The following is a 119120-nucleotide window of genomic DNA, read 5'->3' as shown; positions in this document are numbered from 1 at the left end:
CCACACCCTCTCCCACATCTATCATTTGTGGACTTTTTAATGATGGCCATTCTGGCTGGTGTGAGGTGATATATCTCATGGTAGTTTTGATTTGCATTTCTCTGATGATTAGCAATATTGAGCATTTTTTCATGTGCCTGTTGGCCATTTGTGTGTCTTCACTGGATAATTGCTTGTTGTAGGTCTTCTGCCCACTTTTGAACTTTGTTGTTTGTTTTTTGGTTATTAAGTTGTATGAGCTGTTTATATATTCTGGTAATTAAACCTTTGTCAGTTGCATCACTTGCAGATATTTTCTCCTGTACCATAGGTTGATGTTTTGTTTTACTTATGGTTTCCTTTGCTGTGCAAAAGCTTGTAAGTTTAATTAGGTCCAATTTGTTTATTTTTGCTTTTATTTCTATTGCCTGGGTAGACTGCCCTAGGAGAACATTGCTAAGATTTATGTCAGAGAATGTTTTGCCTGTTTTCCTCCAGCAGGTTTATAGTGTCTTATCTTATGTTTAAGTCTTTGAGCCATTTTAAGTTTATTTTTGTGTATGGTATGAGGGAGAGTTCTAACTAACTTCATTGAATTACATGCAGCTGTCCAGTTTTCCCACCACGACTTGCTGATGAGACTGTCTTTTCTCCATTGTATATTCTTACCTCCTTTGTCGAAGATTAATTGACCAAAACTCTGTGGGTTTATTTCTGGGCTCTCTATTCTGTTCCATTGATCCATATGTCTGTTTTTATGCCAGTACCATGCTGTGTTGATGACTATAACTGTGTAGTATTATCTGAAGTCTGGGAGGGCTATTCCTCCAGTTTTGTTCTTTTCCTTCAGTATTGCTTTGGCAATTCTGGGTCTTTTGTGATTCCATGTAAAATTTAGGATTATTTGTTCTTGTTCGGTGAAAAATGTCCTGGGTAATTTGATAGGGATGGCATTAAACCTATAGATTGCTTTTAGGGGTATGGCCAGGTTACCAGTATTGATTTTTCCAGTCCAAGAGCATAGGATCTCTTTTCAAGTCATCTTTAATTTCCTTAATCAGCATTTTGTAGTCCTCCTTGTGTAAGTTTTTCCCCTCCTTGGTCAGATTTTTTTTCTAAGCATTTTATTGTTTTTTAATGTGATGTGAGTTTAAAAGGGATTATTTCTTTACTCTCTCTCTCTCTCTGATATTTCATTGTTAGTGGAATGAAGTGCAACAGATTTCTGTATGTTAATCTTGTATCCTGCTACCTTGCTGAATTCTTTTATCAGCTCTAGTAGTTTTTGTGTGGAGCTTTTAAGGTTTTCTATATATAGCATCATGTCATCTGCATATAGTGATGATTTTACCTCTTCTCTTCCAATTTGGATCCCTGTTTATTTCTTTTCCTTGTCTGATTGCTGTGGCTAGGACTCCAAAACTATATTGATTTGACGTGGTGAGAGTGGGCATCCTTGTCGTATTCCAAATTTTAGTGGGAAGGCCTTTGGTTTTTCACCATTGAGTATTATGCTTGCTGTCAGTGTGTCATAAATAGCTTTTATTATGTTATGTTCCCTCTATACCCACTTTGGTAAGAGCTTTCATCATAAATGGGTGTTGAATTTTATAAAATTCTTTTCCTGCATCTACTGAAATGATCATGTGATTTTTGTTCTTTCTCTTGTAGATATGGAATATATCACACTGATTGATTTACATATGTTGAACCATCCTTATGTCCCTGGGAGGAATCCAACTTGATCATGGTGTATGATCTTTTTTAGTGTGTTGTTGGATTCTGTTTGCTAATATTTTGTTGAAGATTTTTACATCTATGCTCATCAATGATACTGGCCTGTAATTTTTTTTTGGGAGTAGTGTCTGGTTTTGGTATCACGGTGATGGTGGCTTCACAGAATGAGTTTGGGAGTATTCCCTCCTTTTTAAACTTTTGGAAGAGTTTGAAAAGGATCAGTATGAGTTCTTTGTATGTTTGGTGGAATTCTCCAGGGAAGGCATCTGGTCCTGGACTTCTGTTTGAAGGGAGACTTTTTATTGCTGATTCTATTTCATTTCTAGTGATCGTTATGTCCAAGTAGTCTACTTCTTCTTGATTCAGTCTTGGTGGAGTGTATGTTTACAGAAGCTTGTCCATTTCTTCTAGGTGGTCCAATTTGTTTCCGTATTTTATTTATACACACACACACACACACATATATACATATACACCGTATATATCTCTTAGTTTTTTGTATTTCTGCAGTATTGGTTGTAATCTCTCCATTGTCCTTTCTTATTTTGTTTATTTGTGTCCTCTCTCTTTTCTTCTAGATGAGCCTGACAAGAGGTTTGTCAGTTTTGTTTACTCTTTCAGAAAACCAGTCTTGGTTTGATTGATTTTTTTCTATTTTTTAATATCTATTTTATTTATTTCCTCCCTGATCTTTATTATTTCCTTCCTTCTGCTGACTAGGTTTTGTTTGTTCTTCGTTTGCTAATTCTTTTAGGTGATAGGTTAGGTTGTTTACTTGAGATTGTTCTTACTTTTGAGGAAGGCCTGTATAGCTATGAACTTTCCCTCCTACGACTTTTGCTTTTGCTGCATCCCATAGATTTTGTATGGTTGTGTTTTAATTGTTTGTCTCAAAGTATTTTTTAATTTCTTCTTTAATTTCATTTTTGACTCATTGGTTTTTTTTTTAATTGAAGTACAGTCAATTACAATGTGTCTATCTCTAGTGTACAGCACGATATCCCGGTCATGCATATATATAAATATATTCATTTAAAATTTTTTTCTATTAAAGGTTATTGCAAGATATTGAGCATAGTTCCTTGTGCCATACAAAAGAAACTTTTCTAAAAAATTTGTTTTTATATATAGTGGGTAACATTTGTAAATCTCAAATTCCCAAATTTATCCCCTCCCACCCCCTTTCCCCCTAAGATTGTTTCCTAAGTCTACGAGTCTGTTTCTGTTTTGTAGATGAGTTCATGGTGTCCCTTTTTTTTTTTTTTTTTTAAGATACCACATATGAGTGATGTCATATGGTATTTTTCGTTTTCTTTCTGGCTTACTTCACTTAGAATGATGATCTCTAGGTCCATGCATGTTGCTGCAAATGGCATGGTTCTATTCTTTTTGATGGCCGAGTAGTATTCCATTATATAAATATACCACAACTTCTTTATCCAGTCATCTGTCGATGGACATTTAGGTTGTTTCCATGTCTTGGCTATTGTGTATGGTGCTGCTGTGAACATTGGTGTGCAGATATCTTTTGTTCGTTTGTTTGTTTTAATAGACTTTTTTTTTTTTTAGAGCAGTTATAGGTTTACAGCAGAATTGAGCAGGAAATACAGAGTTCCCATATAGCCCTCCCCACCCACATATACTCAACATCCCTCATCACTGTGACATATTTGGTACAATCAATGAACCAACATGGACACATTATTATCAACGAAATTCCATAGTTTACATTAGGGTTCACTCTTGATGTTGTACATTCTATGGACTTTGACAAATGTATAATGACATGTAGCCACCACTGTAGTATCATACAGGGTAATTTCATCATCCTAAAAATCCATTGTGCTCCATCTATTCATCCCTCCCTCCCCCCACCCCGGAAACCATGATCTTATTGTTTCTGTAGCTGTGCCTTTTCCAGAATGTCATTTGGTTGGAATCGTACAGATTGTAGCCTCTTCTGACTGGTTTCTTTCATTTAGTAATATGTCTTTTAAGTTTCTTCCATGTCTTTCATGGCTTGATAGCTCATTTTTTTCACTGCACATATATTTTTAAATTTACATAAATGTACTGTTCATTGTTTCTAAGAACGTTTAGAGCTTTAGCTTTTTAAACTTTCATAGTTATCGAAGGAATAAAGCCAACCACAAAATAAAAATTAATTCAAAAAGATATATACACCTTGCTACATTATTTATAATTGCCAAGATACAGAAGCATCCTAAGTGCACATCAATAGTTGAATGGATAATGAAGATGCAGCATACATATATGTAATGGAATACAACTCACCATAAGAAAGAAGGATACTTTGCCATTTGTGGCCCTTTATTCACTTTTTTTCACTTCAAAAACCAGAATTTTATAACCTACATAAACATTTCCAATACATCAAAAACAACAAAATACCTAGAAATAAACTTAACCAAGAAGGTTACCTATATTCTGAAAACCAAAATGACACAAAGAAATGGAAAGATTTCTTGTGCTTTTGGATTGGAAGAATCAACACTATTAAAATGGCCACACTACCCAAAGCAATCCACAGATCCAGCACAACTCCCATCAAAATACTCACGACATTCCTCACAGAACTAGAACAAACAATTCCAAAGTTTATAAGGACCACAAAAGACCCCAAACAGCCAAAGCAATCTTTTGTAGGTCTTTTTTTTTTTTCTTTCCTTTCTTTCTTCTTTTTGTTCTCTTTTCTTATGGTTTGATGACTAGAGAAGTTCCTTTAAGATTTGTTGTAAAGCTGGTTTGGTGGTGCTGAAATCTTTTAGCTTTTGTTTATCTGTGAAGTTTTTGATTTCTCCATCAAGTCTGAACGAGAGCTTTGCTGGATAAAGTATACTTGGTTGTAAGTTTTCCCCTTGCATCACTTTAAATATATTGTGCCACTCCCTTCTGGCCTGTAGAGTTTCTGCTGAAAAAGCAGCTAATAACCTTATGGGAGTTCCCTTGTATGTTATTTGTTGCTTTTTTCTTGCTGATTTTAATATTTTCTCTTTATCCTTAATTTTTGTCAATTTGATGACTATATGCCTTGGTGTGTTCTTCTTTGGGTTGAACCTGTGTGGTACTCTCTGCACTTCCTGGACTTGGGTGACTGTTTCCTTTCCCAAGTTGGGGAAGTTTTCAGTGATTATCTCTCCAGAAATTTTCTCAGCTCCTTTCTCTCTCTCTTCTCTTTCTGGGACCCCTATAATGTGAATATTTGAGCCCTTTATGTTGTTCCAGAGTTCTCTTAAATTATCCTCATTCCTTTTTATTCTTTTTTCTGTTTTCTGAAGTAGTGGTTTCCACTAATCTGTCTTCTAGCTCACTGATCCATTCTTCTGCTTCATTTAGTCTATTCTTGGTTCCTTCATGTTATTCATTTCAGTGATTTTGTTCTTCAACTCTGGGTATTCTTTATATTTTTCAACTCTTTGCTAAAGACTTTGCTATGTGCATCTATACTCCTCTTGATTTCTATGAACATCTTGGCCATCATTACTTTAAACTCTTTCTCAGATAAATTGCTTATCTCCTCATCACTTACTTCTTCTCCTGGGATTTTATCTTGTGCCTTGGCCCGGGAAATATTCCTTTGCCGCCTCATATTGTCTTTCTATGTGTTTGTGGATTCCTTCCACAGGCTTTGGGATTGTAGTTTTCTTATTTCTAGTATCTGCCCCTGGTGGATGAGGATGGACTAGAGGCTTATGCAGGGTTCCTGGCAGGAGGAGCAGGTGCCTGGCCACTGCTTGGTGAAGCTTGGTCCTGGATCTCTGGTGGGTAGGGCCGTGTCTACAGGCCTTTGTGGCTTAGGAAGTCTGATGGGTGGGGCTGTGTTCCCACTCTATGTTGTTTGGCCTGAGGCTTCCCTGCAGGCTATTGGGTGGGGCTAGGTCTTGGTGCTAATGATCCAATCAAGATGTCAGCCTCCAGGAAAGCTCATGTAGATTAACACTCCCAGAATGTCCACCACCAGCTTTTATGTCCCCTGGGTGAGCCACACCCATCCCCCATGTCCCCAGAAGACCGTCCAAATCCAGCAAGCAGGCCTGGCCCAGGTTCCTATGAAGTCACTGCCTCTGGTACTGGACCTGGCGCACATGAGATTCTGTGTATGCTTCCCACACGAATGGAGTCTCTGTTTCCCCCAGTCCCATGGGACTCCTGGCACCAAGCCTCACTGGCCTTCAAGACCAGATGTCGTGGGGTCTCCTTTTCTTCCCAGTGCCAGAACCTGAGCTGGGGAGCCTGACGTGGGGCTTAGAGCTCTCACTCCTGTGGGAGGGCCTCTGCGACTTAACTATTCTTCAGCTTGTGGGTTGTCCACCTGGGGGGTATGGGGCCCAATTATATCACGAGCACGCCCCTCCTACCATCCTGCTGTGGTTCCCTCCCTCTTTATGTTTCCAGTTGCAGAAGATCTTTTTTGCTAGGTTCCAGTCTCTTTTTTGGATGGTTGTTTAGCACTCAGTTGTGGATTTGTTGTAGTCATGAGGAGAGGCAAGCTCGCGATCCTATCACTCCGCCATCTTGACTGGAAGTCTCTTTATCTTTCTGAATTAGAGTTGCCTCCAGATATCGCCCAGGAGTGGGATTGCTGGATCATATGGTAAGTCTGTTGATTCATGTATGTTGAACCATCCTTGTGATCCTGGAATTAATTCAACGTGATCATGGTATATGATCGTTTTTATGTATTGTTGGATTCAGTTTTCTTATACTTTGTTGAGGATTTTTGCGTCTATATTCATCAGATACTGGCCTGTAATTTTCTTTCTCTGTAGTGTTTTGGTTTTGGTCTGGGTTGACGGTGGCTTCATAGAATGCCTTTGGGAGTGTTCCCTCCTCTTCAGTCTTTTGGAAGAGTTTGAGAAGGATAGGTCTAAGTTGTTCTTTATATATTTTGTAGAATTTCCCAGTAAAGACATCTGATCGTGGACTTTTGTTTGAAGGGAGTTTTTAAATTACAGATTCTAATTCACTTCAAGTGATTGGTCTCTTCAAGTTATCTGTTTCTTCTTGACTTAGTTTTGGCAGGCTGTGTATTTCTAGAAATGTCCATTTCTTCTAGGTTGTCCAATGTGTTGCTATATAAGTGTTTATACTAATTTCTTACAGTTTTTTTTTTTGTATTTCTGTGGTCTTGGTTGTAATTTACTTCTTTTATTTCTTATTTTGTTTATTTGGGTCCTGTCTCTTTTTTCCTTGGTGAACCTGCCTAGAGGTTTGTTGATTTTGTTTATCGTTTTTAAAAAACCAGCACTTGCTTTTAGTCATCTGTTCTATTTTTTATCTCTATTTTATTTATTTCCCCTCTGATCTTTTATTATTTCCTTCCTTCTGCTGACTTTGGGTTTTGTCTTTTTCTAACTCTTTTAGGTGGTAGGTTATGTTATTTATTTCAGATTTTTCTTGTTTTTTGAGGAAGGCCTCTATATCTCTGAACTTCCCTCTTAGAACAGCTTTTGCTGCATCCCATCGATATTGTAAGGCTGTGTTTCATTGCCATTTATCTTGAGGTATTTTCTTATTTCTTATTTGATTTCATCATTGACTTTTTTTTTTTTTTTAGTAGTATGTTGTTTAGTCTCCATGTGGTCTTTTTTTCCCTGTTTCTCTTTCTGTGGTTAATTTCTAGTTTCATAATGTTGTGGTCAGAGAAGATGCTTTAAATTTGTTGAGCCTTGTTTTGTGTCCTAGTATGTGGTCTATCCTAAAGAATGTTCCATGCATACATGAAAAGAATGTGTATTTTGCTTTTCTTGGATGTAGTGTCCTGTCAATACCAATTTAGTCTAGCTGTTTTATCGTGTCATTTAGTATCTCTGTCACCTTATTGATTTCTGTCTGGAAGATCTGCCTTTTTATCTCGGCATTTGAGTTGCCTAGTTTTCACTGGTTCCTCTTATAGTTTCTAGTTCCTTGTTAGAGTGATCTGTATTTCTATTGATAATCTTTAATTCATTTAGCATTTTTATTACCTCTTTTTTGAACTTGGGATCTAGTAGACTAGAGAGGTCTGTTTTATTATTTGCTCTTTCAGGAAATTTCTCTTGTTCTTTTAATTGGGAGTAGTTCCTCTGCTTTTTCATTTTACTTAAATTTCTCTGTCTCTGTAAATTTAGGAGAAAAAATTACCTACTGTGGTCTTGAAGGTCTGTTTTTATGTGGGAGTGTCTTTGTGTAGACTGTGTGAGTCCAGTATTTTTGGTATGGATGTTTGCTGTATCTTTCCTCAGAGTGTGCTGGCCTGTTACCCCCTTGATAGGGAGTGTGATTGGTGTTGTGACCAGAGCCTGCTCTAGAAGTTGGGTGGGGCCTCCTCTTTGTTCTGTGGCTGTCAGAACCCTGTCAAGAGTGAGGTTTGATCCCCAGTTGTTGGAGTAGAAGCTCGAGGGTCACATTCAATAAGGCTCTGTCGCATGTAAGTGTGTGCTCTGTCCTCAGTGAGGTGAGTGTTGAAGCAAGTAAAGCCCATCTGGTCACTGTGATACTATGCATTGCCAGTGCAGGCGTCCTCAGTTTTGCCCGGAAGCAGCCCAAGGTCACGCCCCCTTCTCCATTGTGTTCGTCTGAAACATAGTGTTAGGCTGTTGCTGGAGACTGGGGTGTTGTGGCTGCAGGAATCAAGGTGGTTGGGCTGCTGCCTAGAATCTGGGCTGCCTCTTTGATAGAACTCTTCCAGGGCTGGTCTGCCCCAGATCTGGCTCCAAGCTGCAGTGTGAGGTAGGCAGGCCTGGAGCACTTCCACTGGGAGAGGTACTGCTGTGTACTCCTCCCCAGGCACTGTCCACTGGGGACACGTGAGTCTGTGATGCCACACCACCTGGTGTGTGTGCCAACATAGTCCACTGATGGTGGACCTTCCCTCGGACCTACCCTTCCTGTGGGAACCCCGATAACCAGCTCTGAGGTCAGCCTCATCCCTGCCACATGCAGGCTCACTAAGCCTGCTGCCATTGGAGCCACCAACAGTGGGGCTCATATGGTGGGCCCATGCCCCATGCTGCCTGCTGACATTGGGGCTCCTGTGCGGGACCTGTGCCCTGCCCTCCACATGCTAACAGTGGCAGCCCAGGTCACACTCCAGGCCCCTTGGGCTCTCTCTAGACCAAGTCTTCAGCTAGACCAGGTCCTCTCCCATGGTCCATCTGCTGAAGCCCAAGTTTCAGCACCTAGCTGCTGCACATACTAGCATCATCCTTGCCTGGAGCAGGTTTTTGGGATGAGACGTGTGGTGATGTGGCAGCCATTATGTGCTGGTTTTCTCTCTGCCTTGATTGCTAGCAAGCCAGCATCCACACACTCCTCATGAGCAGAAACCAGGCTCCTTCAACTCCCTATCTGTCCTGGTTGACCTCCCAGCTGGTGAAGGGGGTTTCCAGGGAGAGGGAACCTTTCCTGTCACAGCTCCTTCTCATGGGTGCTGGTCCCTTCCCAGTGCCTTTTTTTCCTTCATCCTGCCCAGTTACATGGGGATCTTTCTTGCAGCTTTGGTTGTATAAGAGATCTTATGCCAGTTTTCAGTTGGTTTTCTGTGAGAATTTTTCCACATGTAGATATATTTTTGATGTGTGTATGTGGGGAGGTGAGCTCCATGTCCTTCTACTCCCCATCTTGACCTCCTCCCTCTTGTGTTTGTCAGTAACTGCAGCACTGAATCAGACAAGGTCAGTGCAGAGGTTGGGCAGTTTCTGGCTTACTGAGGATGAGAACTCTGACACTCACCGTGCTTCCCCACCTCCAGGTTCACTGCCTCTTGGAAGTTGCCGGCTCACCTTGGTCTTGCTGTTCTTATTTTTTGATCACAGAACCTTAGTTGTTATGGGAATATCCTCCTCCATCCTGCAGGACCCCATGTTCTGCAGGGAACAATCTGGGTAATGCTTACCTCGTCAAACTTGCTTCCAGAAAGAGAAACCGAGGCCAAGGGCAGGCTTCTCTCTAACCCTTTTATTTTGAAAAATGTGCATGGTTCAGCCTCTTCCCACATCACTCATTTCTACTCACACTAGAAACAACAGAAGGACACAAGTCTGAGTTGAAGTTATGTGCTTTTATGGGGAACAAAAATACCCAACAACAGTAACAAAAGCCCTTCAGTCTTGCCAAGTTCTAAACCAGTGATAATGAGGCAGTTTCAATGACTGTCTGGCTGGGGACATTTCTAAAGGGGTCAGGACAGTTGAAAGACATTGGCCAAAAAGAGAAGTTGCAGAGAGGGTTGACATTTTAAATGAAAGCATATTAGATCTCCCTTCTGGCCCCTCATCCTATCACCCTTTGAAGTTACAGTTTCCTCCCAGTTTGCAAAGATCCTTCCTGAACTTTGCTCGAATGCAGTCTCTTCCAGAAAGCTTTCCTTGGTCTGCATCAACTGCATCGGCCTTCTCAGTAATGTCACAAACACTTTCTCATGCTTTCTCCTATCCCTTTGTGCCTCACATCCATCATGTCTGAGTATGTGCCGTATGATACCCATGTTCCTAGGCATGCCCAGCAGAATGGGCCCTATGTTGATCATCCCAGTATTTCCATCTCCCTCCCCCATTCAGTGCTCAGTATACAGCAGGTGCTCAGCATCAGCAGGTGCTCAGTGAGGGTTTGTTGAGTTGAAGTCAGTTCTACATTTGCCACATGACATCACCAGCCTCTTGAGAGTTACAATTGTCATTTCCACTTCTTCATCCTTCCTCCATGACTTCCATGGTCTGACTCAGGGCATCTCCAGGAAGGAACAGACCCCACCAACCATACCAACTCATGGTTGCAGGTTTGGCTAGAGGAGGTGAGAAGGTTAAGATCTGACCCCTGTGCCAGAAGGCAAGGAGGCAGGAAAGGCAGCCGTTGGGGAAATCAGGATGACCGTGAGTGGTGGTGGTCAGTGCTCCATTTTGGAATCTCACAGGCAGCCATTCTTCCAGAAGTTTCCTCCATGAACCATGGCCAACTTCGCAGTGGGAGCCAAGGACTAGTGGGGGTCTGGTTGGGTTTTTCTGCCAGCCCGGGGACCAGCAGACATAGACCAAGAGCCTTTCTTTAGGACATGGCCTATATTACCTTTGGGGGGGGGGTGTGTTAGAGGTTGTCTGTCTAGTTGTTCGGTTGGAGCTGTGGTGGGAACAGTAGCCCTGTGGTGAGTTGTCAGGCACATAGATTGTAGTAAGGCTGAAGAATACAGGCTGTGATAATGGGCCTCTCCTCCAAAGGGGGTGGGATCAGGAGGGTCAGGGTAGTGAGGGAGGGTCCCAAGAGGTCCTGCGGCTCCAACTCTGTCTCCTGCTCCCTCCCTCTGGTTCTCCACGTGGGGGCCAGGCAAGGGGCCATTGGAAGTAATGGTGTAGGGAAGGGAAGTGCTTGTTGTTTTCCTACCATGAGTCACAGATTTGGATCAGAGGTGAGAATCAAAGGCAGAAGGAGGACTGAAGAGGTGAGAAGCCAAGGCCCTCTGCACTTCTGTTTCCTTCTGTAACGAGTGGATGTGAGGCCCACACTCACAGCTGCGTCACCCCCAGAGAGCACTGAGGTCCTAGTAGGGGCGATGAGAAAATTCTTCACAGGCTCTCAAAGGTGCTCAGTGACTTGGGGAGAACACACTGGATCCTCCCGTGGGAGGGCCCCTCTGGGGCCAATAAGGTATGAAAAGTGCATGGTCAGCATCCTCCCTGGAGACGGGGGGGGGGGGGGGGGGGAAGAGCCGAGGAGAAGAGAGACTCCTTCAGGCACCTCCTTTAGGAAAGAGAGTTGGACCTTGGGGGACTCAGGACAGATGTTTCAATATAAAAAGGCTCCCCAGTAAAAGGATGGGAGTCCCCTCAAATCCCTTCCCCAAACCCCATTGCACTTAGAAAAGAGAAAGTAAGGAGCATAAAAATATCTTGATGATGTGGGCTTGCCTGACGGTACAGAAAGCAAGTCTCATGGCAGGCAGTGAGTCCCGTTACACAGGAGAGGATTATACCGAGCTTCAGGATAGAGATTTTTACATATATCTTTATATAAATGCGTATGTATTTATAGAGCCTCCGCCTAGAACAGCCGGGCTTGCTTCTTTAGTTCATTCCTCTTCCAGAGGGCCAGCCGGTCAAACTCAGAGATGGTCATACCGAAGACTTGGTAGAACTCTTCCTGGGACAGGTGGCGCTGAAAGGAGGTGGGAGGAGACAGAGAGGGAAGAACTTGAGGATGTGAGGTGCAGGAGTGGCCCCGGGGAGGGGAGGCGGCTTACTTACACCCAGAACGGCCGTCTTCTGTCTTCCACGTCTCTTGTGCTGAGAAGCCCGCCGCCACCCCACCCCTAGTTTCATGTATAATTCTGGCTATTTGACTTCCCATATACAATATATTGCATATAAACACACATACACAATATACTCCTTATTTTTGATGGAGCTTTGTTCTTTTAAATTAGCCTCATCATGCTCAGTAACTGGCTGGCGTTGCCTGGGAGGAATGTGCCCTTAGCTGAAAAAATGAAGCAGGTCCTAAGTGGAACTAATGACTGGACATTATCAGCTCTCTGCACGTTTGTAGCTGAACAGCAAGTTCTTTCTTCCAGACTGATCCAAGTGACATACCTCCATGGCTGTCATACCTTCCACAGACCTTAATTGGTCTGCACATCCTCATGGCATTGTGCTTGGCTGACGTCAGTGTCCTGCCTCATAGATGTAGAGAGTGTCATAACCAGAAGTGACCGTGGCACCACCCGCCAGTCATTTCCAAGATATGTCCCTGGTTACCCTGGGTCCTTCATCAGGGTGCCTTATGATCACTGTGGGAGTCAGAAAGGAAGGGGCAGCAGCTCCGGACCTTCCAGCCCTGCTGCCAAACACGGTGGCTTCACATGCTTGTGCAAGAGATAAAGGCTTTCAGGTACTATTCAGTTAAAAAAATTTCCCCTACACATTTGCCCCTTCTCTTTCTTCTCTGACCAGTGTACAGTGGTCCTAAATAGGAGGAGGAGGAGGTGGCTTCCTTCACTGCTACCCCAGCATGCTAGAGCTGGAAGAACTCACAGAGCTTCCTGGCCTCCTGGTCCACTCGCATCCCCTTCCTAAGGCCTCCTCTGCTCAGGTCAGGGATGGTTGATATACTTCTCCCAAGAACTGCTGAGCTTCCTCTCTTATGAGCCTGCATTCAATTCCACAAACATCTCCTGACACCTCCCCTAGTCCAGGCTCTGTGGTAGATGGCAGACAACGTGTCACACAGAGGAAATGGATGGATACAAAGGAGAGGGTAAGGTGGTAGGTCTGCGCTCTGGACACAGGGCTGGGGGAGCCTGGCGGAAGAGGTGAGCAACAACCTGGGGGAGGCTCTGGGGCACCGGCATCACTAGAATGCAGCCCCAAGCAGTGAGCAGGCTGGCAAGGTGGCAAGGGTGTCTGTAGGGAAAGGCACCAGGGTGGAAAGGGCAGGGTGTGCTCCTGGAACCCAAGTAACCAGGGACCAGAACTCCACCCAAGTGGGCTTGATGGCTCCAGAGCCCAATGCCATGCTCAGGCCGCCTCTGTGCCTTCTTTACGCTGCTCCCACTGCTCACGATGCTCTCCTTCCTCTCTTTATCCATCTAAACCCACCTCCCCTCCCCTTCAAAATCTATCCAAATCCTTCCTCTTTCTGGAAGCCTGTGTCAACCCACCCAGCCTTTGTGGTCTTCTCTGAATAACAGCAATGAAACATTCCTGGAGAACTTTCTATTCAGCACACTGCCAGGCTCTGTGTCAAGGGCTCTATGTGTATTGTCTCATGTATGTCATTTGGCAGCTTGGGGGAAGCATGACAATCACCCGCTTTACAGAGGAGAGAACTGCTTGGTGAGGTTGTCACATGGCCAAGCCGTTCTCCCTAGGGATGCAGCATCATGGCTGGAAGCTAGGGAGTCTGGCTCCAGACTTGCTTATGTGTTTACGCTACACAGCGCTGTCCCCATCCTTCCCCCACCACAGGTACTGGTTTTCTATACAGTCCTGCATAAAACTAATGCTCCGTTCCTACTTATCAGTCAGACTGCAGGGCCCTTGAGGGCGGGAACCAAATCTAGCTCTCTTATGTCGCAGAAGCATCAGCCCCCGATGGGGACACACTGTAGCTGTGCACCACAGAAGCTAACTGAATTGAGGAGGCTGCATGGAACATCATGGAACAGTCTTGGACTAAGGAAACCAGGTTGGAGTCTCTGCTTTTTCAATAAGCTGCATGACCTTAATGCCATTCTGCCTGCCCCTCCCAAGCTGGGTTAGATTAGGCAATTTCTGGAATTGCTTCAAACCCAGAGGCTCACGCTCAGTTCTCTAAACTTACCTCTAGACGTGTCCGGTCCACATCCTTGGGCAGTCGGTTTCTTCCTCTTGTGGTCACCAGCAGCAGTTCATAAGGGTAGATCTGAAGAGAGAGGGGGGGTGTTTGCTGGTTGGGTGACAGTGGTGGGCTTGTCTCTTCAGACGTATTTCGTGTCTGGGCCCCCTCCTCTATCCAGAAATGGCCAGAGGTTGAAGTCTGGAGGAAGGGCTGAGTTTGTCCTCTTTGGGGTTTCCTGGCAGCCCCAAGGTACCTTCTCCCAAAACACAAGGTGCCAGAGTCCTCGAATACTGCCAGGGATTACTTTGTGGCTTCTGGCCTTAATGTGAGCACAGGGGTGCCTGAATGTAAATGTCTTGTATCTGTGATTGACAAGCCTCCAGAAAGTCTCTGAGGCCCGGGGGGAAACTGTCTGATTTCAGGAAGCAAGAGACGTAGGGCAGAATTTAGGGAAAGTAGGCCAAGGAGGGACTGGAAATGCTAGTCTTGAGAGGACACTTGGGGTTATTTATTGATATTCCCTTCCCTGCCTGGATAGGGCTGTCATCTTTCTGCTGGTCCCAGAGACACTCAGGGTCTATGTATCTTCTTTACCTTGTACTCTGTAGAGAGAGAAGAGACACACACAGTAGAAACCATCAGTCTTTGCTTTGTGTCACTACACTGGCCTCTGTCACAGAGACCCTGTCCTTAATGAATTCACCCCAAATCAAGGCTGGTATGAACACAATAGAGAAAGGGATTGGGCTGAACCAGAGATGTATTTTTAGGGGCAATATGACTTTTGAGATACTTAGCTGTGAAACACATGGGTGAGACCCTTCATCGTCTGGAGGGAGTCCTCCAGGGTTTGACGTGGGCCTGCTTTCCTGCCTGAGCCTGCTTGTAGGAGCTGGCGGAGGCTGGTGGGAGAGCATCACTGGCAGAGAGCATGAAGCTCATGGAATTTTTGCTGGGAACACAGTGCATCTGGCTATGAGTATTTCCCTCCACCCAAGGCTGGCAGGCAGCTCTAGCTCAGCAGTCCTGGGAGAACAGCCCTCTGTGATGACGCTGGGAACCCAGATGGGACAGATGGCCTGGAGATCACCCAAGGCCAGGGACTTGAGAGGACGAGGGAAGAGCAAGGGAAAGGGAGGGAACAGGAAGTGAAAGGGAGGGGAACTCAGAGTTTGGACAAAGCCCAGCTTGAGGCCAGTGTTGTTTGCTGGTCACCCGCAGTTATGAGCAGTGCATCATAACAAGGGCCCTCTGAAGCCCCAGGAGAGGCCGGCACTCACCTCGCATGCCCCAGTTGACGGCGTTCATGCTGTCATAGTGGAACAAGTCAGCGCTGGGTGTCTGCAGGGGAGACAGAAACCAGGGTTGTTCTGAGGCAGGCCCACCTCTGCCTCCCTCAAGTACTCATGTGTCTCCAGAAAATGGACTGGGCCTGGTGGGACACGGGGCCCTCTCAGAAGCCTCCGTCTCAGGTTGGGAGATATTTAATTTACTTCCATACCCCTAGTGCCTAGGCCTTGCACACAGTAGGTACTCAATAAATGTTCATTTATTGGTGAGTTACAGCTCATGCTTTCTTTCATTACTCAAGTATCCCCCCTTTTTTCTGAGATCTGTCTTGACAACCCTGTCTGAAACTGTAAGTCGCCCCTCCCTCGACTCCCAGTCCCTCTTATCCTGCTCAGTTTCCTCCCTTTCTTCCCCAGCACTTTCTACCTTCTGTGTAAGCTGACTTGTATGCTATTTACTACTTGCTTTCTGTTTCTCCCTGCAAGAATTTAAGCTCCAAAGGTCTTTGTTTTGTTTGGTCATTGAGGTACTCCAAGCACCCAGAGCAGTGCCCGGCGTACATAACAGGCTTTCAGTAAACACCTGTTCATGAGCGCACGTCTAGGCCCTGGGTGTGTGGGGCACAGGGCCTGTGTGCTCCTCGGCGGGGGCGGACGCAGGACGTTCACACCAGCCATTGCGCTCTCGTGGAGCGCTGATCCCTTTCGTGTGCTCAACACTAATACTGTCTCTTAACAAGTCTGCCACTTCTGTTCCTCTGCAGTGTCTCCTCTACATGACAGGTTTTTAACGGGAGGAGCTGGAACATGAATACGGGAGCAGATTTATTCACTGCAGGACGCTCAGCACCCAGAACAGTGCCTGGCACTTAGTAGGTACTCAGTAAATAAACGTCTATCTCAGTGTGCCTGCCCTTCACCCCATCACTTGTCTAGCCACATAGCTTCTTCTTTTTCCAACAAGACATATTTTTCTTTCCCATCCAGTCCTTAAACCAACTCACAGCTTCCATGGGGGTCTTATGCCACAGGCCATCAAACAGCTCAGAAGGCTCCAAGCCTTGGCAGGTGAGTGGAACCGGCAGTCAGGTGTGGGCTGTGGGGGCAGCTGGCCAGAGCTCACATCCTGCCTCTGCACTTACTAGGAATGAGAGCTTAAGCAGGTCACTGCACCTACTTCTCTGTGCCTCCATTTCTTCATCCACAAAATAGGGTTAATAAAAATAGTAACAACCTTGCAGGGTTACAGTGAGTGAGTGCCTGTAAAGGGCTGGGCACACAGTCGTGGTGCCAGAAGTACCAGGTGCTCCGAGCCCCTCCCAGGAGGGGCTCACAGGGAGGACGGCAGTCGTGGCCTCGGGGTTCTTTTGTTAGTGCACCTCTAACCCCGAGGCCTCTGCCCAGCTTTCACCCACAAGTCATCAGTCATAAGCTAGTGCTGGAATTGTGAGCCTCTGGAAGACAGTGCCCCCCAGCACAGCCCCTCTTACCCTGTGCAGCCCATTTCTTCTGTAGGCAGGCAGGGAGGCAGATTTGGAGAGGAGGGGATCTGAAAAGAAGGAGCCAAGATAATTACCAGGAGCCCCAAACCAGGGTTACCTCTCTCTCAGGTCATCTGGCTGCAAGTGGCCAATGTTCCTCCCCAGCCCTGTGGGAAGGGCCATGGACAGAGGCCGCCAGCTCCTTCCACTGCTCTCCAGACTTGCAAGTGACCATCTTGAAGGTGCCTCACCCTGGCAGAATTCCCAGCCCGCCCGCTCACACAGTCTTCCGGCCTTAACCTGCACGCATGTATCCTATGGTGGGCCCATGTGTCCTGACCGCAAGGTGGCTCTGGACAAAGGCCCCAGAACTGGAGCTGAGCTCAGAACTCAGGCAGGCAGGCCCTCGTGTGGGTGGAAGAGGCGTGAGCTCTTCCACTCTGGGGGCTGTTGGGCCTGTCAACTCTGGTTCCAGAACCAAAGGTTGAGGCCCACTCTCTGACAAACACAATGGGGTGGACTATTTTGGATAAGGACTGTGCTGGGACATCCATGTTGTATGTCATACAGCTAAGAGGGACCTGCAGCTGACTCAGCTCTGGCCCTCCCAGGACATGTGGGCTGAAGGTAGGGCGGGCAGAACTTACCGCTGTCAGCCAGGTAGTGGGACCGAGGGGCTGCAAAAGAGAGAAGCCAGAGATGAGTGTCCATGGAGACACAGACATGGCTCCGTACCCGGGCCACTCAGGCTGGCGGGGCGGGGGGGCCGCTTTCAGTACTTCCTCTCCCACTGGGCACTTACTAACTGTGGCACCTGCACCCCACCTCCCTCCCCGCCCAGCTTGTACCCAAGTACCTGCACCAGGGAGGGAGGTGGGGTGCAGGTGCCACAATTAGTAAGTGCCCAGTGCTCAGTGATACTTGTTGCACAGATGCCACTGAATGGAGCTAAATTTTGAGCAGCACTGGTGCACTGCACAGAGCCCAGAGCCAGGGGTTGAAAACAGTGCCCCTCAGTGGTCAAACAGGGAAATAGCTCATCAGTTCATCTCAGCTCTGCCATTAATAGATACCCAACTTCAGACAGGTAAACCATGCCTCATTTTCCTTATCTGTAAAATGGGAAAGGATAGGGGCTCCTTTAGAGGGTTATTGTGAAGAATATATGATACAATAAGGTAAGGCCCTTAGCAGAGTGCCCAAGAGATACAACCCTCAGTAAAACCAGCTTTGTCATCGCCGTCATCACACCACTCTCATCCTTGATCTCACCTAGAGTCAGGGTGCAGCACAGCAAAGAGGGAAAGGCTTACGACCTTGGAGTCCCTCTGACTTGGGTCTGATCCTGGCTCAGCCACTGACTGGCTTCTAACTTTAGGCAAGGGGCTCAGGTCTCTCATCTACAAAGTGGGTGATAATAATCCCTCTACACTGTGGTTCTTTGTGAGGACAGAGGGTGATAATGTGCCTGGCACACAGGATTATAATAAACGGTACCTTTTATTATCCATCAAGTATTGACTGTTAGGATTTCCTGGCAGGACTGAATCCCACAGGAGTAAGAAAGAGGGGAGGCAGGCAGACCACAGGAACAGGGAGGAGCTTACAATGAGAGACTCGGGAAGAGTGCTTGAACCAAGCCTCTGCTTGTGTGCCTCCAGTGATAGGAGGCTTAGTGTCTCAAAGGGCAGCCCCTTTTATTTTTGAGCCATTCAGACAATTAGAAGCAGTTTTTCTTTACATGGAAACTGCTTGGAAGTCACAGCTTCAGATGACCCGAAGAAGAAAAAACTGCTCAGGACAGAGCATGGTCTTATTTAGTGCCCCATACAGCCCCTGACCAGTCTGTTTTAGACCCTGGCGAGGCTGTAGGAGGTCCGATTCACTAATGGAAGAACTCATGGGGAAGAAAGGGCCCCCACCCTGGCTGGCTCAAGGGCAGTACTCACAGCCATTGAGGGACATCTCGTAGCCAGCTGTGTGCAGGGCCTCCCGGCTGCTGGTGGAGCTCCGGGGCGGGGTCCAGGGATCCGCGTAGGAGCTAGACCGGGCCTTCATCTCTTCCTTCAGAATTAGCCGGCCAATTCCGCTCTGGAGCTGAGGAGGAGCAAGATGAAGTTAGAAGGAAGCAAGGAACGCTGAGACAGAGCAGGCTTGGGAAAGGCTGAGGGACCAGACTCTCCATAGTGAACCTCTGGAATTTTTTGCCTTCCCCGTGTCCCTCTCTCCTGCAGCATTTTCCTTTGGGGGACTTCATTTCTCTCCCACAAGTAGTCCTGTGGTCAGGGGGGTGCTCTGGTGGTGGGCACAGAATTCAGGCCTGGCCAACAACAGCACCACTGTGGCCACAGTGATGGGTTCAACGATGGGCAGGCCAGTGAGAGCTTTCCTGGGACTCTGTTGGAGTTGCTGGCACCCATGTTTTTAAAAAAGATTTTTTCGTTGAGGTGACACTCACATGATATAAAATTAACCATTTTAAAGGTGAACAAACTACAGTGGCATTTAGTACATTCATGATATTGTGCAACCACCACCTCTAGCTAGTTCCAAATCACTGTTATCACCCCAAAAGAAGACCCTCTACCCATCAAGTGGTCACTCCACTTTGCCCTCTCCTCCCAGGCCCTGGTAATCACCTATCTGTCCTGTCTCTGTGGCTTTACCTCTTCTGGGTATTTCATGTGGATGGAGCCATACAGTATGTGGGGCTTCCTGTCTGGCTGCTTTCACTAAGCACAATGTTTTCAGGGTTCATCCACATTGAAGCATGTTATCAGCACTCCATTCCTTTTTATAGCTGAATAATATTCTGTCATACGGATATACCACATTTTCTTTTTTCACTTGTGAGTTGATGGACATCTGGGCTGATTCTACCTTTTGTGAGTAGTGCTTCTGTGAACCTGTGCATACATGTAATTGTTTGAGTACCAGCTTTCAGGTCTCCTGGGTATATACCTAGGAGTGGAATTGATGGATCTGTGAACAAAGAATGTCATCTGCCATAACAGTAAGCAAAGGGTGTTGCAGCCATCAAGCCATCATCCTCTGCAGCCACCCCCAATGGTGCACCCTGAGGAGATTCAGGATGGAGCGAAACTGGATACTGGCCCTAGGCAGTTAAGGTGCACATCAAAGGGAGGATTTTAGTGAGCCCAGACTCTTCCATCTTCCCATACGTAGCAAAGTGCTAAGTTCATTAATTTGAGATGTCTGGTTTTTCTTTAATTAGCAGCAATCTTTTGATGTTTGACTACCTGTATTCCTCCCCCCACCCTCCAAACTCCTGTATTTCTGGTTCCTCCCTTACCTCTTTGGAGCAGTCCCTCAGAGCTATCTGAGAGGCTGTCTCCTGGGCTTAAGTGCTCAGTATGTCTGCTGAATAAAATATAATTCTCAACTTTCAGGTTGTGCATTTTTTTTTGATTGACAGTTTCTACAGTAATTCTGTTTAACTCTTTGAAGGACCACAAATTCTCCGTCAGCAGCTGCACCACTGTCCACTCCCACCGGCAGTGCCACTGCAGGAGTCACGCAGGAGGAGTCGCTGGCACCCACTGACCAGCATGAGAAGAACCTGCCTAAGCATGAAGTCAACACTGAGGCAAGCCAGCACAAGAGCAGGGAGAGACAATTTCCCTGTGGCAATTTGTTGAGCAGCTGGATCAAGTGGTACCTGAAGCTAATCCTACCATTTGACTTTTCATTTATGCCAACTTTTTGCATTTCCTTTTTCTATCATCAGTGGGTTTGAATTTGGTCTCTGTCACTCACAAATGAAAAAAATGCTCAGTAACATACCATCGAAGCACCTTATTCAGTGGTATGGTCTGCTTACCTTGTGCATGCTGCGGTCAAAATCGTCCTCCTCTCCTCCAGATGAGAACCTTCTGGCTCGGGGCACTACCAAAAGACAGCTAGAATCAGCTCCCACCCATGCTCCCATTCAGCCTGCCCCAGGCAGGGGGCTCCTCGTGGCTCCACCAGTTCTAGCCAAGTGATGCCGCACAGGTGCACTCGGGTGACTCGCCTCCATGGTGGCCTCCCTGTATGGAGATGCCCAGCATCCCTTGCCATTTTGGGGCCAGGAGGTGCAGGTGAAGCTGACTGTCCCAGTGGAGCTGATAGGCCTCAATGCTGGGACTTCTGCCACTGGTGGGAAAGAGGAGTCCTCCTGCCAAGGGTAGGAGATGGGCCTGCACCTGCCAGAGCTCATCTGGCCATGACGAGGGCAGAGTTAGCCGGAGACTGGAGCTGCCCAACCCAGGGGACAGGTCGGGTCCTGCTGATGCTCACCCACCCCTAGATCAGCTGGGCTGCAAGAAATTTCAGTCACATGACCCAGAAAAATCCCTGTTTTGGCCTAAGCCATTTGGAGATTTTTTTTTTTTCTTTTTGTTTGTTTTTGTGATTGAAATAGTCTCATCTAAGACTCCCTCCTCCCCTGATGCCTGCTGGGCGTGGTCTCTCTTGCCTGCAGCCTCGGAACACTTCTCTCTCGTGGGCACGGGTCACCGTCCACTTTGGGTTATAGCTGTGCTTGCATCTTATCCCCTTTCTAAATGGACAGTTCTCTGAGGGTGGGGCAGGGTCATCTCTGAGCTCCTGTGAAGCTTTGCTCAAAATGGACATTCATTTAGTAAAGGTGTGTGTTGAATCAAAGTGGCACTTAATGACAGCTCCTCCCCATACTTGAAAGAGACAGCTAGGGGTGTCTGACTGGGTGGGACGGCACCTTGAGGACCATTAGGATGCCAGGGTGCCTGCGAGAGCCTTCCATCTCCCACCATCCTCTTCCCCATTCACCAAGCTGTTTTCCACCTACAGCCAAAGTGGTCTCTTAAAAACACAAATCCGATCATGTCACCACTTTTAATGGCATCGTACTAATAGCTTCGTACTAAGCTTTTGTCACCTTCCAGGCTGGACAGCACGCCCCTGCCGGCAGCTCTTGTGCCTCCTGTACCTCACCTGCTGTACTTCACCTCCCTCTCCAGGCTCGTCCACAACGGCACGGACCACGTCTACTTTGCCGGTGTCTTCCTAGGGCTGTTGGCTGGCCCTCAATTCATGCTGGCTGAGCTAATAAATGAATGATTGTGTGAAAGAATGGGCAACTGTCTGTCCTGGCCCTGTGTGTCCCTGGTGCAGGTGATGGGACTTTGGTCCTGGCTCCCCTGTGTGGGGTGATACCTTTGGGGGACCCATGGTAGGTCCAGTACTCAGACTCCGCAGCATAGTAGGGGTCTGGCGAGTAGGCTGGACTGTACTTGGAGGCCTGGCTGATGTCTTCACTTGTTTTGCTCTTAGTTGCCGTCGACAAATCCCCTGCAAAGGACCCAAGAGAGAGCTTCAGGGAGGTAGAATGTCCTAGAAGAGCATCCTCGACACTGTCTCCCATCTGAGCCAGGCTCCAGCCCGGGGGGTGAGGCCAGTCCCAGGCCAGGGTCTGGGACATGGGGCACTGGAGCTGGAAAAGCCCTGAGGCTCAGCCTCTCATTTTACAGTTGGGAACCTGAACACCCGAAATGGGTAGAGGCTTGCTCAAGATCACACAGCAAGTTAGACCGGAACTGGACCAGACCCCCCTGCTCAGGGCTGCTTCTACCAACTCCACGGACTCTCCTAAGTAAACACTAAGGCCATGGCGCCTCCAAGTTAAGACTAGACAGGTCCCAGGTGAGTCCTCGCCCTCTAGAAGCCAGCCTTGTTGTGGATTCGAGCCACACCTAAGGTGAGATCGCCAGGCAGGGCTGTGCTGCATGTGGAGTCGGGTCCACTTTCTCCTCACACTGAAATGACAAATCCTGTCTGGGGGGCGGCTAGGTGGCCAGAAGGAAGGAGCGCTGGGCAGAGAGTCAGCAATGCCACCTAGCTCAGCTGTAGCACTGGGCAAACCCTGCCCCCTCCACCTCAGGTTCTGTGAGCATCACAGGTGGGCTGCTGGCTGAGGTATCATCTAGCTTCACGCTTGCACCTGACATCCACCATGTGGGGTGATCCTCAAACCCACTGCAGACACAGAACCTTGCAGGGCCCAAAGACTGGTGAGAGGCTAACCAGGGCAGAGAGAGAGCTTGGGAAGTGTGCTGGGTCCCTGGTCCGTTCTTAGGAGAGAAGCTATGGGGACAAGCTCCAGGCTTCGTAGAGCCAGAGCAGCGGCGGGTCCTGGGGTGGTGCCAGCAGCACTCGCTTCCAAAGCCTGGAAATCCTCTTTGATGTGGGTCCTGGGCAGCCTCCCCCACCCCAGCTGGTCTCATCCAGCCTTTTGACCCGCCCTCTTATCTGCAAGATCTACCTTCACCCCAGACTCCTCCTAAGCCTGTTTCGCTGCTGCACCTTGGGCTCACCTGGAAAGTCTCACAGAATCCTGAGGGGCTTGGGACCTGGGGGCCTTTTCTGGATATAAAGTCAAACTACCTTTGTCAGGGTTGGTGCCTTTGTGGCCACTCAAGGTACACAGCAGGTCCATCACAGCCACGTGTGGATGTGCACTGCTCAGGACTCGCCCGGACCCCAGCCCAGGTCCCTCCAAAGTCGGGGTCTCAATTGTCTAAATTGTCAGGTCTTCAGCACCCAGAGCCACTATCTATACCTGTACCACCTCCTCCACCAGCTCAGTGAGTTTGGATCCCAGTACAGGGCTGCTTCTGCCTGTCTCCATGCTCGTCCAATTCTGTGCTCCCCTCTCTGTTCCAACCAGGCCGAAGGCATTGGGGGGTGATGCAGAGTGGCAGCCCCGCCTCTGCATCCTGAGGGACGGGTGTGCCCATTCAGCTGAGCCTCCCTCAGCGCTTTTGCAAGAATGAATGGGTCTCAGCGATGAATGACTCGGTGGTTCCCACACTGAGCGCAGGTAGGAGTCATGAATGGAGCCAGTTACAGTGCAGATTCCTAGGCTGTGCTCTTAGCACTTCTATTTAAGGAAGTCCAGGGCAGGGGAGGGGCCAGGGCATTGGTTTTTAAAATAAATCTCTTGGGTGCAAATGGTCCACAGACCATTCTGTAAGAAACATTAAATGAATGAATGAATGAATGAATGAACAAATGCAGGCACCCTCAGCTCCTTCTCATCCACATCCCCTCTCCAGGTCTCCACTACTCTCAGGACATGGTGACTGAGGCCAGTTTAGAGCAGTGGTTTCCAAGCTGGGCTGGCCACTAGAATATCCTGGAGAAACTGTTACAAATACATAATTTGGATTTATCAAGTCTGGGGTGGGGCCCAGGAGTCTCTATGCATGCCACATGATGTGAACGAACATCCAAGTTAGTATCAACACCTTGGAACGTCACTCTCCTAGGGCCATGTGCACTTGACAAGGGTTACTCTAACCATGGAATTTAGGGCCAGACAGCAGGGAAGGAAAGGTGGGGAGATGATGGGAAAGGGTGTAGGGAACACGAGGCCTTCCTTGCTCATTTGAAATGTCACCAAACTCCTCCCTAATGCCACCTTGAGCGATTGGGGGCAGCCGACAAAGACTGAGTTGCAGCCTTGCATGTGCCCCTCCTGGTGGCCCTGCAGAGCCACCTGCACAGATGATTAACTGCCCCTCCCCTTGCCTGGCCAGGCCACCTCTGTCCCCGACTATACCATGCCGTTTGTAGATCGGAGGTTTCCGGTAGATGTTACTTTCTCCAGCTGCCAGACCAGGAAGGGACAGTGGGGAGGAGAGAGAGAGACAAGAGAAAAGGAGACAGCAGTTGGTTAGCTGGTCCCAGAAGGGAAATGGGTAGCAACTTCTACCAGGGCTCTCCCATCTTTCCCCTGGTGGACTTCCTCTTCCAAAGCTGAAATTCCAACCTCATCCCAGCAGGATCCAAGAAGGGTGAGGGGAGAGGAATGGATGGATTCAAACGGGGCTGAGGAAGGGACCTGGGGCTTGAATGGTGGGCATGCAGGCACAAGGCGGGCGCGTGCTCAGCAGAACCCCATGCGGAAGGTGCCCGCTGCCTCCACCCGGCGGCCACGTGGAAGTGCCCAGAACACTGCAGCCACAGCCAGAACTCTCGCCCCCCCCCTCAAAAACAGATAGGATGGGACCTTTCTGGAGCAAGTGAGAAAGGTGTAGATGAAACAGCAGGACGAACGCCTGGGGAAAAGTGAGTGGGGAGTGAAAACCTGAGCTCAGAGTTGGGAGACTGGGGTCTAGGCCCAGCTGTGCTGTAACTCAGGGTGAGACCTTGTCCAGATCACACCCACGAGGTCACCTAGCCCCTGCCTTCCTCTCATCTCCTGTAACTCTACCCTATGCTCCCACCTCCAGCCATGCTGGCCTGCTGCTAGCGCAGTGTTTCAGGACCTCTGGATTTGCTGTTCCTGCCACCTGGGACATTTTCCCCTGGGTTCTCTTATGGCTTCAATATCACCTCCTCCAGGAAGCCCTTCCTGACCACCTCACCTAGCATGGCCTCCCCTAACCCATCACTCTGTCACAGTGCCCTGTTTTATTACGTTTAGCACCTGTCTCCTGAAATTATCCTTTTACTTAGTTGTTTACTCCTTTATTAGCTCTCTCCCCACATTAGAACATAAACACCATGAAGGCAGGATCTGGGGTGGTCTGAGCACAACTGCAACTTGGGGGCCCAGAACAGTGCCTGGCTGTACAGAAGGAACAGCGCAGGCTCAAGGAAGCTCAGTGACTGGCCTGAGATCATGAGCTTATAAACAGCAACATTAGGATTCAATCCCAAGGGTTTGATACAGAAGCCCGTGACCTTCAGCCTGGTTACCGCTGTGACCCATCATGGCCCTCAGACCGTGGAGGCACTTCCCTGGGCTGCTACCTGGCAGTCCCCATTGAGGCTGGCTCTGTCAAGTGGGAGGACTAAGGCCTGTCGGGCTGGAGGTGCGTTAGTGTGGGTGACTGGTTAGGGAGGGACCCCAGCACCCCGCTTCTCTTCGGTGCCGGTGCAGGGCGCCCGGCGACCCCACAGAGCATGCACCCACGCTGGGAATCCTGGGCTGACAGCCTACCTGGGATGTGAAAGTGCTTGGGAGCCTGGTAAGAGGTCGGAGTGGAGGACCTCACATCTAACTGGCTATGGTACGGAGAGCTCCGGCCACTCTCGGGCCCTGGAGCACGCAGGCAGTGGTCCCAGAGAGAACAGAGGCACAGAGAAAACAGGCATTAACGCAGTGGCGGCAGTTAGGGCAGCAGTGAGGTGATGGCAGCAGGGGTGGTGAGGAGGCGGCTGTGCTCATGCACCGTGTTCGCAGAAACAGGCTTGACCCTGCTTCCTTGCTTCATCCCAAAGTCAGACTTTGTGGGACATGAGAATCAACAGCAGTGAGCTTCAGGAAGGCATCTTTGCCCCGCTTAGCTTCCCACCTCTCCCCGCTCCCCAGGCCCCTCCTTTAATTGCTCTGTCTACTTCATCCGTAACCTCAGGGTGGCCCTTCGGCAAGTCCAGGCCACAGCCCTGTTTCTGCTCCTCTGGTTTTACTTTCTGGACAGGGCAGGACAAAGGACAAGGACGGAGACATCTTATTCCAGCCAGGGCGGCTGGGCTGCCTGCCCACCACTCCTCTCCTGGCAGCCCACCACCCACCTTCTTGCTGCTTCTCGGCACCACGTACCCCTCCTCTCCCACTGCCAGCGGCGTCTGCAGGGACTCAGTGAGGCCTGGGTGGCCACAGGAGATATCCCAGAGAAGCCCCCAGCTGTCTCTGCAGCTGACATCAGGCCTCTGTGTTGTTCCCCAGATTCTTCCTGACCCTTTGGAATTTCCCCCTTCCTTACCAGACCGGTAGTAGTGGTGAGGAGACCGGGAGAAGGTGGGGGACATGCCCTGCCGGCCGTAGGTGGGGGAGTCGATGTATCCTGGGCTGGAGGCCCGTCTCTGCCGGAGGTCCAGGTTCTCATAGATGTCCTGGGGGAGGAAGCGCGACCGTGAGCAAGGCCTGCAATGAGCGGGGCCTGTGGCCCAAGGGTCTAGCAGGCAGGTGGGGGAGCGGCAGGGAATCTGGGATTCCAGGGTCTGAAGCACGGTGCTGCCCTTCTGAATACAGAGCCCCTCTCCCCATGTTACATGCACAGCCCGAGGAAGGCTACAGAGGCTTTCCAGGGCCTTCATCCATTGCTCACAGGCCCTTGAATGGAACCCACGAGTCAGGTCCCTGGAATCCTGGCCAAGGATCACAGAAGCATCAGGGAGGCCATCTGTGGGCAGAAAGAGCACCCCAGGTTCTCCCCCAGCCATCCTACCCTTTAAGCCACTGCCACTTTCTCCAGGTCATGCCCCCTGTCTCCGCCTGGGGCTGGGGGAGAACCTTCGGGGGCTGGGTGGGGGCAGAAACTAAAGGTCTGCTTGGTCAGCATAAAGGGATACAATTACACAGAAGGTCTTCCTGAACCAGTTTAATTACCTGGGAGTAGGGAGATAAGGTTCCCAGCGACTTGGAAGCGAAGTTTGCAGGCAGTCATGGAAGGAGTGAAAGGAGAGAGGAGGCGAGAGGGAGGGACAGAGAGTGGTTACGGAGGGAGGAGGCCTGCAGCTTCCCCGCGGCCTCCCGCCCCGGAGAGCAGCCTCACTTAGACTCCCAGGCTTTCGGCAGTGCTGAAGGGCGGGAGGAAACCTTGAGATTATGGCCCTTTTTTTTTTTTTTTTTTTTTTTTTTACAAGTGGGGAAACCATGGCCGAGAGGGGACTGGATGACTCAGGGCCCTTAGAGAAGAAGCAGTAAGGTTGCCACCTGGGCCCAGGCTCCCCCAACCACAAGCCTAGAGCCATTCTATGGCCCTTCCCTGTCCCTCTACGAGTTCACAAGGACAGGGCCCAGGGCAGGGACCCAAATGCAGGGCCAAGCAAGGGTCAGGCTGGTGCCATGGACACGGGAAGCGGGCCAGTGGGGAGGGAAGTGCCAGGCAGCGGGAGACGGAACGTGCCGCCTGCAGAGGGCAGTGGCGCTCAGCTCCAGCGCACCCAGGCCAGGCTGGACGGCCAGCCCCGGGTGAGGGCAGCCTCTGAAGTCCCCACGACAATGCAGAAGTGCAGACTCTTCTGTGAAATCTAACGTTTGAATGTTCACAACTAATTTACATTTTAAAAAGACATTTTGTGAGTGAAACAAAACAAATCTGGGGGCTGGCTGGACCCAGTTTCCTATCTCTGGCTTCAGGAGAATCAGCTTCTACCAAACACTTGGTCCCCTTTTCCTGGTCCACTTCAGAGGCCAGGACCCAAAGAATCTCAGCACTGGGCTCTTAAACCAAGTGGAACCCCAAACCCCTTAGAGAGGAAGGGGACAGTGGTGAAGTGGGGACAAGAATTTGGTCCCTACCAACCAGGCCAGGGCTCCTTCTAAAGCTCCAAATGATCTCAGCTCAAGGGGCCTGGGACGGGCTTGGAAACCTTCTGGGACGGAGACTGCCAGGACCTCTTGGGTAACAGCCACCCTGCCTTCTCTAGGGAACACTTTCTCTTGTCTGGCAATCATTTAAGTATTTCAAAAGCCAGCTGATGGTGAGTTTTCATGAGTGTCTCTTGCTCTCAGCACAGGGGCTTAAGGCCAGGTGCAATATCCAGAGAACCTACTTAACCAGGGATTATAACCCCAAAAGGCCACTGAGCCATGGGCTGTGTATATGGTTTCTCCTCTGTAAGAGAAGCAGCAGCTCAAGTGATAAGTGGTCACAGGTTCTCAGCTTTAATGTGGAGGTTCTCAGGGAGTGGTGGGGACTGGGAGAACTGGGGAGCCCATGTCCTGCCTATACGGGGCACTGTTCCCCATCTCAGGTTGGTGGAAACACTGGTGTAGTGTGGCCAGCTCCGATTTTTCAAGAAGAGCCAGATTTTGGGTGAAATTGCTTGATTTTTAAATGTTGACTGTAAATACCAGTTTTTTTTTTTTTAAAGAGTCTGGGGGCCAACACTGTGGAGGCCAAAGTCTCTGTGACAGAGAGGACTGGGGACCCCGCGGGCCCTCCTCTCCCCCAACAGCCCCAGAGGGCGGGGCGGGACGCCATACCTCTCCATAGCCACATCTCTCCAGCATCTCGTCAGACGTGTATCGGGAATGAGGCTCATAGGAAATGAGGTCGGGGCGTTGTACCTCGTAGATGGACTTAACCTTGGGGAGAGCTGCCAGGTCTTTGTAATTAAGGATCTCATTATCCACTTTAGCCTGAGGAAGAGGGAAGCAGACAGGAAAGAAGCAGAAAGATAAGAAAGGAAACACAAGCCAGGCACAGGAGGAATGAGCTTCTCCAGTTAGAACGGGAGACTCGCAGAATGTTACAGTAAGACTGGTCGCTCATTCCAGCAGGGCTAACACCGACTGAACACATGACGTGTGAGGTCCGGGGCTTCACAGGATCGACCTCCTCTACATGTCAGGACGCCTCTGTGAAGTAAATGTCAGTCTTATTCCTATTTTCCGGATGAGGAAACTGAGGCTCCAAAGACTCTCCAACTTGTGCCACTTAGCCAGTAGGGCTGAGTCCAGTCTGAACTACGCAGCCTGGGTGCTGACTGCCCTCCAACCCCACACAGTGAGGACATCCTCATTCACAGCATCCTTGAAGGTGGCAAAGACAGAATTAACCATGACCGTAAAACACTAGCTAACATTTGGTGACCACTTATTATGAGCCAGACTCCATCTTAAGTGCCTTATGTAGATTAACTCAGTTAATTTATACAACTCACAACTCTAATAGTAGATACTAATTTTATCCTCATTTTTGCATAAAGAAACAGGCACAGAGAAATCAATGAACTCGTCCAAGGTCACACAGCTAACAAGGAGCAGTACCAGAATTCAAACCCAGGCAGTGTAACCTGGGAGCCTGCCATCTCCATTGGCCTCTCCTGGCTTCCTGGGGTGGTGAGTTCAGTGTCTTACAAGTGTCAGACGGCTGCACTCAGACCGCTGCTCTTTATGTGGGACTGACGCGAGCCTCTACCTACTACCTGACTTCGCCTGAGTTCAGCCCTCTAAAACCGCAAGGACCGAGAGACAGCCTCCCCTGCCCGGGACAACACACATCTCCTGGCTCCTGAAGCCACGTCCTTTCCTTGTCTGTATCCTCCAGCCGGTCCCTCTGTTTCCAGTCACCTGGTTCTGTTGTGGTCAATCAGGATCTGTCCTCTGTAACCACTGTGGCTCACAAGGTAGATTAAGAGAGAGGCCACTAGACAGAGAATCCAAGGAGACTATACCCTGTACCGTTCTCCCGGTGCCTCGGAAGCCAGGTTAAGTCTCAGGACCAAGACTCCAAAGAGAGCAACTTTCATATCAAGACCTTATGAGTGCTGACGAAAACACTTCCCAAGGCCCTCCCTCTCCTCCATCCCTGTCCCAGTCCACTGCTGTTTGGGCACCATGCTGTTCATCGTCCACTCGCCCAAGACCCACTGTCCGCTCCTCCTGGCCCCGCTCTGGGCTCTGAGGTCCCACAAACTGTGTCACAGGCTCCCTGGCTTTGCCCAGTGTGGGGCTGAGTGGAGAAAGCAGCTTGTGCGTGTCTCCCTGGCACCCGCCCTGCCCGGCCCCTCTGGCTGCTCTTCCTCGGCTCCAGCTCTCACTCCTCCCTTTAGCTTAGGGTGGTGACAACCTTTCACTGTTGCCGCCCCTGGACGCCGCACTAGGTCTTGTGGTCCCCTGACCCTGCCTGCCCCTCTGCAAACGCTCCCATCACAGTTAAACCTTTGAGGTGTGCCAGCTCACTCCTGCCAGAGCCTGCCCGGGCCTGACACCCACGTCTGTACCAGGCTGGGGGAGTGTGGGTAGAGGGAACCTTATTAGGAGAGTCCACGTACTGCCTTTTGTCCTGGGATGTTAGCTCTTGACCTTGAGAGCTCTTGGCATCTTACTAATTTGTCTCGACTCATCAATATTCATCTCGGCACTTTACTCCAAACCTCAAAAAAACTAAATTTATACTTCTTCCAATAGCCGCCTTGTTTAACAGGGTTATAAATGAGCCTTAGGTCTGGAGGCACAGTGACAGAACGGAGGCATCCTAACATAGCTAGCCAGGAAGGAAGGAAACAAACACGTCAGGCTGATCCCAGTCGAGTCACCCAAAGGTAATTCTAGCAGTCAGCACGGAGTGGGGCAACGTTTGAAAGTTGGAGAGAACCTGTCCCCTGCAGGCTCACGGATCATTCTATTTTAATACCAAACCTCTGTATTTATGAAAGTTAAACCAATACTTGATCTTTCTGCCAGTTACTGAATGTCCCAAAAGTGGTTGGCTGGATTCGTCTCTGAATTTGGAAGCCATGCTTGGAATGGTCTGACTTAAAACATGGCTCACATGACAAGCAGAGTCAGTCCCCAGAGCAGCTGGAGGAGAGACACCATTCAAGGGAGAGCGGGAGAAAACGGAAGGGGAGACACGTGCCTCTGCTGCGACGCCAGGGGTAACTGGTCTCAGTGGATGAGCCCCCAGGTGGAGGGCCCGATGGCAGGCACCCCCAGCTGCTGGCGCTCATCTGCATCTCATGAAGCAACTCCACGAGCTTCCTCCAGAACTCCGGGGTGGACGTCATCAGGGCCTAACTTATTTCACAGAAGTTAATGAGGCTCCCCAGGAGCACCGGGGAGGCCACCCTGGGACAAAAGACGTCCTGTGCAGCTGCGTGTGTCCTGAGCTCACAGATCCTGGTAACGCTCTTCTAGAGACGTGCTCACTTTTGCCAGTAACTTCTCACATTACAGGCCCTGAAACTAAGCTCATTCATCCTGCTGCGGTCTGGCCCCACTCACAGCACCGGGGTGAGACTAGCATCTCTCTTGATCTGGACCGGACTCTTCAATGAGGACAGCTTATGATCAAAGTTGCTAGTCTTTTGCGGGAGCCACACGTTGCAGTGGCCAACGTTGAAGTTGTGGTCGACGGTAACTTACGTCTTTTTTTTTTTTTTTTTTTTCATTTGAACAGAGGACGGAAGGAAAGGAAACAGTCTCATGAATGAGCTTTATCCAGGGATCAAGGAGGATCCTGGATGTGGATTTGGAGTGAGATAATGATCTAGCAGTGGTGGGCAGGGCCCACCCAGGGCTGGCTGGCGTGGGGACAGTATCTAGAGCCTCTTACTAGGAGTGGGTCTCCTGCTTTAGACTGCTCCCCGCATTTCTGGTCTTCATGGCACCTGTGACCTGAGAAAGGCTGAGAGAGTCCGGACTCAGTCCGATTGGGGTTTGCTGACTGCCAGCCCCCGCCCCGCTCACTGCAGTCCTTTCTGGCTCTGCTCCCTATCCTCATTCTGCTTCTCTCTCAGGCGTGAGCTTAGATGTTTCTTCCTCAGGGGACTCTTTCCCCCAACAAGACCGACAGGTCCCTCTGTTCGTCTGTAGCAACGTCAGAGCACCGTGCACTTTTCCTTCCAACTGCCTATCACAGCGGCCTCTGACTGTGCGTGGAATTACGGAGTCAGTGTTATGAGGACAGGCATCCGGTCAGTGCAGCTCACCAGAGCCCAGCACTTAACCCAGAGGAGACATTCAGCATGCATTTGTTTAGTGAATGAATTAATGAATGAATGACCTGTGAGGTCATCTAAATCAACTCCTGTCCCTTTTGCCACATCGCTGCAAATGAGGAGCGTCTCTGTGTTTGAATGCCTCTGGGGATGAGAACTTGGACACACGCATCCCCGGGCTTCTCTCATGATTAATAAGCTCTTCTTTATGTCTGCAAATGCTTGACAGTCGTGTTTCCACATTCATGTGGCATCTTCCCGCTTTTTGCCTCTTCATCACACACCACTATCTCCACATCAACATCCTACCAAGACCCACTCCAAACACCTCTCTGATCCAAATTTTCATCTTGCCCCAGTCTCCATTAGTCATGGAGAAGAGGCATGTGGCACTGGTTTTGGAGCCCCTACTGCAATTTACGAGGCCATGGGCACCGTGAGGGCTGCGTCCACGTCATCCTTGTCCCCCACCACATCCTCGGGACCCAGCACGGAGCCTCGGGCAGGCACACGCTAGATATTGGGTGGACGGAAACCTGACCGCTGTCCTTAGAGACTCTTTAGTTACGAGGCCGGGGGATGAGCAAGGCCTTTGGTGGCTGAGAAGTGATACATACGCAGATGACTCGGTTGGGTGACCCGATGCTAGAGCCAGGGGGTGAGATGGAAGTTTCAGACGTCCGCCTGTGCTGTGGGAGAGACGGGACAGAGGGTGAGAGGCTGCTGCACCTCCAGCTTGGTGGGGAGGGGGAGACAGGCATACAGTTCTTCAGGGAACATTAGCAGTGCTGTTAAAAGCACTCTCTGGCTATTTCTGCACTGTCTATTTTCTGCCTTTTTCATCAGTGTCTGAGTATAAATGAAATCGGAAATGCACAGGACTTTAGGTTATTGATACAATTTTTTTTACATATCTGTAACTGGCCTTTTTAATAGGAAGCAACTCATAAAAGCCTTAAATTTTTCATTTAGGCTTATCCCCATCAGTAACATATTTACTTTACGTGAATAAAATTGGTTAGTTATCATTCCTTAGCAGTTTGTTTATATAAAACCTAAAAAGTAGGTTAAGCTTCATGTAATTGTACAATATACTGGTTCTTTATAGTGTATCCATTGCAAATTGACATCAGCCTAAGTGAGAAAATGAAGAAACCTTTCTCTAAACAATGGCAATGATGGATTAATGGCTCCCTTAACACAACAGCACAATGTTCATCTTGGTGCATCTAAGACAGGAGTGGGCTATCCAGCACTGTTTCCCAGGCTGTGGACAGTGAACCAGTCTGGCTCTGGGGAGAAGAATTTAGGCAGAAATTTTGATAATGCTGAGTCACAGAGTGAGAGAGTAAAACGTAAAATTCTATTTCAATCTTCTTGGTTAGATCAAGGAGGAAGTCTTAATCTAGTCCTAATACATTTCAACAATTGCTAATTCCATCCCCCCTCTTCCCCTCTTCTTTTTTTTTTTTTTAACAAACAGAGAGCAGGCAACATGATCTAGCTAGAATTTGTAAGAGTTATTCTTATGAATTATTTCATTTTCAATGAATTTATTTTAGAATTACCTTCTATTTATAGAAATACTGGTTTTCCATTTGGTGATATAAAGTTTTATTTTAAAATAAGCTTATTTAAGTAAAAAGTAGTGACTTGACTTCAAGAAAAATATGAAGTATGTAAAGACAAGGTGGTACACAGATACAGCAAAAAGCATTGGCGTATAGAAGGAGAACTGAAATTCGAGAAATGGCAACAAAGAGGAGGAAATGGAGGAAGAAAAAGGTCTTAGACCTTAAAAGGGAGAGGCCTTGGAAAAAACAGGGAAAAAAACCCACAGCTCAAAAAAATTATGCAGCAATTGACCAGCTCTTTCATAAATGAAATAGATAAGACAGCAAAGGAGATAACATTTAACCAGCCGGTCAGAAGCTGTTTTTAGTGGAGACTATAGCAGGTAACTTTAGTAGAGCCCCAAGGGGCCGAGTTGATATCCGGGGCCAGAGCACAGAGGCACCTTGGAGCTCATAGAGGGCCCCCCAGTACACACCCCAGGTCTCCCCTCTTCAGCATCAAAGACTCAGGAGATGCTGCCCACTCCTGTAGTCCTTGGATCAAGAATCCGGATCCACAGGACTTCCTGCACAGTAATTCAGAGGGACACAGGACCTCAGCTGCTCCAGCGTGCGCCTGGGCGGCTGGCTGCATTACTGCTGGGCAAATCACCACCCTCTTTAAAGCCTTGGTTTTCTCATAAGCAAAGCAAAGATAAAATTCTTTACCCATCTGCCCTATGGGGTTAAAGAAATCAGATGAGACAGTGGCTTGTGAAGATGCTTTGCAAGCTGTTCATTTCTGTGATAATTTTAACTACTATTATTAATAAATGACCTTAGGCTGGGGAAAACCAGGGCTTATGTGCCTCAGAGGGGTCACCATCTTGGTAAGTATTGGGAAGGGTATAGCCTCATTCCAGAAATACTAAAAACTCACATTCATACGGTGCTTTACAGTTTACAAAGTGCTGTCATATCCAAAAGTCTTAATCCCTTCAAAAGCCCCATGAGGTGGATGTTACCACTGAGGAAATCCAAGGATACAGGCACACATTTGAAAGTGCACACACTAAGGATGACTCTCTGTACAGCACAGTGCCCCCAGCCTGTGTCTAGAAGTAGCTGGCTGGTATCACCACCAGCTTACTTAATTGCTTACCTTTAACTTCTTCTCTGCCCGGGCTGCCTGTTTGCAGATGGGGTGCCAAACCTCAGAACCTAAGGGGCCAGGAAAATAGCAAAGACTCAGACCTTTCACACATACCCAAATTCGATGTCTCTCCCCACCCCCCACCTCCATTTACTCCCCTGGCAGCGCCTGTGCCCTGCACAGCAGCCGGGAGGACCCCCTGGTTTTCCTGGATCTCTGCCGCTACATCGATTCAACCACCCATGCACTCTTCACTCATTCTGCAGGTCCAAATCTCGCCCTTCCTCAAGGTCCACGTCTCATGTCACATCTTCTGGCAAACTTTCTCACCTGCCAGCTGGGAGTGACTTCTCTCTCCTCCGTGATCCATAGTTCTCTGTATCTTTCCCAACACATATGTCCTTAAAACACAGCAGCCTCGGGGTTTATCACCCCAACTAAATTAAGACCTCCTGCTCAGGGAGAGCTGAGCTGTCTTCATTGCTGGATCTCCCACAGCGTCCAGCCCGGACCTGGCTCTCAGCGGAGCCCCACACACGTTTGCAGGGTGATGAGGCGAGTGGACGGTTGGCAGTGAGTGACACATAGCAGGTGGTCAGTGAGTATTTGCTGAATGAACGGATGGCAGTGGAGGTGAAATAAAGTGACAGACTGTGGCGAACTCCTGCTTTCCTTTCTCTTCAAAGACTTAGGACAGTCTACCAGAGCTATCACGTTTAAGGGGAGGAGGTGCCACGATGTACATTCTGCCTGCCTTGACCTGCTAATTCCCAAGAGACTCCAGACTCTTCAAATTTAGTCTCCTGCAAATGCCCACATTTTATTGTGGGTGAGGGTCCAGTTGGCCAGCCCTGAACCCAAGACGCCAGTTTGGAAAGGCATGAGCAACAGGTGGCTGGTCACATGGTGAGAAGAAGCCCCAAATATGACACATTCCCCAAAGAAAGGACAGGTGTCCTGGATTAGATGGAAAAATAGGAACATGTTATCCCTCTGCTGCTATTTCTCTTGTTTCCAACCCTGAAAGGAAAGGAGCCAGCAAATGGCTAGATTCCTGAGCACCCAGATGGCATTTGTTTGTCTGACTTTGTTTTTAGAATATATTTTCCATTATGGTCTGTTGCCTGGAACTCCTCGGGCTGGATACTGGCGAAGGACAGGAGGGCGGTGTAAGGGTAAACAATTGCGCCCGAAAGCATGGTGGAGGGAGGGTGGGCCCAAAGGAAGGAGCCCTGGGTCTCTGCTCTATCGCACTTTCCTCATCTGAATAATGATGAGGTGGGCTTTGGATGGTCTTGGACATTATTATTTTCATCTCACGAATTCTAATTCTAGGGCCAGTTTTGACGGGATCTTTGACTCTTGTTTGCTGACTCTCCTGCGTGTTCCTAATTGGTTCTACGTGAATGTATTTCCTCCTAATGTAAAATGCAGTGGCCCTTAGAGCCCAGTAGAGGGACTCTGGGTCTGCGGCTTGATCCAGTGATCTTAGGGTGTGTCCGCTACCAGGTGGTGGGTGGGGATCCGAGCTTTGGGGAATCATTAGAGAGAGCATTTCCGGGTCCTCTCCAAGTTGCTGCGGAATCCACCAGGAGTTGTTTACTGCAGTGGCTCTGGCAGGAAGCATATGTTACAGGTCACTGCAGGGAATGGGTGAGGTGGACACAGATGTCTAGGAAGGTCGTGAGATTAAGTGCAAAGCATAAGGAAGGTAAAGGGTCAGGCAGAGGTTCTCACGGGGGGGAAATGATGTGTAAAGGGAGGAAGTCTGACCAGCTGGTCTCTCCATGCCACTGACATATCTGTTCCCAAATAAGGCTGAGCCACAGATGGCTTCAGCACTCTGCATATACGAATTCAAGTTTTTATAAGTGAGGGAGGGGAATCAAAAGGGAGAAAGAAAAGAAAACTAATTAGAAATTTTAGAAAACCGGAAGTTTGGGAGTTGGCAATAGATCATTTGAAGAGGGAAGGATTATTTTGGAAGTTAGCAATAAATTTAGATAAGTGAAGGTTAAGAAAAGATGATTAGCTCGTGAGGACCCCTATGAGATGATGGTCTGCATATGCATATTATCAGTCAATAGCTCTCATCCTAACAATCTCATCCTCAAACAGTACCTGATTCAGAAATGAATGAAAGATGGGCTGGATCCCATCTTTGTAGTTGAAAAAAAGGACAGAGAGGGATATGTACCCTCAGATGATGGTAACCAGGACAGAGAGGGGACCCAAAATTAGGCCATAGGCAGGGTCTTCTCCATGGGGAAGAGAAAATGTGATGCAATGGTGAAAAGGGATTTTGGGTATTTTAATGTCTCTCTGTGGGAAGAGAGATTACCTTGTTCATAATGCCTTGTGAAGTTGAACAAGGATCAAGGGCAGAAGTTTCAGGGAAGGAAAACTGAACGTCTGAAGATTGAATGCGTTCGTTCTGAGAGTGAGCTTCCTGTCCCTGGAAGTATTTAAGCACACACACTGGGAAGATAAGTGCTCAGCGGGGATTTTGTCATGGAGAGAGAGATGCATTAGGTGGTCATTACACTAATGGACGCTTCCTATCTCTCCAAGCCCTTAGAGATTCTGTTTCCATCTTAACAGGCTTCTCTGTACGAAAAAAACCAATTTTTTTTTGCCCCTATCCAATAATCTTGACTAGAATGTAAGTTCTACAAGGAGCAGGATTCTCATTGTTTTTATCTATAGATACACCTGCTGGGACTATGGACGCTGAATAAATACTCACTGAGTGAATGAATAAACAAAAGAAACATGATACTCTATTTTAGGCCGGTTGAATTCTCTAAGCTGGACTCAGATCTGGACAACTGGTGTAATAATCTAGTCTCTGACTGACAGCTACAAGTCCAGGTTGAGTGTCTATAAGAATATTCACTAGATCGGAGTTTGATAAATGTGACCTGTGGACCACTTGTTCAGCAACCTGGTAAAATCCAGATTCCTGGGGCCCCTGAAGAGCCCCCGAAGGCCATTTCCTAGTGGTGGGGCCTGGGAATGGTCTGATTTTTAACAAGCTCCCCAGGTCATTTATTTATTTATTTATTTTAAATTTTTTATTGATTTATAATCATTTTACACCCCCAGGTCATTTATGACACTAAACTGGAGAACCACGCGGCTAAACATCAGTTAATGCTCCAAATGTGTTCCCTTGGAATGTCACAGGGTAAAGACACCAATTTTACAAGACAGAACTCTTCAACTTCCTGTAAGAATTCAACATTTTTTGCTTGTTAGACTCCTGATTCCACGAGTCACTCTCATCCTCTGAGACTGTCCCCCACAATTCCAGATTCTGCAGTTAAAACCTCCCGTAAATGTTCTAAAAGTGAAGGATTAGCTATTTCTGTATCAGCTGACTCAGAGCCTGAGATCTAAGTCTCCAAAACTGTCCCTCAGATGGGCATTAACACTGTTTTTAATCCTTAGCAGAATTAGCACACAGTCTTCTCTATCTGACTGGTTTACAGCACACCCAACACCTGTAACATTTTGGATTATTTAAAATTTGGTGAACCCACCCACCTCTCTGCCAGACCTTGAAATTCAATTTGCCAACACTTCTTTTTTTTTTTTTTTGCGTTAGTGGAGATTTAATACCAAAGCTGGAGCTAGTGCCAGTTTTCCAGAAGCCCAGCTAGGGCTACAGACACAGCAGGGAGAGACTGAAACTGGCTCACCAGAAGGTTCTGTTTGGCCAGCACAGTGCTTTTTAAAAGTATTTTTGAATATGAATGCTTTTAGACACTGTAGGTGGCCAGGGACCCTCCCTGCTGTCTGCCTCCTGGCTCTTCTTGCTCATTTAAGCAGGCATTTGAGTTCTCAGCCCCTGATCTCAGTGGGAGTGTTAGGTTTGTTCTCTGGATTTCTCTTGATCATAAAGCGTAAGGTTTCCGAGTTCTGCCTTTATGTCAGCAGCACTACCTTTGTGACATAGACTCGTAGGCCCCTGGAATGGATCCTTTAAAATCACTTTAAAATGTGGTGTATACATCTAATGGAATATTATTCAGCCATAAAAAGGAAGGAAACACTGATGCATGGTACAATGTGGGTGAATCTAGAAAGCATTATGCTAAGTAAAAGAAGCCAGACATTAAAGGTCACATCTATATGAACTACCCAAAATAGGTAAATTTCTAGAGACAGAAAGTACATTGGTGGCGGCCCGGGGCTCGGGGAATGAGGAACAATTGCTTAATGGCTACAGGTTTCCTCTTGGGGTGATGAAAGTGTCTTGGAACTAGACAGAGGTGGTGGTTGCTCAGAATTGTGAATATACTAAAAGCTACTGAATTATTCACTTTAAAATGGTTAATTTTATGTTATGTGAATATTACCTCTATTTAAAAAAATTCCCTGCCCCACTCCCCCATCACTAGGGGGACCGCTTCTGTAGACCACGAGGCACTCTTCTCTTCACTTGTTCCTAATGGTTCCAATCTCAGCAGAAGAGTGAGCCCTTCTGTTGAATCCGACACGGAATAATCATCAACATGTAATAAACGATATCACTATCATAGTAATCTTGGGCACTGGGAAGTCTTTACCATCTATGAGGCAATCTATGGGTTATTTAATGTAATAGTCTGAGGGGGTTCAAATCCTGGTTACATCACTTACTACTGCATCGTCTGGAGCCAAGTCAGTGACCTTTCTGTGCCTTAGTTTTCCCATCTAGAAGATGGGGATGATTACAGTAGCTGCCTTACTTTTGTTGTGTGGATTAATGAGTTAATACATGAGGACAGCGTCCACCAAGAGCAGGCACCATGTAAGTGCCTGTTGTTGCTGTTAAATATCTCCCTTCCTGTATCCAAAGCCCCCTGTCTGCCAGGGTGTAGTGTGGGTGAGGGAAGGGACTAATGGAGAGACCTGAAGAGGGCGGGTGTTATTTCCTCTCCTGCTCCTGGAGCTGGGGCCTGGTGAGCGGGAGCCATGCCGCATGCGGAGGGCTGGCTGGGCAGGTGGAGTCACTGAGCGGAAGCCTGGCTTGGCTGCCAGCACACCCTTCTGGAAGGCTGGGCTTGTGCCCAGGGACGAGGACACCACGGGAGAAGTGGAAAAGACCAGTTTGCCTGGAGCTGACATGATCAAGTGGGCTTGAAGCTTAACAAACAGGTGGAGGGAGAAAAGCGCGTGGCTGCCATGATGCTGGTTGCCATGGAGGACGTGAGGCAGGATGAGGAAGGGGGACTGGCAGTGCCGAGGTGCCCCGTAGTTCCCCTGGTGCTGATAACACTCAGGACAGTAATTCAAATGTCCTGAGTGCTTTGTCTATGTCAGGCCCTAAGTATTCTTATCAGCCTTATTGCTGTTATTACAACTAATATTTAAAGAGTGCCTGTGCCAGGCCTCATGCGACATGGCCTTCATAATAATAGTACGAGACTAAAAGGTATACGCTGAGCCCTATGCTAAGTGTTCTTAACACTGATGACAATAACCAGCATTTTTAGTGCATGGCTCGGGGGAATGGCCGTTTCTACAGGACAGGCTGTGTAACATAAGCTTGGAATGGCAGAGCCAGTGACGCCAGGCTCTACGCTGGGTCCTTCCCGTTCATTTACATATTTAACGCTCACAAGAGCCTGGTGAGGTGGGGCCTACGGTTCTCTCTGTTTCTAGTGGGGAAATTGGGATTTAGGGAACGTAGACGTCTTGCCTGCTTGCCCATCGCCGTCTCCCCGCCCTGGCCGGGCTGTGGGCATGTGACCCTCCTTGGAGGCTCTCTAGGACGTCTCTGCCGAACTTTGCAGGAAATGCTGCCTCGCTGTGCCCACATGCCTAGGAGCCGGCCACGTCCTCCTTGCCCTGACAGGGAGCAGCCAGTCCGGATCAGGAGAGCACCAGGCTCTCAAGAGGCAGCAGGGAGAAGACCCATCTGCCGCCCCTTGGGGGCCCCTCAACCCGGCTGCGCTGCTCCTGGAAGCTTCTAAGTTCTGTGAGCGGATCAGTCCCCTTTCACCTAATGTCGTGTGAGCTGAGTTCCTGCCACTGAAGAAGTCCAGACGAATAAAACATCTCAGTGAGCTAAAATCCGAGTATCTGACAAGTTCTTGACTTGCCCGGCAGGCAATTTTGTTTCCCAGAAAATAGAGGAAGCAACCAGGGCAACTGCTATTCTGGACCTAACTCTAACCAACACGGACACATTGGCTGGTGAAGCAGCTGTGGCATGTAACTGGCGAGAAAACGGCCACATCGTCTTGAGTCTGTGGCGCCCTGAGAGGAGCCAGTTGGAAACAGACTTTATACGTACAAACCTCAAACTACTATGCTGTAATATTTTCCATGTGATTCAAGATGTTTGGTAACCCTAAGAATCTAAAAAAAAAATTGTGCGGCTCATCAAAAATTAAAATGTACTCTATTTAAAACAAAATATGCTTGGTAGACTCAGACGTGAGGAAATATCAATTTAGTACAGTTACAGGCTATGTCTGAAGAGTCTAAAATTATGTAGCAGGATTGAGGAAACATAAGATTTAAAGTTTTTAAGCATAACTCCTACAACCTAAGCTGTCAGTAAGGAGATCCAATTTAAAATAACAATGCTAAGCTACTAAATTATAGCAACCAATATTACGCTAGTGCCTTTTAAAGTGTGGTTTGACGAAATGCTTAGATGATGACTGAGGGCTGGTGCTCATAATCCCTGACAGCGGGTGGCACCTCTCTTGAGCATCTATTAGCTCAGGGCACCTCTTATGAGGTACTTGTCAGAGGAAAATGAGGCCTCAGCTAAGTATTAGTGGCTTCTCCAGCTGAGCCAGAAAGACATACCTCCTGGTACCAGGACCTTAATCAGCTGAACTGAAAAAAAAAAAAAAAAAAAAAAAAAAAAGAGAAAATGTGATCTGAAGTAGACTCGCTTATACAAGAGCAGGGTTTGGGGTAATTATCAAACAAGTTTCAGGGCTCTGTTTTGGATCAGAATTAACATAGAACAAAAGCTTTTCACTATATTTTGGGCCAGGGACACCTCTGAAAATTTGATAAAAGCTACAGACTCTCTCCTTAGAGAAACACACCTACATGCAAAATCTGGTAAGCAGTTCCAGGGAAGTCATTGAATTCAGAAGGTCAACTATGAACCCCAGGTTAAGAATTCTAATAAATGGGGGGGAAATGCCTTTAACAAACCTGGCACGACAGGCTAGCTAACCCTGGCTCTGGCATACGACCTTCCTAAATTTTCTTGTTCTCTAAAATGAGGATATGAATGGCTTTGAGTTCACAGCCTTGTGAGGATAATACGAGATACTGCATTTAAACCTCAGTAAAGTGCTTGGCGCATGGTATGTGCTTAAACAGATACCAGCTCAAGGCATTTATTATCTTTATTATTAGGAACTACAATTTGTTATGGCACTTTCCTTAGCAGCAGGGTTTGTCCTAGGGTTTCATAAATGATTTCCTGCCTGGTGGGTTTTAATTAAATAAACAAATGATAAAAGAGACCTGTTTAAAAATGTACATCAGAACTCCTGTGTTTCCAGTGTTACTCTGTCTCAGATCCTTGGAATAGGGGTGCACTTAGTGTAGACAAAAGAAGAGAAAAAAGTCTATCTTTCCTTTTTCCTGGGTACAGGTACATTTAGAACGAGAGCAAAGTCTATCTTGTGAACCAGTTTTTGGGTTTAGAAGAACTTCCACCGATCTAGCAACTGTAACCTTTGCGATATTTGTGTAAGTTCTGCCCCGAACCTACAGCATTTTGGTTATTATTTTGCTGCACAAAAATCAGTGACCTAATTTCCTGGTGAAGCCCAAATGAAGGGTATGGACAACAAACAGACTAGAAATCTGGCATCTTTACAAAAACAGTTGAAAGACTGAGCGCACAACAGAACTTGAAACACATAAAAGAAAACTTGCTCTTGTCTCCCTTAGGGCCCCAGAAATTCTCCTGCAGACAGATGTCAGACTTCTCCCAATTAAAGCCCATCAGAAAGCCATCACATGGCAATCCAAACACAAACAAACTGACCAAAAGAACCTCCCGAGGCTGGCTGCCAGTAACACAGTGTGTCCTGCAACGGAAATGACAAGAGTGGGTTTATAAGCTTTGCAGGCTTCCTAACACACTCTCCCGTGTGCACGCTGCTTTATGGGGCACTTGGCACGTCACATCCATCCTCACCTCTGACCTGGCGGTGCATGCCGTGCACGGAGTGTGCGGGAATGCCTCTGTTTCTCCACCAAGTAACGCTTTCTCCCCTGTGGGCCTTCGCACCTGCAGTTCTCTCTGCCTCCACCATCTTCCCTCCCCTCTTCGCCCTCCCACCTCCTACTCAATTTCAAGATCTTGGCTTGAAATTTCCCTTCTTCAGCAGAGCCGCTCCTGCCTCCCAGACTAGATGAGGAGCCTCATACTCCCATTATTCCCAGACTTCCCCTTCACAGTGCTTATCACAGCTTGTCCCTGAATGTCTGCATTTCTGTTTGATTAAAGTCTGTCTCCCTCTCCTGATAGTAAACTCCACCATGGAAGCAGGCACCCTGGCCTTGTTCATCTCTGAGCGCCCAGCACATAATGGGGAGCCTGGCACAGAGGATGACTTCAGTTTGACTGGATGAATGAAAGACAGTGTAATTATCCTCACTTTACAGATTAAGGAAGAGACCCCAGAGAAGGAAGTCACTTCTCAAGGTCAGGCCCATTAGCAGAAGTGCTGATGCCTGGACCCAGGAGTCCTCTTGGCTGGTTCTCACCACTCCTGCACTGCCAGCAAGGACAGTTTTCTTGCCATTTCTGGGGAATATCATTTTGAATGCCAGTACCCCTGCCTGGGGAGGGTGTGCAAGGCAATCACAGACCCAGCTCTCAGTGGTAGCAGTACCCCCTGGTGGCTGCCACTCCCAAGACGCCCACAGCCCGAGTCAGCACGAATCTAGCAGCGCACGGCCTGGACCCCCTCATTCCAGCATCACTCAGCATCCCTCAAGGCAGGTCCTTGAGTGCCCTGCAATTACTCCCACTCTCCCAGGAGCCAAGGATGTCGGGATGGGGATAATTAAGGAGGAGGTTGACAGCCCCTTCTTTATCACCAAGAATATCTCCCACCTCCTGGAGGCATTTCTGCTGAAGGTCTGATTGTGCATTCTCATGATCAGAGAGCTGTTCACTTCATCACTTAACTTCCAGCATTCTGTGAAGTTCTGGTCCAAAGCGGGGCTTAGAAGATACTGACACATGAGGCTGTGAGCTCCAGGAGGGCAGGGAACTTGTGGGACTTGCTCAAGGCTATGTCTCCAGGTGTTAGAACGGCACTGGGCACACAGGCAGTGCTTAATAAGTACCTGCTAAATGAATGAACTACAAGCTTCCCGGGTGTCAGGAACTCACTATACCACTACATGACAGGGACTGTCATTAGCCCATTTTACAGGCTCGGCAATTGGGGTTTAGGGAGTTAAGAGACTTACCCAAGGTCAAAAACTCAGTAAACAGGAGAGCTAGGATTCAAAGCACCAAACGGGGAAAGATTAGGATGGGGAATTCAGGCAGGAAGTGAAAGATGTTGATTTCTAGTGATAGGAACATGAGGGCAACTTCAACACTGGGAATTGTCTTCACCAGGGAAGGGGCAGAGGAATACTATGCAACAAACTTTCCAACCAAGTGCAAAGGCCATGTTCTCAGGGTCCCTGAAGACATCACACCGTTTGCTGAGACTCATGTGGGCTTCGCAGCACACAGCACAGTTCCTGCAGCAGGAACCACTCAGGGACCCAGGCACTGAGGGATCAGTGCTCGTGGAAGGCGGAGGTCTCATCTCTGCAGGGACCAGAGTAGTGGGCAAGGCCTGGGCCTCGGGAGGATGGTGAGGAGAGCCCTGGAGTGGGAGTCAAAGGCCACGTCCCACTTTGTCCCTGCGCGTTCTGGTTCTTACGCAAATCTCTTCTTCCCCCGGGCCTCACTTCCCTGCTGTATCCAATGGGGGTGTTACTTCACAGTCTCAAGTGCTCCTGGGGTCCTTTCACCTCTAACACCTGTATTACTGGACACTCACTGAGCAACTGTAGGGTCACAGCATCGTAGAAACGGTCACCTCGCCCAGCCCAACACAGGAGCCCCTGCTCCAGCAACCCTAGTGGACGGTATCAGATTCTCCTGAATAGCCCTAGGCCCGTGGTTCTCAACCCAGGGAGATTCTGCCTCCTAGGGGACATGTGACAATGTCTGAAATATTTTTGGTTGTCATAATGGGAGGGGATGTGTTATCAGAATCTACTGGGTAGAAGCGAGGGATGCTACTAAACACCCTGCAATACGCAGGGCAGTCCCCACACCAAAGAACTGTCTGGCCCCAAGTGTCAACAGTGCTGAGGCTGAGAAACCTGGCTCTAGGCAAAGGTGACTCATTATATCTTGAGGGAACTCCTGGCCATGGGCATTTGAAGCCAGAACAAGCCTGATAGGAAGATAAGCTCCTTGCAACAGCCTCCCTGACCTTCCATCTGCCTTGTGGGGAAATCTGGAAGAAGGCTGATCTCCAAGAAACGCCCTCCTCAAGATGGCTACTCAAACATCTGCAGATGGCTGGTATAGCAATTCAGCCGACAACAGTCGCCTGCAGAGAGTGTGTGCACGAGGGCCAGCGTCAGGAGCAAGGTTCCCGGGGAGGAGGCCAAGGACTCTACTGCAAGCTGAGGGGACCAAACAAAGGGCTGTGGGCAGCGCCCAAGCTGGGCCTCCAATGGTAGGATCCCCAAAGGAAGGCCTGGAGGACAGAGTGTTCCAGGAAGCACGCAAGTGAGGAGCACCTACTCGGAGGCACCAGGACAATGAGCTCACATGGGGGGCCGAACACCGTCCCCGCCACAGGGCCTAGCCTGGCCCGTCCTGCCCACCTCCTACCTCATCTCTCACCCTGGCCTTGCTGGGTCTCCCTCTCTGTCTCCCTCAGAGGCTGGCAGATTCTGTCCCCTCAGGTTGGCGAATCCCATCCCTCCCCTCTTTGCCCAGTGAACACCCACTCATCCTCCGAGTCCCAACTCCCAGCCCTTCCTCAGGGATCCTTCCCAGACGCCCCTTCCCACCCTGTCACGTGCTCCCACGGCCCCATACATCCCACCTCGTACAACTCATCCAGTTGACAAGAAATTTGTGTGATTACTGACCACGGTCCACCTTCCTCCTGGACTGACGGGCACTGGGGGCAGGGCTGAAGTTGGAGGTCACTATGAACTCTGGTGCAGAGCCTGCACGTGGTAGGGGCTCAAGAAATAGTTTCTGAATGGATGAAGGAACGATTGAAAGTTGCCTTCGGGTTTGTTCACTACAGGCAGTTTAAGCCCTCAGTAGGAGGGTCTTAAATGCTAAGCTGAAGTGTTTGTACCTAACTGGTGGGCAGCGAGGGGCCCTGAAGACCTCTTAATAGGGCTCAGTTGAGAACACTGTGATGCCAGGGAATGACGGATTGGGCAGAGAATGGAGGACTGAGAGGAGTCTGGAAATTAATTAGGAGGCTGGTGCAAGAATCCTGAGGCCAGAGGGCTGGACCCCAGAAAGTGGCAAAAGGAAAGCAGCTCTAATTTGCTTCTTAGAGACTGGTGGTTCCCTCCCATTACTTTCAGTGCATCCTGAGAGTCCACGAGAAGACCCCAGCAGCAGCCTGATGTGATGCTCTGAGATGTGGGGGAAGGGATGGGAGAGGGAGGTGGGAGTAGAGGCTGTGATGGTGCAGACACTGCAGCCCAGTCATCCCCCTGTTCTCCTGACCCCTTGGCCTCAAGCAGCTCACCCTCCCACCCCCAGGCAGAGCCAGAGGAGTCTGCTCAGAGAGCTGCCAGGGAAGCAGGCCAGCCGAGCAGAGGGTGGAGGTGCACAGGGACGGAAGGCAGATTACATGTCACTTCATATTAGCCACACCGGCAACTTTCCCGAACCACCCAGAGAGCGGCGGATTAATCACAATTTTGAGGACAAGCCAAAAGCACACATAACACTTAAAAAAAAAAATGGAAGGAAACTGTACCTCCTTTCCAGTCATGAGCTGATAGGAATGCCTTACAGAGGGTCAGATGTGCTTACCTGTGAGGTACATCTCCTCCCCTTCAGTGAACATCTGGTGGCAGCGTACACATCTGGCACAGGTTGGGTGGTAGTGCTTCCCTCCTGCCTAAGAAGATAAAAAGATGAAAGAGGAGGTCAGAGCAGGGTTGCCATCCAGTGGACAGGCTGGGTTTGAACATTTCCTAACACGTTAGTGTCACTGGCGTCTTCAAGGCCCACGGCTGGTTGGGAGTCTACCCAGGGGAGTCTAAACAGTCTAAAAGTTCACCAGAAGCTCATGGGTATCTGATGGCAGTTGAGGGGACTTCCCTGGACACCTGCACTTGTCTGGCAGTGGAAGGGCCATCTGGAGGCTGCTGGTCCCACCTCCTTGTTTCCAGATGAGAACAGCCTTACTTTGAGGACATCCCAACATTTCCCCAAGAATGCGGCCCTCACCACTGGTGGCAAATGACAAAATTTTAAGTGGTACAGGGACCCAGGACTTAATAACATTGGATCAATGAAAAAAAAATCGCCTTTTTAATCCTCTATCAATTCTTCTGATTTTTTTTCCTCAGGGAGAAAGTACCAGTTTGGTGCAGTCTTCAGCATCTATCCCAAACTCACTAATCTACCTTTTTAAAGAATGAGAACAGGTGTGAGGCTGGGAGCCTCCACTGGAACTATATTTTTTAGTTACCGGCAATATGGCAAGTGATCCTGGTTTTCCTGTTACGTTACATAAGTTTTCTAACATGTAAGGGAGGCAACTTGAAGGTAAGTTCAAGCATTAGGTAACAGTGAGTACACAAGGCTCACAGGCACAGCGAACACTGTGAGAGTGGCAGGTGGAGGACACATTTTTAGGGCTCAGTGGGCAAGTAACAGGACCCGATGCGGAGCTTCTGACCCTCAGGCCTGTCCTGTGACTGCTGCACCAGGTGGTCTCCACCCCCCTCCCCAGCTCTCCCCAGTCTGGCTTCAGTGAGCCCCCTTCCCAATTCCCACTTTCCTTTTCTAATATTATTTCAAGTGAAAACGGAAATAATTTTTTAGCTGCAACCTCCTCTACAGGGGGAAGAAAGAGCCTCAGAGAAAGCTGTGACTCGGTCCCACTGGAAGCCAGCAGCAATGCTGGAGCTGGACCCAAGAGGACCGGTCACCAGCCCAGTGCTGCCTTCCATGGTCACTGCAGTCCCAGCCAAGAGGACATGATGCGTGAGGGCCCTCCACTAGCAGCTCTAGAATTGCTATGTGGGAGAAGGTTGGTGCAGTGATTGGGATGGAAGGTGGGACTTGTCTTAAAGGTATATTTTGCACATTAGGGCAAGGCTTTTGTGGGGGGATATGCCTGGGAAGAACTGATGGATATTGGGGGGATGTTAAAGCACCCCCGCTGCCACCCCCTCGTCTGATGCTAGTGGGTTCCTTCCAATTAAGAAGTTATAACTGCATAATGCTGAGTGCCTATTTCTGAATCTTTCTTTGGGGATGAGGGTGGGAGGGTTGGGTACGGGCTTATCCATTCTGGAGATGCTTGATTTATCTAAAAATTTAGCAAGAATGTAGAAAGGGCAGATTTTTTAAAAAGGAAAAAATTTCCCAAACTCCTTTTTTTCAGTCTTCGTTGTTTGCACGGCTCCCACCAACGAGAGAATGTCCTTATCATCATCAAAGCCAACTCTGTTCAAACTTTGGAAGAAACCTGCTATTTTCTCAAGCTGAGATGCTGTGGGACTGATTCTCCCTTCCCATGACAAGGACAATCGTTTTAATTAGTAGTCTCTTCCTACTTTGTGTCTCTTTATCCTTTCAACGATAGACCTGTTTTCTAGGATGGCAGTAGTGCGTTGGCAAAACTGAAGCTGACATCCTAAATGCCACTCCCCCAGCACCCTGCTCCAGCCCACAGAGGCTTCACGCCCATCTCAGCAACCTTGGCCACGGATGGTGCAGAAAACCACCTGAGGGAAGGAGGGAGGTAGGCAGGGAGTCTGCAGAGCAGTGGGCGCCAGCATAAGGGAAACCAAGTCAGTGGGATAAGATGACACATTCTGTCTGTTAACAAGCTAAAGTCAAGAAAATAGTGAAGAAAAATGGCAAAGATTCAGAACCTGGAAAATGGGGCCATACTGCAGAGGACTGAGAACTACAAGCAAGCTTAGGAAACTCAGCACAAGGACACCAGGGCTGTGGTTCTCCTTGGCAAGGACACAGACCAGGAAGGAAGGAGGGTGACTGGCACTCAGCATGTTGGGCTCTGTCACTGAGGGAGGGACCATGGGGCAGCCTGGGAAGGGAATGGAATTTAATTAAGTGCCTATTGTGCATCCGGAAATGCACTGGGCCCTATAGTAGGTGACTGTTGTTCTGGCCTGGTCAACATCCTTCCTCCTTCTTTTAGAAAAAGCAACAAGCCTTTCCTGGGTGGGACGACTCATTCCCTCTGTCAGTCTGCGTCAAGCAGGGCTGCCCCTACCAGTAAGTTACTTCAACTCTATAGTCACGGCTACTGGTTTGGAGATGGGCCTGAGATTAGCGAGATCAGCCAGTCCCAGGATGTTTGCTGAGCTATTAGAAAAGAGACACTCTCCTCCCATTGGAAATGCTGGCGGCTAGGATGTAAGCCTGAAGGTGTCCAATTTCCCCATCATGGAGGAGAACCTTCCTCAAAATAAAGGAACACAGAAGAAAGTGGAGCCAAGATGGCAAGATATTCCAAACATATTCGTTTGGGCACTGGGTCCAGCAGTGCCTGAAGCAAGAACTACTTCTGGGTTTTTTATTACGGGAGCTGAATTTCCTTCTTGGTCCAAGCCATTTGAGGAGTTTCTGCACTTGCAAGCAACAGAGTCCTGACTGTTTGTAAAGCAAGCACACACTCCCGTGTGTCCCTTACTGTCACGCTACTACCACACTCACAGCACTGCTGACCAGATGTGTGGGCTTTTTCCCGCCCCCTCAACACCAACCAATTCTCTGTGACACCAGCTGGGTGTCCTATAATTTATCTCAATTCTGACTCTCCACATGGAGAAGGGGTCAGACCCCACAGGTTAAGGGCTCAGACCCACAAGACTGTCTCCTTCCACCAACACTTCAGATCCCAACTCTAAGTCCCAGGTTGTCACCTGTACCTCTGCATGACCAGCTAGAAACTGGGGATCCTATGATCCCCAACTTGGGCTTAAAAATTTGCTAGAATGGCTCACACAACTCTGGAAAACAGTTATGTCTACTGAAATATCATAAAAGGATATGATAAAGGATAGAGATGAACATTCAGACAGAAGAGGTGCAAGGCATGCGGGAAGGGACAGAGCACCCAGGCCCTCTCGCTGTGCACCACTCACCCAGAACCTCTGCGTATTCACCCACCTGGAAGCTCACCGAACCCTGTGCTTTAGGGATATTTATGGAGGCTTCCTTGCATAGGCAGGATCCATCATTAACTCAGTTTCTAGGCCCTCTCTCCTTCCTGGAGGATGGGGGTAGGGCTGAAAGTTCCAAGCTTCTAATAGTGACTTGATCTTTCCGGTGACCAGCCCCCATCCAGGAGTCCGTCCAGGATCATCCCATTAGAAGAAAAGATGCTCCCACCACCCAGGAAATTCCAAGGGATTTAGGAGCTCTGTGTTCAGGAAACGGGATCAAAGACCAAAAAGTAGAACAAAAGATGCTCCAAGTGCTCTTATTGCTTAGGAAGTCAGAAGTGTTTTAAGAGTTCTGTGCCAGGAACCAGGGGCAGAAACATATATATTTTTTTTCTCTTATTTCCCACTGAGATCTCTATTAGGAGTTAAGAAACAGCTGTATCCTCCATCGATAGATAAGGCCTCTAGGATGCCAAGAAAGTGACTTGCTTAAGGTTTCATGGCTGGAAATGGTAAAACTGGAATCCAAGTCTGTTTCACTCCAACTGTGTATTTCCATGACATCACACCACCTCAAAGGCCCCTGAGTAGCTGAGAGCTGTCAGCATCCGTGTGGGAGACGGGAGCCTAGATTTCAGCTCAGTCTCCACCAGAAATAATGTGTGTGTGTGTGTGTGTGTGTGTGTGTGTGTGTGTGTGTGTGTGTGTGTGTGTGTGTGTGTGTGTGTGTGTGTGTGTGTGTGTGTGTGTGTGAGAGAGAGAGACCTTGGAAAAGCACCACATATCTTGGGGCTCAATTTTCTCATCTGTAAAACGAGGAGGATGAACTACTTGATTGCTAAAGTCTCTCCCAGCAACAAGGGGGAAAAAAAATCAATACATCCAAGATGCTAATGGAGCCTCGTGCAAATGGAATCACTTGAAACCCAGTAACCACAGCTGTCCAAGAAGAGGAGGCTCCCACGATGCTAAATGACGGTAACACGTGGGGAAAAGTCAGCCACCACAGCTCAGAACAGCTTGGGAATGCTGGGATCCATTCTTATTTGTGGCCCTGCGTGTAACTGAAGTCTCTTCCTTCTTGAAAGCAAAGTCTGCTTTTATGACCTCTCATGCCACTGACCCTTCACCCCACTACAGTGTGGATGCCGCTTGCCCACAATCCTGCAGACTCAACAAATGGTCCTCCTGAAGGTGACCTTGCCCCACACCCTACAGCCTTTCCTCAGCCTGCATATCCCTAACTGCTCTGCAGAATCTGCCCAACACTCCGATGACCTTGCCACCATTTCAGAAGCTCTGTCCTCTCGTCACCCTCCCCAATCTTCCCCCATATCCTTGACTGCTCCCCCTCTTTCTCTGACAACTTCTCAGTCTCCTGCCACCTGTAAGCAGCCACTCCTCAAGGCTGCCTTTAGCCCACTTCTCTCTCTCTCGGAAATCCTGACAAGTCCCACGGTGCTATTATTCAAATCCTAGCATTTTTGAGATTGCTCCCTCCAGGCCTGAGCTCTGATCCACATGCTTGCTGCTCTTGAAACCTTGTGGGAATTTCAGTCACACTCCATCCCAAAGGGAAATGGGTATGTTTCTGTCCAGATCAGCTCCTCTCCCTGCCAACTTCAGTTCTGCAGATGGCAACACCAGGCTTTCTCTCACCCTGGCTTGACACTTGGGTTCAACTTTTGGCCCCTTCCCCTTTGATGGTCACGTCTACAAGTTGCCCCGGTTGCAAAGCTGCTGGACTTCTACTCCCACAGTGTTGTAGACAAGGTGACTGCCCCTTCCCTTGCCACTACACCTCCTGAGCCCTTCCTGAGAGGCCATGGCCTCCGCGCTGGTCTCCCACTTCTAGTTTCTTTCCTCTAAATTAAGCCTCTTACCCTCCATAAGGTGTAGCTCAAAGCAGGTCACTTCCATCTGGTCTTTCCACAACCCCCTGTTGCTCAGTGAATTACAAACTCCTCACCCTGGTATCGGGCCCTCAGAAACAGGGGCCCAAACCCTTCCTGTGCTCCTGTTTCATGCCTCATCCTCTACCCTGCACTCCTGCTGCTCCCGCTCCCTGGAAATGCTTGATGGTTTATCAACTCTGTGCATTTCTTTATCTTATTCTCTCTGATTCCCTACAACCTTTTAAAAACATTATCTTATAATGTTGCTCTTTGGTTTAGAACTCTCCAATGGCTTTCCACTGTCCTTGCTATAAACTGCAAACTCCTAGACAGGTCTACAGAGATTTATATGATATGGCCTTTAAGACACACTCATCCTCCCCCAGCCCCGATTTATAGAATTCAGCCACACCAGCCTTTTTCTCTGTTCCCTGAAAGGGTCAAGCTCATTCTTCCTCTAGCTCCTCACATGACAGCTTCCTTCTCATCCTGAGGCTCAGCTTCAGTGCATCTCTTCGGTTAGTCCTTTCCTGGTTTCTACATTCTCTCCTGCTGCACCCAGATGCGGCTGTAGAATCCTTCTCAACACAGTGCTGACTCCAGGTAACCATGACTAATTGGCCAGATTTGTCAGAATTAATGATTCTGCTTTTAAGACTTGACCCAGTCTGCTGTCTCCCAGCCATTGTCAGATAAGGAAACTCAGGCTTAGAAAGGCAAAGATATTCACCCCAAATCTGAGCATGAGTTAGCAACTGAGTTAATATTAGCACGCAACTGTTTCTACTCTTAGGCTACTGGTTTTCATTTGCACCAAACTCTTTCCTGTTTTCTGATTCCTGAAGGTGAGTGGTCCCAAAGCATGAAGAAAGCTTCCTGGGCCCACAGTGGGTGGGGGGAAAGTCCAGGAAGGCTAGTGGACAGGGGCTCAGGCAGGGGTTCAGAAAAGGTGCTGCAGGTTGTCTGTCACTGGCAGAGCGAACTGTGCATCAGAGGCAGAGGAAAGCTGTTGCCATGGTGATGGACCAGCCAAAGAAGGGCTTAGGGAGCAGGATGCTAGACAAACTGGTTCTTAAATCAGTGCATTACCAAATGCTTAAAAAACAAATGGCTTTAGGCAGGGCTGGGAAGAAAATCATGATTGTCACTCACCAGTAATCTCTCTGGGTCTGAATCCAGAAAAGCAACTGATATTCCCAACACAGCATTTTCTAAGCAAGGAGTCATTTTGTCCAGCCTCTCATTTTGGGGGTACCCAGAGAGGCAAGGTTATCTGTTCAAGGTCATGTAGCAAGCTAAATTGGGGTAGAGAAAGCAGGGAGGTGGAGGCTATGGAAAAAGGGGTGTAGGGTGACTTTCTTCTTCCTCAGTGATGACTTTTTGGAGTCACAAGCCAACCTGCTCAAACATCTTCACAGTTACTTGTACCCACTCACCTCTAAGACCCTGCCGCTGATGTACCGGTCACAAGTCTCACATTTAATGCCAAACTGGGAGTGGTAGTCAGACTCGCAGTATGGAACGCCGTCCCTGCAAGAGGAAATCCACACAGGAAGAGGAAGTTAGGGGGGTCCACGGGGGTGCCACGTAAGGCATCCCAGGCCTGTAGCCAACTGCGATTGGGCCAAGATCAGAAGCGCTCAGAGAGCCATTAAAGATGCCAACTCCCTGGACACCTCTCAAGCTTTACAAAATCAGACAGTTCCTGGGAAGGGAGCCCCTGAATCTGCGTCTTGGCCAACCCCCCGAGCAGGCCTGGGAACCACTGGCCGTGAGTATCCCTTTTCCACTCTCGTTCTTCTCCCTCCCCACAAATTCTCCAGACCTGCTCTCTGCCCTTTACCCCAAAGGGCTCTTTTAAAATAATCATTAAAAAAAACATTTATTTTATTTAGAATAGGTAATCTTTGCATTTGGCACATTGCAAAGGCACAAAGGGAAAAGTCTTCACCCTCTGCTCAGCCTCTCCCTGTTTCCCTTCCAGGAGGTCATCAGTATGATGGATTTTTTTGCACATCCTTAAGGGCTTCTAACAGAACACTTCACCCGTACTGAAAGAATCATCTGATCGTGCTCCTGGATCAGCAGAAAACAGGAGCCTCCCCGACGACCTGCTAGGTGCTCCATTCTTGTCCAGTGCTTATAACTTACTGGGCAGGGACAAGATTACTGTTAGTTATTCTTACACTACCCTCTACTGCCAGTGACTACTGATACGTACTGCTCGGTCTGTGCCAGGCTCTCTGATGGTGTTTTATATAGGTTATTTCATTTAATCCTTACAGCAGCCCTACAAGGTTGGAATGATCCACATGTGGATGAGGAAACCCAATGTGGATGACCTAGAGTTGGTTCAAACCCAGACGGTCTGGTTTCTCACCAGGCTGGACATGGCTCCAGTGAGTCCCAGCCTGTACGCACACACGGCAGATGGCAGCTAGAGGAATCCCCACGACTGCTGAGAGGGGACTTTAAGGAGGCTGTTTGGGGCCAACGTGGAGTTGGTTGGGGGCAGCAGAGACCTCAGCCCAGCTCGGGCCCTGCCTAGCTCTAAGGACTAGGTCTGACCACATCTCTCTAAAATGCTGACGACATCTTTTGGGGGCAATAGAACTCGCTTACACACAGAGAGCCCTAAAGAAAAGGCGTATCATTGCTCCATCTCCAAGTTGCTGCCATGTGGGGACTGCTGGGAGCCCACCCTGGGCAGCAGGACAGTCAGTGTTTCCTGAAGGCAGTGAGGACCTGTGCCCAGCAAAGTCAGGAGGGGAGACTTGTTTGCGGGTCCACGAGACAAGCCTGCCCCACCCACAACCCTCCCACACCCTGTGGGTGACCCTGCAGGAAGATAAAACCATTTGTCAGGAGATAGGTACAAATAAGCCAGCAAAATTTGGGTCTAAATGCCAACACCTCCTCACGTGGACCCATGAAGGTGGTGAGGCCTTGCAGAATTTGTAATATACATGATTCTAAAGAGGCAGATGGTAAAAACGAACATTTACTGAGTAGTGATTAGGTACAAAGCACAGATCTCTAAGCCTTTACACACACCTGTGAGGTGGATCTTCCTCTTAGCCCTGTTTTTGTAAATGAGGAAACTGAGACTTGGAGAAGTTAAGTCTCTTGCCAGGGTCTTGTGGACTGGGCTTCTCACCCAGGCATCAACGCCAGAGCCAGCGCCTCTGAGCACCTGCCAATCTGCTGGCAGACGGATGAAGAGCCCGGAGCCAGGCCACAGAGGCCCGAGGCATGGCTGGCAATCTGGGCTGTGTCTACTTGAGAGGAACAAACACTAACTCCCCTAGAGAATTCGGACTTAGGCTCACAGAGTCAAGAGCTCCTGGCTGGTGACTCACCAAGGGCACTCCTTACTTGGCAGGCACAGAAGCGCATGCCAAACTCCCACTAACATGGCATTCAAAGCTCTCGGTGCTGGGACCTCAGGTCACCTTCACAGCCTTGGACCCTGCTTCACCTGTGCACGTGCCTGAGTTCCAGCAAACAGGATGGATGTGTCCGGCACCTCCTGTTCTGCCCAGGCTGGCCATTCTGCCTACAAGCTACATTTTCAAACTACATACACCTTTTCAAGGTCCAGCCCAAATACCACCAGACTGCATAAAGCGCTCACATACCCCAGATTCAACTTCCTGCTAGCTACAAGTGATCACTCCTTTCTTTGAACAGTCACAGCCCTTCGCTTAGACCCCTGACAGGAGTGCTGTCTGGCCAGTGTCTACCTCCCCTTCCGCCGGCAGCAGTACCTGGCCTGAGGTTTCCTGGGAACCACCCCTGCCCACTTGTAGTTACAAGGGGCTCACAAAGGGCTGCTCTCTGGCTCAAGGGCTCAGATCCTCCTGGCCAGTGACTGGCCAAGAATCGGCATGTGACCAGCAGTGGCCAAATCAGGGGCAGCTGTGGGACTTTTGCTGGAGTTCTTAGGGAAGAGGCACCTCTCTCTCTGCCAGGCTTGTGAAGCGGATAAAATGAAAGCCTGGAGTTGCTAGTGATCATCTTTGCTATCACCTTGGGTAGGCCTGCTTCAAAATGAATCAAACACAGAGGAAGGCAGAGCTGAGAGAGAAAGAGAGGGAGGGAAGGAGAGTAAGACGGGGAGAGAGAGAGATGAGGAGAGAGAGGGAGAAGAGAGGGGCAGACTTCTGAAGTGCTAATGGCATCTTCAAGTCCCTGGTTTCAGCCACACCAGAAGCCAGCACGCCTCTGGTCTTCTCATTTCCATGAGTCAATAAACTCCCATTTTTGCTTTTAAGGGAGTTTGAGTTGGGTTTTCTGTCACTTATGATTGAAAGTCCTAAAGAACAGAACTCCCTTGAGCTCCCAATCACGTATCCCCTAGAGTCATACATTTTTATGTATATAGCTCATCACCCTTATTTCTTGACAGCAGAAACCACGTGTGCTACAACTTTACATGCTCGCGACGTCCTAGCATCGGGCCAGAGAGTGACACCTAGAAAGCATCTGGGTCATAAAGTGTCAAAGCTCTGAGAGCCTGCGGACCTAATTTCTTTTAGGTACTTGAGTGTGTAAATGTGGTCACGAGGGCCTGGCAGCAAGGGGAGCTTGCCTAGTGCTCAGTGTGCAGGTCAGTGGGGGCTGGGCCCTCTCTCCTCATAGCTGTGTGTCCATCATCTCTTATCTCAATTCATTCGACAACTGTATTATTGACCATGGGTCAGGCATTGTGCTAAAGGCAGCAGTGAATTAAATATAGTCCCTCCCCGGCAAGGACAGACACTAAATATAATTACTGGAACAAGGTACTTGAGACTCAGTTTCCACAGCTTTTCAAATAGAGATAGATATTTCACAGGAGTAGTCGTGGGGTTTAATGTGATAACTTGAACACAGCAATTAGTACATTCCTTGTACGTAATAAGAACTCCATAAATGGTAGCTAGTGTGATTATCATTATTACAAAGTGAGCATGGATAAACATGTAACTGTCAATGGTGCTGGCCTGTACGAAGGAAATGAATGCGCAGAATGAGGGCCACTGGGAGGGCCAGTGTTGGGGGCCTGGAGGTCGTAAGAGGTGGTAGGAGGCCACCTCCGGGGAGAGGGTGTGGGACCCGAGAGCAGAAAGAAGGAAGCAGTGAGCATGTGCAGAAGGGGGAGAGCATCTCAGGCAGAGGAAGCACCGAGTGTGGGCCCGAGGTGGGTGAGGGGCTGTGTGTGGCCAGAGTGCGGTGACTGGATGGAGACACTGTTGGAGAGTCAGGCAAGGCCGCAGGCAGCCAGGCCTGGCAGAATGCAGAGGCCCAGGCCGGGGGAGGGGAGGCAGAGAGACCCACTTGCTGATGTATTCCCCGGTGAGGATGACGCTGCAGGTCTGGCATTTGAAGCAGCTGACGTGCCACTGCTTGTCCAGCGCCAGGAGCGACTGGCCATGCTTGATCTCCTCCTTGCACCCGGCACAGTCTGCAAAGACAGGAGGACGCCGCTGAGCAAAGCACCCCGCGCCCCTTGACCCCCGCCCTCATCACACACCCGAGCCAAGAAACCCCTCCCTGAACGCCAGCTTTCCCCACAACAGCCCCTACCCTGGCACTGGCATCTGTCCAGAGACTCTGCACAGGTGAGGGAAAGGCCAGTGGAGGCCTGGCCTCTAGACCAGAGGTTCCGGTGTGAGGCAGAAAGAAGGACCTCCCAAGTTTCCTCCAGAAAGTTCCCTGCTGCTCATCATGACCACGGTTCATCCAGAGCGGGCCGTGCACTGCTCTGGCCTGCCCTCAAGTTCTAACTGAGCTCATGCTGCTCTCCGTGACCTGGGGACCTGCGGCATCAGTATCAGCCGGGAGCTCACAAATGTGCAGCGCTGCAGGCCCCACCCAGACCGACTGACTTTTATCAAGATCTCCAAGCCCAGCAGAGTTTGAGAAGCCTCGCTCCAGCAGTCAGGCTTAGGATCTATTTTCCCTCACCATTAGGCTTGTTCGCTCAGGCAAACACTGCAAGGGCCGCATCTATGATTTGTGTGTGTTGGGGTTAAGTCTATTCTCTCGTCCAGCACTATGCTCGGCACACAGTAAGAATTCACAGCACATCTGCTGACTGAGCACAAAAGAGCAGGCCTTAGAGCACCTGGGCAAAGGACAGAATTTACCACGTGCACCCCCACCCCAACGTGGTATATACCAAACATCTGCCTCCCCAAGTAGCAAGGGTTACAGAGTCTGATGAGACTGATCCAGAACAGAAAGGTGCCTTCGCTCTCCATCCCTGTCACCCAGGGCCATGCACTGGGGTGAACAGAATGGTGGGGGCGGGGGAGCAAAGTCTGCCTGTTGCTCAATGTCTTGGGAGGGGTAGGAAATGGAGGCAGCATCCAAGGTACTTGGGAGATGCTGGGAATTCAGGCCTAGCCGACAGGATGTCTCACTTTGGAGGAGGAAAGGGTCATGGGGCAAAGTTTACCAGAGGACGAGCCTCCTTCTTGGCACCAAAGGCAAATGCACGCTTGGAAGCAGTGGGGAGAAGAGACAGCATATCAAGCTGGGAGAGGCTGGCCGAAGCTCTCACATCCAGCTGGGAGCCAGTCTTGGGAGAGGAGATGATGGGTCCTTGCGTCTAGGAAGGCGGCGTGCCCAGCAGGCGGTGGGGAGGCTCTGGGCCCTGATGAAGCGTGTGTGCAGGCAGTCCCTGCACTACCCACCTCTTGGCTGCACAGTGCTTTTCTAACATCCCTTAGTGCAAGCTGGTGGCAGGAAGGTCGCCCACTGCAAAACGCTTCAAGCTCCAAACTTTCAAACGGGAGCAGGGGGAACAGTTTTAGAATTAATTATTTTCCTTTCTTTTCTCCAGGAATATGTCTACCCTCACTCCACCCCAATAATCACAGTCTTTAGAATGTCAGAGTTTAGAGAGGTCAGGTACCCCCCTCCTCTTTTATAGACAGACAGGCATCTGAAGTGACTCATGCATGTTCAGTATAGAAAACCCCGAGGGCTCAGGCATCTGGTCCAGCTTTCCAGGCCACAAATGCTGAACTTGTGTCACTGTGGGCCTCCTCGATAGGGGTAAGTGACTCCATAGGAGCTCAGAGATCATGGAGCATTGGGTCAACGTCCCACCCAATGCAGGAATCCATAGCACTCTCAGCAGGTGGGCACCTTCCTCTGCAGGGGCAGAGGGTGGGCAGCTCGCCCCATCTTGAGGAAGTCCGCTTTGCCTTCAGACAGGTGAGACTGTCTTTTTCATATGGAGCTGAGACCTGACTCCTTGTGATGCTCTCCCTTTTGTGCAGCCAAGAGTAATCTACCTCTTTCCCCACACGACAGTTTCTTCACGTATTAACGACAGCTAAGGTTTCCTTCTTTCCCTCGACTCCTTACACTTCACTTACTCCTTACACTCCTTGTCTGACACGGTCAGTCACTGAGCAGACTCACTTGCAGATTCCACGGGGATAGACACAGGGCTGGCCACCAGCACCCCTGTCGATCCCTCCAGTAAACCTTCTGTGAAGAGCTGCAGCCTCTGTGACCACATTCGAGGGATGAATCCCATCTCTTCCAAGCTGCACTGATACATCTAAGATGAGCTGGCACCTTAGTTGAAGTTTAGGAGATGGTACAGTGTAGTGCGAGAGGGTGGGCTGAGAGGAGAGGGTGAGCGGAGAGAGGCTGGCTGAGATGAGAATCCCAGCTCCCCAGCCTCCCGGCTGTATGACCGTGAATGCTCAGCTTCCTTATCTGAGTATTTCCCTCACAACACAGGCGTGAAGATAGACTGAAGTAAGGACTGGAAGGACTCAGCACAGTGCTTGGCACGTGTGTACCCAACAAGTGCTTGTTATCATTGTTATTTCAAGTTCTCAGGTTTTTAACCCACACTCTGTGCATTATCTCATTTCTGATCTGAGGTCAGAAGCAATAGTCCTGATGTAGGGAAGGCCTGCGGAGTCCTGAAAATTCTGAGACAACTTCTCCAGGTGGTTTTTCTTTCCATGTTACACTGCTGGTCCCCTGGCTGTACTGGCTTCACATTGACCAGGACCTTTTTCTCCTTCTTCTTCCAACTTTCACTCTTGGCCACTGGTGGAGCCTCAGGCTCCCCATCCTGGAGCCCATGGGTCTGATGTAATAAGTAGGGTCAGGAAAACCACACCCTGTCCCAAGCTGGATTCTGCAGAACCAGCCGTCCGCTCCATTCCTCATACGTTCCCCTGTATTCCAAAATTACAACCTTCAGCTGGCAGGAAGTATGCCGCCACCACCTGTTCCCCCTAAATTCCTCAGTTCACTGGAGTCTCTAAAGACCCCAGACAGCTATTTTTAGTTTTTTTGGACTGTCATTCATTCCACTTAGATCAAAAATGGGTGGGCTGGTGAGTCATAGCAAGCTCCCCTCTTGTTTTAAGCAACTAAGCCAGGAAGACAGGACCCTTCCTATTAGCAAGTCATGTCTCTGGAACGGGGTGCGTTAAGGGAAAGACTCCAAAGCCAGACTGCCTGGGCTCACATTCCAGGTCCATGACCGTCATCTGTGTGACTCTGGGCAAGTCATGTATGCTCTCTGAATCTGTTTCCTCATGTAAAAACAATTACTCTTATCTCTCTCAGAGTTGTTGTAACCATCAAATGAGATGTCATACATGGAAAACACGGTGTAGCGCCTGACAACAGTAACGGTCAGTCAGTGTTAGCGGTCGCGATGGCGGTGGTTTTGGTGGTGATGGTGATGCTGCTGCTTATTCTTCTCAGTGAGGTCTGTGCTGGCAATAGGAACAGTCATTCAGTGTTAGCAGTGGTGCCTAACGGTAGTGCTGGTGATGGGGATGGTGCTGGTGGAGGTGGTGATGATAGTGGTACTTACGGTGATGGTGATGGTGCTGGTGGAGTTGGTGGTGGTGATTGTGGAGATGGTGGAAATGATGGTGGTGGTGATGGTGATTGTAGAGATGGTGGTAATGATGGTGGTGGTGATGATGATGGTAGTCCTGATGGTGGTAATGACGGTGGTGGTGGTGACTGTGGAGATGGTGGTAATGATGGTGGTGGTGGTGGTGATGGTAGTCCTGATGGTGGGATGACAGTGACGCCGTTTCTGCTCCTGGTTCTTCTCAGTGAGGTCTGTGAGGAAACATCTCTTCTGCCTCCAATAAGTAACATGATTCTTTCCTCTTGACAGTTCCTAAGTCTTCTTCTTCATCTTCTTTGAGTAGATACTGCTCCTGCTTTTCCAGAATGTCTTTATTCACCGTCCAGGGATGAAACCTCAAACTCCTGTTGCTCAAAAATACACCAAATGTTTCCTCCTCCTTTTTCCTTTTCCATGATATGTTCTTCATCTTAGCACTCTCTCGAATCTGCCTTTGGTTCCCTCCATCCTTGGGGAATTCAGCAGGCCTTCCAACTGCCCCTTGAGTCAGGAGGCTGCCCTGCATTTGCAGCATGGACAGTGACCACCTTTGGGGAGAAAGCATTTCTATGCAACATGCCCTGCAGATCCACAAACTGATGTGAATAACAAGATGAACCATGATCATAGCCTTGTCCCGGGAGACTGCCCATGTGCTCACTTGCTGCCCTGTATTCACTCTTCCTTGCCTTCTTCCACCTCCTTATCTGCAGAATTATGGTGGAAATATTCAGCAGCCTCTCTCTGTGGACATGCTCCCATGAAGGGCTCCCATACTCAGCCTAGAAAATCTCACACCTGTCCGAGATCCCAAAGGCACACAGTAACACACAACACAAGCCAAGCGAAATAACAACAGATTCAGGAGTCTCATTCTCAGTTCTCCTTTGGTATGTTTTCTAGATTAAACCTCCAAGCCAACAGCATCCCTCATTTTATATTTAGAGAGCATTTTACACACTATGACGTATGTCAGCTTCATTCCTGAATACTGATACATCTGCTTTCCACAAAGCTGGGTAAACTGAGCCTCAGGGAGGCTACATGACTGCTGTGTGTCACTCAGGAGGTTGGCAGCCTCTTCACTTCAGCTGGCTACTCGCTCTGGTGTCACACGTTGTCCCGCTGGTGTCTGGGCACCTCAGCAGCATCAGCCATGGGGCTGTGGTCCTGCATCCCAGCACCCCGGCCTTGCTGTCATTCTGGATGATGCTTTCAAGGAGTTATGAAACAGTGTGTGCACTCAGCCACCTTGAAATGGAAACCTGCTCAGAGCAGCAACTTGTTCTTGAGCGCTACCGAAGATACTGAAGGAAGGGCTGGGAACAGATCTGATTCAACTGAAAGGAAGGAAGGGCGAGGAAGGGAGCCTCCCCACTGGCTCACCACGGTGGGTGGACTCCAGTGAAGCCTCCGGGAACTGAGCCCTGCTGACTCGGGGTGTTCTGTGCTCATCCTCCTTAGTCGGATGCATCCTAGCATGCTGACTCTGCTGGTGCTGTGGCTGACAGCCCCTGCACTATACAGAGATGCAGCACAGGAGGCTAATGGGTTTTCATTGATTCTGCCGATGAGGCCAGTGAGAGTGTCACCTAACATGAAAGAACCTGGAGCCTAGCCTGGCTTGCTGAGACCCAGGGGACTGGGCCTGTGTGTGTGGGCACATGCAGTACACGGCCTGACAAGGGCATCCGGGACAGTGATTTCAGTGTCTTACCAGCAGACACACTTGAGTGGAATGGACGTTTCACAAATTAGAATGACAGTTCCAAGGTACACAAGTGATCCTCAGTTTCCTCTAGCCCCAGATCTATGCTTTGGTGACAGAACATGACCTTTATGATGGCACGGCAGGTGTCCCCTTCCTCCCTAGACAGTGCTTCTCAGTCTTAGGAGCAGTGAATGAATCACCCGGGAAGCTTATTAAGGACACAGATTTCTAGGTTCTATTCCTACAAATCCAAAGTGGGCCTCGAAATCTGTATTTCTACCAGCTCTGCAGTGAAGCTGACGCCGTGGTCCACAGAACACACCCTAAGGGACACTAGCACAGCCCTTGTGGCATTCTCTCACGTTCTCTCTTTTCTTAAGATATGTCTGCGTATTTTTTTTTCAGTGGAGTTTGTAAAACTGGAGAGCCACTGGTGGAAAACACTTGATCAGCTCTGTTGGGATGCCCCCGGGAGCTTGGGCGAGAGGGGAGATAAGAGCAGGGCCCCACTCATCCCAGGAGAGCCACCCAAGTGGCCATATGTGGCACAGGCCACCCCTATTTATAGTTGGGCAGCCTGTTTCCCCCGCATCTGTGCTTCAGGAAGCTTGTGAGTCTGGGCTGTATGCCAACTGGGTCATGCTTCAGGAGTCCTCCAGGGTGGGAACCTCCCCCACTTCCCTCCAGGCTGCAGAAGCGGTGAACGAAGCTGGGATGGGGAGCCCTGAGAGACGGCGACGCGGACAGGGAGGCGCGCAGTGGGGATGACTCACGGCTCGGTCCACGGATCTTGATGGGTTTACTGCTGGTCATGGACTGGGAGCACGTCTGACACAAGCATTCCTTCCCACTGAAGGTCACCTTGTCTCCAATGGGGAAAGGCTTCCTGCAAGGGGGATGAAGGAGAAATTCAACACTTCCTCTGCAGGGGGACTGTGTGTGTATCAGTGACCTGACAACACACAGAACACATGTAGAGCGCCAGGTACATTCAAGTGCTGTCCAAAAGGCCAGGCTGAATAAACCACTCAACAAGGGCCAGGACTGGAACTGGAGACCCAGTCGGGCCATTTACATGATTTTTAAACACGGGGAAAATCAGGACACTCATCTGAGCTTACATTTCTCTTCTGTACAACGAAGAGGCTAAAAAATCCTCTCAGAGGTACTGTGTCTTCCTGGAGGGACATTTTTCCGCCCCAACTTGACCTGCCCCCATATGTCAGGAAGAACTCATTCAACTCCCAAACTTGCTAAAAATTCCCTTTTACTCCCTAGGAAGTTCAGATGTCCACAAACTCTTCCTCTGGTCGCCTGCACTTGCGCAGTTTGAGTTCCTCGGCGCAGGGGCTCAAGCTCGCACATGGCCTGCCTCCCTAACTAAATATAACCCATCTAGAAGCTCCAGCACAGCCCACCCCGTGGTGCAGCTGCTCTTGCTTGTGCAGTCTGGGATGGCTGTTAATATTGGCTCTGAGCACACCCCCCACCCTCACAAAGCCTGCAGTGGCTCCACGCCTTTACGTCAGCAACATGGACAATGGAGGGAGTGCCGGGGAGAGAGGGAAGCCATGAACTCGTTACAGCCCGGGCACTGACTCACAGTAAAAGGGCACGGCGTGACCTTGGGAAGGCGCCTCATCCTCACGGAGCTTCACAAAACCTTCACTTTATACCTCACGGACCCCAATGTGCAAAATTCCAATGGGTTTGGGATTCCAGGACCTAAGGCCCAGGTATTAAGGGCTGGATGGATGAATGAATTCCACTGGGTGACTATACTGTCTTATGCACCGTGTTGTTGGTCTCAATCAGAAACTCTAATTGGTTAGTTACTCCTACTGGTGACTAACAGGTGGTTATTTTATGGGGAGAACAGTTGATCTATAAATTACTTTCCCATTTAAAAAATTGCACATGTGTACTCCAATCATGCTTTACTTATGACTTAATCAGAGCAAGCCATTAAATTTTAACATTATTGGTGGGCAGAGTGGAGGTTTTCTTAATTTTTTCATCTCCTTAATGTGGTGCTTGGCATACAGTGGGCCCTTAATGTACATTTGCTAAGTTAAGAAGTGACTGGAACTCTGGGGGTCGGGAGGAGGGAAGGGGTGAGCTTTCCATCACCTCTTGGATGTCTTGAGAGGCTAGATGATTATCATTACAATAATGAAAAGAATAATAAAAGCAGATACAATTATGAACCAGTCACTGAGCTAAGGTCTGCACACCATTTCATTTCTCTTCATGAAAACCCAGTGAAGCTTGGACTGGTTTTGAAGCCTATGTTACCAATGAAGCTGAGGCTTACAGAGACGGGATCACCTGCCAGGGTCATGGAGGAGGCTATAAACAGATATCCTGAGACCACATGTGGCTGTGGGCAGAGGAGCCCGAGCCAGATCTGTGGTTTCCAAACTGAGTTTTGAGAGGTCAGGAGACTCAGTGGTTCCTCTGGGGCCTTTTGATGGGAAGTGGAAGGCTAAGTGTGGGGGCTCAGATCCTCACTCTGGCTTCATTGCAGGACAAGCTGGTGTTTTCCATTAGATCACACTGGACAAACAGGATTCAGCTGCTAAAAGGTTTGACAGCCACTGGCCTGTCAGATCCTTCCACTCCTGAGATTCTAGAAATCCAAGTGTCCAGCATAAAGCCATGCAACTCCCAGATCAGCCTGGGAAAGGCCATTTCTTCCCTGTGCCAGGGGCCCAGGCAGAGAGTCCAGCCCCCACCGGTCATCCGCTCACCTGCACAAGCTGCACACAAAGCACTTGGGGTGGTAGGTGCGCCCCAGTGCAGAGATGACCTCGCCCGTGATGAAGTCCCGGCAGCTGTCACAGCGGGTGCCATAAAGCTGCTGGTAATCCTGCGTGCAGATGTACTCCTGGTTCTTGAAGAAGAAGCCCGACTGGGCCAGGCCACAGCCACACACTGGGGAAACAAGGACAGAAACAAAGGAGGATGAGTCCAGGGAGGGTGTACAAGCATGAGGCTCTCGATGGGGATGAGACTGGGGTCTGACTTGCTCACCAGTGGCCAGAGAAGGGTGACTCGCTGGACCTCAAGGGCCTTTGGGGCCAAGGTTCTTTAAAGGATGGCTGAAGACCGCTTGCATCACAGTCACCTGGTGGGCTTCTTAAGGTGCAGCTGCCTGAGCCTTGATCAGACTCCCTGAGGTCGAGGACCAGGCACCTGCATTTTAACATACTCCCCAGCCAATCCTGACACAGACTGAGACCACCAATGTTGTACAATCCTCTCAAAACATGGATGAAAAGTTTAAGGCTCTGTGGCTCATGCAGTGCCACATAGCTGGTGGTATCATGAGTTTGAAAAAAGGAATCATTCAGTTAAAAATTTCCTGGACACTTCCTGTGTGCATGACCCTATGCTAGGTGAAGACAGTTTAGGACGGGAATGGGATATATGGTTTGAAGATTATAATGTGTCTTCACCACAGTCATAGAAGGTGGATCTGTTCCCAGGCAGGAATGATAAAACACAATCACTGAATTGCAAAGATGTAACAGTATATGCAGAGGGAAGACCTTATAGAACATACATCATTGGGGATAGGCCATGGGTAGCAAGTGCTGAGAGTGTGAGGAATCACTGAAGGCTTTCTGGAGGAGGCGGCAACTGAGTTGAACTTTGAAGGAATGGATTGAGCTAACGCACAAAGGTAGGAAGTTGCAAGGGATATTTGTGTGGAGATGGGGCTGGGGTACAGACGGTGTTATTAGGGAGTGGAAGGAAATAATATAGGAAAATATTGCCAGGCCAGTTGGAGAACGAGGAGCCAAGTTCAGTTCAAGATGTTTAGGCTTTGTGGGAAACTGAGAGGCCATGAACAGTTTTGCCCCCTAGTTGTAAAGAACTTAAAAAATGCTCAGACATATACAAAAGTAGACAGAAGATTATAATGATTCCCCATCACCCAGCTGCAGAAATGATCAATTGTACTGACAACTTTTGAACAGAGAGGCAACATGATTTAAAATTTTTTTTTACATAGTATTTTTTGGAGGAGGGGAGGAGGGAATTAGGTTAATTTGTTTTAAGAGGAGGTACTGGGGATTGAACCCAGGACCCTGGTGCATGCTAAGCATGTGCTCTACCACTTGAGCTATATCCTTCCCCCCAAGAGAGGCAACATGATTTTATAAGGTCTTTAGGGATATTCTTGTGGGCAGTAAGAAGAAACATAGGGCAGATGATAGAAGAGCAGGTGGATATAATTATAGGTGTCTGAACAACAAATAATTATAGATGTCCCTCGCCCAAAGGACTTAGAAATGTGGGAAATGAGATTTCCCTCTGAGACTGAAGTTATGAAATCAACACACAAAATGGGCAGAGCAGAAAGAGGCTAAATTTCTTCTAAGAGATCAAATGGCTCTCAGGGGCACCGGAACTGCTGAATGTATTGATCCAGCTAAGGCACTGATGGGTCAGCCAGGAAGGGGCTGGTCAGCAATTAAGGGAAGGCCACTGGAGAGCTTGTTCAAATCCCATGATCAGCTCCCCTTGTTCTTAGTCTGCATGCACCAAGTGACTCTGATCGTTTGACTTTGTACATAGAGTGCCTTTGGGAGAGAAGCAGCAGATCAGGGCAACATGAACTAGTATAACGGAGAGTTACACCTCTTGTTTATGTTATAAACAGGCACTCTGGTTTTATACATCGGTTTCCTGAAGATGCGGTCAGCATATTCAGCTTTATCAAGTGTGATCCATGGGGTGGGGTGGAGGGAACCACCAAGATAGTTTCCAAGCCTGTAATTGCAAGGACCTGGCCTGGACTGGGTGACATCATCCCAGTAAACACTAGCTCATCTTTAACAGGGAAAGTTGTTTTGCAAAAGTAGCCAGGTTAACAGTAGGAGGGACTTTCAAGTGAATGCCAGAAGTTATTTCACAAGTGTTTGTTCACTGTGCAGGCCACAGATAGGCTTAAAGGGCCAAGGTGAGGGAGGAGGGTAGCTCCAAATGTCGCAGCACCAGGGGACCAGGGGACAGTGCAGGACAGTGCGAGGTGCAGTGCTCTGGGAGTCAGAGCACCTGGGCTCTGGTCTTGTCACTGCCACTAACTCTCTGGGCGACAATGAACTTGGACCTCTGTTGCCTGGGGCCTCTGCTTACCTCTATGGAAAACAACAGAAGCCGGACAAGGAATGACCTGACCTTTTCTTCTGACACTGACATCCTGTGAGTCTGGAAGGAGAGCTTCCTTCAGGGCTGACTATGCACCTAAACACTTTAAACTCCCTGTGAGGCAGAGCTGGCAGCCCCTGGAGACCACCCTTGCTGGGAGGCAGGACGTAGGAGTGGAGGTGGTGGTGGTTGGTGGGGAAGGGTTCATCTTCCACCAGCCTTCATGAAAATTCATCACGTCAGACAATGCCTGGTCTGGAGGGCAGACAAGGCCAGAGAACAGGCTGTTCTGGGGTGTGCAGGTGGCAGATCAATTGACTTCATGGCTGTGGAATTAGTTAGGCCATGGCCTACAACCTCATTGGAAACAGCTCCTGTTTTTCCCCCTTCTTTTCTCTCCTCTGTGTCCCCTGCCAACTCCACTCCCAGAGCCACCTTTCCCAGCGGAGAAAACCTGGAGGCCACTGGAAAACTTGGAACAATCAGTTCCTTCATTTCCCCCAAGGAGCTGAAGGAGGAAGTTTTTGGTAGAAAGGATGTAAAGGTTGATAAGAATCTCAGGGGCAGCTGGAAATACAGTGGGGAACACGGGGTGGAAGGCCAACTGGGCCAGCACAGCAGATGTATCTGAGGCTGAGCAAAGCCCCACATGCAAATAACAGGAAAGGCCATGGAGAGGGTCTGCAGCATGGAACTGGTGTGGAATTAATATACCCTAGGCAGTCGTCATTCTGTGAATCAAAAAAATGAAGTCTGTTAATTTAAAAAAAGATCATATGATTTAACAACGGAAGAGAGTATGAGAAGTCAGAACTGCTTTGAGAAAGTCCAGAATGAATGCTCACTGTACCACTAATGCCTAGAAAGAGGCCTTGCACACAGCCCGGCCACGTTTCAGGGGAAAATGTACTGTTTAACTGGTCACTGGACACTCATCCACATTCCTATTCTATCACTCCGGTGCTGTGTGACTTTGAAAAAGTGACCTCACCCCGCTGAGCTTAGTTGCCTCATCTGTAAAATGAGTGGGCTATGTGCTAACTGAGGACACATCCAGAGCTGAGAGTCTAGGATTCTGTCATAGAATTCTATTGATCTTCAACTTTTCAAACGAGACAGTCTTATGGAATTCCAAAACCAAAGTGTTAGAAGGGCCCCTGAGGGCGTGCTCACTCATTATTTTAAACATTTAAATTGTGAAATATATTATGCATACAGAAAAGGTAGCAAATACGTACAGGGTAAAGAATGATAATAAAATACGCTCCCAGGTCCCCACTGCCACGTTTAGGAAACAGAACATTATCAGCACCTTGGAAGCCTGTTTCTGTCTCCCTAAGAGCACCCCCCTCCCACACTGTCCTGAACTGTGAGTTGATCATTCTCTTGCTTTTCTTTACAGCTTTACCACCTATGAGGTATCCACAAACAATATATTGTTTAGTTTTCCCTGTTTTTGAACTTGACATTGATGGAATCGTACTGCATTTGCCCTTCTGTGTAGATTTACTGCTTCATTCTCTAGTATTATGTTTCTGAGACTCATCCACATCAAAGCAGGCGATCGCACGTCACTCATTGTCACTGCTGTGCTAGATTCCGCCGTCTGATTACGTCACAGTCGATCTAGTCCACTGCTGAAGGACATCTGAGCTGCCTGTGCTTTTTTTCCTCCTTTATGGAAATTTTGCTTTGAACATTCTTGTATTTGTGAGGTGATGCCTCACTGTTTTCCAAAATTTTTTTCCCATTTATATTCCCACCAGCAGTTCTCACTGATCTATATTATCACAACACTGGGTTAACACCTGACTTCTTATCTTTAGTCAACACAGTGGAGGTGAAGTGATATCTTATCGTGGTTTTCAATTTCACTTCCCTGATGGTTAATGAAAACTGAGAATCTTATTATATTCTTGTACACCATCTGAGTTTTCTTTTCTATTGCTGAACAATATTCCAATGTATGGATTATACCACATTGTGCTTATGTATTCATTGGCTGATGGATATTTGAACTGTTTTGTATTTTTGGCTTTATGAGTAATATTGCTAGGAACATTCATGTACAAGTTTTTGTATGGACATGTTTTCATTTCTCTTGAGCATGTATCTAGAAGTGGAATTTAGAATTCTTGGGGTTATGTGGTAACTCTACCTTTACACCTAGAGGAACTGCAAGACTCTTTTCCAAAGCAGCTACATATTTTACATTCCCACCAGTAATGTCTGACGTTCCAATTCCTCCACAATCTCACCAACACTTGTATTATCTGTCTTTTTCTGATTACAGCCATCTGAGTGGGCATGACGTGTATCTCATGGTGGTTTGATATGCATTTCATTGATGGCTAATGATGTTGATCATTTTTTCGTGTGCTTATTGGACATTTATATAACTTCTTTGGAGAAATGTCTATTCATATACTTTGCCCTTTTTGAAACTGGGTTGTCTTTTTATTATTAAGTTGTAAAAGATTCTTTACGTAGTTTAGATATATAAGACTTCTGGCAGATATATGATTTGCAAATTTTATCTCCTATTCTGTGGGTTGATTTTCACATTCTTTAAAAAATTTATTTTGGTGGGGGAGGTAATTAGATTGATTTATCAATCAATCAATCAATCAATCAATCAGAGGTACTGGGAGTTGAACCCAGGACCTTGTGCATGCTAAGCAAGCACTCTACCACTGAGCTATACTCTCCCCAGACTTCCTACATTCTTCATGGAATATTCTGAAACATAAGTTTTTAATTTTGATGATGTTCATTTTATCAAATTTTTAATTGTCTGTGTTTTTTTTTTTTGTGTCTTATCTAAGAAGGTTTTGCCTAACTCAAGGTCACAAAGATTTACTACTGTATTTTCTCTTAAGAGTTCTATAGTTTTAACTCTTATATTTAGGTTTTTGACTTATTTTGAGTTGAAAAAGAATGCAACTTCATTTTTTTGGTTTGCATATATATGTTCAGTTTTCCAGGCATCATTTGTTGAAGACTATTCCTTCCCTACTGAATTAGTTTGGCACCCTTGTTGAAAGTCAACTGACCATAAATACAAGGGTTTATTTCTAAGTTCTCAATTCTATTCTACTGATCTATATGTCTATCTTTGGGTTGCCACCACATTGTCTTATTTATGGTAGCTTTGTAGTAAGTTTTGAAAGTGGGAAGTTTGAGTCCTCCAATTTTGTTCTTCTTTTTCAAGATTGCTTTGGCTATGTCCCTTCCCTTCTGATTCCATACGCATTTTAGAATCAGTTTGCCAATTTCTGCAAAGAAGCCAGTGGGGATTTTTATAGGGGCAACATTTGCTATAAACTGAAGAGTGTCCTCCCCCAAATTCATATGTTGAAGCCGCAAGCCCTAAAGTGACGGTATTTAGATTGGTGACCTTTAGGAGACAGTGAGGTTTAGATGAGGTCATGAGGATGGGACCTTCATTATGGGATCAGTGCCTTTACTAGAAGAGACACCAGCAAGCTTCTCTCTCTCTCTCTCTCTCCCTGACATGGGAGGACACAGTGAGAAGGTGGTTGTCTACAAGCCGGGCAGGGAGCTCTCCAAAGAACCCGACTATGCTGGCACCTTGATCTTGGACTTCCAGCCTCCAGAACTGTGAAAAAATAAATTACTGTTGTTTAAGCTAGCCTGTCTATGTTATTTTGTTACAGCAGTCTGAGCTAAGACAGCACCAAATCTGTAGATCAATCTAAATACTACCGCCATCTTCACAATATTGACTTAAGACCCACAAATGTGGGATATCTTTTCATTTATTTAGATCTTCTTTAGTATTTTACAGTTTTCAAAGTATAACTTTTATATTTTGTTACATTTATTTTTATGCTACTGTAAATGGAACTGTTTTCTCAATTTTATTTTCAGATTGTTCACTACAAGTGCATAGAAATACAATGGATTTTGGTATATTGATCTCGTACCCCTGAACCCTGATGAACTCGTTTGCTAGTTCTAATAGTTTTTAGTACATTCCTTCGGATTTGTTATATACAAGATCATGTCATGTACAAACACTCTTACTTCTTCTTTTTCAATCTGGGTGCCTTTCTATTTCATTTTCTTGCCTAACTGACCCGGCACGAACCTGCAGTACAGTGCTGAACAGAAGAGGGGAAAGCAGACATTCTTTTCTTCTTTTTGATCTCACAGGGAAGCAGTCAGCCTTTCACCATTAAGTATGAGTTAGCGGTGGGTCTGCCTTTGTCCTTGCAAGACACTTTTGCTAAATACATAACCCTAAATTTACAGTTATTTCTTATAGTACATAAAGGCATTATTCCACTGTTTTCTGATTTCCTTGTCGCGGCCAAAACCTCAGATGTCAGCTTATTTACCATTCATATACAGAAGATCGGTCTTTTCTCTCTGGCACTTTCGTGATGATTTTTTGTTTCTGGTGATCTGCAGTTTCACTATGATGTGTGTAGGTCGAATTCTTTTATATTTTTGTACTGGGATTTATTAAGTTTCCAAGGATCTGTCTTTCATCAGCTCTAGATAATTCACAGATGTTATCTCTTCAAACACTGTCCTCCCACTCACATTCTCTGTTACACATCTCTAGAACTCTGATTAGATACAGTCAGACCTCACTATATTCTCCGTGTACAAACGTCTCTTTTATTTTTACCACTTTCTTATATTTGGGGGCTATACGTATATACCCCTCTCTTCACTAAATCTTACAGCTTTTTAATTCTCCCTTCAGTAACATTTGATCTGCTATTTAATCCATACGCTGAGCTTTTAATTTCAAATATTATATTTTTTATTTCTAAAACATACGTTATTTGTTTCCTTTTCAAATCTGCTGTGCTATTTATTATAATGTGTTGTTTCTTGCTCATTTTTCTGGCTCGTTTAAATGTATTGAAAGTAATTATTATATAATGTCAGAAAATTCCAATCTATGAAGTCTCTGAGGTTCTCCATTGTTTCTGCTGGCTCTCCCCCAGTACGATTTGTGTGTTTTTGACCGTGAGTTACTCATTTTGCTAATGATGTTACCTGTAGGAATTCTCGGAGGTTAGAATAAAGCTGAATTCCTCCATAGAGGATTACCATTTTCTTCTGCTATTTGTGAAGTATGGGGCCACTTTCTTGTAAATTCTCTGTTTCAATTTTAAAAAAGCCAAACATACAGCATGAAAATAAAACGTGAGTCCATGTAAGGGATGGGTCGTGGACAGGCATTTTGATTCAGTGTTATTCTTTTCTACCCAGTGCTGAATTTGGTACAGGCCAACTTTCTATGCTGCTTCCTTCTCCAGTTTACTTCTCATCCATCTAGACACTGAGAGGAAGCTCTCTGTAGGGGGAAATCTCAGCGTTACTCACAGGCCTCCTGTTAGAATCCTACTTTGATCAGGCTCTCGGCTCTGACTCCTGTTCTCATGATCCATATAGTCATCAAGGTAAAAGTTCAAGGCCTTAAGATTTAGCATAAACCATCAGGATTAAACCTGGCATTGGCAGTCACACCAGGATTGCTGCTTTTTTAAAAAAATTTTTTCACCTCTGCAGATTCCTTCCTTTCAAGTGCACATTAAAAGGGTCATAAAAGAAATTCATAAGAGATTTCAGATTTTTCAAATGAGAAGGCAACTAACTGAGGGCAACTAATCCCTATATTGGTTACTGCTGGAAACAAAAATCCTCTCTCAGCAAGCTGTCGTTGAAAATATGCAGAAAAATAACAGTCTTTTTTGTTCTTAAAACCTCCATTAAAAGGGTTTATCTAACCTCCCTACGGTAGACTGTCAAAATGCCAAATTCGTCCCTTCTCTGTGTTCACATTCTTGAAATCTGAAGCTGCAGATCCTCCCACAAAAGGCAACATTTGTTTCTCCACAATCTTGAGTCTGGCTTGGCCATTTAACTTGTTTTGGCCACTGGGACATTAACAAGTACAACACATGCTGAGGCTTGAAAAGGTCTTGCTTATTGAAGCCTGTTCTCTTGTTGTATTTGGATCCCTGAGACCACCATGCAGACGAGTCCAAGCCAGCCCTCTGGAGGATGAGAAGCCATATGGAGACACTCAGGTCAAATGCCTGCCAACCACTGCCAGCTGAGCCCTCATAAATCACAACGAGGTGAGCAGACAAGAGCAGAGCCAGCTCAGATTGGAAGAACTGCTCAGCCAACCCAGAGAGTCATGAGCTACACAGAAGATTGCTTTAAGCCATTAAATTTTGGCTTAAAGTAAAAGGTAACAAATCCAATCTCTTAAGAATATATTTGCAGAGTCATAGCTCAAACCTCCTTACAACAATTTTATTACACTTTGTCCTGTCTCAATGTGTAGGGATGTTAACGATGGTCACTCACTAAGACACTCTTGCAGGTCAACTTGCAACAAGGGGGTTTGCCAATTCTCAACATAAAATTTAAATCATATCAATTAAAATATATCCCATATAAGCTTCCATGGAACAAATTAGGGAATATGACTATGGAATTTATTTGCTCAGTATAGAGTCCAGTTAGATCCTGAGGAAAGAAATCTGGGATTTTACTCAATGGCAGAGAAAGTCAATCTCAGATATGTGAGGCTGAGGTTGGAAACAGGTACTAAAATGAAAAGATCTGGGGTTTCAACGGACCCCAGTGTGGTGTGAAGTGGTTCCTTAGGAAGTTAATTCAACATCAGTCACATTAAAGGGATGTGGACCTTGCTGTACTTGGAGACCTTGACAACTGTGGTCTGTCCTGGGCATTAGGCTTTTAGGAATGATAGTGACAAACCAAAAGCGGATCAAGGGGGAAGACTCCAGCATGATGATACAAGTTGGAATCATTTCAGATGAGGCCTAGTTTAAGGATGTGCAATTTAACTGGGCACGGGGCAGACTTGGCGGCCCCAGGGAAAAGCAATCACACAGTGCTCACCAAACTCCATGAGGACAAATCTAAAACCCACAGAGGAAATTATAGGTTTTTGGTCAAACATTTTCTAAATTCAGAGGACAATCCGACATCAGAATGGCTGCTCTGTAAAACAGAAAGCCTGGAAGAAAAGGTCAAGAAGTGGAGGCAGGAGTGGCATTTGCCAAGGACACTGGGGCAGGGAGCATCACCCTGTTTGGGCCAGAGGGTTCTCCAGGCTCCTTCAGCTGAGTCCCTCTTCCTAGGATCCTGCCACTAGCGAGCCTTCTTCTTTGGGAACTCCTAGCTTGGTTGAGTCTAGGGTTCTATAAATTAGCTACAGATAAGCTGTCACAATTAGAGGGAACCCAGCAACCATCTGCTCCTAAATTATAAACCCTACTGAGGTCAAGAAGTACCTTCTCAAGGTAAAATTGGGACCATATGCAGAAGACATGATACTGTATATAGAAAACCCTAAAAGCTCCACACAAAAACTACTAGAGCTGATAAAGGTCAGGTAGCAGGATATAAGATTAACATACAGAAATCAGTTGCATTTCTTTACACTAGCAATGAAATAGCAGGAAAAGAAAGTAAAGAAACAATCCTTTTAAAAATCACATCAAAAACAATAAAATACTTAGGAATAAATCTGACCAAGGAGGTGAAAGACTTATACAGGGAGAACTACAAAATACTGATTAAGGAAATTAAAGATGACTCTAAAAAATGGAAAAATATCCCATGCTTTTGGATTGGAAGAATCAATATTGTTAAAATGGTCATACTGCCCAAGGCAATCTACAGATTTAATGCAGTCCCTATCAAATTACCCATGACATTTTTCACAGAATTAGAATAACCCTAAAATTTATATGGAATCACAAAAGACCCAGAATTACCAAAGCAATATTGAAGAAAAAGAATGAAACTGGAGGAATAACCCTCCTAGGCTTCAGAAAATATTACAGAGCTACAGTAATTAAAACAGCATGGTATTGGCATAAAAACAGACATATGGATCAATGGAACAGAACAGAGAGCCTAGAAATAAACCCAAAGACCTACAGTCAATTAATCTTCAACAAGGAGACAAGAATATACAATGGCAAAAAGACAGTCTGTTCAGCAAGTGGTGTTGGGAAAACTGGACATCCACATGTAAATCAATGAAGTTAAAACACTCCCTGACATCATACACAAAAATAAACTTAAAATGGCTTAAGGACTTAAATATAAAATAAACCTTCTAGAATAAAACATAGGCAAAACATTCTCTGACATAAATCTTAGCAATATTCTCCTAGGGTAGTTTACCCGCGCAATAGAAATAAAAGCAAAAATAGACAAATCAGACCTAATTAAACTTATCAGTTTTTGCACAGCAAAGGTATCCATAAGCAAAACAAAAAGACAACCTATGGAATGGGAGAAAATATTTGCAAATGATGCGACTGACAAAGGTTTAATTTCCAGAATATATAAACAGCATATACAAACTTAGTAACAAAAAACCCCAAACAATCCAATCCAAAAATGGGCAGAAGACCTAAACAATTCTCCAATGAAGACATACAAATAGCCAACAGGCACATGAAAAAATGCTCAAATTACTAATTATCAGAGAAATGCAAATCAAAACCACAATGAGGTATCACCACACACCAGTCAGAATGGCCACCATTTAAAAGTCCACAAATGATAGATGTGTGAGAGGGTGTGGCAAAAAGGGAATCCTCCTACACTGTTGGTAGGAATGTAGTTTGGTGCAGTCATTATGGAAAACAGTATGGAGATTCCTCAAAAGACTAAAAATAGACTTACCACATGATCCAGCAATCCCACTCCTGGGCATATATCTGGAGGGAACTCTAATTCGAAAAGATACACGCACCCTAATGTTCACAGCAGCACTACTTACAATAGCCAAGACTTGAAAACAACCTAAATGTCCACTGACAGACGACTGGATAAAGAAGCTGTGGTATATTTATACAACAAAATACTACTCAGCCATAAAAAAGAGTAAAATAATGCCTTTTGCAGCAACATAGATGGACCTAGAGATCATCTTTCTAAGTGAAGTAAGCCAGAAAGAGTAAGAAAAATACTATATGTTTTCACTCATACGTGGAATTTAAAAAAAAGAAAAAACAGGACACTAATGAACTCATCTATCTACAAGACAGAAACAGGCTCGCAGACATAGTAAACAATCTTATGGTTACTAGGGGAAAGGGTGTGGGAAGGGATAAATTTGAGAGTTTGAGATTTGCATATGTTAGCCACTATATATAAAAATAGATTAAAAAAATCAGATTTCTTCTGTACAGCACAGGGAACTATATTCAATATTTTGTAATAACCTTTAATGATAAAGAATAAGAAGATGAATATATGTGTGTATATACATGACTGGGACCTTGTGCTGTACACCAGAAATGGACACACTGTAACTGACTGTACTTCAATCAAAAAAAAAAAAAAAAACAAAAAACGAAGTACCTTCCCCTTTGTTAAGCCTAATCTTTGAGAATCCTCACACTTACCTCAGAGCAATGCCACATTTTAGCCAGGACAGCGTGCTCTTTCATTGACTCTCAAACTTATTTACAGGCACAAACCAGGAGTCGTCTCAGATATGGAACGTTAGCTTGCAGAACTGCCTTCCTCCTTCTGGGTCAGCACTTCCACGCTGGGTCACCAGACTCCCTCCTTCCTCCACATCACACCACCACCCTCACCCTTGCCTCTCTCTTCACACCATGCTGCTTAAGGGAGAATTCTCACAACTCAAGGAAGGACAGCTCAAGGGAGGTCTCTTTAGGCCTTTATAGGTATCTCAGCTGCCTGTGTTTGTTCTGCCTGCCCTGTGGCACGTCCTGGGGTGAGAGAATGGCCAGGAACCTGAGAAGGAGGTTGGGAAATCAGACTTCTTACCTTGACAGGTGAAGCATCTGATGTGGAAGTGGTTATTGTGGACACGAACCACCTCCCCTTTGCAGGTGTCTCCGCATCGGTAGCACTGGATGACATTGGAGCTGCCTCGGGGATTGTAAGGATTCTGCTGATAAGGAACTGTAGAAAGAAACAGAGAGATCGTCATTCACAGGGCCCTCATTCTTTAAAAAGCCTGCCGTAAGACATTATTATAATCTTAACTGGCAGAAAAAGCAGAAAGGGTGAGAATGATTAGCAAAGTACCTTCAGTACATCGTTAGGCGGAATACGCCAAGCTAAGGTACTAGCAGAAGGTGAGTGGCATTAAGACGTGAGTCCATATGTCCCTTAAGCAGGCAGACCTTATGAGTGAACATGACCTTTTCTTGCAACAAGAGGTCAAATTCATGAATGAAGAAAAATAAAAGAGGAAGTAGAGTATCTTGAGGTAAAAGATCCAGAAAGATGATTTCTTGGGAGATCTCTGGATGAATCCCAGGCCCCAAACACAGGTCTTGCAATTGACTCATGCATCTCAGGGAAATGAGTGGCTGACCCTGCCGCCAGCTGGCCTTTTTGTTCAGCAATTTCAGCCCCTCTCTTCAGTTCAGTTTTCACATCTTTAAAATGAAGGCGGTCCATGGTGGCACAGACTTTCTATAAAAGAGGCACGAAGGGAGGCACTCTGGTTGGAAGGAGGCTGACAAGGCAACTCCTCTTACAGCTGCCTCTGACCAGCACTCTCCGAAACACTGAGAAAATGTCAAATGTGTGTAACTAAGAAAAAAGGGCTGGTGGAGATTACGAAGGGGCTAAAGTCACTGGGGCCTGCAGTGCCGTGGTAGGCACCTGGTGATGCTGGGGACCTACACCAGCCTTTGGAGGCTACTGATCTCTTGCTTAGACTTTCTCATGGCCACTTTCCTAGACTTCTTTTCCCTGAAATACACTTTGCTCGACCAATCTAAAATTTGGTCATCCAGTATTCAATAATAACAGGCACTTGCCGAGAACATAAAGTTTCAGGGTTGGAAGGAATATTAACAGCTGTCTGGTCCAAGCTCATTATGTGTAAATTGCTGAGATAACTTTGCCAATGAGGAACCAAATCTCTCTAGGAGGAAGCCCCTAGGGGCACCACGGAGAGAATCATTCGATTCCTCAGTTCTCACTCCAGGTTGAGGCAATAGTCCACAAGGGTCTGCTCGGACACTATAAGGAGAAGGCTCTCTTGTCCCAGTTATAAAGATGACCCTTGATTGGAGGGGAATTGGTGTCTATCATTTAGACATGTAGACTTATCATTTAGACACATAAACCTCTGAATAAGCATAATATAGGTTAACCTGGACTCACAGAAACCCCGAACTGCCAAGGAACCTAGAGATCACCTAGTTCAGGGGTTCCTGACCAAATGTGGTAGTTGTTATTGTCTGTTTACTGAAATTTGAATTTTTTATTCTCAGCACATGAAAGATTACACGTGGTATCTGGCTTGACAATGAAATGTGAATGGAAATTGTGTGCCAATTTCAACGGGAAGCCCCAGGAGCCAGTATGTGATCTGCCATGTTGCCTTTCATAGCCCAGAAACCAGTAGTGCCCCAGATGGGGTGCAGGATGCAGCAGCTTGGATTCTTGAATGAGGACTGCTGGAGCAGAGCTCTAAGCTAATCCAAGATGAACATCTATCACGGGCAAGGAGGCACTCTCGTTGTCACAGCCTCTAGGTTTTTTTTTTTTTTTTAACTACAGCACATCCTGATTGATACACCTGAGAGCTAATATTTCTCTCTGATTATATGTAAAATTTGGTATCATGCATATTACCTATAGCCTTCTTTGGATTCTCAAAGATGATCTACATAACTGATCTCATCTGGCCTTCCTTTAAAGACAAACAAGAAAGCAGGACTTTCAACTGCCTCCTACATCTTGAATGCTAAGTGTGCTACAGGGCAAAGAGCTGGTTGCTTAGCCCTGAAACTGTTACGCTGACAACTTCATTATCTGAGGTGAGAGAATAATATCTTTCTTATTATAATCTTTCTTTCAAGGAATTCATGTTCCTATTCAACTTTTTTTCTGTCTCACATTTAAGATAAAAAGTTAAATGAGTTAACTAGTTAACTGAATCTATTAAATAACTCAGTAAATGGGCTAATACATGTAAACATTTCAAAAAGTACATGAAGTGCTCCATAAACGCATCCAGCGCTCCACTGTTACCATGACCATCACATCCTCCCCACAGCTCAGAGCAGTCCTTCCTCACTCCTCAGAATGTCCACAAACATTCTCTTTAGTCCCATCTCCTTTGCTTCTGATTCCTGCTCAATGTTCCCTGGAAAATATTTCACTCTGCCCTCTCCCCCAACTTGTGAGAAAAATACAGATTCTATTTATATGATCAGTGTAATGATCTACTATTGCTGAGCAAAACAAAGCTGTGAGTCTGAAAATAAAATAAGAACAAACAGTATAATCATCACCATCAATGGTGAGAGCTCTTGAAACTATCCAAAAGTTCTTCCAGAATCACTGCACACATTTTCATCTATTTCTTCTAATTCATCCCACCTTACTGCTCAAGAACCAGCTTCTAAGATCAGATAAATTTCTCCATGATGTGATTTTCTGGGGTGATGCACTAGTGATCATGGTCTTCAGTCAAAACTCAGTCTTTGAACGATTCAGATAAAAAAGCATAAAATCAGAGGGAGGGGATGGCTTGGGAAAATGCACCTTCTCGGGCATAGTTACCCATGGGCTCCCAGCCCTAACTCTGCTGCTTCTTTCAGGATGAGGGTGCTACATTGGTGATGCTGACTGTCAGCAGAGTCCACAAATGTCTGATGTTTATAAATAGCCCCATAAACAGAAATGCATCACTGGTGTGAGTTCTTACAGATTGCTCGTGTAAGCCGTGATTATAAAAGGGCAGCAATGTATCAAGATTTGAGCTTACAGACATGTGAAGACCTCTCCTTATCTAGGCTGTGCCAACAGGAACTCTGGGGGTCAAGGGAAGCTCCACTGAGATATGCCACATCTGCTTTTGCCCTGGAAGCCACCTCATTTCCAATAAGATTTTGTCTTACTGGTTAATTAAATCAGCAACAGAATCTAACTTTATTCTGTGTGTGTGTATCATTTCTTTCTTTGTGTATCTCTTCCTTCTAGGGGAGGCTATCATTTCTTTCCACAACCTATAATCCCCTGCTTTGAAATTCTAAAATTGTATTGTTGATTATTTGCTGATTATTATTTCCATTAATTTTTATCTCAGAAAGCACTAAAATTCAGTCATGTGATTTACAACATTTATCCTATGGGCAAATGTCTTTTGAATTCCAAGTTGACTTATACATGAGTTTTTAAACTGTCTCATGTTAGGAGCTGCCTGTTCTTGAGAGCAACATCTGATAGCAGCCATAAGCTCAAAGGAGATTAGCTCTGCTCACTTGTGAAATAATCCGTGGGTTAACAAGTTGACATATGGATCATATGGTAGAGTTCTAAACTGTGTGCAGGGAACCTGTGGTTTCTAGTTTATGTTATTTGACCAATGAAGTGTACCCAAGAGGAACATTCCCAGTTACTAGTCCTTAAGCAATGGTGTCCAATAAAATTTTTTGTATGGAAATGTCCTATAGATGTGCCATCCAATATAGTAAGTTCTAGCCATATGTGGCTATTGGGCACTTGAAATGTGGCTACTGTGACTGAGGTAATGCATTTTTAATTTTATTTAATTTCAATTAACATATACTTACACTGAAACAGCCACATGTGGCTAATGGCTGCCACACTGGACACAGTAGCCTTATAGTTTCACAAATGGAACACCAGGCATTGAGAATTGGGAAAAAATAAATTAAATCTGGTTGAATCCTATTTACATAAATACATGTACAAATTAATTTGGGAATACACCTCAGACTTAAATTATTCCCTTTTATTCCTGAAGAGTTTTAAAGTTGTATCTAAAAAATAATTTGCAATAAGAACCCATGACTCATACATGTACCCACTCAATTTTATCTGCAAACAAAAGATTCGGAGCAGTGAAATACATACTGATTTTTGAAAAAGTACAATTTTCCAGACACCGTGAGATTGAATAATCTTAATCTTTCCAAAAACAAAAGCAAGAAATTCAGTTGGCGACGGCTGTTAACATAATTTTTTTAAGACAGAAAATCAGTTGGTCAATGCCTATGTGATTAAAAATCAAGGATCTGAAACAGTGAGTATTCTTCTATATGCATACCAAATCTTTAGCGTTCTGTGAGAAAATACATCACAATTCCACAACTAAGTTTTCTAGTAAAGCTCTTCCCTAAATGCTACCAAGATCATCTAAAATTATTGAAGCAAAACAACGTATTGGAAGGAGAGGGGTAACTGGCTCTGTTGGAAGTTAAAAGGAGCACGTGAGTTGAACACAGCAGAAAAAAGATTCAGCATCTGATTCCTCTACCTGGCTCTTCCTCTCTCCCTCTGTCATTCCCCATCTCGTGTGTTTCTCTCTGGTGGGAAGTGTCGGGGGTAACCTGGGTTCCAATTTCCTCTCTACTGTCATTAATATTAAGCAAATCCTGTAACTTCTCCAGTCTCAATCCTCGCCTTAGTCACTGAGGAGGTTGGAGAAAATCATTTATAAAATTCCTTCCAATTAATAATGGATTCTGGCTCTGTGTGTCCTTTTCTGGGCCTCTTTCTTTCCCTCCACTCTGTCTTCTCTCCATTAACTGGTCCCACTTTTAAACTAGACTGTGCTGTATGTCATCAGATTTACTAGTCTCTCTTAAAAGCAGATAATGGCCTGATTCCTCTCTCATAAACAACACAACCTAAGTGACGTTCTCTTTACTGGTGCGGTGCCGGCACAACTTTCTTCTTCCCTCGCTTGAAGGTCACTTGACCTTGTGGATAAAAATGTTCCCACATTCTAATTGAGTCGTCTTTAAAATAGTCTTTAAGAGGTAGAAGCACCTATGCAATGCTGGGGTATAATTAAAGGAGTGACAAAACTGACGTGGAGAAAGTATAACAACTGTGAATAATTGGCTGGAAGTGTAATAAAAACAGTGGAGCTCCTGGTTGAATAGTGAAACATCAACTAGAGAATCAACCAGTTTAGCAAGGAGCCTGCAACGGCCCGGGGCCCAGGAAAACCACCAGGGGCAGCAGCTGTCACACGCCAGCTCCCAAAGTGCCTGTAGTGTGTTCGCAGGTATTTGCTAAAGACTGAGGAAGGGATTCAAGTAAGGGTTCAGGCATTAGAAAGCTGTCTGCCTGAAAGGTAGGGGAGAGATATAAGAGTTATCTGGTAGTTTGGAAAAGGGCCCTTGGGCTTGATTTTGGAGCTGGAGGAGAATGCAAGGCGCTGATCCTGTTTCCTAGGGTGAGACCACAGAGACAGGATCCCTGCATTGGAAGGGATGCAAAGGAGCTCACGGCACGCTGGAGTCCGGGGGGGCTGCATCTGGATGCCAGCCACGCTGCTGCTCACTCGCTGGCTGTGTGACCTTGCCAAGTTATGAGACACCGGTCTCAAGTCTGCTCATCTCTAGAGTGGGAATAACTTCACTCATCTGTGAGTATGAAATTACCTAAATCATATAAATGAGCTTAGTACACTGCTTGGCATGTAATGTGGGCTCCGTAAGTATAAGCAATACTTAATATTAAAGAATCGTCAAAGCCATCTTCTACCCCCACCTCCTACTCAATGCAGAAATTCTTTCTAAATTACTATCTCTATCAGTTTGCCACTGAGCTTTGCTGGAATATTGTCAAATCCATTTCTGGACCAGTCCAGCTTGGGCAAAGGTCTTCTGGTTTTCCCTCCCTGCTGATTGCCAAGAAAAAAGCCATTGGCTGCAGCCCATTCCACCTCTTTTTTTCTGCCCCATCTCTGAACTCTCTCTGTTATGGGATTTCTTTGAGCTGCAGAGGTGGGTGGCTGACATGCTTTTGATATATCCTGCAGAGGAATGTGTGAATTGGGTGCTTCCTGTTGTGGCAATGAGAGGCTATGATCTATGTTATCCTGGGGTGGTGTATTTTGGGCACATCTGCTGTTTCTAGAGGGATGTGTTAGCAGGCTTGTTGTGTGCCCGCACTTCGAGTAAGTGAGTAATTTGTTTTCTGAAAACTCTGACAGGGAGACTGTGAGAGCTACCTGTGGTAACCCCTCAGGGTCATGCAAGTGTCATCACTGTGCCCTTACATCTGCGTTCCTCGTTCCTTGCGTGAATTCCTGGAACCAGACTTTCAGAGCTGCATTTTAACGCTAAAACAAGTGGGCTGGGGGTGGTCAGGGTATCAAGAGGCAGAAGCATAGGAGGGAGTTTGGGATGGAAGATATGCGTGAAGAAATCGAAGGGGTATGTGCACAAGGGAAGGTCTGGGAGGATAATAACAGGTAACGTACAGGGAGTGGTTACTCTGTCAGGAACTGTGCTCAGCAATGTACGTACGTCATCCCCCTGAGTTTTCACAATTCAGGAGGGGCTGTTACTATTATCCTTATTTTACAGATGAGGAAATGGAGGCCCAGAGAGCTGAGCTCATCTGTCCAAAATCACAGTCAGTAAATGGAAGAGGTAGGATCTGAACCCAGGCAGTCTGACTCTAGAATCTGGGTTCTCACCACTAAGCCCTACTGCCTGCCAAGCAAAAGAGCCAACGTTGGTTACCTCTGGGGAGGAGGTGGGCTTGGGGGAGGCTAAAAGGGGTACCTAATTTTTCCCCTCAACAGTAGTCATCCATTACTCAGCTGATTTAAAATAAAAAAAAAAAACACCTCCATATATATGAGCTTTACAAAGATTTAAGACTAATGCTGGAGGGCACCAGAGAACACACCAGGAAACCAGGAACAGTAATTCAGCATCTCCGGCAGATGAAGAGGAAGCTGTAATTGCTGTCCCGGGGCCACAGGATGTCAGCCTTGAGCAGCTTTCCTGGCGTGGGCAGGTACAGCCCGACAGGTGTGCATGCGGGAGCCCGGGAAGAGGCAGGCTCTGCAGGTGCCGGTCGGTGGCTGCAGCAGGACAGAGGCAAGAGCCCTCTGGGAATCTCACAGATGGCCCCTGCCTGGTCATAGCTTCCTGTGCCAGCAGGTCAGTAAAACAGTCTGTCACCCCAAGACGATATTGTAAAACCTTTGCTGCAACAGAAACTCCTCCACAGCCTCCCTCTGCCAGGCTCATCAGCCTGCTCCACAGTCATGGCGTGGAGCTGGCAACATGGCTTCTTCAGCATCGTGTTGTCAGGACATGTGTCAGAACTGCATGCTCTTGGCCAGACAGCCTGCTCCTGCCTGACAGCCAGCTGCCACGCTACAGCTACAGCAGAACGGATCTGGGCTGGACCCAGACGGCCTCCCCACTGCAAGTGTCTTGGGAGAGGAGGCCTGAGTTGCCGTCCCACCGAAGGACTGATTTATTTCCCACTCACTTGTTAGGGAAGTTACTCCATAAAATGAGATCTGCATACTGAGTATTCCACCTTGCAAATTCAGGAAGTCGATCCAGATACAGAGTCATAGTATTAACTTTTCACTTTATTCTATATTAATATTGTTGTAAAAAAAACCCAAAACTGTATACTTCCTGATTGAACTCAATAAAAGACTTTAAGATGAAAAAAACCTCTCATTTCTTTCTTATAACTCAACTTGGTTCCTATTTCAAGACAAGTAGAAGCTAAGTTTTGGTCAGTTGGCCCCTCCACCCCGGATCCCATTCACTGGGACCGTGTCCGGCTCTGGCTCAGAAGGCGCATGGCACAGCCCCTTTCTAAGGACTCCATGAGATCTGTGTCCTCGTTTCTTTCCCTGAGATTCCCCTTCCCATCTCTGGGCCAGGGAATCAAGTTTGCTAGCTGTGGGTAAAGAAGCCCTTTCTGCCCTCTCTAATGTATGCTTTCTCTAGGGTGTTTAGCTTTGTAATAAATCCTTCCTGCTCTAAGGGCACAGACTTTTGAAATTCAAAAGCCGGGAAGTGACCCCTTTTCTCTCTGCCTTCTGCTGCCCATCCCAACCCTGAGGCCTTGCTCCCTGAATAGAGGGAAGACTTGTGATGGGTGGGAGAGGGAAATACCAGTTAATATTTCAAAAATATCATCTTGCTACACATGGTCACGGGGTTTTAGGAATATAATATACAGAGCTGGTTACAAAACGGCTGAGGAATAGACAAGATTTGACGGAGAAAGGGAAAAATCCCAATGTGTCTCCCAGCCTTGGCATCTTTCCCTCTTCGGAATGGCTCCTGGCAATCAACACCAAATTCTCTAATCACCACTGACTCTGTTCCTTGATACCTTTACAAAGTCCCCAGCTGGGGACTCTGAGGGGCTGTAAAGATAGCTAACAAGAGCCAGCATGAATCGCTATGTGCCAGGACCTGTGCTAAGGGCTTCATACGTACCATCTCATTTAATTCTCACAACCACTCCATGAGACAGACCCCATATGCTGTTTTATATACGAGGAATCTGAGGCACAGAGAGGTTAATTCATTTGCCTGAAGTCACACCACATGCACATGTCAGAGCTACAGTTCACACAGGCATCTGTGGGACTAGGACAGGCTCAGTTTTCTCTCCACTCCTCTCCCCACTCAGGAGCATCCCTGGTGGGGTCTCCTCTGCCCAGTTTCTCCTGAGGGAAAAGCAGGGGCCAGGCACCCCCCACAGGGAGAATGGCATTGCCCTGCACCTGGCCCTTGTGTCATCCTTTCCAGCATCTCTATAGCTTATCTGAGAAATATAATTTGGGTTTCGTCTGGCGCCCTGGAAACCATGTTGGAAATAGAGGAACTTCAGGAAGCCAGCAATTGTCTTTGTGCTTCAAGTGACTCAGTCCCTTGGCCTCTGAGCCAGAGGTTTTAATACTTATACAATGTTTGCTTCCTGAGACTCTGGCAGGCCACCAAGCTCTGATATACTGTGGGGAAAACCAAGGAATACCAGCTGCCACCTGGGTTTCCTTCAGCTCACAGATTTTCAGAGTAGAGAGCATATAGAAAACATCTAGTCTAGAGGTCCCCCCTTCTTGCTTTTTTTTTTTTAAGCTACGAACCCTTTATTGAAATAATGAAATGGCCTCTAGGTTATATTGATTGCACTGCAAACCACGCACAGAATGCAAACACACGATGACCTACTGGTCACTCGGGGAAATCCCCTAGACCAAGCTGCTGGCATTGGATGCGACTCCCAGACATGCTTTACTTGGGAGGCCTCGTGTTTGTTTTTAAATCCTTCCTAATCACCATGGTTCCTGCCTCTTCCTTTTGCCTCACCTCTGGCCAGCTTCTCTCCTGCACCGCCAGGCGCGTGAAGGCACTGGAACTGTGATCTCCGCCTAGAGCCTGCAGAGGTGCTGTGGCTCCGTGGGGTAGGGCCTGGCATGCCACCAACTTGTGACTCCTCTCTCCCCAAGGGAGCCCCCAGGGAACCTTCTGTCCCATCTCATCCACATTCCCACATTTACAGATGCAATCCTGAGGCTGAGAGAAGGGAGGAACGTAGTCAGGGTCACCATCATGTTGGCTACGCCAGAACCAGTAGGAAAAAGCCTTGTTTCAGGTCAGGGATAGTTTGCCCAAGGACAGGCCAAAATGAGGTGTAGGTGACACAAGTCAGGGACTTCTCAAAGCCAGCCCATGCAGCCTCAATTCTCAGAAGGCAGAGGTCTCACGGAGAGTCCCTCTTTGGTGTCTAAAGTACCTGTCCCATTGCTCCGAATTCTACAGGGCTCCCCTTGACGGTCTCCACTGTCACCCACTCACTAGAACCCCCTCAGCGCGATTACCCCACCAGAGGGGCTGCCCTGGCAGAAATCTGACCTGCTGGTCAGGCCCTCTCTTCCTCAGAGCTGCTGAGATGACGGCTTACCATCACTCCACTCTGCCCCATCTCCTTCCTCTCCTCCTTCCATGTTCCCCCCCCCACCCCCGCCTTCCTCCTTCCTTCTTTCTCTCTCTCTCTCCCTCCTACTTTTCTTCCTTGGTTTTTCCTTCCTCTCTCTCTTCCTCCTCTAACCCCTATCCTTCCAAGATTTCTGTTAACGTCTGTTTCTTCCCTGTGAGAGGGAACCAGCATCTTCTAGTCTTTACTCTGCCACTAACTTTCTGGGAGGCCTCAGGCAGGGCACTCTCCATTTCTGGGTCATTGCTTTCCCATCTATAAAGTAAAAGGGTTGCATTCTGTGATCTCTCAGTTTCCTTTCAGATCCAATAGTCTATGCATATTAACACAGTTGCAACACAAAATACCTCCAGGGGCCAGGCAGGGAAAGTCAGTGAAAAATTCACCCAACGGGCCCAACCTGGAGAGACTTGGCCACCAGAAGGGAAGAAGCTACCGGGCCCCAGCAGATCACTGTCCTGCAGAAACATATCAAGGTCCCAAAGAGGCCTTTCTGTGGGAGCTGGATTCTGCCTGTGGGCCAGCCGTTTGGGATCTCTGCATCCAGACAGATAGATGACCAGAAAGTCACTTCCAATTACCATCCAGAGAAGTCACATGCTAGCCACATGCCTGTAGGAGCTGGAAGAACAGAATACTCCTGAAATGAGGTCTTGCACAGCCCCAGGCTGGATAAGGGAGCACCATATAAGCACGTCAGTCTCAAGGTCTTGCTGACATTACTCAGGGACAGACAGAGGTTTTCAAATTATTTTTTGTCCATGACCCACTGGAAGAAATTAATTTGCAAATGACCCAGTATACAAATATGTGACTTGACTGTTTCACAAACAAAACTTATTTTTAGTACGCATAATATATACTGATATTTTCTTTTTCTATTCCATTCCATTTCGATACTTTATGCCATCTCATTAAAAAATGTTGTTTGCACTCCAATAATATGCATATGATCGGAGGTGAAAAGAATGATAAAGATTATTCTAGGTTTGCATAGTCCAATACGGTAGGCATTAGTTATATGTGGCTCTTCAAATTAAAATTAATTGAAATTAAATAAAATAAAAAATCCAATTTCTCAGCCACCCTTGCCACATTTTAAGTACTTAGTAGCCACATGTGGCTAGTGGCAGCTGTACTGGGTAACACAGAAAAAGAATGTTTTCATCATTGCAGAGTGTTCTATTATACATCCCTGACCTACAACAAGCCTCACGGTTTCACCAGTGAAGAAACCAAGGCCCAAGGCCCTTCAAACAGACTCATTTGAAATTGTGGATGTGTGGGTGGGGGACAAATGGGCAGCCTCAGTGATGTCTGCCAGTGGTCACAAGAGGAATTAGGAGGAAGAGTGGGCCCCCTGTAGGTTTATCCTCATTACAGGATTCACCACTCAGAGTCTACCCTGCATTCCGTGTGAAAGGTGGTGTATCAAAACCTTAACCTTCACAGAAAAACAAGCAAAATCTTCATTGCTTTATGAGGCACTCATGGAGTAGTTTCTGTGAAGGGAGAATGGGCTCTGGAATCTGTCAGATTGGGGTTCAAATCCAGGTGGTATAAGACTGGACAGGGTGCTGTGTCACTGGACTTTAGTTTTCCCATCATATGGGGATAATAGTGTTTACCTTGCAGAATTTTTGAAAGAAGCACAAGAAATATATATATATACACACACACACACATATACACACACACACACACACATACATACATATAAAACACCTAACACATTGTCTGGTATATTGTAAGTGCTAAACCAAAGTGGGCTATAATAGTAATGATAATGATAGTTGTAGTAACAATTTAAAAATAAAGCTAAATATTGTGGAGATGTAAAGATAAACACATCTCCTACTCCAAAGGAAATTCCAGGATGGAGTAGGGAGGATTTTAAAAAAATTGTATGTCTAATGCTAAACCCAGTACTTAACACTAGTAGGCACTCAGTACTTGCCAGATGAATGAATGATGAAAATATATCCCTAAATGTTACCGTCTAAGGTACAATTTGGTAAAGGAATCAGAGAGATCCAAACATGAAGTGCTAAGACTTTTATGAATTATTTCTGATTGGGTAGGGGACAGGAGAGAAAGAAAAAAAAATTGGAGAAAGTACCATGAAGAGATGTCATTTCTGTACTTTTTTTTATTAGGTTGTTGATACATGACATGTGGGAGGAAGAAGTCAAGATACCTGGTAACCAAAAGAAAAGAAAGAAGAAAAAGATCAAAAAATAATAGGAGGAAAGATAAAGAATACACTTCCTTTTGAGATAAAAAAATGATAAAAACAAAGATCCTCCCTAAAAATCAAAAAACAAAAGTTGCTGTATTTTATCTTTGTTCAAAGTTTCAAATTAAATTGGTATGGACCAGGAGCTTCAGGGAAAATGTTTACTTTCTGCGTTTACTTTCTGTGTGTATCAGTAAGTAGTTCTCAATGATTGGTCATGCCTGGCAAACTGCTTTTTTTTCACCCATAAATGTAGTGGACATCTGTTGTTTTGCCTCTTTAGCATCTGCTCTCTGCTTCTTCTGGCAATTTAACCTCTCTTTCCCGTGGGGAGCCCACTCTGTGGGGTCTGGATGGGCTGACCCTGCTCCAATACAGGATCCGAAAGTAGCCCGAGCCTGGCCACCCAGAGAACTCAAATCTTCGTTTCATGCGACTGGCAGGATTTTTTCTGGGTTGCTAAGCCCGGAGGAGGTAGCCAGAGGCCTCTGGCACTATCTGGCCCTCATGTGGAGAGAGCATACTAGAGATGCAGAGAGACAGTGAACGGGTCCCCAAATGTATCACTTGAGTTTGTCAGTCAAGACAGGCCTGAAGCCACGGCACTTCTGAACTCTCCAATTATACAAACCAATATAGCTCAGTTCTTTAAAAAAAAATATGACTTAGTTTGAGTTGGGGTTTCATCATTTGCAACCAACTACTTTATGCCCTAATTAATCACAGTTTTCCATCTAAATCATAGTCAGATATCAATTTAAATTAAACAAATGTTCCAGGACCACTTCATGCTGGATCTCATGTATCTAACACGACCCCCAGCATCTAGCTGAGGACACAATGGACCAAGTGGACATAGTCCCTGCCCTCCTGTGACTCACACTCCAGCAGGGGAAATGGTGGGAAAGGCGTTCCAAGACAGGAAGAGGAGTGTTGAATCAGACAGGGCGGCTGCCTTCCCAACAGCCATTCCCCTCTTCATCTGCTAACAGAGCCTCTCTCTTCTGGGGGAAATCCATTTTTGTTCATCCTTCCCTAAGCTGCCGTGTCTTTTAGGAAAGGCTGTGACCTTTCCTGGCCTTGGGCAAGGAATCCTGATTGGTAAACATCAATTCTAGTATTCTCATTCCTTTGTCAACTGACTGACTTAGGCAAAGGCATGTGACACACTCCTGGTCAACGAGACATGAAGGGAGGTCAGGTTGGGGTGTGGGGCCCTGGGGAGGTTCTCTTCACTCTTGTTGGCCTTTGGAGGTTGCTGTCTACCTAGGATGCTGGAACTGCAGCCCTGGTACCCACGATGAACTCCAAGGGGAGCCACCCAAGACGGAAGGAATCCGGGTGTTTGTGGATGATGCTGGACCTCTGAATGAACCTGCCTTGGATCTGCCCCTCTTTGGACTTTCTGTTCTGTAAAACAGATGTGTCTAGATTGTTTAAGCCACTTTTAGTTGGGGGCTGTCACTGCTGCTGCAGGCAGTCCATGGAACCAAACGGTTCTACAATATGGGATCGTCAGAGTCATCAGGGAAAGCTTCCTGGAGCCACTCTGGAGATGAAAAGCCGGCCAGGCAGAGGTGGGGTGAGATGAAGTGGTCGTGCAGCAGAGGTCAGTGGTGGAAGTGGAACTGGAACACACTCCTTAACTGCATGAGTGTTTCTCAAAGTGCCCAGCTAACCACCTGCTTCAGGATCCCTTGGGGTTGGGTGGGGGGGGGGGAGGTGGGCACGGATGGTCAAAATGCAGATTCCCGGGCCCACCCTCAGAGCTGCCAAATGCGACCTGAAAGCTTAAACAAGCTCCTCTGCAGCCTCTTTTGTTCATTAAAGGCTGAAAACCCTTGGCTCAGTGACTTGAAGGCTCACACCATCTTTGGCACTGAGACGAGAATTCTGGAAATCTTGGTGTCTTACACTAATGTGTATCAAAAGTGCTGTCGTAAATAAGGTGCCAGTATCCCTCTGAGTATTACAAAGCGTATTTTCTCTCATGTGTTTGCCAACCTTCTCAACGTTTAAAAAACTCAACTGGCACTGAAATAATGTCCTCACACGGCTAGATTAAACACACAATTAATTTACTCAGCCCTCACAGATGGTTTTTCTTTTCTAAAGTTGTCATTTCTTTTAGGAAGAGCTGTTTCTGGTCTGTTATTAGAGCCATCCCCCATTGGGCAGAGATTAACAGTGCAGTCACACAGGCAGAGAGATGAGCAAAGGTATTTTCTCTCTCTCTCTCTCTAGTATATCCTGAGGAATGTGTCATGAGGTCTCAGAGCTAGCTTGTGATGGTGTCACTTGCCCAAACCAAAGTCAGTCCTTCAATATGATGAGCCCTGAAATTTATCATTGGCCCTGGCACAGCCACTCTCCTGGTCTATCCATTACCACGCTGTGCAGACGAACCCCGTTCAGCCTCTCCATCTCCACCAGCCCTGGCCCAGCCACAAGCACCTCTCACCTGGGCTACCACAGTGGTCGTCCTACCATATTTCTTTTCTAGATCACTGGTTCTCAACCAGGGGCAATTCTCCAATCCTCCCTGACCCCCCCTGCCAGGAGTCATTTAACAAAGCCTGGAGACATTTTTGATGGTCACAATTGAGGCGCGCGCGCGTGTGTGTGTGTGTGTGTGTGTGTGTAAGAGAGAGAGAGAGGGAGAGAAGAGAGATACTGGCATTTAGGGGGTAGAGGCCAGGGATACTGCTTAACATCTTGTAATGCACAAAATAGCTCCTCCCCTCCCCAACAAAGAATTGTCTGGTCCAAGATATCAACAGTGTCACAAGGTGGAGAAACCTTGCTTTAGATGAGTCCCCCACCTCCCCCAGCTCTCTGGTCAAAGGCCCTTCACTGACTCGCCCGAACAGCACAAACCTACTGTTGTTAGTTCTCACAGTCCTGGGGACTCTCCCTTGACTGTGTTTTTCAGTATGTACTGATATAATTAGTTGTGATTATTTGCTTAGTCTCTGTTTCCTCCATTAGACTCTAAGCTTGATGAGGGCAAGGATGATGTTCTTTGAGCTCACTTCTCTAGTCCCAATGCCAAGCACAATACCCGGCACACAGCAGATTTACAACAAACATTTTTAAAATAAATGAACTTACTTTGTGCGAATTCACATGCAATCATGAAACACAATGGTTGGCATAGCTCCTGCCTATGGGAAAATTACATTCTTGTGAGGATTATCTGAAAAATTCATTTTACAAGATAAGTGTTTTGTAGTATAAGAAAACCACACTGGTAGCAGTTCGGAAACTGTTTGGTCTCAGGACTCCTACACACACCTAAAATATTACCGTGAACCTCAAAGAGCTTTTGTTTAGGTGAGTTACATCTACTGTTATTTGCTGTATTAGAGTCCTAACTGAGAATTTTTTTTAAAACAGAAAAACAGAAGCACACATTCCATTAGTTGTCAGTGATGACTTCATCATACATCCCCTCTGGAAAACCTCACTGTACTCTTGTGAGAGACTGCGAGTGAGAAAGGCAAAACCCTTCTTAGGGTTGTTACAAAAATGGTGTTGATCCTGTGGACTGCTCAGAGGCCCTCAGGGGCTGTCAGGGAACATCTCTGAAAACCGCTGCACTCTAGGAACTCTGGTGCAATAGAGGTAACTTCCTGCCAAGGAATCAGGGCACACGACCTGGAAACGGCACGTCCGCGTTGGCCCTTGCAAGATGGGAGGCATCGACACCAGCCAAGACGCACACCTCTCCTGCTGGCCCACTCTATAGCAACAGTGGGCAAGCTACGGCTTGAGAGTCAATTTTGGCCCACTGCCTGTCTTTGCAAATCAAGTTTTATTGGAACACAGCCATATCGACTCATCTATGTGCTGTCTATGGCTACTTTCGTGCTAAGATGGCAGAGCTGAGTAGTTACAACAGAGCCCGCAGGACCTACAAAGCTGAAGACATTCACTCTCTGGCCCTTTCTAGAAAAAGTTTGCTGACTCTTGTTCTTTAGAGTATTTATAAAGGCAAATGTTTCAGTCAAAAATAAACGTGATGCTGAATGACTTTTTCATATGTACCACCCCACCCCTGCATTGGATCGGGGGTTAGTGAGTAGTAAGGAAGGTGAGAAAGAACATACCTCCATCAGGGGGCAAAAATACCATTAGCTTGGTGAGCCATCCTGAGAGCTTTGCTTCTAATCTTCTAACACACTGGGAGGCTTAGAGCAAATCATCCCAACCCACTTGGGAACGCTGAGGAGGATGGACTAGACAAGGAAAGCTTCCCTAATAGTCAGAGTTGCTCAGAGATGAAACGAGAAGCTCTTCTAGATAGTGAACTTCCCACACGTGGAAGCTGCCTGGGGCTGCAGGACCCCTGGGCTCGACAGACAAGAATCAGATCTTTGGGACTCGGATAACTGTATTACATTAGGGAGCGCAAACTCAGTGCTTCAGAGGGTAGGAGGTCATGTAAATGGGAGAGTGGGGTGGGTAAGATGAAGGGAGTCGGGGAGGGAGTCAGAGAGGCATGGTTCCCACTCGATTTAAACTGACTCCTGCCAGGTGGGGACACAGGCTCAGTGAAACCAGAAATCTGGATTTTAAAGTAAAATCTCTCAGCTTTCATAGCTAGGCTCAAATACTTAAAAAATAAGAAGAACAGTATGTGACTCAAGTAAAACATATTGATGGATCATCTTGTCACCTAGGCCACCAGGGATAAGATAAATTTTAGTGCCTTTGTCAGATTAAACATGCTTTGATTCTAAGAGAATGAAAGCAATCCTTTATATTTATTGAGAGGTTTTTGATTTTCTGCCGGTCTTGACATCTTATTTCAACAGCACAGTCAGGACCAGAACCCAGGAGTTCTGATGCCGAGTCTTGTCCTCATGCTGTGGCTGTAGGATCCACTGCATCGGAAAGAAGACCTGAACTTAGTAGAGTGGACTGGGTGGGATGAAATGGAAACCGGCAGTGACGGCAGAAGAGCTAACCAGACCGAGTGAGCAGGGAAAGAGCTCAGCAGCAGGAGGTGCGGTCGACACGACTGGAGCAGCAGACACAGAGAAGACAGTCCATTTGGATCTCAAGAGCATCTACTCCACCCAGACCTTCCCTTGTCTTCAAAGGTCCAGGAGCCAGTAGATTCCTATATTACCTTGAGCTAGTTTGACCTGGGTTTCGATCACTTGCAATCTAAGGGTCCTTACAAATGCAAACTCTTAAGAAGGAGATTAAAAATTTGCACTGTTGCAGTATAAAAGCAGCCACAGACAATATGTAAATGAGTGGGCATAGCTGTGTCCCAATAAAACCTTATTTACAGATAGGCAGCGGGCCTGAATGGACCTTCAAGCCACAGTCTGCCGATCTGTGTTACAGAATCATTCAAGGGGCTAGCAGAAGTGTGTGTCTATGCTGAGTGTTCTGATGCCAACCATCTTTCAAGACCAGCTCAGAGGTAACCTGACTGGATTATTAGATAGATGATCTTAAAGATCCCTACCCACCATGGGATTCAAGGATGCTCTGGTCCGATTTTGTTGCAAGGATTTAAAAGCAGAATCTAATTCAAGCTATGTTTGGAATGGAAAGTCTCCTCCAACAAAATGCCTCCAATCATAATTACCAGTTCTATAACTGAGCATATGTTGGGGAAAGCCTCAATTCATAGTGAGCCAGTTAAAACGCACGGAAGGGACAGCTAGCAGATCGTTTGAGTTAGAGTCCAGGATGTTAATTACTTTTGTAAAAGAAATATATAAACATGCAGATGGCAATTGTAGTAAACATGTTCATCTACATATAAATATCAAAATCCAACCCACTCCTCAAGGCCTACCTCATGTGCAACATACTTCTAGAAAGATTTCCAGATTCTCCCCTCATGCCGTCCCCCCCAAATATGTGCTCTCTTTTTTAAAACCTCATGGCATGTACTTCTTATGACCAAGAAGTCATATGACTTATTTAAAGCTCTCTTTTAAAAAAATTTTTGTGGCAGACATAGATAATTAGGTTTGTTTGTTTGTTTGTTTGTTTGTTTGTTTGTTTATTCATTCATTTATTCAATGGAGGTACTGGGGATTGAACACAGGACCTCCTGCATGCTAAGCACACACTCCAACATTGAGCTATACCCTCTTCCTTTAAAGCTCTCTTTTTAAAAACCTCATGGCATGTACTTCTTATGACTAAGTGCTTCTCAAACTTGAGTGTGCATCAGAATCCTCAGATGTCTTGTCAAAACACAGATTGTTGGGTCCCACTCCTAGGGTTTCTGATTCAGTAGGTCCCAGGTTGGGGATGAGAATTTGCATTTCTAACAAGTTTCCAAGTGACGCTCACGCTGCTGGTTTGGGGACCACATTTTGAGAACCACTCACCTAGAGAACAGTCTACCCTGTAATATTGTTATGCTTGTGCTTGCTTTATTTCCCTAGCAGACTGTAAACTGCTTGAGGAGGGGTGCTGCTGATGCCCCTAATCCCTGGAGTATTTGTGTGGGCACTCCACAAGCATTTAGACACACCCATGGTTTAAGATAAGGAGTTAAGTTTCTGGTCAGGATGAACTTAATAGCTGTTTGCTCCAACAGGAATTTCTGGAGCCCACAAGGAAGGCAAACACAACAGACTTGTTTCCAAGAAGTAACCAATAACTAGTAAAGAGAACTTCTGTGGCTAAACCAATCTGTATTAGAACTCACAACACCATCAAGTTCAATATTCCGATGGAAGACCAGAACCCAAATGAAATTCGTCATATGGTTATGCAGCGTTTTCTATACATAATGCAGGTACTGTGTGTGTGTGTGTGTGTGTGTGTGTGTGTGTGTGTGTGTGTGTGTGTATGAGGGAGGGTGAGGTGGGGGTGGACAACGACAAATAATAGAAACACTAAGGTTATCTAAATATCCTTCATGGGGAAACCAAGAAAAAAAGTATGATGGAAATCCGAATGTGACTGTATTTTAAGGCAGGGGCTTTAATGAGTTTATTAAGTTAAAATGAGGTCATCAGGGTGAGCTCTAATCCAGTATGACTGGTGCCCTCATAAGGAGAGAGGATGAGGACACAGACCTGCACAGGAGGAAGGTCATATGAAGATGCAGGGAGAAGACAGCCATCTACAAGCCAAGGAGACATGCCTCAGAAGAAACCAGCCCGGCTGACACCTACATCTCAGATTTCTGGCCTCCAGAATTATCACTAAATAAGTTTCTGTTGCTTAAGCCACTCATGTGTGATATATTGTTATGGCAGATCTAGCTAACTAACACAGACTCCAAATCATTATTTTAAATAGTATAAAGCATATAAAAGCTGCCAGGGAATCAAGACCATGCAATGCTCCTGGAGTAGAAGGTGCCCTGTCCGTCTACCCCTTGTCTCAGACTTATTATCTCCAGTCAGGAGGATCCCAGCAGGTCCTAACTGACCTCTTTTCCCACTCATTTCTCCACACAGGTGCCAGAGTGATGCTTTCAAGATGCAAATACGATGATGCTTAACCCTGCCTCTCACTGCTTCCAGCAGTACTTAACACCATTCAATGGCTTTACTTTGCTCTTGGGATAAAGCCAGACTCCTTGCCATGGTCTACAAGGGCCTGCGTGGCCTGGTCCCTGCCAGCCTCCCCAATCTCCTCTCAGACCCTCTTCCCTTTTGGCAGTAGCTGAAAGCCACCTGGCCTTCTTTCTTTTCCCTCCAACACACCGTGCTCCCTCCCCATACTGGGAGAGTCCCACTCCAAAACAGACATGAAAGAGGTGCTTCCACATGCAGATGTGCTAAAGGTCCTGGAAGATGCATCTTGAGGCAGATGGCCTTCAATCCTGACTGTTCATGCCCCACTAATTTTGTCAGGTTAGTCATTGGTAGAAATTGTCTAAAGACTAGCTGAAAAGCACTATTTTCAATAGCAAAGACTCAGAAACAACCCAATGCCCATCAACAGACAACTGGCTTAAGAAGATGTGGTGTGTATATATACACATACATACATACACATATACACAATGGAATATTACTCAGCCATAAAAAAGAATGAAATATTGCCATTTGCAGCAACATGTATGGACCTAGAGAATATCACACTAAGTGAAATAAGTCAGACAGAGAAAGCCAAATATTGTATCACTTACATGTGGAATCTAAAAAATAACACAAATCTATCTATGTACAAAACAGAAACAGACTCAACAGACACAGAAAACAAATTTACAGTTACCAAAGGGGAAAGGGAGGAGGGGAGGGATAAATTAGGAGCATGGAATTAACAGACACAAACTATTATACATAAAATAGAGAAGCAACAAGGATTTACTGTATAGCACAGGAACTATATTCAATATCTTATAATAACCTATAATGGAAAATAAACTGAAAAATTATATATACATATATATATATATGAATCACTTTGCTGTATACCTGGAAATAAGACAATATTATAAGTCAACTATGCTTTCATTAAAAAAAAAAAAAAAGAACAGTTGGACCACAGTACCTAAAGCAATTTACAGGTTTAATGCTATCCCTATCAAATTACCCAGGACATTTTTCACAGCACTAGAAAAATCCTAAAATTTATATGGAATCACGAAAGACCCAGAACTGCCAAAGCAATACTGAAGAAAAAGAATGAAGCTGGAGGAATAACCCTCCCAGACTTCAGACAACACTACAGAGCTACTGTAATCAAAACAGCATGTTATTGGCACAAAAACAGACATATGGACCAATGGAACAGAACAGAGAGCCCAGAAATAAACCCACAGACTTTTGGTCAATTAATCTTCAACAAAGGAGGCAAAAAAAAAAAAAAGAAGGAAAGAAAAGACAGTCTCTTCAGCAAGTGGTGTTGGGAAAACTGGACAGCAGCATGTAAATCAATGAAGTAAGAACATTCCCCACACCATACACAAAAATAAACTCAAAATAGCTTAAAGACTTAAACATAAGGCAAGACACTATAAACCTCCTAGGAGAAGACATAGGCAAAACGTTCTCTGACATAAATCTTAGCAATGTTCTCCTAGGGCAGTCTACCGAGACAAATAGAAATACAAGCAAAGATAAACAAATCAGACCTAATTAAACCTACAAGCTTTCGCACAGCAAAGGAAACCATAAGCAAAACAAAATGACAACCTACGGAATTGGAGAAAATATTTGTAAATGATGCGACTGACAAGGGCTTAACTTCCAGAATATATAAACAGCTCACACAACTTAATAACAAAAGAACAAACAACCCAATTCAAAAATGGGCAGAAGACCTAAACAAGCAATTCTTCAACAAAGACATACAAATAGCCAATAGGCATATGAAAAAGTGCTCAATATCACTAATTATCAGAGAAATGCAAATCAAAACTACAATGAGGTATCACCTCACACCAGTCAAAATGGACATCATTCAAAAGTCCACAAACAATAAATGCTGGAAGGGGTGTGGAGAGAAGGGAACCCTCCTACACAGCTCGTGAGAATGTAGTTTGGTGCAGTCATTATGGAAAACAGTATGGAGGTTCCTCAAAAAACTAAAAATAGACTTATCATATGATCCAGCAATCCCACTCCTGGGCTTATATCCAGAGGGAATTCTAATTTGAAAAGATACATGTACTCCAATGTTCATAGCAGCACCATTTACAATAGCCAAGACATGAAAATAACCTAAATGCCCATTGACAGATGACTGGATAAAGAAGCTGTGGTATATTTATACAATGGAATACTACTCAGTCATAAAAAAGAATAAAATAATGCCATTTGTAGAAACATGGATGGACCTGGAGATTGTCATTCTAAGTGAAGTAAGCCAGAAAGAAAAGGAAAAATACTATATGATATCACTCATATGTGGAATATATATATATAAAAAAAGACACAATGAACTTATTTACAAAATAGAAATAGATTCACAGATATAGAAAACAAATTTATGGTTACCATGGGGGAAAAGGGGTGGGAAGGGATAAATTAGGAGTTCGAGATTTGCAGATACTAACTACTATACATAAAATAGATAAACAACAAGTTTCTACTGCATGGCACAGGGAACTATATTCAATATCTTACAGTAACCTATAATGATAGAGAATATGAAAAGGAATATATGTATATGTATGACTGAAACATTTTGCTGTACACCAGAAACTGACACAACATTGTAAACTGACTATACTTCAGTTAAAAAGAAAAAGAACAGCTGAAAACTACTAGAGCTGTTTAGTGTTGAGTGAGGAGAGCAGTAAAACTAGACGCGTACTGAGATGTACCCAGGGTGTCTTTCCTAAACTAGGCACGGGTGAATCCTGGTGACGGGCACCATTCAACTGGGAACTGTAAGAGGAGCTGAAGGGTGAAATTCTGGACCTCTCAGCCAAAACGAGTCACCTGCTCTGATGGGCATGATGAAAGGGTTCTTTCTCTTTGGTCTGGCTTGCTCACCGCCCTTCCAGACACAAAGAGAAGAGCAAAGCTTCTCTCCTCTGGTCACTGTCCTGTGTCTCTTTTTATCATCATTTAATTATAGAGACTATGCTTTCTGAATGAGATGCTGAAACGGATGGCTAGACGCATGGCCTAACAATGGGAAGAAATATCTGAAACAAGGGCAATTGTATATAAGGACACTATACCCACAATGAACAGACTCTTTTCACCTTGCCCTATTTACCTGTAACCCAAATAAAGCTGGATTTGCCTTGTGCTCAGCTTCTGTGCAGAATTGTGTAAAATTTTAATGATTAAAAGAAACACAGCCAACAACCAAAAGTAATTAAAAAAAAAAAACCAATTCAAATCTTTGCTAGTTTCCCTTTCAAAGAAAAGCCAAGGGAAGAAGGTGTCTATTTAATAACTAGCAAAACAGAGGCTAACTCAAAGGTTTTCTCATTCACTGCCTTTTTTGATTGTTACCAAACACATCAGGTGAAGCAAGATCACTCCATCTGTTTTGTAGATGAGCAAACTGAGGCTCAGGGAATTAAAATGTGTCCAGACGCCAACACAGGCCTTCCAGGTCCCAGCTCAGCAAGCTTTCTTTTCTACACTTGTGCGCGCACACACACACACACACACACACACACACGCACACCACTAGACTCCTTTTCCACCTTCTGCCTCCTAAAATATTGGTTTTTTTATTTCTTGAAACTAATGGCAGGAAAAATGATTATTGCCAATATAAGTTTAAGAAATCCCCAGAGATTCACTAAGGTTTGATTCTCAAACCCCAGTTAAGTGTGGAGCTCAGACAAGAGGGAACAAATATCAATGAAGCATACGTGTATTTTCACTCTCTCAGCCTCTCTAAGCTACATTAATGCCTCAAAAACATATACCGGAATAACCTCTCTACTAGCCAAAGAGGCATTCTGTCCCCAGTCGACTCCAGGAACCCTGGTACAATAATTAACATGTGGGCCAGAGGCCCAAACTCATTGGCACAGGACTGATTTCTCAGATGAGAAACAGAGAAGCCCCAAATCCCACTCACATAAAAGGCTTATTGACATTATCTGTTGAAACGAGTAGAGATTTCAAGGGACACAGCAAGGCAGAGAAAAAGCAGAATTCTGGCTATGGAGGAAGTGGATGGGAGGAAGGCTAGACGTCCCCCTATTTCTCAGCCCCTTCGATTTTCACCAGAGCATTCTCTAAGTTCATACCCTCGTGTGGACTTTGCTACTGGCTAATGAGCATTTCCCCACAACACTGATGTCACAGGAGCCAAAATAATCCAGGACAGCAAACACATTCCAGTGGTAAAACAGAGGGTTTCAGAGAGCTCCCGTGGGCACATCAGCCAGGGGAGAGGACCAGGTGCCCTGGGCTCAGGGCTGACTCCAAAGAGAGAAAGAGCCTCTGAGGACAATGGCATTCAAATCCAGAAAACCCGAAAGAGAAGGTTTGATTATTAGAGAGAGAAAGAGGGAAGGGATTATGGCTAAAAGGCCACATGATGGGAAAGAGGTCTGAAAAGTGCCAAATAAGAGGATGGATGTGGACCCAGGCATTCATCCCACCTGCTCTTGGGCTGTGTGCTAGGTGTGGGATGCAGAGGGCCCTGGAGATGGAGGACAATTCTGGCGTGTTAGATAGTTAGCCTGCTTGTGTTTCAGATTCTTCTCAACCTGGAGATACATGCAGAACCCCTGGGTTACAGCCCAATGGAGGGAACACAAAGCAGACCCAAAATACAATACCCATAAATACAGACCCAGCCTTCCTAAAGACAAGACGTCCTAAGGTTTCCTGGAATCCCTAAGCTTCTCCTGAGTGAGCACACTACATTGATACTAGCATTATCCTAGTGTCATTTCCTGGTACCCACTGAGCCCCAGGGAAGACCTGGCTCCAAGCAGAAAGTCCCGAGTCAGCAAAGACTACAAAGTTCAGTCGCTAATGCTAATGCCATCTTCATAGGTGTAGTTATTTATTGGGCAATCTTTACTGGGCAATTTCTATGTGCCAAAGACTGGGGACATGCTGGTGAATAAAACAAGCATGTTTCCTCTCCTTTGGGAGCTTACAGTTCCATGGGAAATATATCTAGTAAGCAATTAAACGAATAAATAGATAATCACGAAGAGTGACAAGCAAAAAGAAGGAAATGAATAAGCTGTGGGGAGAGGCAATCTGAAGGTAAAACATTTCATCTGAGACTGCAAAGAAGTGAAGAAGCCAGCCATGGAAGACCGGGGCAAGAACAATGCGAGTGAAGAAACAGCATGTGCAAGGGTCCTGAGGCTGGAAAGTACTTGGTGAGTTTGAGGCCAGTGTAGCTGGAACATCAGGGCCAGGAAGAGACCTGGAGAGGAGGGTCTTGATATGTATAATGCTTGAAAGTTCACCAAGCACTTTTCCAGGTGTTATAATAGTTGAAGTAGCCCCCCCCCCTTTTTTATAACTTTTTTTTATTGATTTATAATCATTTTATAATGTTGTGTCAAATTCCAGTGTACAGCACAATTTCTCAGTTATAGATGAACATGTATATATTCATTGTCACATTCCTTTCTCTGTGAGCTACCATAAGATCTTGTATATATTTCCCCGTGCTATACAGTATAATCTTGTTTATCTATTCTACAGTTTTGAAATTCAAGTCTATCTCTTCCCATCCCCCACCTCCTTGGCAACCACAAGTTTATATTCTATGTCTGTGAGTCTATTTCTGTTTTGTATTTATGCTTTGTTTGTTTGTTTGCTTTTAGATTCCACATATGAGCGATCTCATATGGTTGAAGTAGCCCTTTGAGGTAAGCAAAGCTGATATATCCACTGAACTAATGAGGGTATTAGCAGATGTCATAGAGTTAGTAAGAGAGCTAAGATTTGGAGTCAGTTCTTCTATTTCTAAGCCTAGGAACTTTTTAAAAGTTTTCATTTTATACACACACACACACACACACACACACACACACACACACACACGGGTATACTTTACAAATAATGCAATATACAGATCTTAAAATATGAAAAGCTTTGACAAACAAACCCACGTAAACAACATCTCAATCAAAACAGGGAACATTTCCATAACACGGAGATAATCTGCTGTCACCACTTACAATCAATCACTCCTCCCCCCAACTAGAGGCAAACTCTGTTATAATTTCCATCCACATAGGTTAGCTTTGCCTGTTCTTTAACTTCATATGACGGAATCGTACAGTATGTGCTCTCTCTGTCTGGCTTCTTTTACTCAGCATGCTTCTGAGATTCACTCATGCTGTTGCATGTATCAATTGTTGGTCCTTTTTTTCTTTTTTTGCTGAGTAGTATTCCATTGTGGAAATGTAACACAATTTGCTTATCCATTTGTCCGACATTTGGGTTGTTTCCAGATTTGGGATATTATGAATTCAGCTGCCAGGAACATCTTTGCCCAATTCTTTTTGAAGATTTATGTTTTCATCTCTCACGGGTAAATACCCAGGGATGGAGCTGCTGGATCATAATTAGGTGCGTGTTCCTATGAAACTGCCTAACAGTTTTCCAAAGTTGTTGTACCACTTTATGTTCCTACCAACAATGTAGAAGGAATATAAGCCATTTTGGTGGGTGTAAAGAGGTGGTTCTGATTTGCATTTCCCTGGTGCCTAACGATGCTGAGCACATACTTGTATGTATTGCTCTGTGAAGTGTCTTGCCCTGTTTTGCTGCTTTCAAGTGTTCTAAGAAGTCACTGCCTACCTCAAGGTCACAAGATATTCTCCTATATTCTCTTTTAGAAGCTTTATAGTTTTAGCTTTTAGTTTATTAAGGTCTATGATCTATCACAAATTAATTCTTGTGTGTTGACTAGGAATGGACAGGCTTATAAAGTATAAGGACTCCTTCATTTTTATTTTTTACTTTTTATTGTGGCATAACCTGCATAGAGTCAAGTGTACAAATCTTACGTGTAAAGCTCAAGAGTTTTACACGTTTACATCCATGTAACCACATTCAGATCACTTGAGGACTCCTTTCTATTGCTGAAAGTATCTGTTAGCCTCACTATGTCAGTATTATCTTCAAGTCATAATTATTTTGCCACGTTGTGATTTTTCTTAAATACATGCATTTGACAGAAAATTACACATTTGAGGCTTGGGGCACACATGGATTTATAAGCTCCAGCAGTAATGCTCTGGCTCCCCGGTGACCTGTTCCTTGCAGTTGTAGAGCAAATGCACTATTCCCTACCAATGCACGGCTTCTGTCCTCAAGGAGCTTATAATCTAAGAGGGCTATAGGAAATGCACATGAATAAACCAGGTTGAGTTACAACAAATGACTCATAACCATAAGAATGTTCTAAAACAAGGACCAGGGACTTCCGAAGAGGGAACAAAATCACTGCAGGAGTGGATGAGAGGAAGTTCTTGGCCTAAAGATGGACAGGATTTTGGTAAATGAGAGTTATTATATGAGGGAATTGCCAATGGGAAAACGGGTAAAATAACAACAGCAGCAAGTGCCTTAGGATCCTTTCCACTGTAATTGATAGAAGCCAGCTGAAACTAGTTTAAGAGGAAAGGGAATTTCTTGGTTCTTACAACTGGGAGGTCTAAGGATGGGGTGGAGTGGGCCACCTCTGGCTTCACATCTGGCTGTTCTCAGGAGCTTTACACTACGGTCAGAGCCATAACTTTTTCTGTTTTACAGATAGCTTCTTCCCATGTGTTGGACAGGACTGGCCACCGGTATCCCCAAAGTCTCATGTCCTCAGCTCAGCAACCCCAGTGGAATGAATACTCCATCCCAGTATCTCCCTACCCAATTCCAGGGAGTAGTTTGGTTGGCCTCTCTTGGGTCTAATGTCCACCGGTGAACAAATCCTTGTGGCATAGGTAGATGAGATGTTCTGATTGGCTAGTCTAGGTCACGTGCCACCCCCTGGAGGCGGTGCAGAACACCATAACTGACAGCTCATTAGTACTACATGGAGTTGGGGGGAAGTTTCTTTTGCAAAGAAACAGAAGGAAGGATGATGAAACATGCTGGACAGTGTGGCTACTGTATTTCATTACAAGGGAATGTGGGCTTTGAGTAGGAAATGTGAATGGGGAGCAAATTAGAAGGAGACTTTGCTCTGGACAGTGAAGCCCTGGCCAGGAATATTGCTCGGTATGTCTCTTCCCAAGTGGAGAGTCCATGGCCTGAGTGTCAAGGGCTGTCTACTCAACAGATCCCAGGGCAGCCTGGCAGCCCGGTACCCAGTGGCCACGGGAGAGGAGTCATGGAATACCAGGGCGTGAATCAAGGGCTGTGCCGAAGGGAAAGGCACACAGAGAACGGAGACAGCCTTCTTCAGTCCTTTTCAGGCCCATCTTTCCAGAGTAATCTTCATCATATTTGAAGTAAACTCCCCTTACAGTTACAAACACAAACCGAGTAACAAGGACTAGGTATCTCTGTGCCATCATTTCAGACTGGAATGTCAACGCGGGAAGAGGGCTCAGAGGTCGTCTGGCACAAGGGGCAGCAAACTCAGGCCCACAGGCTAAGTCCCCCTCCCCCTTTATTTTTGTAAATAAATTCTGATTGCACCGCTGCCTCATCCGCTTGACCACACATCGTCACAGGCTGCCTTCACAGCCCAGAGACTGTAGCATGACAGAGCCCAAAATACTTACTTCCTGGTCCTTTACAGAAAAAGTGTGCTAACTGCCGGTCTACTATGACCTGCTCCCTATTCAATTAGGACTGTCCTCTACAACATTAATTTCACTTCTGATTCAAGCCTGGATAAAAAGAGACAATTCATGGGAAGTTTAGAATACAGTCTGACATATAAAAAAAAAAAAGCACTCCTTAAATGTTAGCTAAACAGAAGTCTTAGGGTATCAATATACACCTCTGTTCCCCTTTCCCAACGCAATGACCAAGAGGTGACCAGTCCTAATCCTACCACGTGCTGATTAATTTGTATATTTAAAGGGGGTTTTCCCAGTACATTCAAATGTATTTCATTACTTTCTGCTACCAATCATTACTGAGTGTGTGCTAAGCACCTGTAGCCATTCCCTCGCTCGGTGCTCCCCCTTTTATTCCCATCTTGAGAGGAAGCTGAAGCTTTGGAGGGTAAAGCAAGTCACCCAAGGCTGCACAGCTAGTCAGTGGCTGAGCTGGAATTTGAACCCAGGCAGTCTGACTCTGCAGCTTAAGTGCTTATCAAACGCACTATCTAAGGCATCTTGATTTGGTAACCTAGTTTTCAAAGTATCAGTTCGCCCAGTCCCAGAAATCAGAATCATATAACAGGTCCACTTGTGGGCCCAAGAGCAATAACGGTGACAGGAATGCACAGCAGGGCTGAGGAAGCACTGCCAGCTCATTCATCTCTGCTCTGCATGCCTCCCCTCATCCACTCACACCTGCTCCACTGCGCTTAGCCTGCTTCTCGCTGCCTCTGGGCTCTCCCAGCCATCAGGTGCGTGTTGCCGGGGAGATCTTCCTAAATAATGCACAGCTCTGCTGGGGTCACTGCTGGGCTCCAAACCTCTCACGGCTCCTCACTGGCAGGGGACTGTAACAAATACACTCCAGCCTGGCACGTAAGACTCGCAGATCTGCTCCTCACCAGCTCCCCAGCCTCATTTCCTCACTGTCCACCTCCTCGTGCTCCACAGGGTACAGACAACCGGACTTCCTGACATTTCCCGAAACTCTCTGTATGTGTTTATTTTGCACCTCCTCCCCCCTGAGCCACAGGCCGGGGACACAGAAGTTGTGCAACAAGGGACAGTGGAATGCTTCCCTGGGAGAATGAATGGATAAGCCTACCTGGAACCCCCTTTTCCCCCTTCAATGCTACCTCTCAAAGTGCAGATTGAGTGCTACCTTCTCCGCGAAGTATTCTCCAGGGCTTCCAGAGGAATTTGGCCTGTTTCCCTCTTCATTCCTTCCTTCTGTCTCAGTACCCATGACGGTTTCCCCGTATTTCGGTCACGCATGTGTCCACCCCCCAGGAGATGCTGGAAGGAGGCCACCTGAGGTCACACTCTCTGTCCTGTGTACCTCTGATCCCACAGTGCCTGGCACATCGCCATGCATGGAGCAGGGATTTGTGTCACTGCCCCAGTGAACGGGAGAGCAGTGCTGGGACATCCAACAGGAGATGATAAGATCAGCCACCCCAACCCACACTTCCCTCCCTCACCGGTGACTCTCATCACAGCAAAATGGGGAAAGACAGTGAAAAGGAGGAAGCAGGAAGGAGGGAAAAGATACTCAGAGTTGGCTCACCGCGGTTTCAGACACCTGCCCCACCGCCTACCAGCTTGTGTGACCAAGGCCAGGACACTGTACCCTTGAACCTCATTTCTCTTTTAAGCAAAATGGGAGTATTAAATACTCTGTATTAAATTCATTCATGCACATACTCATTCAAGACGTCATTACTTATTAAATAAGAGATTCAGGGCCAGCGACCTCTTTTCTGAGCCTCAGTTTGCTCCTCTGTAAAATGAGGATATTATTAGCATCTACTTCATGGGACTTCCGTAAGGGTTCAGTGCCCTTATGCCTGTGAAGAGCTTAGCACCGTGCCCGGCACAGAGTAAATCCTTAACGAACATGGACTGTCATTAGCGGTCATCACTTTGTGCCAAGCAGCTTAATGAGTTTGGAGGACTCAGCAGTGAACAAAACAGGCCTGTCACAGAGCCATCACGTGGCTTACGATCCAAAAGGGGATAGAGACACAAATGAGGAAAACACACTAATGGATAAAACAATCACCGACTGTGGCGAGTTCTGGGAAGGATGATGAGAGCCAACATAATACGGGGAAGACTGTCCTTAGACACAGAGCAGGGAGGGCGCATGCAGGATTGTTGCCAGGATTAAATAAATAATATATGTAAACAGTCGCACTCAGATAGGCTATAATTGGAAAAGAATGTCTCTTGATTAAGAGAAGGAGAAAAAGTTGGTCTGAGGCTAAGGCATCTCTGCTGGGGTTTAGGTTTCTCTTTGTTCCTGAAATGCTGCCTCCCAAGTCCCTTCTCCCCACACACAACGGTTCCAAGCTCTGTGTCTGCCCTTTGAAAGGGGGATTTATGGTCACTTGAGGTTCCTGCGCCCTATAATCCTGGTATCTCAGGCAATTCTCCTTGCAGAACAACTCATGCTGACTGTGGAAATATCTAATTTTACAGTTGCCGTACATTGTCCTTGGATGGGCAGGGTCCGGATCCCTGGGCTTTCAAAAAGCAGGAACAGACCTCGGGCTGGCCCTGCCCCTGCATGCTGAGAGCAGCTTGCTGCGGGAAGATTGGCACTTGGTGGAGTGTGCTTCAGGTGCTTAAAATAGATCAACTGTGTCATTAGACTATTGCAAGGCAGTTGTTTCATTGGCCCTGCTGGTGCTGGTGAGGGCAAGAGATAACAGCCCACGGAGAAAGACCTGCGCTCTGCACAAAATCAAGCAGATGTGAGGGAAAAGCTTTTGAAATGATAGAGGCAGTAGAGAGTAGAATTCTGCCAAGAGATGGGGTGGGGCTGTGGCACAAGCACACAGCAGTAACCACAGCATGGGGAGAAAGAGGACAGCAACGTGGAGACTGTCTGGACCTCTTGTCTGGCTGGTGATGAACTCGGAAAAGGGGCTAGAGACTTCCAGGTTGCAGGGTGCACTCAGGGGCATTGTGTGAAATTGTCAAGGAACCATCCATACCCTCGGGGGGACATAAAACCAACTTGTGGGGCTGACTCTGGCATCTCCCTTCTGCTCCTTCAAGGCCCTCTCCCCAGCACGTTCCAAGTCCTTCCATTCCCGGGCATGCTCCACCCTGAACACAAGGCTCCAAGGCAGCCCAGGCAGAGTGGCACAGGGCAGCGCTGGGATTGCCTCCCGCCTGTGCAGCCCGCCTGGCTCCGCTGCCTTCCACTGAACTTGATCGAGATCAACTCACCCCTCCCTCAGCCTTTCACTCCAACAGCTGTCACAGCTGGTGCCACAGACACTGGGGAGTGACGGCAGCTGAGGAGGGCAAGAGTTCTGGTCACATGTCAGAGGTAGGAACGACCCGGCAGGGACACAGACTGAACACAGGAGAGCGAAGGAAAGAGAAATGTGGATGAGGACGACTTTCTTTTTTTCCTTTAAAAACTTTTAATTTTTTTTTTAGAAGGGGAGGTAGCTAGATTATTTATTTATTTAATGGAGGCACTGGGGATTGAACCCAGGACCTCATGCATGCTAAGCACGTGCTCTACCCCTGAGCTATTTCCCTAGCCCAGGACCAATTTCCGATTACTAACTTAACGTGAATGGATAGATGGAGGTTCTAGCAATCAACAGAGTAGAAGGAGGTTTTTTTTTCTTTTAAAAAGAATAAGTTCATGACATTTCAGTTTGAATTTGAAGTGCCTTGGAATATTCAGGTGGGCAACTTAGCAGATGGCCATAAAGATGAAACTAGAACTTAGTAGAGAGATCTACATTAAAAAAAAAAGTGTGTGCGGTTTTCATCAATGAATTAATTCATCAAATATTCTTTGAGTACCTACAATGTGCGGGGCACTACGCTTTGTTTTATATGAATTCTTTGCTACCCTTATTTCTTCCAGAGGAATGAAGAAAAGAATCTGCTCTCAACTGAAGAAATTATGTTAGCCTTATCCAATTTCTCGCCTTTCTTTCTCAAGCAGGAGACCCCCATAATTACAGAGGAGAAGTCTTGAGTAGTCATATCTGGCTCAGTAATCACCCCTTAGCTGGGTGGGGATATAAACTGACCTTACTGATATGGAGCTCAAGTCTGAGATGTCCTCCACTGGATCAGCATGTCCCATATGTCACAACAATATCTCAACAGTCCAGCCTCCCAGGGTACCTTCCTTTGGGCTAGAAAAGGTACCCAGGGCTGGGATCAGTTACCCAGAACTGCTCTCCTTTGGTCCATGTCCCACCCCCTACTCCCAGGTTCTCCTGGAAATGAAACTGACCGCTAGGAGAAGGGGTGGGATGTTGTTTGTCCAACTGTATCCAACAGGATATGACATCATCCTCTGGGGATGGGTCAGCTGGGGACATAAGGACATGAAGCAGGATTCTGCTCACTTTAGGACTTTATAGCACAGCAGTGTTAATCAGTTGCTAACTCCAGACAGGACTTTCTCCTACGACAGTGAACAGATATGCTGCAGTTTCCTCATCTGAGTTTGAGGTTATTCGGGTCATCTACTAGACAGAGGTTTAAACATGCAAATGCCTATAGCAGAAAGGCAACATAAAATTAAGCTGTCCTTGCACAATGTAATATGAAGTGGTGGCAACTGCAGCTCACTAGAGACCAGTCCATGCCCCCCTGAACACAGGCCAACCCTACTGACTTGCCACGTAGGAAAACAGGGGCAGGGATGCAAGATGTTTCAGTTGTTTTAAAAGAGAAGCTAGAAATCCCACTTTTGACTTCCCAATTTCCCAATGCTGAAAACCTGGTGTAGGGCAAATAAAACATGTCCCATCATGATGGCCACCAGCTGGCCCCTGTATGATCCATGAAGAGAAGGACCATGCCTGTTACATTTACTGCTGTATTTCCAGCAATATGCCTGGCGCAGTTGGTGGTCAGTAAATATTTGTTGTGTGAACAAATGAACAAACCAATTCTTATCCACCGTGGAGGACATCCCCAGGAGCTAGGCAGGCAGAAGCACAATCCTGTGGCTGTAAATGCCGTTGCACTGCTGAAATGCTACAGTCGTGCACAATGACCAGAATGGGGGGTGAGGGGGGAGTGTGGTTTCTGCAGACAGACTGACTGTGGAATACCAAGTCACTGCGGTCCTCTTCTCTGGGGACCTTCTACCTATGAAGAGTCCCCTTCAAGCTCTCACGGACAGACTCTATCTCCGCTGGTCAGAGGTGGTAAAATTAGGGTTGAAACATCAAGCCAAGGTAGATAGCTATCAGCATCCTACACTAGCCCTGGGGAGGGGCTGACATTCAGAGAAAACTGATCCACAGGGAAGTCTCCTCTTCGAGGAGTCACTTACTTAACAGACAACATGTTATGGGTGGAATTGGGTCCCCTCCCTGAAATTCATGTTGAAATCCTAAACCCCGGTAGCTCAGAATGTGACCATATTTGGAGTAAGGGTCTTTAAAGAGGTAATCAAGTTAAAATGAAGTCATTAGGGTGGGCCCTAATCTAGTAAGACCAGTGTCCTTATCAAAAGGGGGATTTGGACACAGAGACACACATCGAGGGAATATGATGTGAAGAGACACAGGGAGAAGACGGCCATCCACAACCAAGAAAGAGGCCTGGGTGGAGCAGATCCTTTCCCTGTGGCCTCAGAAGGAACCAACCCTGCCGAAGATACTCTAGTTTTGGAGTTTTAGTGCCAGAGCTGTGAGATAACACATTTCTCTTATTTAAGCCACCTGGTTTGTGATACTTCATTATGGCAGCTCCAGCAAAGTAATATACACTATTTTTATTGTTTTACAAACATCTGCTATATGCCAGGCACTGTTTTAAGCAACTTAAGCACTTGTTTAAGTTACAACTATTAACTTATTTATTCATTTTAACAACTCACTATTGTTATACTTCCTGAGATTATCATTCAAGATGTGGTACAGAGAAGGTAAGTGACCTGCCCAAGCACACACAGCAAGTCAAAGGCGGGGCCGGAATTTGAACCCAGCTATTTAGTTTCAGTCTGTACCCTTAAGAACTGCAGAAGAACGATTTAACCGGCAAAATATCCAACAAGTAAGAGGTGCTTAAACACTTCTGGCTGTTTTCTGTTCTTCACAATGGTATCTGGCTAATGCTGGGTACTGGCCAGTTGTTGACCATTCGAAACAGCAGATGTTAGCCAGATAAAGCTTTTGCCAGATAGGAAAGCTGGAGTTCAGAATTGACACTGCTTCCTTTACGCAATGCAAGTGCTCCTGAAGTCACACTGCGGATTTGCAGAGATGTGTTAGACTCATTTTGGGTGGTTTTAACATTGTTCCTTACATTCTTCCTCTAACCCCCCTTAGCTTCAAGTGGTCATCTGTCCACAAGTGCTCCATTCACCCAGTAAGCACTGATTAAAAAAAAAGTCTCTATCCTTATAAAATATACAATCATCTCTATTTCATCCGTTTTGTAAGTCGAGAATTGCTTTAGAGGGCACCCTCCTGTGTTTGTGTTTATAATGGATCCTTTTCTTCAGGAATTCATAGAGTTCCTGACCTGGGCAATGACATTAGCAGAGGAAGGTCACTATGCTCCCCATCTGGGTGTCATCAATTCTGAAATCCCTCGCCTCCTGAGAGCCACTCTGTTCCTTCTCAACCCCACGATGTCCCAGGGCAGGCTCACCCTGATGGGCCCATCAATTGCCTACCTTGCCATGTGGCTCCTGGTTGGATTGGGCCCCGGGGGTGGGGTTGGGGTGCGGTGGGGGAGCACCGCAGAAAATCCAGGGGAGGTAGGAGAGAGAGGTCGGGATACTCTTTCCCCCGGTTCCTTCCTTGGGGTGTGGCTGAGGGCGGGCTGCCTTCCGGGAGCCCAGGGCCAATACTCCTCCCTGCAGACCTTCCCCTGCAGCACGCTGGGCCTCCGGCTTCCTTTCTTTCTTGCCTCTTTAGGCTGGGGGCAGTTGTGGTAAGAATGGTCCTGGGCCACTCTGGCTTCTCCTTGCTCTCTTCCCTACACCCTACTCGCACGCTGGCAAAGACTCCTGTTTAACTCCCCTCAAATCGCCCATCTGTTTCCTGCCGAGACCCTAACACTGACTCCCCATCTCCTTCACCTTATAACTCAGTCAGGTGCAAGGCCACGCGGACGTTAACTCCTAAAGGATCTTCTCCCTTACTTCTATTCTTACAACCACAAAATCCTGGCCCTCAGACCTTTTCTGAGCCTTTTCTGCCTCTCTTCTAGGATCTTAACTCAACTTCAGATTCAGCTCCTTTCTCCTGGAGTTGAGTTGGCCATTGAGTAGAGCAAAGTTCTGAAATGATGGTGTCGTAAGAGCCAAATCCTCTAGTTGAAAATTAGCCTTTTTCGCTGGTATTGTACCCAACACTGGGCTCTGTACGTAAGGGAGCCATGGCTTTCAGGAAGCCTTCAGGAAGATGATCAACCTGGTACTGTATATGCATGAATCTAAAAGGGCAAGAGAGGCCGTCAGGGCCTCTGACGCTCCGGGGTCAATTCAACGCCCCTGGCTTTGGACCCAGTGGAGACTGAATTGACCTGGGAACTCCTAGGGCCAACGTGGGGCTGGGAGACACTGACGTAGAATAACCAAAGATTTATTGTTGTGTAAGAAAACGCACATTAGGTGGTGAAACCCTCATGGCTTTGGGGACTGTGTGAGAGTGAGAGGTCTCGGGTCAGTGCCTTCCTTGCTCTGTGGGTGGAGGAAAATGGCCAGAGACCACAGGAGTGAGTGTGTGATGGTGGAGACAAGGTTCCTAAAGAACAGGGCCAAGGTGCACCGAGAGCATCACTGGGGGATGTGAGCTGAACTGGGGAATGGGAGTGGGAGGAAGCCAGCCTGGATGAAGAGGGGTGTTCGGCAGAGGGGCTGGTGCTGGAGGGAGAGAGGGTTTTCCAGGAGGAAGGAACAGGTCCTCAGGGGAATGGAAGGAGGCAAACATGATGGGAACATGGAGAATGGTGCAGTGTGGATGAGCTGGGGCCGTGAGCAAGGCCGGGCCACAGGGGACCCTGCAGGCCTTGCTGAGGGCTTTCCTCTTGCATCTTAAGAGCAATGGGATCTGCATTTTAAGCAGAGCATGATGCAGTGGGGGTGGGGGGAGACTGGAGGGGGCTGGAGTGGGTGAAGGGAGGCCAGTTAAGGGGCTGCCTCAGCAGGTCAGGAGTCAAAAGACAGATCCTTGGAATTAGGCTGGGTGCCCGCAGGGGAAGCAGTCCCACCCCACAGAGGCCAAGGTAGAAATGATGGCTCTGTTTTCCCTGAAGCCCTTGGCCCAAGGGAGGGACCATGTCAGTACTAGCCCTGGGAGTCCTGCTCATGCCTTTGGCGTCTTGTTCTTTCTGTAAGGAGCCCTCCTCCCCATTTCCCTTACTGGCTCCAAGGGCTGGAGCCCACCTGTTGCATTCTGCCAGGTCTGGACCCTACTCAGTCATCTCCAAAATTACCCCTTCCTCTCATGGTCCTGCTTTGTGGTGTGCTAAAGGTCAGCTAGATTTCAGGAGAAAGAATACTGATGAAATTAAAATGTACTCTGATGAGTCACTGGGCACTCCCCTGGATTTGCCATCTGAGACACGTGTTTCTTATTAATAAAAACAATTTACACATATTTACAAAGCAATCTGTCACAATCCTGTTTAATCCTCAAGATCACACTTCCATATTCATCTGAATTTATGACAAAGTTGTGACACTGAGAGGGTGAGTGACTTGCCTGCTAATGTCATAAAGTCAAGGACAAGAACCACAATGACCACTGCAGTGATGATGACAGCCTGGCCACCATCGCTCACAAGACACCAGCCCTGCCCGGATATCACTCTCTCAATTTTACACATGAACATTTATCTCTGTTCTGTGCTGAGGTAGGTCCCGCCATTCCCATTTTGCAGATGAGACAATTATGCTGAGGACCATGCAGCCAACAGAACTAGAACCTGGGATCACCTGATTCCAAGGCGTGAACTCTATCAACTCTCACGTGCAGCCCACGCGCCACTTCACCGCTCCACAGGTGAAGCGACTAGGAGCCTAATAATCAGCGCATGCTTTGCCCCGCCCCCACCTCAATGGTAACATTTAAATCTCTCATTAGGAACAGTCCGCACTGTCAAAAATGTTATGCACCCAAGTACCTTTCATAATCCAACAATCACCTGCATGATTTGAAGAAGTTATTGAACTTTGGCTCAAAGGTTTCACCTGTAAAACTGGAGCAATAATGCCCGTCTCACAGGCTGGGTGGGAGATTCTGGGGAGAAGGTGCAGGTGAAATGCATAGCACAGTGGTTGGTAAAGAGTGAGGCCTCGGTAGGAGGAAGGGAAAGAAAAATTGAGTAAGAGTTTCTCTTAGGTTTAACTGCGGGCATAAGGATTGGGTTTTAAGACGTAACAACCAGTAGAATTGAATACTGTGGGAGAAGAGGACTAACAAAAATGCACTCTCGTCTTCCGCAGTATTCAATTCTACTGGTTGTTATGTCTAAAAAAAAGTAAATTCCGTTTCCTTCTTTTAGGAATACTCAGTGCTGCTAATGGGACAAGAGCTCCTTATGATTTCAGAGAGAAGGGCAAGCCACTTATTTCCTTATTTCTTAGTTCTGTGAAAAACAGATGAGCCATCTTTCTCTTCTGTCATTTAGTGCGAAAAAGCTCCCATAAATACATATTTTCCCTAGAGGTAGTGGGAAGTGACAGGCAGTTCACATCTTTACTTGTCCGAAAGCACACGGATGCAAATACGTGGCCCACTAGGTGATCAGGTCTACCTAATATTGCTCTTTTCCTCAGCCTGGCGTGAAGCCCCAGCCCCGTTCCAGATGATCACAATCAAGAGGCAAAATGCTTGGGCTGTAAGAGGTAGAGGGAATCCAGCTACAATCGCTTGCTTAGCATAGCTATGTAATACACAAAGGAAGATGGCAGAGAGATGAGTCATACAAATACATAGTAAATAAATATATTCCATTTCCATCTCCCTGGCTTTTGCTTTGTTTTCCTCCCCTCCATGCCAACAGCCTTGAAATGGAAGGAGGGGAAGAAACTGGGTTTGGTCTGACTCAGAAGTACTGATTTTTTCGGGCCTTGCTTCTCAGTTCTAGCTTTTTTAGAAGAAACTTGCAGATTTTTAGATTAGCAAGACCTCTAATTCAACTCTTCTCATCTTACAATGAGCAATCTGAGATCCAGAGAGGAGACGGCAAAGTCATAGACCCAGGGAAGTGAACGTTCCTAGGGGTTCTCCAGTTCAACAACCCCACCTGCTGCTGAATAACCCAGGCAAGCTAAGCTGGCCCAGTGGCAGGAGGAGGGACTTGAACCCAGACCTCCCTCTAGGGTGGCGCCCAGGCCACCTGCCCCAGCAGCCCATGGGCAAAGGAATTATGTTGAAGAGAAATAGAGTGGGCCTCCTTGTACTTCTTACTGCATTTCTCAGCAGTTGAGGCTCAGCTCAGCAGCAAAATGTCTGGTCCTGGCTCTGCAAAGCAGTTGCTGCCTCCAGCATGTTAGAAACATTGGCCAAAGGGCTTGTCTCTTTTTCTCTCTTTCACAGGATGGCTAGACAGCCTGCAGGTGTGTGAAAAAAATCAGCCCTGGGCCCATGGGGCTGCCTGCACACAAGAGCGGGCTATTTCACAACCTCCAGATCCAAAGGTGGCTTCCTGATGATTTGTTTATCAAACTGCTAGTTCCTATCCCAGGGCCTGCCCACATCCACCCACCCACCAGCGGGAGGGCCAGCCTCCCTGCTCCTCCCAGCTCCAGGGCAAGCTGGGCCTTCCATGGCTTTCCAGCTGTGTGCCGGGAGGTCTCCTCAGAGCCCCCACAGTCAGACAATGGCCACACTACGGCTTCCTAGGCCTTCCCAGGCATTGCTAGAAGGAGACAAGCAGCCTCCCCACAGAGGCGAGTGACGCTGCCGATAAAACATTAGTTAAATTATCATGAAAAGCTGAAGCCATATCCTTGTGCCGGGGAGCACAGAAAGGACCAAGGAGGAGTCTGGGGGCCTGGTGTCCATCCCGTGCCAGGCTTCCTTCCTCCTTCCAGGCAGCCCCAGCGCAGGCTCCTGCACCTCCCGCCCCCACCCTGTTCCCATGGCAAAGGAGAGGAGGACCCACTTACTGCTCGTGTTCATGGTGATGCCTTCGCACTGGGTCTTTCATTCAATACGTAGGCTCCCGTTGCTTTTTAAATCTTCAGATCTTCCGACCTCACTCATCACCTAGAGGGTGAAAGGGCAGTCCAATGCTAGCTCTGTATCCTCAGGTGCTGTCCCCTCTCCGTCTTGGCTGTAGCCACTGGCCTTGAAGGCGAGTAGACTAATTGGCGCAGGTGAGAGCAGGAGGGAGTAGGAGGCAGAGGATATGTGCGCCCAGGTCCTCCAGCTCCTGGACCCTGACTGCCGGGCAGAAGCCAGGCTGGCAGCGCCTGCTCGCGCACACCCCCGACTGTTGCAGCCCAGCAGCTCGGGAGCCCAAAGGGGGTGTGGACCACAGGGAGGCAGGGCGGGGGCAACGCGCCGGGCGCCCGGCTCAGCTGGGCAGCGCGTCCCCGCCCGGCTGCCGCGAGCGGCGACCCGCCCCAGGACTCACCTCTCGGCCAGTGTCGGGAGCCAGAGGCCCCAGTCCGGGCCCCTGCGACCGGCTCATGAATCCTGGTCCTCTTCTGGGGTCTCGAATTCCAAGGCGAGCGAAGCGAAATAGGAGAGCTCGACATCCATGATGCGGGCTCGCGGCGTGGCTGCGCGGGGGGCGCGGCCGCTCGCTGCTGCCACCTGGTGGACGCGCCGGCGCGTATCCAGGCCCCGCCCCGCCGGGGCTTCTCCCTGGGTCCTGGGGAGTGAAGGCGGATGGATGGGGCCCTTGCGTCCTGGGGCCAGCAAGGGGATGCCTGAGCGCTGTTTCCTCTCCCTGGGTACTGGGTTCTAAAAGCTAAACAATGATAGGAAAATAGACACGTCATCGGGAGGGGCTGTGAAGAAAGGATTGGCTTTGCAGGAAGACAGTGTTAGCTTCTAATCCTGCTTCTGATCAGATGGGTGTAGTCTGGTCTTGAGCAGATCAGTGCCGTCTGCGTCATCTTCCTCAAGTGTGGAAGGTGGCGGCTGGACAAGTGGGTGAGACATTAGGGGCTAAGAAGACTTAACTTCTGTCCCTTCCTCCCCCTTCGTACCCCTTATCACTGATTCATTTGTTACAGTTGTTTATCATCTCTCTTCCCCATGAGACTGTTAACTCTATCAAAGTATGGGTCTTGTCCGTAAGATTCATTGCCAGGCCCTCAGTACCTAGAAGAGCACCCAACACGTGGTAGGTATCGATAAATATTTGTTGACAGAACATCCTGGGTCTTCTCTGGGTCTAATATCAGGAAGCCCTCAGAGTAGAAGGTCTAGGAATCCCTACCTTGAAACACTTCCCTGTCTGAGGCAAAAAGCTGGTATGTGGCCTCATGACTTAACCTCACTGGTTCACCCAGTTTTGTACGGCCACTAACTCTTGTCCAAAAGTTGTTTTTTCCCCCTGTAGTTTTTGTAGGCGTGTATTACAGAAACCTTTATTCTGATTTTCTTGGCCATGATTAATTCAGTGGGGTGAGGTTCTTTATATTCCCCTGACTACTTACCCTGTCACCTTATGAACCTAGTTCATGGTCACAGAAGCATCACTTTTGAGTAGAAAAACAAGACTGAAAGGCCACATAGTCCCTGTCTACAGAATGACTCTGGTTAGAGTATGCATAGAATCAAAAAGCTGTGAACACACCCCCAACTTATAGACAAGGAAACAGTGGGTCAGAGAGGCTGAGCTACCTGCCCTCAGACACACAGCATCTGGTGGCAGAACTGAACCATATCTTCTCATTTCTAGCGTGGTCCCTTGTGAGAGTGAGTCAGGGCACCAGAATCTGGGATGTCAGGGTAAGGGTAGGTAGCCCTCCTCT

General features: G+C 46.9%; 1 protein-coding gene across 1 annotated transcript; it reads right to left on the bottom strand.

The window, feature by feature from the left end:
• Window positions 1–11585: 11585 nt before the first annotated feature.
• Window positions 11586–117949, bottom strand: ABLIM3 (actin binding LIM protein family member 3). Its single transcript, XM_064484429.1, has 24 exons — window positions 117770–117949; window positions 117300–117399; window positions 77832–77969; window positions 65588–65771; window positions 63611–63723; window positions 57559–57685; window positions 53676–53769; window positions 47007–47094; window positions 34952–35010; window positions 32854–32925; window positions 28776–28931; window positions 27174–27203; window positions 26548–26677; window positions 25782–25880; window positions 24396–24443; window positions 21992–22126; window positions 20637–20701; window positions 18745–18892; window positions 17443–17472; window positions 16805–16863; window positions 15306–15366; window positions 14620–14627; window positions 14029–14109; window positions 11586–11865 (listed from the first exon to the last, which is right to left on the bottom strand). Exons 2-24 carry the CDS (start codon window positions 117310–117312, stop codon window positions 11752–11754), a joined length of 2052 nt encoding a protein of 683 aa, XP_064340499.1. The 5' UTR covers window positions 117313–117399; window positions 117770–117949; the 3' UTR covers window positions 11586–11751.
• Window positions 117950–119120: the final 1171 nt, after the last annotated feature.

Source organism: Camelus dromedarius, chromosome 3, assembly GCF_036321535.1.
Source record: "Camelus dromedarius isolate mCamDro1 chromosome 3, mCamDro1.pat, whole genome shotgun sequence".
NCBI lineage: Eukaryota > Metazoa > Chordata > Mammalia > Artiodactyla > Camelidae > Camelus > Camelus dromedarius.
This window is presented reverse-complemented; position numbering and strand designations above follow the sequence as displayed.

Bases quoted from the DNA above. Each gene is read 5' to 3' on its own strand.
- ABLIM3 (XM_064484429.1), bottom strand. The intron at 47,095-53,675 runs GTGAGTGGGTAC...TTATCTTCTTAG, and splicing joins TCAGCGGCAGGGTCTTAGAG to GCAGGAGGGAAGCACTACCA. The intron at 26,678-27,173 runs GTAATTAAACTG...TTCCTCCCCCAG, and splicing joins CCTTATCTCCCTACTCCCAG to GACATCTATGAGAACCTGGA.